The following is a 144,179-nucleotide window of genomic DNA, read 5'->3' as shown; positions in this document are numbered from 1 at the left end:
CTTGCTACACACTCAGTCCTTGCTACACATTCAGTCCTTGCTACACACTCAGTCCTTGCTACGCACTCAGTCCTTTCTACACACTCAGTCCTGCTACACACTCAGTCCTTGCTACACACTCAGTCCTTGCTACACACTCAGTCCTGCTACATACTCAGTCCTTGTTACACACTCAGTCCTTGCTACAAACTGAGTCCTTGCTGCACACTCATTCCTTGCTACAAACTCAGTCCTTGTTACACACTCATTCCTTGTTACACACTCAGTCCTTGCTACACACACAGTCCTTGTTACACACTCAGTCCTTGCTCCTCACTCAGTCCTTGTTACCCACTCAGTCCTGAACCTGACCCTCTATTGTTGGACTTGCTACACACTCAGTCCTTGTTACACATTCAGTCCTGAACTGCACCCTCTATTGTTGGACTTGCTACACACTCTGTCCTTGTTACACTCTCAGTCCTTCCTACACACTCAGTCCTTGCTCCACACTCAGTCCTTGCTCCACACTCAGTCCTTGCTCCACACTCAGTCCTTGTTACACACTCAGTCCTTGCTCCACACTCAGTCCTTGCTACACACTCAGTCCTGAACCGCACCCTCTATTGTTGTACTTGCTACACACTCAGTCCTTGCTACACACTCAGTCCTTGCTACACACTCAGTCCTTGCTCCACACTCAGTCCTTGTTACTCACTCAGTCCTTGTTACACACTCAGTCCTTGTTACACACTCAGTCCTTGTTACACACTCAGTCCTTGCTACACACTCAGTCCTTGCTAAACACTCAGTCCTGAACCGCACCCTCTATTGTTGGACTTGCTACACACTCAGTCCTTCCTACACACTCAGTCCTGAACCGCACCCTCTATTGTTGTACTTGCTACACACTCAGTCCTTGCTACACACTCAGTCCTTGCTACACACTCAGTCCTTGCTCCACACTCAGTCCTTGTTACACACTCAGTCCTTGCTCCACACTCAGTCCTTGCTACACACTCAGTCCTGCTACACACTCAGTCCTTGCTACACCCTCAGTCCTTGCTACGCACTGAGTCCTTGTTACACACTCAGTCGTTGTTACACACTCAGTCCTTGCTACAAACTCAGTCCTTGCTACCCACTCAGTCCTTGTTACACACTCAGTCCTTGCTAAACACTCAGTCCTTGTTACACACTCAGTCCTGCTACACACTCAGTCTTTGCTACACACTCAGTCCTGCTACACACTCAGTCCTTGCTACACACTCAGTCCTTGCTACACACTCAGTCCTTGTTACACACTCAGTCCTTGTTACACACTCAGTCCTGCTACACACGCCGTCCTTGCCACACACTCAGTCCTTGCTACACACTCAGTCCTTGTTACACACTCTGTCCTTGTTACACACTCTGTCCTGCTACACAATCAGTCCTTGCTACACACTTTGTCCTTGTTACACACTCAGTCCTTGTTACACACTCAGTCCTGCTACACACTCAGTCCTTGCTACACAGTCAGCCCTTGTTGCACACTCAGTCCTGCTACACACTCAGTCCTTGCTACACACTCAGTCCTTGCTACACACTCAGTCCTTGCTACACACTCAGTCCTTGTTACACACACTGTCCTTGCTACACACTCTGTCCTTCCTACACACTCAGTCCTTGCTACACACTCAGTCCTTGCTACAAACTCAGTCCTTGCTACACACTCAGTCCTTGCTACACACTCAGTCCTTGTCACACACTCAGTCCTTGCTACAAACTCAGTCCTGCTACACACTCGGTCCTTGTTACACACTCAGTCGTTGCTACACACTCAGTCCTTGCTACACTCTCAGTCCTTGCAACACACTCAGTCCTTGTTACACACTCAGTCCTTGCTACACACTCAGTCCTTGCTTCAAACTCAGTCCTTTTTACACACTCAGTCCTGAACCGCACCCTGTATTCTTGGACTTGCTACACACTCAGTCCTTGCTACACACTCAGTCCTTGCTACACACTCAGTCCTTGCTACACACTCAGTGCTTGTTACACACTCAGTCCTTGCTACACACTCAGTCCTTGCTACACACTCAGCCCTTGCTACACAGTCAGTCCTTGTTACACTCTCAGTCCTTGCTACACACTCAGTCCTTGCTACACACTCAGTCCTTGTAACACACACAATCCTTGCTACACACTCATTCCTTGCTACACACTCAGTCCTTGTTACACACACAGTCCTTGCTACACACTCAGTCCTTGTTACACACTCAGTCCTTGCTACACACTCAGTCCTTGCTTCACAATCAGTCCTTTTTACACACTCAGTCCTGAACCGCACCCTCTATTGTTGGACTTGCTACACACTCAGTCCTTGCTACACACTCAGTCCTTGCTACACACTCAGTCCTTGTTACACACACAGTCCTTGCTGCACACTCAGTCCTTGCTACACACTCAGTCCTGCTACACACTCAGTCCTTGCTACACACTCAGTCCTTGCTACACACACAGTCCTTGCTACACACTCAGTCCTGCTACACACTCAGTCCTTGCTACAAACTCAGGCCTTGCTGCACACTCAGTCCTTGCTGCACACTCAGTCCTTGTTACACACTCATTCCTTGTTACACACTCAGTCCTTGTTACACACTCAGTCCTTGTTACACAATCAGTCCTTTCCACACACTCAGTCCTTTCTACACACTCAGTCCTTGCTACACACTCAGTCCTTCTACACACTCAGTCCTTGCTACACACTCAGTCCTTGCTACACACTCAGTCCTTGTTACACACTCAGTCCTTGTTACACACTCAGTCCTTGATACACACTCAGTCCTTGCTACACACTCAGTGCTTGTTACACCCTCAGTCCTTGCTCCACACTCAGTCCTTGTTACCCACTCAGTCCTGAACCGCACCCTCTATTGTTGGACTTGCTACACACTCAGTCCTTGTTACACGCTGAGTCCTGAACTGCACCCTCTATTGTTGGACTTGCTACACACTCAGTCCTTGTTACACACTCAGTCCTTGCTACACACTCAGTCCTTGCTACACACTCAGTCCTTGCTCCACACTCAGTTCTCGCTCCACACTCAGTCCTTGCTCCACACTCAGTCCTTGCTCCACACTCAGTCCTTGTTACACACTCAGTCCTTGCTCCACACTCAGTCCTTGCTATACACTCAGTCCTGAACCGCACCCTCTATTGTTGTACTTGCTACACACTCAGTCCTTGTTACACACTCAGTCCTTGCTACACACTCAGTCCTTGCTACATACTCAGTCCTTGCTCCACACTCAGTCCTTGTTACACACTCAGTCCTTGTTACACACTCAGTCCTGCTACACACTCAGTCCTTGTTACACACTCAGTCCTTGTTACACACTCAGTCCTTGCTACACACTCAGTCCTGAACCGCACCCTCTATTGTTGGACTTGCTACATACTCAGCCCTTGCTACGCACTCATTCCTTGTTACACACTCATTCCTTGTTACACACTCAGTCCTTTCTACACACTCAGTCCTTGCTTCACACTCAGTCCTTGTTACACACTCAGTCCTTGTTACACACTCAGTCCTTTCTACACACTCAGTCCTTTCTACACACTCAGTCCTTTCTACACACTCAGTCCTTGCTACACATTCAGTCCTTGCTACACAATCAGTCCTTGCTACACACTCAGTCCTTGCTACACACTCAGTCCTTGCTCCACACTCAGTCCTTGTTACCCACTCAGTCCTGAACCAGACCCTCTATTGTTGGACTTGCTACACACTCAGTCCTTGTTAAACATTCAGTCCTGAACTGCACCCTCTATTGTTGGACTTGCTACACACTCTGTCCTTGTTACACTCTCAGTCCTTGCTACACACTCAGTCCTTGCTCCACACTGAGTCCTTTCTCCACACTCAGTCCTTGCTCCACACTCAGTCCTTGTTACACACTCAGTCCTTGCTCCACCCTCAATCCTTGTTACACACTCAGTCCTTGTTACACACTCAGTCCTGCTACACATGCCGTCCTTGCTACACACTCAGTCCTTGCTACACACTCAGTCCTTGCTACACACTCTGTCCTTGTTACACACTCAGTCCTGGCTACACAGTCAGCCCTTGTTGCACACTCAGTCCTGCTACACACTCAGTCCCTGCTACACACTCAGTCCTTGCTACACACTCAGTCCGTGTTACACACACAGTCCTTGCTACACACTCCATCCTTGCTACACACTCAGTCCTTGTTACACACTCAGTCCTGATAAACACGCCGTCCTGGCTACAAACTCAGTCCTTGCTGCACACTCAGTCCTTGCTGCGCACTCAGTCCTTGTTACACACTCATTCCTTGTTACACACTCAGTCCTTGTTACACACTCAGTCCTTGTTACACAATCAGTCCTTTCCACACACTCAGTCCTTTCTACACACTCAGTCCTTGCTACACACTCAGTCCTTCTACACACTGAGTCCTTCTACACACTCAGTCCTTGCTACACACTCAGTCCTTGCTACACACTCAGTCCTTGTTACACACTCAGTCCTTGTTACACACTCAGTCCTTGTTACACACTCAGTCCTTGCTACACACTCAGTCCTTGCTACACACTCAGTGCTTGTTACACCCTCAGTCCTTGCTCCACACTCAGTCCTTGTTACCCACTCAGTCCTGAACCGCACCCTCTTTTGTTGGACTTGCTACACACTCAGTCCTTGTTACACGCTGAGTCCTGAACTGCACCCTCTATTGTTGGACTTGCTACACACTCAGTCCTTGTTACACACTCAGTCCTTGCTACACACTCAGTCCTTGCTACACACTCAGTCCTTGCTCCACACTCAGTTCTCGCTCCACACTCAGTTCTCGCTCCACACTCAGTCCTTGCTCCACACTCAGTCCTTGCTCCACACTCAGTCCTTGTTACACACTCAGTCCTTGCTCCACACTCAGTCCTTGCTATACACTCAGTCCTGAACCGCACCCTCTATTGTTGTACTTGCTACACACTCAGTCCTTGTTACACACTCAGTCCTTGCTACACACTCAGTCCTTGCTACATACTCAGTCCTTGCTCCACACTCAGTCCTTGCTCCACACTCAGTCCGTGTTACACACTCAGTCCTTGTTACACACTCAGTCCTTGCTACACACTCAGTCCTTGCTACACACTCAGTCCTTGTTACACACTCAGTCCTTGTTACACACTCAGTCCTTGTTACACACTCAGTCCTTGCTACACACTCAGTCCTGAACCGCACTCTCTATTGTTGGACTTGCTACATACTCAGCCCTTGCTACGCACTCATTCCTTGTTACACACACATTCCTTGTTACACACTCAGTCCTTTCTACAACTCAGTCCTTGCTACACACTCAGTCCTTGTTACACACTCAGTCCTTGTTACACACTCAGTCCTTGTTACACACTCAGTCCTTTCTACACACTCAGTCCTTTCTACACACTCAGTCCTTTCTACACACTCAGTCCTTGCTACATATTCAGTCCTTGTTACACACTCAGTCCTTGCTACACACTCAGTCCTTGTTACCCACTCAGTCCTGAACCAGACCCTCTATTGTTGGACTTGCTACACACTCAGTCCTTGTTACACATTCAGTCCTGAACTGCACCCTCTATTGTTGGACTTGCTAAACACTCTGTCCTTGTTACACTCTCAGTCCTTGCTACACACTCAGTCCTTGCTCCACACTGAGTCCTTTCTCCACACTCAGTCCTTGCTCCACACTCAGTCCTTGTTACACACTCAGTCCTTGCTCCACACTCAATCCTTGTTACACACTCAGTCCTTGTTACACACTCAGTCCTGCTACACATGCCGTCCTTGCTACACACTCAGTCCTTGCTACACACTCAGTCCTTGCTACACACTCTGTCCTTGTTACACACTCAGTCCTGCTACACACTCAGTCCTTGCTACACAGTCAGCCCTTGTTGCACACTCAGTCCTGCTACACACTCAGTCCCTGCTACACACTCAGTCCTTGCTACACACTCAGTCCGTGTTACACACACAGTCCTTGCTACACACTCCATCCTTGCTACACACTCAGTCCTTGTTACACACTCAGTCCTGCTACACACGCCGTCCTGGCTACAAACTCAGTCCTTGCTACACACTCAGTCCTTGCTACACATTCAGCCCTTGTTACACACTCTGTCCTTGCTACAAATTCAGTCCTGCTACACACTCGGTCCTTGCTACACACTCAGTCCTTGCTACACACTCAGTCCTTGTTACACACTCAGTCCTTGTTACACACTCAGTCCTTGCTACACACTCAGTCCTTGTTACACACTCAGTCCTTGTTACACACTCTGTCCTTGCTACACACTCAGTCCTTGTTACACACTCAGTCCTTGTTACACACTCAGTCCTTGCTTCACACTCAGTCCTTCTTACACACTCAGTCCTGAAACGCACCCTCTATTGTTGGACTTGCTACACACTCAGTCCTTGCTACACATTCAGTCCTTGCTACACACTCAGTCCTTGCTACGCACTCAGTCCTTTCTACACACTCAGTCCTGCTACACACTCAGTCCTTGCTACACACTCAGTCCTTGCTACACACTCAGTCCTGCTACATACTCAGTCCTTGTTACACACTCAGTCCTTGCTACAAACTGAGTCCTTGCTGCACACTCATTCCTTGCTACAAACTCAGTCCTTGTTACACACTCATTCCTTGTTACACACTCAGTCCTTGCTACACACACAGTCCTTGTTACACACTCAGTCCTTGCTCCTCACTCAGTCCTTGTTACCCACTCAGTCCTGAACCTGACCCTCTATTGTTGGACTTGCTACACACTCAGTCCTTGTTACACATTCAGTCCTGAACTGCACCCTCTATTGTTGGACTTGCTACACACTCTGTCCTTGTTACACTCTCAGTCCTTCCTACACACTCAGTCCTTGCTCCACACTCAGTCCTTGCTCCACACTCAGTCCTTGCTCCACACTCAGTCCTTGTTACACACTCAGTCCTTGCTCCACACTCAGTCCTTGCTACACACTCAGTCCTGAACCGCACCCTCTATTGTTGTACTTGCTACACACTCAGTCCTTGCTACACACTCAGTCCTTGCTACACACTCAGTCCTTGCTCCACACTCAGTCCTTGTTACTCACTCAGTCCTTGTTACACACTCAGTCCTTGTTACACACTCAGTCCTTGTTACACACTCAGTCCTTGCTACACACTCAGTCCTTGCTACACACTCAGTCCTGACCCGCACCCTCTATTGTTGGACTTGCTACACACTCAGTCCTTGCTACACACTCAGTCCTTGCTACACACTCAGTCCTTGTTGCACACTCAGTCCTTGTTGCACACTCAGTCCTTGTTACACACTCAGTCCTTGTTACACACTCAGTCCTTGCTACACACTCAGTCCTTGCTACACACTCAGTCCTGAACCACACCCTCTATTGTTGGACTTGCTACACATTCAGTCCATGCTACGCACTCAGTCCTTGTTGCACACTCAGTCCTTGTTACACACTCAGTCCTTGATACACACTCAGTCCTTGCTGAACACTCAGTCCTTGCTATACACTCAGTCCTTGCTACAAACTCAGTCCTTGCTACACACTCAGTCCTTGTTACACACTCAGTCCTTGCTACACACTCAGTCCTTGCTACAAACTCAGTCCTTGTTACACACTCAGTCCTTGCTACACACTCAGTCCTTGCTACACACTCAGTCCTGCTACACACGCCGTCCTTGCTACACACTCAGTCCTTGCTACACACTCAGTCCTTGTTACACACTCTGTCCTTGTTACACACTCAGTCCTGCTACACAATCAGTCCTTGCCACACACTCAGTCCTTGTTACACACTCAGTCCTTGTTACACACTCAGTCCTGCTACACACTCAGTCCTTGCTACACAGTCAGCCCTTGTTGCACACTCAGTCCTGCTACACACTCAGTCCTTGCTACACACTCAGTCCTTGCTACACACTCCATCCTTGCTACACACTCAGTCCTTGTTACACACTCAGTCCTGCTACACACGCCGTCCTTGCTACAAACTCAGTCCTTGCTACACACTCAGTCCTTGCTACACATTCAGTCCTTGTTACACACTCTGTCCTTGCTACAAATTCAGTCCTGCTACACACTCGGTTCTTGTTACACACTCAGTCCTTGCTACACACTCAGTCCTTGCTACACACTCAGTCCTTGCTACACACTCAGTCCTTGTTACACACTCAGTCCATGCTACACACTCAGTCCTTGTTACACACTCTGTCCTTGCTACACACTCAGTCCTTTTTACACACTCAGTCCTTGTTACACACTCAGTCCTTGCTTCACACTCAGTCCTTCTTACACACTCAGTCCTGAACCTCACCCTCTATTGTTGGACTTGCTACACACTCAGTCCTTGCTACACACTCAGTCCATGCTACACACTCAGTCCTTGTTACACACTCTGTCCTTGCTGCACACTCAGTCCTTGTTACACACTCAGTCCTTGTTACACACTCAGTCCTTGCTTCACACTCAGTCCTTCTTACACACTCAGTCCTGAACCGCACCCTCTATTGTTGGACTTGCTACACACTCAGTCCTTGCTACAAACTGAGTCCTTGCTGCACACTCATTCCTTGCTACAAACTCAGTCCTTGTTACACACTCATTCCTTGTTACACACTCAGTCCTTTCTACACACTCAGTCCTTGCTACAAACTGAGTCCTTGCTGCACACTCATTCCTTGCTACAAACTCAGTCCTTGTTACACACTCATTCCTTGTTACACACTCAGTCCTTTCTACACACTCAGTCCTTGCTACAAACTCAGTCCTTGCTACACACTCAGTCCTTGTTACACACTCAGTCCTTGTTACACACTCAGTCCTTGCTACACACTCAATCCTTGCTACACACTCAGTCCTGCTACACACTCAGACCTTGTTACACACTCAGTCCATGCTACACACTCAGTCCTTGCTACGCACTCAGTCCTTGTTACACACTCAGTCCTTGCTACACACTCAGTCCTTGTTACACAATCAGTCCTTGCTCCACACTCAGTCCTTGTTACCCACTCAGTCCTTCACCGCACCCTCTATTGTTGGACTTGCTACACACTCAATCCTTGTTACACACTCAGTCATGAACTGCACGCTCTATTGTTGGACTTGCTACACACTCAGTCCTTGTTACACACTCAGTCCTTGCTACACACTCAGTCCTTGCTCCACACTCAGTCCTTCCTCCACACTCAGTCCTTGCTACACACTCAGTCCTGAACCGCACCCTCTATTGTTGTACTTGCTACACACTCAGTCCTTGCTCCACACTCAGTCCTTGCTCCACACTCAGTCCTTGTTACACACTCAGTCCTTGCTACACACTCAGTCCTGAACCGCACCCTCTATTGTTGTACTTGCTACACACTCAGTCCTTGCTCCACACTCAGTCCTTGCTACACACTCAGTCCTTCCTCCACACTCAGTCCTTGCTCCACACTCAGTCCTTGCTACACACTCAGTCCTGAACCGCACTCTCTATTGTTGTACTTGCTACACACTCAGTCCTTGCTCCACACTCAGTCCTTGCTCCACACTCAGTCCTTGTTACACACTCAGTCCTTGTTACACACTCAGTCCTTGCTACACACTCAGACCTTGCTACACACTCAGTCCTTGCTACACACTTAGTCCTGAACCGCACCCTCTATTGTTGGACTTGCTACACACTCAGTCCTTGCTACACACTCACTCCTTGCTACACACTCAGTCCTTGTTACACACTCAGTCCTTGTTACACACTCAGTCCTTGTTACACACTCAGACCTGCTACACACTCAGACCTGCTACACACTCAGTCCTTGTTGCACACTCAGTCCTTGTTACACACTCAGTCCTTGCTACACACTCAGTCCTTGCTACACACTCAGTCCTGAACCGCACCCTCTATTGTTGGACTTGCTACCCACTCAGCCCTTGCTACGCACTCTTTCCTTGTTACACACTCATTCCTTGTTACACACTCAGTCCTTGCTACACACTCAGTCCTTGTTACACACTCAGTCCTTGCTCCACACTCAGTCCTTGTTACCCACTCAGTCCTGAACCAGACCCTCTATTGTTGGACTTGCTACACACTCAGTCCTTGTTACACATTCAGTCCTGAACTGCACCCTCTATTGTTGGACTTGCTACACACTCTGTCCTTGATACACTCTCAGTCCTTGCTACACACTCAGTCCTTGCTCCACACTCAGTCCTTGCTCCACACTCAGTCCTTGCTCCACACTCAGTCCTTGCTCCCCACTCAGTCCTTGCTCCACACTCAGTCCTTGCTCCACACTCAGTCCTTGCTCCACACTCAGTCCTTGTTACACACTCAGTCCTTGCTCCACACTCAGTCCTTGCTACACACTCACTCCTTGCTACACACTCAGTCCTTGCTACACACTCAGTCCTTGCTACACACTCAGTCCTTGCTCCACACTCAGTCCTTGCTACACACTCAGTCCTTGCTCCACACTCAGTTCTTGTTACTCACTCAGTCCTTGTTAAACACTCAGTCCTTGTTACACACTCAGTCCTTGTTACACACTCAGTCCTTGCTACACACTCAGTCCTTGCTACACACTCAGTCCTGAACCGCACCCTCTATTGTTGGACTTGCTACACACTCAGTCCTTCCTAAACACTCAGTCCTGACCCGCACCCTCTATTGTTGGACTTGCTACACACTCAGTCCTTGCTACACACTCAGTCCTTGCTACACACTCAGTCCTTGTTGCACACTCAGTCCTTGTTACACACTCAGTCCTTGTTACACACTCAGTCCTGCTGCACACTCAGTCCTTGTTACACACTCAGTCCTTGCTACACACTCAGTCCTTGCTACACACTCAGTCCTTGCTACAAATTCAGTCCTTGCTACACACTCAGTCCTTGTTACACACTCAGTCCTTGCTACACACTCAGTCCTTGCTACAAACTCAGTCCTTGCTACACACACAGTCCTTGTTACACACTCAGTCCTTGCTACACACTCGAATCTTGCTACACACTCAGTCCTTGCTACACACTCAGTCCTTGTTGCACACTCAGTCCTTGTTACACACTCAGTCCTTGTTACACACTCAATCCTTGCTACACACTCAGTCCTTGCTACACACTCAGTCCTTGCTACACACTCAGTCCTGACCCGCACCCTCTATTGTTGGACTTGCTACACACTCAGTCCTTGCTACACACTCAGTCCTTGCTACACACTCAGTCCTTGTTGCACACTCAGTCCTTGTTGCACACTCAGTCCTTGTTACACACTCAGTCCTTGTTACACACTCAGTCCTGCTACACACTCAGTCCTTGTTACACACTCAGTCCTAGCTACAAACTCAGTCCTTGCTACACACTCAGTCCTTGCTACACACTCAGTCCTTGCTACGCACTCAGTCCTTGTTGCACTCTCAGTCCTTGTTACACACTCAGTCCTTGCTACACACTCAGTCCTTGCTCCACACTCAGTCCTTGCTCCACACTCAGTCCTTGCTCCACACTCAGTCCTTGTTACACACTCAGTCCTTGCTCCACACTCAGTCTTTGCTACACACTCAGTCCTGAACCGCACCCTCTATTGTTGTACTTGCTACACACTCAGTCCTTGCTACACACTCAGTCCTTGCTACACACTCAGTCCTTGTTACACACTCAGTCCTTGTTACACACTCAGTCCTTGCTACACACTCAGTCCTTGCTACACACTCAGTCCTGAACCGCACCCTCTATTGTTGGACTTGCTACACACTCAGTCCTTGCTACACATTCAGTCCTTGCTACACACTCAGTCCTTGTTGCACACTCAGTCCTTGTTACACACTCAGTCCTTGTTACACACTCAGTCCTTGCTACACACTCAGTCCTTGCTACACACTCATTCCTTGCTACACACTAAGTCCTGAACCACACCCTCTATTGTTGGACTTGCTACACACTCAGTCCTTGCTACGCACTCAGTCCTTGCTACAAACTCAGTCCTTGCTACACACACAGTCCTTGTTACACACTCAGTCCTTGCTACACACTCAGTCCTTGCTACACACTCAGTCCTTGTTGCACACTCAGTCCTTGTTACACACTCAGTCCTTGTTACACACTCAGTCCTTGTTACACACTCAGTCCTGCTACACACTCAGTCCTGGCTACACACTCAGTCTTTGCTACACACTCAGTCCTGACCCGCACCCTCTATTGTTGGTCTTGCTACACACTCAGTCCTTGCTACACACTCAGTCCTTGCTACACACTCAGTCCTTGTTGCACACTCAGTCCTTGTTGCACACTCAGTCCTTGTTACACACTCAGTCCTTGTTGCACGCTCAGTCCTTGTTACACACTCAGTCCTTGTTACACACTCAGTCCTGAAACACACTCAGTCCTTGTTACACACTCAGTCTTTGCAACACACTCAGTCCTTGCTACACACTCAGTCCTTGCTACACACTCAGTCCTGAACCACACCCTCTATTGTTGGACTTGCTACACACTCAGTCCTTGCTGCGCACTCAGTCCTTGTTGCACACTCAGTCCTTGTTACACACTCAGTCCTTGCTACACACTCAGTCCTTGCTACAAACTCAGTCCTTGCTACACACTCAGTCCTTCTTACAAACTCAGTCCTTGCTACACACTCATTCCTTGCTACAAACTCAGTCCTTGCTACACACACAGTCCTTGTTACACAATCAGTCCTTGCTACACACTCAGTCCTTGCTACACACTCAGTCCTTGCTACACACTCAGTCCTTGTTACACACTCAGTCCTTGTTACACACTCAGTCCTGCTACACACGCCGTCCTTGCTACACACTCAGTCCTTGCTACACACTCAGTCCTTGTTGCACACTCAGTCCTTGTTACACACTCAGTCCTTGTTACACACTCAGTCCTTGCTACACACTCAGTCCTTGCTACACACTCATTCCTTGCTACACACTAAGTCCTGAACCACACCCTCTATTGTTGGACTTGCTACACACTCAGTCCTTGCTACGCACTCAGTCCTTGCTACAAACTCAGTCCTTGCTACACACACAGTCCTTGTTACACACTCAGTCCTTGCTACACACTCAGTCCTTGCTACACACTCAGTCCTTGTTGCACACTCAGTCCTTGTTACACACTCAGTCCTTGTTACACACTCAGTCCTTGTTACACACTCAGTCCTGCTACACACTCAGTCCTGGCTACACACTCAGTCTTTGCTACACACTCAGTCCTGACCCGCACCCTCTATTGTTGGTCTTGCTACACACTCAGTCCTTGCTACACACTCAGTCCTTGCTACACACTCAGTCCTTGTTGCACACTCAGTCCTTGTTGCACACTCAGTCCTTGTTACACACTCAGTCCTTGTTGCACGCTCAGTCCTTGTTACACACTCAGTCCTTGTTACACACTCAGTCCTGAAACACACTCAGTCCTTGTTACACACTCAGTCTTTGCAACACACTCAGTCCTTGCTACACACTCAGTCCTTGCTACACACTCAGTCCTGAACCACACCCTCTATTGTTGGACTTGCTACACACTCAGTCCTTGCTGCGCACTCAGTCCTTGTTGCACACTCAGTCCTTGTTACACACTCAGTCCTTGCTACACACTCAGTCCTTGCTACAAACTCAGTCCTTGCTACACACTCAGTCCTTCTTACAAACTCAGTCCTTGCTACACACTCATTCCTTGCTACAAACTCAGTCCTTGCTACACACACAGTCCTTGTTACACAATCAGTCCTTGCTACACACTCAGTCCTTGCTACACACTCAGTCCTTGCTACACACTCAGTCCTTGTTACACACTCAGTCCTTGTTACACACTCAGTCCTGCTACACACGCCGTCCTTGCTACACACTCAGTCCTTGCTACACACTCAGTCCTTGTTACACACTCAGTCGTTGTTACACACTCAGTCCTTGTTACACACTCAGTCCTGCTACACACTCAGTCCTTGCTACACAATCAGTCCTTGTTACACACTCAGTCCTTGCTACACACTCAGTCCTTGCTACACACTCAGTCCTTGCTACACACTCAGTCCGTGTTACACACACAGTCCTTGCTACACACTCCATCCTTGCTACACACTCAGTCCTTGCTACACACTCAGTCCTTGCTACACACTCAGTCCTTGCTACAAACTCAGTCCTTGCTACACACTCAGTCCTTGCTACACATTCAGTCCTTGCTACAAACTCAGTCCTGCTACACACTCAGTCCTTGTTACACACTCAGTCCTTGTTACACACTCAGTCCTTGCTACACACTCAGTCCTTGCTACACACTCAGTCCTGAACCGCACCCTCTATTGTTGGACTTGCTACACACTCAGTCCTTGCTACACATTCAGTCCTTGCTACACACTCAGTCCTTGTTGCACACTCAGTCCTTGTTACACACTCAGTCCTTGTTACACACTCAGTCCTTGCTACACACTCAGTCCTTGCTACACACTCATTCCTTGCTACACACTAAGTCCTGAACCACACCCTCTATTGTTGGACTTGCTACACACTCAGTCCTTGCTACGCACTCAGTCCTTGCTACAAACTCAGTCCTTGCTACACACACAGTCCTTGTTACACACTCAGTCCTTGCTACACACTCAGTCCTTGCTACACACTCAGTCCTTGTTACACACTCAGTCCTTGTTACACACTCAGTCCTTGTTACACACTCAGTCCTGCTACACACTCAGTCCTTGCTACACACTCAGTCTTTGCTACACACTCAGTCCTGACCCGCACCCTCTATTGTTGGTCTTGCTACACACTCAGTCCTTGCTACACACTCAGTCCTTGTTGCACACTCAGTCCTTGTTGCACACTCAGTCCTTGTTACACACTCAGTCCTTGTTGCACACTCAGTCCTTGTTACACACTCAGTCCTTGTTACACACTCAGTCCTGAAACACACTCAGTCCTTGTTACACACTCAGTCTTTGCAACACACTCAGTCCTTGCTACACACTCAGTCCTTGCTACACACTCAGTCCTGAACCACACCCTCTATTGTTGGACTTGCTACACACTCAGTCCTTGCTGCGCACTCAGTCCTTGTTGCACACTCAGTCCTTGTTACACACTCAATCCTTGCTACACACTCAGTCCTTGCTACAAACTCAGTCCTTGCTACACACTCAGTCCTTCTTACAAACTCAGTCCTTGCTACACACTCATTCCTTGCTACAAACTCAGTCCTTGCTACACACACAGTCCTTGTTACACACTCAGTCCTTGCTACACACTCAGTCCTTGCTACACACTCAGTCCTTGCTACACACTCAGTCCTTGTTACACACTCAGTCCTTGTTACACACTCAGTCCTGCTACACACGCCGTCCTTGCTACACACTCAGTCCTTGCTACACACTCAGTCGTTGTTACACACTCAGTCCTTGTTACACACTCAGTCCTGCTACACACTCAGTCCTTGCTACACAGTCAGCCCTTGTTGCACACTCAGTCCTACTACACACTCAGTCCTTGCTACACACTCAGTCCTTGCTACGCACTCAGTCCGTGTTACACACACAGTCCTTGCTACACACTCCATCCTTGCTACACACTCAGTCCTTGCTACACACTCAGTCCTTGCTACACACTCAGTCCTTGCTACAAACTCAGTCCTTGCTACACACTCAGTCCTTGCTACACATTCAGTCCTTGCTACAAACTCAGTCCTGCTACACACTCGGTCCTTGTTACACACTCAGTCCTTGCTACACACTCAGTCCTTGCTGCACACTCAGTCCTTGTTACACACTCAGTCCTTGCTACACACTCAGTCCTTGTTACACACTCAGTCCTTGTTACACACTCAGTCCATGCTACACACTCAGTCCTTGTTACACACTCAGTCCTTGTTACACACTCAGTCCTTGCTACACACTCAGTCCTTGTTACACACTCAGTCCTTGTTACACACTCAGTCCTTGCTTCACACTCAGTCCTTCTTACACACTCAGTCCTGAACCGCACCCTCTATTGTTGGACTTGCTACACACTCAGTCCTTGCTACACACTCAGTCCTTGCTACACACTCAGTTCTTGTTACACACTCAGTCCTTGTTACACACTCAGTCCTTGTTACACACTCAGACCTGCTACACACTCAGACCTGCTACACACTCAGTCCTTGTTGCACACTCAGTCCTTGTTACACACTCAGTCCTTGCTACACACTCAGTCCTTGCTACACACTCAGTCCTGAACCGCACCCTCTATTGTTGGACTTGCTACCCACTCAGCCCTTGCTACGCACTCTTTCCTTGTTACACACTCATTCCTTGTTACACACTCAGTCCTTGCTACACACTCAGTCCTTGTTACACACTCAGTCCTTGCTCCACACTCAGTCCTTGTTACCCACTCAGTCCTGAACCAGACCCTCTATTGTTGGACTTGCTGCACACTCTGTCCTTGCTACACACTCAGTCCTTGTTACACATTCAGTCCTGAATTGCACCCTCTATTGTTGGACTTGCTACACACACAGTCCTTGCTCCACACTCAGTCCTTGCTCCACACTCAGTCCTTGCTCCACACTCAGTCCTTGCTCCACACTCAGTCCTTGCTCCACACTCAGTCCTTGTTACACACTCAGTCCTTGCTCCACACTCAGTCCTTGCTACACACTCAGTCCTGAACCGCACCCTCTATTGTTGTACTTGCTACACACTCAGTCCTTGCTACACACTCAGTCCTTGCTACACACTCAGTCCTTGCTCCACACTCAGTCCTTGCTCCACACTCAGTCCTTGCTCCACACTCAGTCCTTGTTACACACTCAGTCCTTGTTACACACTCAGTCCTTGTTACATACTCAGTCCTTGCTACACACTCAGTCCTTGCTACACACTCAGTCCTGAACCGCACCCTCTATTGTTGGACTTGCTACACACTCAGTCCTTCCTACACACTCAGTCCTGACCCGCACCCTCTATTGTTGGACTTGCTACACACTCAGTCCTTGCTACACACTCAGTCCTTGCTACACACTCAGTCCTTGTTGCACACTCAGTCCTTGTTACACACTCAGTACTTGTTACACACTCAGTCCTTGTTACACACTCAGTCCTGCTGCACACTCAGTCCTTGTTACACACTCAGTCCTTGCTACACACTCAGTCCTTGCTACACACTCAGTCCTGAACCACACCCTCTATTGTTGGACTTGCTACACACTCAGTCCTTGCTACGCACTCAGTCCTTGTTGCACACTCAGTCCTTGTTACACACCCAGTCCTTGCTACACACCCAGTCCTTGCTACACACTCAGTCCTTGCTACACACTCAGTCCTTGTTACACACTCAGTCCTTGCTACACACTCAGTCCTTGCTACAAACTCAGTCCTTGCTACACACACAGTCCTTGTTACACACTCAGTCCTTGCTACACACTCAGTCCTTGCTACACACTCAGTCCTTGCTACACACTCAGTCCTTGTTGCACACTCAGTCCTTGTAACACACTCAGTCCTTGTTACACACTCAATCCTTGCTACACACTCAGTCCTTGCTACACACTCAGTCCTTGCTACACACTCAGTGCTGACCCGCACCCTCTATTGTTGGAATTGCTACACACTCAGTCCTTGCTACACACTCAGTCCTTGCTACACACTCAGTCCTTGTTGCACACTCAGTCCTTGTTGCACACTAAGTCCTTGTTACACACTCAGTCCTTGTTACACACTCAGTCCTGCTACACACTCAGTCCTTGTTACACACTCAGTCCTTGCTACACACTCAGTCCTTGCTCCACACTCAGTCCTTGCTCCACACTCAGTCCTTGTTACACACTCAGTCCTTGCTCCACACTCAGTCCTTGCTACACACTCAGTCCTGAACCGCACACTCTATTGTTGTACTTGCTACACACTCAGTCCTTGCTACACACTCAGTCCTTGCTACACACTCAGTCCTTGCTCCACACTCAGTCCTTGGTACTCACTCAGTCCTTGTTACACACTCAGTCCTTGTTACACACTCAGTCCTTGCTACACACTCAGTCCTTGCTACACACTCAGTCCTGAACCGCACCCTCTATTGTTGGACTTGCTACACACTCAGTCCTTGCTACACACTCAGTCCTTGCTACATACTCAGTCCTTGTTGCACACTCAGTCCTTGTTACACACTCAGTCCTTGTTACACACTCAGTCCTTGCTACACACTCAGTCCTTGCTACACACTCAGTCCTTGCTACACACTCAGTCCTGAACCACACCCTCTATTGTTGGACTTGCTACACACTCAGTCCTTGCTACGCACTCAGTCCTTGTTGCACACTCAGTCCTTGTTACACACTCAGTCCTTGCTACACACTCAGTCCTTGCTACACACTCAGTCCTTGCTACAAACTCAGTCCTTGCTACACACTCAGTCCTTGTTACACACTCAGTCCTTGCTACACACTCAGTCCTTGCTACAAACTCAGTCCTTGCTACACACACAGTTCTTGTTACACACTCAGTCCTTGCTACACACTCAGTCCTTGCTACACACTCAGTCCTTGCTACACACTCAGTCCTTGTTGCACACTCAGTCCTTGTTACACACTCAGTCCTTGTTACACACTCAGTCCTGCTACACACTCAGTCCTTGCTACACACTCAGTCCTGACCCGCACCCTCTATTGTTGGACTTGCTACACACTCAGTCCTTGCTACACACTCAGTCCTTGCTACACACTCAGTCCTTGTTGCACACTCAGTCCTTGTTACACACTCAGTCCTTGTTACACACTCTTTCCTGCTACACACTCAGTCCTTGTTACACACTCAGTCCTTGCAACACACTCAGTCCTTGCTACACACTCAGTCCTTGCTACACACTCAGTCCTGAACCACACCCTCTATTGTTGGACTTGCTACACACTCAGTCCTTGCTACGCACTCAGTCCTTGTTGCACACTCAGTCCTTGTTACACACTCAGTCCTTGCTACACACTCAGTCCTTGCTACAAACTCAGTCCTTGCTACACACTCAGTCCTTCTTACAAACTCAGTCCTTGCTACACACTCAGCCCTTGCTACAAACACAGTCCTTGCTACACACACAGTCCTTGTTACACACTTAGTCCTTGCTACACACTCAGTCCTTGCTACACACTCAGTCCTTGCTACACACTCAGTCCTTGTTACACACTCAGTCCTTGTTACACACTCAGTCCTGCTACACATGCCTTCCTTGCTACACACTCAGTCCTTGCTACACACTCAGTCCTTGTTACACACTCAGTCCTTGTTACACACTCAGTCCTTGTTACACACTCAGTCCTGCTACACACTCAGTCCTTGCTACACAGTCAGCCCTTGTTGCACACTCAGTCCTGCTACACACTCAGTCCTTGCTACACACTCAGTCCTTGCTACACACTCAGTCCGTGTTACACACACAGTCCTTGCTACACACTCCATCCTTGCTACACACTCAGTCCTTGCTGCACACTCAGTCCTTGCTACACACTCAGTCCTTGCTACAAACTCAGTCCTTGCTACACACTCAGTCCTTGCTACACACTCAGTCCTTGTTACACTCTCTGTCCTTGCTACAAACTCAGTCCTGCTACACACTCGGTCCTTGTTACACACTCAGTCCTTGCTACACACTCAGTCCTTGCTGCACACTCAGTCCTTTTTACACACTCAGTCCTTGCTACACACTCCGTCCTTGTTACACACTCAGTCCATGCTACACACTCAGTCCTTGTTACACACTCAGTCCTTGTTACACACTCAGTCCTTGCTACACACTCAGTCCTTGTTACACACTCAGTCCTTGTTACACACTCAGTCCTTGCTGCACACTCAGTCCTTGTTACACACTCATTCCTTGTTACCCACTCAGTCCTTTCTACACACTCAGTTCTTTCTACACACTCAGTCCTTTCTACACACTCAGTCCTTGCTACACACTCAGTCCTTCTACACACTCAGTCCTTGCTACACACTCAGTCCTTGCTACACACTCAGTCCTTGCTACACACTCAGTCCTTGTTACACACTCAGTCCTTGCTACACACTCAGTCCTTGTTACACACTCAGTCCTTGCTACACACTCAGTCCTTGCTACACAGTCAGTCCTTGCTACACACTCAGTCCTTGCTACACACTCAGTCCTTGCTACACACTCAGTCCTTGTTACACACTGAGTCCTGACCTGCACCCTCTATTGTTGGACTTGCTACACACTCAGTCCTTGTTACACACTCAGTCCTTGCTACACACTCAGTCCTTGCTACACACTCAGTCCTTGCTCCACACTCAGTCCTTGCTCCACACTCAGTTCTCGCTCCACACTCAGTTCTCGCTCCACACTCAGTCCTTGCTCCACACTCAGTCCTTGCTCCACAGTCAGTCCTTGTTACACACTCAGTCCTTGCTCCACACTCAGTCCTTGCTCCACCATCAGTCCTTGCTCCACACTCAGTCCTTGCTCCACACTCAGTACTTGCTCCACACTCAGTCCTTGTTACACACCCAGTCCTTGCTCCACACTCAGTCCTTGCTACATTCTGAGTCCTGAACCGCACCCTCTATTGTTGTACTTGCTACACACTCAGTCCTTGTTACACACTCAGTCCTTGCTACACACTCAGTCCTTGCTACACACTCAGTCCTTGCTACACACTCAGTCCTTGCTCCACACTGAGTCCTTGCTCCACACTCAGTCCTTGTTACACACTCAGTCCTTGCTACACACTCAGTCCTTGCTACACACTCAGTCCTGAACCGCACCCTCTATTGTTGGACTTGCTACACACTCAGTCCTTGCTACTACCTCAGTCCTTGCTGCACACTCAGTCCTTGTTACACACTCAGTCCTTGTTACACACTCAGTCCTTGTTACACACTCAGTCCTGCTACACACTCAGTCCTGCTACACACTCAGTCCTGCTACACACTCAGTCCTTGTTACACACTCAGTCCTTGTTACACACTCAGTCCTTGCTACACACTCAGTCCTTGCTACACACTCAGTCCTTGCTACACACTCAGTCCTGAACCGCACACTCTATTGTTGTACTTGCTACACACTCAGTCCTTGCTACGCACTCAGTCCTTGCTACACAGTCAGTCCTTGCTACACACTCAGTCCTTGCTACAAACTCAGTCCTTGTTTCACACTCAGTCCTTGTTACACACTCAGTCCTTGCTACACACTCAGTCCTTGCTACACACTCAGTCCTTGCTACAAACTCAGTCCTTGTTACACACTCAGTCCTTGTTACACACTCAGTCCTGCTACACACGCCGTCCTTGCTACACACTCAGTCCTTGCTACACACTCAGTCCTTGCTACACTCTCAATCCTTGCTACACACTCAGTCCTTGTTACACACTCAGTCCTTGTTACACACTCAGTCCTTGTTACACACTCAGTCCTGCTACACACTCAGTCGTGCTACACACTCAGTCCTTGTTACACACTCAGTCCTTGCTACACACTCAGTCCTTGCTACACACTCAGTCCTTTTTACACACTCAGTCCTGAACCGCACCCTCTATTGTTGGACTTGCTACACACTCAGTCCTTGCTACACACTCAGTCCTTGCTACACACTCAGTCCTTGTTACACACTCAGTCCTTGCTACACACTCAGTCCTTGCTACACACTCAGTCCTTGCTACACACTCAGTCCTTGTTACACACTCAGTCCTTGCTACACACTCAGTCCTTGCTGCACACTCAGTCCTTTTTACACACACAATCCTTGCTACACACTCATTCCTTGCTACACACTCAGTCCTTGTTACACACACAGTCCTTGCTACACACTCAGTCCTTGTTACACACTCAGTCCTTGCTACACACTCAGTCCTTGCTTCGCACTCAGTCCTTTTTACACACTCAGTTCTGAACCGCACCCTCTATTGTTGGACTTGCTACACACTCAGTCCTTGCTACACACTCAGTCCTTGCTACACACTCAGTCCTTGCTACACACTCAGTCCTTGTTACACACACAGTCCTTGCTACACACTCAGTCCTTGCTACACACTCAGTCCTTTCTACACACTCAGTCCTGCTACACACTCAGTCCTTGCTACACACTCAGTCCTTGCTGCACACTCAGTCCTGCTACACACTCAGTCCTTGTTACACACTCAGTCCTTGCTACAAACTCAGTCCCTGCTGCACACTCAGTCCTTGCTGCACACTCAGTCCTTGTTACACACTCATTCCTTCTTACACACTCAGTCCTTTCTACACACTCAGTCCTTTCTACACACTCAGTCCTTTCTACACACTCAGTCCTTGCTACACACTCAGTCCTTCTACACACTCAGTCCTTGCTACACACTCAGTCCTTGCTACACACTCAGTCCTTGTTACACACTCTGTCCTTGCTACACACTCAGTCCTTGCTACACACTCAGTCCTTGCTACACACTCAGTCCTTGCTACACACTCAGTCCTTGCTCCACACTCAGTCCTTGTTACCCACTCAGTCCTGAACCGCACCCTCTATTCTTGGACTTGCTACACACTCAGTCCTTGTTACACACTGAGTCCTGACCTGCACCCTCTATTGTTGGACTTGCTACACACTCAGTCCTTGTTACACACTCAGTCCTTGCTACACACTCAGTCCTTGCTACACACTCAGTCCTTGCTCCACACTCAGTCCTTGCTCCACACTCAGTTCTCGCTCCACACTCAGTTCTCGCTCCACACTCAGTCCTTGCTCCACACTCAGTCCTTGCTCCACACTCAGTCCTTGTTACACACTCAGTCCTTGCTCCACACTCAGTCCTTGCTCCACCATCAGTCCTTGCTCCACACTCAGTCCTTGCTCCACACTCAGTACTTGCTCCACACTCAGTCCTTGTTACACACCCAGTCCTTGCTCCACACTCAGTCCTTGCTACATTCTCAGTCCTGAACCGCACCCTCTATTGTTGTACTTGCTACACACTCAGTCCTTGTTACACACTCAGTCCTTGCTACACACTCAGTCCTTGTTACACACTCAGTCCTTGCTACACACTCAGTCCTTGCTACACACTGAGTCCTTGCTCCACACTCAGTCCTTGTTACACACTCAGTCCTTGCTACACACTCAGTCCTTGCTACACACTCAGTCCTTGCTACACACTCAGTCCTGAACCGCACCCTCTATTGTTGGACTTGCTACACACTCAGTCCTTGCTGCACACTCAGTCCTTGTTACACACTCAGTCCTTGTTACACACTCAGTCCTGCTACACACTCAGTCCTGCTACACACTCAGTCCTGCTACACACTCAGTCCTTGTTACACACTCAGTCCTTGTTACACACTCAGTCCTTGCTACACACTCAGTCCTTGCTACACACTCAGTCCTTGCTACACACTCAGTCCTGAACCGCACCCTCTATTGTTGTACTTGCTACACACTCAGTCCTTGCTACGCACTCAGTCCTTGTTACACACTCAGTCCTTGCTACACACTCAGTCCTTGCTACACACTCAGTCCTTGCTACAAACTCAGTCCTTGTTACACACTCAGTCCTTGTTACACACTCAGTCCTGCTACACACGCCGTCCTTGCTACACACTCAGTCCTTGCTACACACTCAGTCCTTGCTACACTCTCAATCCTTGCTACACACTCAGTCCTTGTTACGCACTCAGTCCTTGTTACACACTCAGTCCTTGTTACACACTCAGTCCTGCTACACACTCAGTCCTGCTACACACTCAGTCGTGCTACACACTCAGTCCTTGTTACACACTCAGTCCTTGCTACACACTCAGTCCTTGCTACACACTCAGTCCTTTTTACACACTCAGTCCTGAACCGCACCCCCTATTGTTGGACTTGCTACACACTCAGTCCTTGCTACACACTCAGTCCTTGCTACACACTCAGTCCTTGTTACACACTCAGTCCTTGCTACACACTCAGTCCTTGCTACACACTCAGTCCTTGTTACACACTCATTCCTTGCTACACACTCAGTCCTTGCTGCACACTCAGTCCTTTTTACACACACAATCCTTGCTACACACTCATTCCTTGCTACACACTCAGTCCTTGTTACACACACAGTCCTTGCTACACACACAGTCCTTGTTACACACTCAGTCCTTGCTACACACTCAGTCCTTGCTTCACACTCAGTCCTTTTTACACACTCAGTTCTGAACCGCACCCTCTATTGTTGGACTTGCTACACACTCAGTCCTTGCTACACACTCAGTCCTTGCTACACACTCAGTCCTTGCTACACACTCAGTCCTTGTTACACACACAGTCCTTGCTACACACTCAGTCCTTGCTACACACTCAGTCCTTTCTACACACTCAGTCCTGCTACACACTCAGTCCTTGCTACACACTCAGTCCTTGCTGCACACTCAGTCCTGCTACACACTCAGTCCTTGTTACACACTCAGTCCTTGCTACAAACTCAGTCCCTGCTGCACACTCAGTCCTTGCTGCACACTCAGTCCTTGTTACACACTCATTCCTTGTTACACACTCAGTCCTTTCTACACACTCAGTCCTTTCTACACACTCAGTCCTTTCTACACACTCAGTCCTTGCTACACACTCAGTCCTTGCTACACACTCAGTCCTTCTACACACTCAGTCCTTGCTACACACTCAGTCCTTGCTACACACTCAGTCCTTGCTACACACTCAGTCCTTGTTACACACTCAGTCCTTCTACACACTCAGTCCTTGCTACACACTCAGTCCTTGCTACACACTCAGTCCTTGCTACACACTCAGTCCTTGTTACACACTCAGTCCTTGCTACACACTCAGTCCTTGTTACACACTCAGTCCTTGCTACACACTCAGTCCTTGCTACACACTCAGTCCTTGCTACACACTCAGTCCTTGCTCCACACTCAGTCCTTGTTACCCACTCAGTCCTGACCTGCACCCTCTATTGTTGGACTTGCTACACACTCAGTCCTTGTTACACACTCAGTCCTTGCTACACACTCAGTCCTTGCTACACACTCAGTCCTTGCTCCACACTCAGTCCTTGCTCCACACTCAGTTCTCGCTCCACACTCAGTCCTTGCTCCACACTCAGTCCTTGCTCCACACTCAGTCCTTGTTACACACTCAGTCCTTGCTCCACACTCAGTCCTTGCTCCACACTCAGTCCTTGCTCCACACTCAGTCCTTGCTCCACACTCAGTCCTTGCTCCACACTCAGTCCTTGCTCCACACTCAGTCCTCGCTCCACACTCAGTCCTTGCTCCACACTCAGTCCTTGCTCCACACTCAGTCCTTGTTACACACTCAGTCCTTGCTCCACACTCAGTCCTTGCTCCACACTCAGTCCTTGCTCCACACTCAGTCCTTGCTCCACACTCAGTCCTTGTTACACACTCAGTCCTTGCTCCACACTCAGTCCTTGCTCCACACTCAGTCCTTGTTACACACTCAGTCCTTGTTACACAATCAGTCTTTGCTACACACTCAGTGCTTGTTACACACTCAGTCCTTGCTCCACACTCAGTCCTTGCTACATTCTCAGTCCTGAACCGCACCCTCTATTGTTGTACTTGCTACACACTCAGTCCTTGTTACACACTCAGTCCTTGCTACACACTCAGTCCTTGCTACACACTCAGTCCTTGCTACACACTCAGTCCTTGCTACACACTCAGTCCTTGCTACACACTCAGTCCTTGCTCCACACTGAGTCCTTGCTCCACACTCAGTCCTTGTTACACACTCAGTCCTTGCTACACACTCAGTCCTTGCTACACACTCAGTCCTTGCTACACACTCAGTCCTGAACCACACCCTCTATTGTTGGACTTGCTACACACTCAGTCCTTGCTACTACCTCAGTCCTTTCTGCACACTCAGTCCTTGTTACACACTCAGTCCTTGTTACACACTCAGTCCTGCTACACACTCAGTCCTGCTACACACTCAGTCCTGCTACACACTCAGTCCTTGTTACACACTCAGTCCTTGCTACACACTCAGTCCTTGCTACACACTCAGTCCTGAACCGCACCCTCTATTGTTGTACTTGCTACACACTCAGTCCTTGCTACGCACTCAGTCCTTGTTACACACTCAGTCCTTGCTACACACTCAGTCCTTGCTACAAACTCAGTCCTTGTTACACACTCAGTCCTTGTTACACACTCAGTCCTGCTACACACGCCGTCCTTGCTACACACTCAGTCCTTGCTACACACTCAGTCCTTGCTACACTCTCAATCCTTGCTACACACTCAGTCCTTGTTACGCACTCAGTCCTTGTTACACACTCAGTCCTTGTTACACACTCAGTCCTGCTACACACTCAGTCGTGCTACACACTCAGTCCTTGTTACACACTCAGTCCTTGCTACACACTCAGTCCTTGCTACACACTCAGTCCTTGCTACACACTCAGTCCTTGCTACACACTCAGTCCTGATCCGCACCCTCTATTGTTGGACTTGCTACACACTCAGTCCTTGTTACACGCTCAGTCCTTGCTACACTCTCAGTCCTTGCTACACACTCAGTCCTTGCTACACACTCAGTCCTTGCTGCACACTCAGTCCTTGCTACACACTCAGTCCTTGCTACAAACTCAGTCCTTGCTACACACTCAGTCCTTGTTACACACTCAGTCCTTGCTACACACTCAGTCCTTGCTACAAACTCAGTCCTTGCTACACACTCAGTCCTTGCTACACACTCAGTCCTTGCTACACACTCAGTCCTTGCTACACGCTCAGTCCTGAACCACACCCTCTCTTGTTGGATTTGCTACACACTGGCCAAAAAAATTCTCCTTGATGCAACTTATGAATTCTGTTTCCTCCATTCCTTTCACACTAAAAGCTTTCCCAATGAATATTGGGGTAGTTAAAATCCCCGACTATCACTGCAGTACTGTTTTTGCATTCTCAGAGATTTGCCTACATGTTTGCTCCTCTATCGCCCTCTAAGTGACTGGGGATCTATACTTCACTCCCAGTTTGAGTGCCCCTTTTTTGTCCCTTTATCTCAATCCTTATGACCTCATTTGATGATCCTTCTAACACATCATCCCTCCTCACAGCTGCAATTGCTTCTCTATCCAAAATTGCCTCCCCCCCCCCACCTTTTTTACCCTCCTCTCAATCTCATCTGAAAACCCTGTAACCAGGAATGTTGAGCTGCCATTCCTGTCCCTCCTTCGGCCATGTTTCTGGAATGGCTATGAAATCACACTTTGACATTTCTATCTTTGCCCTCAGCTCCTCTGCTTTATTTGCTATACTCTTCACATTGAAGTATATATGCTTCAGCACTTCCAGACATGTTTTTTATTTTCTAACCTTTGTTTCCTCTGCCTTCCAGACTCATTCACTGATTTTCTGCCCTCCATTTCCATTTCTGATTTTATCCCATCTGAATTTACCCCTAGAAGTTTTACTCACAAGTCTGTTGTGTGGCTCTGTATCAAATATCTTTTGAAAATCCATATACACCACATCAACAATGTTTCCTTTATCAACCTTCTCTATTACCTCCTCAAAAAACTCCAGAAAGTTAGTTAAACATGATTTTCCCTTGATGAATCCATGCTGGCTTTCCTTAATTATCCTACAATTGTCTAAGTGATTATTGATTTTATTCCTAACTATCGTTTCCAGAAGCTTCCCTACCAGTGAAGTGTAACTGACTGGTCTGTAGTTGCCGGCTTTATCCTTGCACTCCTTTTTGAACAAGGGTGCAACATTCATAGTTCTCCAGTCCTCTGGCACTTCCCCTGTGTCTAAGGAAGACTGGAAGATTACACTAGTGCCTCTGCAATTTCCATTCTCACTGTCCTCAGTTCCCTTCGATGCACTTCATCTGGTCCTGGTACCTTATCTATTTTATGTAAAGGTAGCCTTTCCAACGCCTCCTTCCTCTTGATTGTAAGTTCTTCTAGGGTACCAGTTACCTCCTCTCTCACCTTGGCCTGGATAGCAAGTTCTCCCTTTGTAAAGACAGATGCAAATTACTTGTTTAACACCTCTGCTATTTCTCCAGCCTCCACATGCAAGTCCCCTTTTTTGTCCCTAATCGGCCCTACTCTTTCTTTTTCCACCCATTTATTATTTACATGTTTATAGAAGACCTTAGGATTCCCTTTTGTGTTCACTGCCAGCCTCTTTTCATGCTCTCTCCTTGCTTCTCTTATTAGTTTCTTCACTTCCCCTCTGGTCCTTCTATATTCAGCCTGACTCCCCATCGGATTTTCTACCTGACATCTATCGTACACGCACTTCTTCCTTTTCATCTTCACCTCCATCTCCCTCGACACCCAGGGCACTCTGGATTTATTTGTCCCACCTGTCCTCTTCAAGGGAATATATCTCACCTTTGCCTGCAATACTTTGTCTTTAAAGGTGGCCCATTGTTCAGCCACTGTCCTTTCAGCCAACATTTGATTCCAACTCATTCGGATGAGATGGATTCTCATTCCGTCGAAGTTGGCTTTCCCCCAATTAATTATCCCTGCTCTGGATAGTTCCTTGCCTTTTTCCATGATTAACCTAAGCTTAATGATACAATGGTCACTGCCCACCAGAGGCTCTCTAGCTGATATTTGATCCACTTGGGCCAATTCATTCCCCAGAACTAGGTTCAAAAGTGCCTGTTCTCTCATTGGACTGGAAACCTACTGCTGTAGAAAATTATCCTGAATACATTTCAGGAACTCTCGCCCCTCTTGTCCCTTTGCACTATTCCTATCCCAGTCTATATTTGGATAATTGAAGTCCCCCATGATGATTCCTCTATAACTCTTGCACCTCTCTGTAATTTCTTAGCAAATTTGTTTCTCCACATCCCTTCTATATTCTACACCAATCAAACTTTTTCATTCCTTACATCTAGCCAGAGAGATTCTATCCTTGCCCCCTCTGGAACATCCTCTCTCTCCAGTACTGTAATGCCACCTTTAACCAATGCTGCCACTCCCCTTCCTTATCTTCCTTTCCTATCTCTCCTACACACCTTGTACCCGGGAATATTTAACGCCCAGAACTGCCCTTCTTTGAGCCAGGACTCTGTTATAGCAATAATATCATACTTGCATTTGTCAACCTGTGCCTGCAGTTCACCATCTTATTAATGACGCTCCCTGCATCACACAGATGCCCATTAACCCTGATGTAGGCATCTTCACTTTCCCGCTTATTCTGACCCCATCTAATGATTTACAGTCGCCTCCTCCAATTCTATCAAACTCCCTCTACCTTGCTACAACTCTCTGCCATATCCTCATTATCAATTGATACTTCACTCCTTCCCTCTGCCAGTTTTTCTCCTCTGCACTCTGAATGTCCCCTCAGGTTCCCATCCCCCTGTCAAGCTAGTTTAAACCCTCCCCACGAGGACACTTGTCCCAGTCCTGTTAAGGTTTTTAATATCTTTCCCAACTCCTTAAATTCTGCCCACAGGACCTCATCCTTGTTTTCTGCCCATGTCTAAGTTTTACATCCCTATGTCATCGGTAGCAGTACAGACAGTGACCTGTGGCTGCTTACTCTGCCCTTCCAGAATGTCCTGTAGCCCCTCAGTGACATCCTGACCCTGGCATCAGGGAGACAACGTACCATCTCAGATTCATGTCTGCGGCCACAAAATCGCCCGTCTGCTCCTCTTACTCTCCAATCCCCTGTCATTTTCGTGGATCCAGTCCTTCCTGTGCTAGCTGAGTCACCCGTTGTGCCGTGGGGGACTTGGCTCTGGCTGCACTCCCAGATGAACAATCACTCTCCCCAGCATTCAGAACTGAGTACTGGTTAGAGAGGGTGATGCACTTTGCTGCTGACCCCTTACCCCCCCGCCACACCCCCCGCCATCAATCTGGCTTGGCGTCCAGTGATGGTCTTTGGGTAGATGTAGAAACACCAGCAGCCACCGCTTTCCAGTGGCCTCGCCAATCAATTGAGCTGCGGGCCTCTGATTGGCTGGCAGCTCTCGACAGGCGGGACTCCTGCCCCTGTGGGGGGGAAGGGTCACCGCGGGCAGGCCAACTGTCTGAGTGGCACAAGACGTGGTGAAAAGAGGAGATTCGGGGCTAACACTGGCTCTCGAACCAGCAGCCGAGACTCCCACTACCTCCACAAGATTCCACCCCACACCAAAGGCACGACCTGTTAGCACAACTTGTTGAAACTGACATTCATTCTCAGATGAATGAAACGTCTACTATACTGAACCCCATCAGCATTCGAAACTCACCCAAGCATTGAATGTGGCCACAACTGCCCAAACAATAGACTGCTCTCTGGAAAGGGAAGAACAGAAGGTGCACATTTCATTTTCAAAGCAAAGTGGTTGTCAATCAATGTAAAGGAACAGGTGGTTAGATTTTTTTCATGTCAAAACCAGTTTTTTGTTTTTTTAAATCAGCCAGTGCCATTTAAATTGCAGTAGAAAATATGCCAGCACAGGTTGTTGGAACAATTTGTAACATTTTTCACCATTATGGTACTCTCTCCATTGAAAAAGTACTGTAATGCATGTCAACAAATACACAGGCTGGTCAATGTAAGAGACAACTCACCTTTCAGTGATGAATCACTGCATTAGAAACACATCTACATTACAATACAGCACCCAATAGTGATGTTTGGAGGTGTGAAAACACTTACCTTTCAGAATGTTCCAGACTCCACAGCAGCCTATCCATTTTCTTCACAAACTCTCAAACGTGACATGTTCTGAATGAGCCTCCCAAAACCCCCCCACCTCCTCCCCCCACCCCCCGCCCTGCCAGGCCACCAGACAGAAATGGTTTGCAGCAGGAAATCCAGTTTTCGTCCCCCATTTTAAATGGGATCCAAATCACTGGGGCCGTTTGTGCATTTTGCACTCCTGGCCTTCCAGGTCCACAACAAGACTGGAGAAAGGTGGTGTGGGATCGGGAATGTGGAGGAAAATTGTACTTCCTCTGAGAAGTAAACCAAGTGTGACCATTCGCCTGTCGAAACGTGTCTCTGCACCCAGACAAAAACTCAGCCCAAGGTTTTTCTCGTAACAGACGCATAAAATGTAATTGACGAGAGAAACGATAAAACTCACCCATAAAATTACCCATGTCTTCTTGTAAATGTGTCTCTTCAGATTAAACCCAGCCTGTCGTTGGTTTGAGTCTTGCTCAGTTCCAGGAATTGCCTAGTCTGAGTCAGCTCCTGATTCAATTCCAGTCTCTTCACATGTCTTGTTCTGTTGTTGTCATCGGTCGAGATTAAAGGCTGTGATTAGTCAATAACTCCTTTATCATTCTATCATGTGACGACCAGGAATTGAGGAGGTAAATTCCATGGACCTCGGGCTTTTCTTGGCAAACAATTCCTGTATTTGCCACTTGCAGAGCAGTGAATGGAGCTTCAGATTTTACACCAGAGCACAGGGCTTCTCCCAAAATAACTCCCATTGTGTCTCTCTCTTTCAAATCTAGTTACAACCCCTATGAGGGACCCAATGAGAACCCCGAAGCAGAACTTCCTCTCAAAGCTGGGAAATATCTGTATGTTTACGGAGACATGGACGAAGATGGCTTTTATGAAGGTTTGTTGTGCCGACACCTGAAAACCAGGAGTACATCTGATTCAGTCAGCCACCACTACACTGAGTGCCGTTCACCATTCCTTACACTGTTGTTGTCCTGAGCACTCCTGCTGTTGGCCAATGGCAAGACAGCAATAACTAATATGAGCAACAAAGGAGCATTATAACTCCTTTGTCCATCCAGGATTTTATACAAACATTCAACTCTCACCGATCACATTCCTCTCGCTGGCATTTTAATACAGGCAGGAATTGATGGGTGGGTGGGTGGGGGGGACAAGGAAAGACTTGCATTTATATAGTGCCTTTCACAACCTCATGACATCCCAAAGGGCTTTACAGCCAAGTACTGAATTGAAGTGTAGTCACTGCAGTAATGTAGGAAAGCAGCAGCCAATTTGTACACAGCAAGATTCCATAAACACTAGCAAGATGGTGGCCAGATTTTCTTTGAGGTTGGTTGAGGGGTAAATATTGGCCAGGATACTGGAGAGAAGTCCATACTCCTCCTTGAATCTGTGGCCATGTGGTTCCCCAGAGCCACCTGAGAGCACAGCCAGGGTCTTGGTTTAGCATTCCAGCAGAAGGACAGCACCCTGGGCTGGACTGCGAGCGTCAGCACAGATTTTGTGCTCGTTTGTTAAGTGTTCATCCCAGAGCAGTGCAAGTTGACATTTCCACATTCCAAACGTGGCCTGTTCCCATCAGCTCCAATTACTTAGAAAATCAATTCAGTGCAAATGTTAGAACTCCAAACCGTCCATCCGTAACGGGCTCGTTACCAATATTCAAATTACTCCTTCTCCTAACCAACAATATTGGGATGTTTACAACATTAAAGGCGCTGCATAAATGCAAGCAGTTGTTGTTGATGTGTCCAAGTCAGGGTGACATGTGACTTGGAGGTGATGGCGTTGCTGTGCATGTTAATTAGATAAAATGCCAAAAGCAGCAAATATTTGAAATCCTAATAACCAAGAATGACCAGTTGTGACTATTTAATGTTAATGTTGCTTTGATATCAGGAAAAGCTGGGGTGTGGATGGAACTGCCAAAAAAATGGAACTCACAGCATTCCCCCTCCAAGTTATCGACCTTTATCAGCAATAAAGAGAGAAAATGATAGAAATACTCAGCAGGTCAGGCAGCATCTGCTGAGTGTGAAACAAGAGTTAATGGGCTGAATTGTACAGTGTGTTGGATGCCCGGTGTGGGGGTGGGGGGGGTGGTGGGGCAAAGGGCATCTTGCAGCAATTTCATTGGCCGTTAATAGACTGGAGGCGGGATTCCCACCCCCTCAGAGACAGGAAGTCCTGCTCCGAGAGCTGCCAGCCAATCAGAGGCCGGCAGCTTATCCCACCTCTTCAGGCTAGGAGGAGTTCCTGGGATTGGTGAGTGTTATGATCCTGCGGAGGGGAGTGAAGGGGGTGGTGGGAGGGTGGTTGTGGGGGGTCTGGGGTTTGGGAGGTCATGGTGGAGGGGGGCAATGCGGGGTGGGTGGTGAAACCTTGTGGGAGCCTCCAATGGGCACAGGGGCCTGTTGGGGACTCCCTACCCACCTGCCTGTCAACTGCCGGGTGGACCATTTGGCATGGGCCTCCCCTGCCACCAGTTAAATGCCAGCAGAGGGGGGGGATAAGGCCGTTAAGTGGGCATTAATTGCCTATTTAAGGGTCTCAGTTGCCCCATTGGCAGCTGGGTGCATAGGTAGTGGGCTGGCGTCGTGCTGGATTTAACCTTCCCACCCTCCCCCGCACCCAACAGCCTCAAATCCATCGGTGGGAGAGGGTTTCAGATCAATAACCCTTCATCAGGATACGGAAAGGTCATCGTTAAACATTACCTCTTATTTCTCTCTCCACATGTGCTGCCTGACCTGCTGAATATTTCCAGCATTTTCACATTTCCAGCATCTGCTGTATTTTGCTGTTGTATTTGTGGGACCCATTTAATAGTTTGCTAACAGCAGTCAGATTGAGGGGTTAGTCCCACATCCCAACAGCTCCCCATGAGTATGGGATGCAGGATCAGTGCACTAATCCAATCATTACTCACACTCCCTCCATACTCCCAGTCCACTCGGTTCTATCACCAGGGTATCGCTACGACTGTAGGACTCAGGATTGGTCAGTAATCCCCATTAACCACCTCACAATGTCGGTGGAGGAGTTGGGGGGCAGGGGTGAAGATGGTGAGATCCATTATGGGAAATTAATTGGGGGTTCCACTTGGTGTGCAAAAAAAAAAATCAGAATTTACAGCATTGAGAGAGGCCATTCGGTCCATCCTGCCTGTATTGGTGCTAGCTCTTCAACTGAGCAAAGTATTTGTCCTTTTCCCATATCACTGACTCTGTTAGGTCTTTAAATGAGTTGTAGATTGGTTTCAATGTTGAACTGAATATGGAATTTAGGTTAATGGGTATGGCAGCTTAGTGGTTATGTTACCGGACTAGCAATCTGGACATTGAAGGTTCAAATCCTACCATAACTCTTTGTATAACTGTATTTGTTAACTTAGCAAATGTGTAGACTGATACCAAACAAAATACACAGCTTGTCATAAAAAATCCTAATGCCCTTAACTAAAGTCTTTAACAGTTTGACTTACATGTGACTCCAGTCCAACACTGCATGGTTGACTCTTCACACCCCTCAGGGTAATGAATGCCAGCCTTGTCAGGAATCCTTACCTCCTGAGAATGAGTTAAAACAAATTCAGTTGAGCGGTGAAAATGAAGTAAATCTGCTATCTCTGTGCCAGCGTTAGAAGCCGATGATACAGGTCATTGCAGCATTGACATAAAAGCAAAATACTGTGGATGCTAGAAATATGAAATAAAAACAAAAACAATGGAGAAACTCAGCAGGTCAGACAGCATCTGTGGAGAGAGAAACAGAGTTAACGTTTCGAGTCTGGATGACTCTTCTTCAGAGCTAAAGAGAAATAGAAAAATGCTGGAATTTATACTGTTTATGTGGGTGGAGCAGGTAAAGCGGGGTAGAAGGCCAGCGATAGGTGGGGGCTATGGAGAGATTGACAAAGATGTTGTGTATACATGTTACATATGTACTAACACATTCTGTTATTACCTTTATGCCACTATCAGCACCTTTCTGAGTCTTCACCATTACTATTAACACTCCCTTTGTCTTGTGCCAATGACATCTTTGTCAATCTCTCCATAGCCCCCACCTATCTCTGACCTTCTATCCTGCTTTACCTGCTCCACCAACACCCACCCCCCCAACCAGTATAAATTCCAGCACTTTTCTATTTCTCTTTAGCTCTGAAGAAGAGTCATATGGACTCGAAACATTAGCTCTGTTTCTCTCGCCACAAATGCTGTTAGACCTGCTGAGTTTTTCCAGCATATTTTGTTTTAATGCAGCATTGACAGTGGCTAAAGCCACAAAATGATGACAGATGACATTTGGTGTGCTGTTCCTTCATTATAACTCAATGTTAGCTGAGTTGTGTTAAAATAAGAGATGTCATAAAGAGTAACTCCAAGAAATTTAAACTGGAAAGTCAGGATGAATGAAGGATTGTGCTTTATCAAAAATAATTCATTTGATTAAGAAACAATTGAAAAATATTTTGCCACTGGTAAGAATTTGGGACATCCTATGGGATTGTGATGGAGTAAATTAGGAGAAAGTGTTTCCTGTGGAGGAAGCACAGTAATCAGAGGGACACGGTAACCAGAGGGACATGGTAACCAGAGGGACACAGTAACCAGAGGGACACGGTAACCAGAGGGACACAGTAACCAGAGGGACACAGTAACCAGAGGGACATGGGTTGATGATAATCAGCAGAGGGGGGAAGATGAGGACAAAACAGTGAGTTGTTGCGATCTGGAAGGTGCCGTCTGAAAGGGCAGCAGAAGCAGATTCAATAACAACTTTCAAAAGGGAATTGGATAAATAATTGAAAAAGAAGAATTTGCAGGTCTGTGGACAAAGAGTGTGATGGGGGTAGTCGGACTAATTGGATTGCTCTTTCAGAGCCAGCACAGACACAATGGGCCGAATGGTCTCATTCTGTGCTGTAAGGCTCTTTGACTTGCCTCCTTGTTGCGATTGTGTTGACTCAGTATTTTGTTCATTCCCTCTCTCGGCAGGCGAACTGATGGATGGTCGAAGAGGACTTGTCCCCTCAAACTTTGTCGCTCTATTACAAGATGAAGAATTGTTTCTGTTCCATTCTGTGGACACGGAGATGGACAATAATTTACTCAATTCAGATGTGAGTCACATGGGCCTTCATCTCCATACTGATGGTGTGTTGCAGGATTCCAAGACAGATAGTCTGCTGACCAGTCAGACGGAGCCCACATTGTACAACAATGGCACAGGAACATTGGATGTGAACATTGATGAAATTGGTGAAGATATTGTGCCTTACCCCAGGAGAATCAACCTGATTAAACAGCTAGCCAAAAGTGTGATCATAGGATGGGACCCTGCGGCTGTACCTCCAGGATGGGGAACTATTAACAGCTACAATGTTCTTGTAGATAAAGAAGTGAGGAGTAACATCCCCTTTGGAGGTAGAACTAAGGCTTTGATAGAGAAACTCAACCTGGCCAGTTTCACATATCGGATATCGATCCAGAGTGTGACAGACCGAGGAATTTCAGACGAACTGAGATGTACCTTGTTGGTGGGGAAGGACGTCTGTGTGGCCCCTTCCCACCTGAAAGTGGAGAACATCACGCAGACATCAGCCGAGGTCTCCTGGTTGCCCAGCAACAGCAACTACAGTCACGTGATCTTCCTCAATGAGGAGGAGTATGATGTGGTCAAAGCCTGTAGTTACAAGTACCAGTTTTTTAACCTAAAGCCTTGCATGGTGTGTAAGATAAAGGCTGTGGCTCAACCTCATCAGATGCCCTGGCAATTGCCCTTGGAGCAGAGAGAGAAGAAGGAGAACCTGGTTGAATTTTGCACCCTTCCTGCAGGTTTGAGATTTCTGCAAGTTTGACAATTTACTCCGGATGTAGAATCCCAGTGAACGTGCAGGAAAAGATTCCCCTAACTGTGCCTCTGGGTGTATCTGATTACAAATCAGGGTAGAGAGAGAGTGAGAGAATCTGCTCAAAATCCCTTGGCGTTTCTCTCTCTCCTCGTCTCTCTCTCTCTCTTCCCCTCTCTCACTCTCTCTCTCCCTCCCACTCTTTCTCTCTCTCTCACACTCTGACACTCTCTCCCTTTCTCTCTCACTCACTCTCTCTCACTTTCTCACTCTCTCTCACACTCAAACATTCTCTCTCTCACACACACACACCCACTCTCACTGTCCCTCTCTCGCTCAATCACACACTCTCTCTCTCTCTCTCTCTTAGTCTCCCTCCCTCTCTCTCTCTCTTCGTCTCCCTCTCTCTCTCTCTATCACTCTCATGTCTGAATCATGGTTTCAAGCCCTTCCCTAAAGACACAATCACATAATTCAGGCTCTCACTCCCATTTCAGTACTGAGGGAGCGCTGCACTGTCAGAGGGTTAGTGCTGTGGAAGTGCCACACTGTCGGAGGGTCAGTACTGAGAGAGTGCCGCACTGTCAGAGGGTCAGTACTGAGGGAGTGCCACACTGTCGGAGGGTCAGTACTGAGAGAGTGCCACGCTGTCAGAGGGTCAGTACTGAGGGAGTGCTGCACTATCAGAGGGTCAGTACTGAGGGAGTGCTGCATTGTCGGAGGGTCAGTACTGAGAGAGTGCCGCACTGTCAGAGGGTCAGTACTGAGGGAGTGCCACACTGTCGGAGGATCAGTACTGAGGGAGTGCCGCACTGTCGGAGGGTTAGTACTGAGGGAGTGCTGCACTGTCGGAGGGTCAGCACTGAGGGAGTGCCACACTGTCAGAGGGTCAATACTGAGGGAGTGCTGCACTGTCGGAGGGTCAGTACTGAGGGAGCGCTGTTAGAGGGTCAGTACTGAGGGAGTGCTGCACTGTCAGAGGATCAGTACTGAAGGAGCGCTGTTGGAAGGTCAGTACTGAGGGAGTGCCACACTGTCGGTGGGTCAGTACTGAGAGAGTGCTGCACTGTCAGAGGGTCAGTATGAGGGAGTGCTGCACTGTCGGAGGGTCAGTGCTGAGGGAGTGCTGCACTATCGGAGGGTCAGTACTGAGGGAGTGCTGCACTGTCGGAGGGTCAGTACTGAGGGAGTGCTGCACTGTCGGAGGGTCAGTACTGAGGGAGTACTGCACTGTCGGGAGGGTCAGTACTGAGAGAGCGCTGCACTGTCAGAGGGTCAGTACTGAGGGAGTGCTGCACTGTCAGAGGGTCAGTGCTGAGAGAGTGCTGCACTGTCAGAGGATCAGTACTGAGGGAGTGCTGCACTGTCGGAGGGTCAGTGCTGAGGGAGTGCTGCACTGTCAGAGGGTCAGTACTGAGGGAGTGCTGTACTGTCAGAGGGTCAGTGCTGAGAGAGTGCTGCACTGTCAGAGGGTCAGTGCTGAGAGAGTGCTGCACTGTCAGAGGGTCAGTGCTGAGAGAGTGCTGCACTGTCACAGTTGTTGTCTTTTGGATGAGACGTTAAATCAAGGCCCTGTCGCTTTCATGGGTGGATGTAAAATATCTATTTTGGAGAAGAGCAGGCGGTTATCCCTGGTGTCCGAGCCAATATTTATCCCCTGACCAACGTCACTAGCAGCTGGCTATCTGATCTGTATTACATTGCTGTTTGTGAGATCTTGCTGTGCATAAATGTGCTAGCATGTTCCCTAGATCACAACAGTGATGATACTGGAAAAGCACTTCTTTGGCTGTAAAGCACAGTCGGGCACCCCGAGGCTGTGAAAGGTGCTATATAAATGCAAGTCTTTCTCCCTTTCACACTGCACCCCTGACCCTGTGTGGTCTCGATGTTCAGGAGGTGCAGCACCAACAGGAGAATCCACCCCAAGACCTGGAAAAACATTTTGTGTTAGGGGGATGTTCCTGTTCAGTGATTGAAGCCTCTGTGTTATATTATCTGACCGCTTGGTGAAAATTGAAGACTTTTACTCCATTGTTGTCCTCAGTGTTGCTTGGGGTAGTGAGGATAACCAGGAATAATAAACGTGATAACTTCTGCATATTTTATACAGTATGTACAGACACTGCATCTTTTGCAAATCCTTTTCATGCGTTGATAACATAACTTACAAGAAAAACCAAAAATGCTGAAAAAACTCAGCAGGTCTGGCAGTCTCTGTGGAGAGAGAAACAGAGTTAACATTTCAGGATGATGACCCTTCATCAGGACTGGACGATATTTGAGTTAGACAGGGACAGGTACGGAGAAAAGGAAAAGGGTGTGGGCAGAGTGAAAGGGAAGGTCTGTGATGGGCAGAATGTAGGAGAGATTAAATGACAAAAGGAATGATAATGGAGCAAGTAAAGAAAAAGCACAAGAAAAATGGGGAGACCCGAGAGGTACAGACACCCTGCCAATGTTTACCAATAGTGAATCTCCAAACTCCCAGCACAGTCCACACCCCCCCCCCTCACCCCCATCACCCCCACCCCCACCATCCACACCTCCCCCCTCACCCCCATCACCCCCACCCCCACCATCCACACCTCCCCCCTCACCCCCATCACCCCCACCCCCACCATCCACACCTCCCCCCTCACCCCCATCACCCCCACCCCCACCATCCACACCTCCCCCCTCACCCCCACCCCCACCCCCACCATCCACAACTCCCCCCTCACCCCCACCCCCACCATCCACACCTCCCCCCTCACCCCCATCACCCCCACCCCCACCATCCACACCTCCCCCCTCACCCCCATCACCCCCACCCCCACCATCCACACCTCCCCCCTCACCCCCATCACCCCCACCCCCACCATCCACACCTCCCCCCTCACCCCCACCCCCACCCCCACCATCCACACCTCCCCCCTCACCCCCATCACCCCCACCCCCACCATCCACACCTCCCCCCTCACCCCCATCACCCCCACCATCCACACCTCCCCCTTCACCCCCATCACCCCCACCATCCACACCTCCCCCCTCACCCCCATCACCCCCACCCCCATCATCCACACCTCCCCCTCACCCCCATCACCCCCACCATCCACACCTCCCCCCTCACCCCCATCACCCCCACCATCCACACCTCCCCCTCACCCCCATCACCCCCACCCCCACCCCCACCATCCACACCTCCCCCCCTCACCCTCATCACCCCCACCATCCACACCTCCCCCTTCACCCCCATCACCCCCACCATCCACACCTCCCCCCTCACCCCCATCACCCCCACCCCCACCATCCACACCTCCCCCCTCACCCCCATCACCCCCACCATCCACACCTCCCCCCTCACCCCCACCCCCACCATCCACACCTCCCCCCTCACCCCCATCACCCCCACCCCCACCATCCACACCCCCCCCCTCACCCCCACCCCCACCCCCACCATCCACACCTCCCCCCTCACCCCCATCACCCCCACCATCCACACCTCCCCCCTCACCCCCATCACCCCCACCATCCACACCTCCCCCCTCACCCCCACCCCCACCCCCACCATCCACACCTCCCCCCTCACCCCCACCCCCACCATCCACACCTCCCCCCTCACCCCCATCACCCCCACCCCCACCATCCACACCTCCCCCCTCACCCCCACCCCCACCCCCACCATCCACACCTCCCCCCTCACCCCCATCACCCCCCACCCCCACCATCCACACCTCCCCCCTCACCCCCATCACCCCCACCCCCACCATCCACACCTCCCCCCTCACCCCCACCCCCACCCCCACCATCCACACCTCCCCCCTCACCCCCATCACCCCCACCCCCACCATCCACACCTCCCCCCTCACCCCCATCACCCCCACCCCCACCATCCACACCTCCCCCCTCACCCCCATCACCCCCACCATCCACACCTCCCCCTTCACCCCCACCCCCACCCCCACCATCCACACCTCCCCCCTCACCCCCACCCCCACCCCCACCATCCACACCTCCCCCTTCACCCCCATCACCCCACCCCCACCATCCACACCTCCCCCCTCACCCCCACCCCCACCCCCACCATCCACACCTCCCCCCTCACCCCCATCACCCCCACCCCCACCCCCACCATCCACACCTCCCCCCTCACCCCCACCCCCACCCCCACCATCCACACCTCCCCCCTCACCCCCATCACCCCCACCCCCACCATCCACACCTCCCCCCTCACCCCCACCCCCACCCCCACCATCCACACCTCCCCCCTCACCCCCATCACCCCCACCCCCACCATCCACACCTCCCCCCTCACCCCCACCCCCACCCCCACCATCCACACCTCCCCCCTCACCCCCATCACCCCCACCCCCACCATCCACACCTCCCCCCTCACCCCCACCCCCACCCCCACCATCCACACCTCCCCCCTCACCCCCATCACCCCCACCCCCACCATCCACACCTCCCCCCTCACCCCCACCCCCACCCCCACCATCCACACCTCCCCCCTCACCCCCACCCCCCACCATCCACACCTCCCCCCTCACCCCCACCCCCACCCCCACCATCCACACCTCCCCCCTCACCCCCATCACCCCCACCCCCACCATCCACACCTCCCCCCTCACCCCCACCCCCACCCCCACCATCCACACCTCCCCCCTCACCCCCACCCCCACCCCCACCATCCACACCTCCCCCCTCACCCCCATCACCCCCACCATCCACACCTCCCCCCTCACCCCCACCCCCACCCCCACCATCCACACCTCCCCCCTCACCCCCACCCCCACCCCCACCATCCACACCTCCCCCCTCACCCCCACCACCCCCACCCCCACCATCCACACCTCCCCCCTCACCCCCACCCCCACCCCCACCATCCACACCTCCCCCCTCACCCCCATCACCCCCACCATCCACACCTCCCCCCTCACCCCCACCCCCACCCTCCACACCTCCCCCCTCACCCCCACCCCCACCCTCCACACCTCCCCCCTCACCCCCACCCCCACCATCCACACCTCCCCCCTCACCCCCACCCCCACCATCCACACCTCCCCCCTCACCCCCACCCCCACCCCCACCATCCACACCTCCCCCCTCACCCCCACCCCCACCCCCACCATCCACACCTCCCCCCTCACCCCCACCCCCACCCCCACCATCCACACCTCCCCCCTCACCCCCACCCCCACCATCCACACCTCCCCCCTCACCCCACCCCCCACCCCCACCATCCACACCTCCCCCCTCACCCCCACCCCCACCCCCACCATCCACACCTCCCCCCTCAACCCCCATCACCCCCACCCCCACCATCCACACCTCCCCCCTCACCCCCACCCCCACCCCCACCATCCACACCTCCCCCCTCACCCCCACCCCACCCCACCATCCACACCTCCCCCCTCACCCCCACCCCCACCCCCACCATCCACACCTCCCCCCTCACCCCCACCCCCACCATCCACACCTCCCCCCTCACCCCCATCACCCCCCACCCCCACCATCCACACCTCCCCCCTCACCCCCACCCCCACCATCCCACCTCCCCCCTCACCCCCACCCCCACCATCCACACCTCCCCCCTCACCCCCATCACCCCCACCCCCACCATCCACACCTCCCCCCTCACCCCCATCACCCCCACCCCCACCATCCACACCTCCCCCCTCACCCCCACCCCCACCATCCACACCTCCCCCCTCACCCCCACCCCCACCATCCACACCTCCCCCCTCACCCCCATCACCCCCACCCCCACCATCCACACCTCCCCCCTCACCCCCATCACCCCACCCCCACCATCCACACCTCCCCCCTCACCCCATCACCCCCACCCCCACCATCCACACCTCCCCCCTCACCCCCCACCCCCACCCCCACCATCCACACCTCCCCCTCACCCCCACCCCACCCCCACCATCCACACCTCCCCCCTCACCCCCATCACCCCCACCATCCACACCTCCCCCCTCACCCCCATCACCCCCACCATCCACACCTCCCCCCTCACCCCCATCACCCCCACCCCCACCATCCACACCTCCCCCTCACCCCCACCCCCACCCCACCATCCACACCTCCCCCCTCACCCCCACCCCCACCATCCACACCTCCCCCCTCACCCCCATCACCCCCACCCCCACCCTCCACACCTCCCCCATCACCCCCACCCCCACCATCCACACCTCCCCCATCACCCCCACCCACCCCCACCATCCACACCTCCCCCCTCACCCCCATCACCCCCACCCCCACCATCCACACCTCCCCCCTCACCCCCACCCCCACCCCCACCATCCACACCTCCCCCCTCACCCCCACCCCCACCATCCACACCTCCCCCCTCACCCCCATCACCCCCACCCCCACCATCCACACCTCCCCTCTCACCCCCACCCCCACCCCCACCATCCACACCTCCCCCCTCACCCCCACCCCCACCATCCACACCTCCCCCCTCACCCCCACCCCCACCCCCACCATCCACACCTCCCCCCTCACCCCCATCACCCCCACCATCCACACCTCCCCCCTCACCCCCATCACCCCCACCCCCACCATCCACACCTCCCCCCTCACCCCCATCACCCCCACCATCCACACCTCCCCCCTCACCCCCATCACCCCCACCCCCACCATCCACACCTCCCCCCTCACCCCCATCACCCCCACCCCCACCATCCACACCTCCCCCCTCACCCCCAACCCCACCCCCACCATCCACACCTCCCCCCTCACCCCCATCACCCCCACCCCCACCATCCACACCTCCCCCCTCACCCCCACCCCCACCCCCACCATCCACACCTCCCCCCTCACCCCCACCCCCCACCATCCACACCTCCCCCCTCACCCCCACCCCCACCCCCACCATCCACACCTCCCCCCTCACCCCCACCCCCACCATCCACACCTCCCCCCTCACCCCCACCCCCACCATCCACACCTCCCCCCTCACCCCCACCCCCACCATCCACACCTCCCCCCTCACCCCCACCCCCACCCCCACCATCCACACCTCCCCCCTCACCCCCACCCCCACCATCCACACCTCCCCCCTCACCCCCACCCCACCCCCACCATCCACACCTCCCCCCTCACCCCCACCCCCACCCCCACCATCCACACCTCCCCCCTCACCCCCACCCCCACCCCCACCATCCACACCTCCCCCCTCACCCCCACCCCCACCCCCACCCCCACCATCCACACCTCCCCCCTCACCCCCACCCCCACCCCCACCATCCACACCTCCCCCCTCACCCCCACCCCCCACCCCCACCATCCACACCTCCCCCCTCACCCCCATCACCCCCACCCCCACCATCCACACCTCCCCCCTCACCCCTCACCCCCACCCCCACCATCCACACCTCCCCCCTCACCCCATCACCCCCACCCCCACCATCCACACCTCCCCCCTCACCCCCTCACCCCCACCCCCACCATCCACACCTCCCCCCTCACCCCCACCCCCACCCCCACCATCCACACCTCCCCCCTCACCCCCACCCCCCACCCCCACCATCCACACCTCCCCCCTCACCCCCATCACCCCCACCCCCACCATCCACACCTCCCCCCTCACCCCCATCACCCCCACCCCCACCATCCACACCTCCCCCCTCACCCCCCCACCCCCACCATCCACACCTCCCCCCTCACCCCCCCACCCCCACCCCCACCATCCACACCTCCCCCCTCACCCCCACCCCCACCCCCACCATCCACACCTCCCCCCTCACCCCCACCCCACCCCCACCCCCACCATCCACACCTCCCCCCTCACCCCCATCACCCCCACCCCCACCATCCACACCTCCCCCCTCACCCCCCACCCCCACCATCCACACCTCCCCCCTCACCCCCCACCCCCACCATCCACACCTCCCCCCTCACCCCCACCCCCACCCCCACCATCCACACCTCCCCCCTCACCCCCATCACCCCCACCCCCACCATCCACACCTCCCCCCTCACCCCCACCCCCACCCCCACCATCCACACCTCCCCCCTCACCCCCATCACCCCACCCCCACCATCCACACCTCCCCCCTCACCCCCACCCCCACCCCCACCATCCACACCTCCCCCCTCACCCCCACCCCCCACCCCCACCATCCACACCTCCCCCCTCACCCCCACCCCCACCCCCACCATCCACACCTCCCCCCTCACCCCACCCCACCCCCCACCCCCACCATCCACACCTCCCCCCTCACCCCCACCCCCACCCCCACCATCCACACCCCCACCCCCACCCCCCACCCCCACCATCCACACCTCCCCCTCACCCCCATCACCCCCACCCCCACCATCCACACCTCCCCCCTCACCCCCACCCCCACCCCCACCATCCACACCTCCCCCCTCACCCCCACCCGCCCCACCATCCACACCTCCCCCCTCACCCCCATCACCCCACCCCACCATCCACACCTCCCCCCTCAACCCCCACCCCCACCCCCACCATCCACACCTCCCCCCCTCACCCCCACCCCCACCATCCACACCCTCCCCCTCACCCCCATCACCCCCACCCCCACCATCCACACCTCCCCCCTCACCCCCATCACCCCCACCCCCACCCTCCACACCTCCCCCCTCACCCCCATCCCCCACCCCCACCATCCACACCCCCACCCCCACCCCCACCCCCACCATCCACACCTCCCCCCTCACCCCCACCCCCACCCCCACCATCCACACCTCCCCCCCTCACCCCCACCCCCACCATCCACACCTCCCCCCTCACCCCCACCCCCACCATCCACACCTCCCCCCTCACCCCCACCCCCACCCCCACCATCCACACCTCCCCCCTCACCCCCACCCCCACCCCCACCATCCACACCTCCCCCCTCACCCCCACCCCCACCCCCACCATCCACACCTCCCCCCTCACCCCCATCACCCCCACCCCCACCATCCACACCTCCCCCCTCACCCCCACCCCCACCCCCACCATCCACACCTCCCCCTCACCCCCATCACCCCCACCCCCACCATCCACACCTCCCCCCTCACCCCCACCCCCACCCCCACCATCCACACCTCCCCCCTCACCCCATCACCCCCACCCCCACCATCCACACCTCCCCCATCACCCCCCACCCCCACCATCCACACCTCCCCCCTCACCCCCACCCCCACCCCCACCATCCACACCTCCCCCCTCACCCCCACCCCCACCCCCACCATCCACACCTCCCCCTCACCCCATCACCCCCACCCCCACCATCCACACCTCCCCCCTCACCCCCATCACCCCCACCCCCACCATCCACACCTCCCCCCTCACCCCCACCCCCACCCCCACCATCCACACCTCCCCCCTCACCCCCATCACCCCCACCCCCACCATCCACACCTCCCCCCTCACCCCCACCCCCACCCCCACCATCCACACCTCCCCCCTCACCCCCCACCCCCACCCCCACCATCCACACCTCCCCCCTCACCCCCACCCCCACCCCCACCATCCACACCTCCCCCCTCACCCCCATCACCCCCCACCCCCACCATCCACACCTCCCCCCTCACCCCCACCCCACCCCCACCATCCACACCTCCCCCCTCACCCCCACCCCCACCCCCACCATCCACACCTCCCCCCTCACCCCCACCCCCACCCCCACCATCCACACCTCCCCCTCACCCCCATCACCCACCCCACCATCCACACCTCCCCCCTCACCCCCACCCCCACCCCCACCATCCACACCTCCCCCCTCACCCCCACCCCCACCCCCACCATCCACACCTCCCCCCTCACCCCATCACCCCCACCCCCACCATCCACACCTCCCCCCTCACCCCCATCACCCCCACCCCCACCATCCACACCTCCCCCCTCACCCCACCCCCACCCCCACCATCCACACCTCCCCCCTCACCCCCACCCCCCACCATCCACACCTCCCCCCTCACCCCCACCCCCACCCCCACCATCCACACCTCCCCCCTCACCCCCACCCCCACCCCCACCATCCACACCTCCCCCCTCACCCCCCACCCCCACCATCCACACCTCCCCCCTCACCCCCACCCCCACCCCCACCATCCACACCTCCCCCCTCACCCCCACCCCCACCCCCACCATCCACACCTCCCCCCTCAACCCCCATCACCCCCACCCCCACCATCCACACCTCCCCACTCACCCCCATCACCCCCACCCCCACCATCCACACCTCCCCCCTCACCCCCACCCCCACCCCCACCATCCACACCTCCCCCCTCACCCCACCCCACCCCCACCATCCACACCTCCCCCCTCACCCCCATCACCCCCACCCCCACCATCCACACCTCCCCCCTCACCCCCACCCCCACCATCCACACCTCCCCCCTCACCCCCACCCCCACCCCCACCATCCACACCTCCCCCCTCACCCCCACCCCCACCATCCACACCTCCCCCCTCACCCCCACCCCCACCCCCACCATCCACACCTCCCCCCTCACCCCCACCCCCACCCCACCATCCACACCTCCCCCCTCACCCCCATCACCCCCACCATCCACACCTCCCCCCTCACCCCCACCCCCACCATCCACACCTCCCCCCTCACCCCCATCACCCCCACCCCCACCATCCACACCTCCCCCCTCACCCCCACCCCCACCCCCACCATCCACACCTCCCCCCTCACCCCCACCCCCACCCCCACCATCCACACCTCCCCCCTCACCCCCACCCCCACCATCCACACCTCCCCCCTCACCCCCACCCCCACCATCCACACCTCCCCCCTCACCCCCACCCCCACCATCCACACCTCCCCCCTCACCCCCACCCCCACCCCCACCATCCACACCTCCCCCCTCACCCTCATCACCCCCATCACCCCCACCATCCACACCTCCCCCCTCACCCCCACCCCCACCATCCACACCTCCCCCCTCACCCCCACCCCCACCCCCACCATCCACACCTCCCCCATCACCCCCACCCCCACCATCCACACCTCCCCCCTCACCCCCATCACCCCCACCCCCACCATCCACACCTCCCCCCTCACCCCAATCACCCCCACCCCCACCATCCACACCTCCCCCCTCACCCCCATCACCCCCACCCCCACCATCCACACCTCCCCCCTCACCCCCACCCCCACCCCCACCCTCCACACCTCCCCCCTCACCCCCATCACCCCCACCATCCACACCTCCCCACTCACCCCCACCCCCACCCCCACCCTCCACACCTCCCCCCTCACCCCCATCACCCCCACCCCCACCATCCACACCTCCCCCCTCACCCCCACCCCCACCCCCACCATCCACACCTCCCCCCTCACCCCCATCACCCCCACCCCCACCATCCACACCTCCCCCCTCACCCCCACCCCCACCCCCACCATCCACACCTCCCCCCTCACCCCCATCACCCCCACCCCCACCATCCACACCTCCCCCCTCACCCCCACCCCCACCCCCACCCTCCACACCTCCCCCCTCACCCCCATCACCCCCACCCCCACCATCCACACCTCCCCCCTCACCCCCACCCCCACCCCCACCCTCCACACCTCCCCCCTCACCCCCACCCCCACCCCCACCATCCACACCTCCCCCCTCACCCACACCCCCACCCCCACCATCCACACCTCCCCCCTCACCCCCACCCCCACCATCCACACCTCCCCCCTCACCCCCATCACCCCCACCCCCACCATCCACACCTCCCCCCTCACCCCCTTCACCCCCACCCCCACCATCCACACCTCCCCCCTCACCCCCACCCCCACCCCCACCATCCACACCTCCCCCCTCACCCCCACCCCCACCCCCACCATCCACACCTCCCCCCTCACCCCCATCACCCCCACCCCCACCATCCACACCTCCCCCCTCACCCCCATCACCCCCACCCCCACCATCCACACCTCCCCCTTCACCCCCATCACCCCCACCCCCACCATCCACACCTCCCCCCTCACCCCCACCCCCACCATCCACACCTCCCCCCTCACCCCCACCCCCCACCATCCACACCTCCCCCCTCACCCCCACCCCCACCCCCACCATCCACACCTCCCCCCTCACCCTCATCACCCCCACCCCCACCATCCACACCTCCCCCCTCACCCCCATCACCCCCACCCCCACCCTCCACACCTCCCCCCTCACCCCCACCCCCACCCCCACCATCCACACCTCCCCCCTCACCCCCATCACCCCCACCCCCACCATCCACACCTCCCCCCTCACCCCCACCCCCACCCCCACCATCCACACCTCCCCCCTCACCCCCACCCCCACCATCCACACCTCCCCCATCACCCCCACCCCCACCATCCACACCTCCCCCCTCACCCCCACCCCCACCATCCACACCTCCCCCCTCACCCCCACCCCCACCCCCACCATCCACACCTCCCCCCTCACCCCCATCACCCCCACCCCCACCATCCACACCTCCCCCCTCACCCCCATCACCCCCACCCCCACCATCCACACCTCCCCCCCCACCCCCACCCCCACCATCCACACCTCCCCCCTCACCCCCACCCCCACCATCCACACCTCCCCCCTCACCCCCACCCCCACCCCCACCATCCACACCTCCCCCCTCACCCCCACCCCCACCCCCACCATCCACACCTCCCCCCTCACCCCCACCCCCACCCCCACCATCCACCCCTCCCCCCTCACCCCCACCCCCACCATCCACACCTCTCCCCCAACCCCCCACGTCTTCACCCCTACCCCAAACACCAGTTCACACCTCCCACACCTTCTAGCCCATTGCCCCACCCCCAATTTCCCAGGTTATATATCAATGAGAGACCCCCACCCAAACACTGTACACGTGCCTCTGATACAGGGGCATTATCACTAATAACAAAACTCACCCCCGGAATGTGAGAGAGTCCTCAGGGTATAACTCCATCGATGGGGTGTCTTGCAGAGGAACAGGGGCTCCTGTAGCCGAAGGCACTGGTGAGGATTGGCAGCTGGAGCAGTTGGGAAGTTAATTTTCTGAATATTGTCCTGGCCTCTGAATTAACAGGTCATCATCAGGTCCAGGGTTTGAACTTGACTCTGGACAGAGCAGAGAGTAGAAACTCGAGATTCGGTTCAGAATTCCAGGTTGATATCCAGTGGGATACACACAGCTGGTGGGTGTGGGTGAACCTCCTCATTTTATGGGACATGGTCACCCATAAAACCCTCGCTAGCAGCTGGGGTAAAGATGGTCATGAACCCATCAGATTATTAATCAGCCTGGGAACCCGTCCACTGCTGTACACTCTTCACCTTGGAAGAGCGGCAAGATCCATAAATACACCACCCTGTCAGAACGTTACTCAGCCTGTCAGTTCTTAAACAACAAAAGATTGCATTTATATAACACCCTTAGTGTGGTAAAACAACCCAGGGTGCTTCACAGGAGCCATTATCGAACAAAATTTGACCCCGGGTCACATGAGGCGGTGATAGGACAGGTGAATAACAGATTGGTCAATTAAATTGGTTTCAATGAGCATCTTAAAAGGAGGAAAAAGAAGGTTCAGCAAGACAATTGCAGAGCCCAGCATCCAGGCAGTGGAAGGTACAACCACCAGTGTGAAACGATTCAAATCAGGTATGCTCCAGAGGCCAGAATTAGATGCAGAGATCTCAGAGGGTTGTAGGGGCCGGAGGAGGTTACAGAGATAGGGAGGGGTGGAGGGGGATGGAGGAGGTTACAGAGATAGGGAGGGGTGGAGGGGGATGGAGGAGGTTACAGAGATAGGGAGGGGTGTAGGGGCCGGAGGAGGTTACACAGATAGGAAGGGGTGTAGGGGGATGGAGGAGGTTACAGAGATAGGGAGAGTTGGAGGGGCCGGAGGAGGTTACAGAGATAGGGAGGGGTGTAGGGGGTGGAGGAGGTTACAGAGATAGGGAGGGTGTAGGGGCTGGAGGGGGTTACAGTGATAGAGAGGGTGTAGGGGATGGAAGAGCTACAGAGATAGGGAGAGTTGGAGGGGCCGGAGGAGGTTACAGAGATAGGGAGGGGTGTAGGGGCTGGAGGAGGTTACAGAGATAGGGAGGGGTGTAGGGGGTGGAGGAGGTTACACAGATAGGAAGGGGTGTAGGGGGATGGAGGAGGTTACAGAGATAGGGAGAGTTGGAGGGGCCGGAGGAGGTTACAGAGATAGGGAGGGGTGTAGCGGGTGGAGGAGGTTACAGAGATAGGGAGGGTGTAGGGGCTGGAGGGGGTTACAGTGATAGGGAGGGTGTAGGGGATGGAAGAGCTACAGAGATAGGGAGGGGTGTAGGGGGTGGAGGAGGTTATGCAGATAGGGAGGGGTGTAGGGGATGGAGGAGGTTACAGAGATAGGGAGGGGTGTAGGGGGCTGGAGGAGGTTACAGAGATAGGGAGGGGTGTAGGGGCTGGAGGAGGTTACAGGGGGAGGGGTGTAGGGGCTGGAGGAATTTACAGCAGTAGGGAAGGGTGTAGGGGCTGGAGGAGGTTACAGCGATAGGGAGGGGTGTAGGGGCTGGAGGAGGTTACAGAGATAGGGAGGGGTGTAGGGGCTGGAGGAGGTTACAGAGATAGGGAGGGTGTAGGGGCTGGAGGGGGTTACAGTGATAGGGAGGGTGTAGGGGATGGAAGAGCTACAGAGATAGGGAGGGGTGTAGGGGGTGGAGGAGGTTATGCAGATAGGGAGGGGTGTAGGGGATGGAGGAGGTTACAGAGATAGGGAGGGGTGTAGGGGCTGGAGGAATTTACAGCAGTAGGGAAGGGTGTAGGGGGCTGGAGGAGGTTACAGAGATAGGGAGGGGTGTAGGGGGCTGGAGGAGGTTACAGAGATAGGGAGGGGTGTAGGGACTGGAGGAGGTTACAGAGATAGGGAGGGGTGTATGGACTGGAGGAGGTTACAGAGATAGCGAGGTGTGTAGGGGGCTGGAGGAGGTTACAGAGATAGGGAGGGGTGTAGGGGACTGGAGGAGGCTACAGAGATAGGGAGGGGTGTAGGGGATGGAGGAGGTTACAGAGATAGGGAGGGGTGTAGGGGGCTGGAGGAGGTTACAGAGATAGGGAGGGGTGTAGGGGATGGAAGAGCTACAGAGATAGGGAGGGGTGTAGGGGGCTGGAGGGGGTTACAGTGATAGGGAGGGTGTAGGGGATGGAAGAGCTACAGAGATAGGGAGGGGTGTAGGGGGTGGAGGAGGTTATGCAGATAGGGAGGGGTGTAGGGGGCTGGAGGAGGTTACAGAGATAGGGAGGGGTGTAGGGGCTGGAGGAGGTTACAGAGATAGGGAGGGGTGTAGGGGGTGGAGGAGGTTATGCAGATAGGAAGGTTTGTAGGGGCTGGAGGAGGTTACAGAGATAGGGAGCGGTGTAGGGGGCTGGAGGAGGTTACAGAGATAGGGAGGGGTGTAGGGGCTGGAGGAGGTTACAGAGATAGGGAGGGGTGTAGGGGGCTGGAGGAGGTTACAGAGATAGGGAGGGGTGTAGGGGCTGGAGGAGGTTACAGAGATAGGGAGGGGTGTAGGGGGTGGAGGAGGTTATGCAGATAGGGAGGGGTGTAGGGGCTGGAGGAGGTTACAGAGATAGGGAGGGGTGTAGGGGATGGAGGAGGTTACAGAGATAGGGAGGGGTGTAGGGGCTGGAGGAGGATACAGAGATAGGGAGGGGTGTAGAGGGTGGAGGAGGTTACAGAGATAGGGAGGGGTGTAGGGGCTGTGGGAGGTTACAGAGATAGGGAGGGGTGTAGGGGCTGGAGGAGGTTATAGAGATAGGGAGGGGTGTAGGGGCTGGAGGAGGTTACAGAGATAGGGAGGGGTGTAGGGGCTGGAGGAGGTTACAGAGATAGGGAGGGGTGTAGGGGGCTGGAGGAGGTTACAGAGATAGGGAGGGGTGTAGGGGCTGGAGGAGGTTACAGAGATAGGGAGGGGTGTAGGGGCTGGAGGAGGTTACAGAGATAGGGAGGGGTGTAGGGGCTGGAGGGGGTTACAGAGATAGGGAGGGGTGTAGTGGGCTGGAGGAGGTTACAGAGATAGGGAGGGGTGTAGGGGCTGGAGGAGGTTATAGAGATAGGGAGGGGTGTAGGGGCTGGAGGAGGTTACAGAGATAGGGAGGGGTGTAGGGGCTGGAGGAGGTTACAGAGATAGGGAGGGGTGTAGGGGCTGGAGGAGGTTACAGAGATAGGGAAGGGTGTAGAGGCTGGAGGAGGTTACAGAGATAGGGAGGGGTGTAGGGGGCTGGAGGAGGTTACAGAGATAGGGAGGGGTGTAGGGGGCTGGAGGAGGTTACAGAGATAGGGAGGGGTGTAGGGGCTGGAGGAGGTTACAGAGATAGGGAGGGATGTAGGGGCTGGAGGAGGTTACAGAGATAGGGAGGGGTGTAGGGGCTGGAGGAGGTTACAGAGATAGGGAGGGGTGTAGGGGATGGAGGAGGTTACAGAGATAGGGAGGGGTGTAGGGGGATGGAGGAGGTTACAGAGATAGGGAGGGGTGTAGGGGGATGGAGGAGGTTATAGAGATAGGGAGGGGTGTAGGGGGATGGAGGAGGTTACAGAGATAGGGAGGGGTGTAGGGGGATGGAGGAGGTTACAGAGATAGGGAGGGGTGTAGGGGCTGGAGGAGGTTACAGAGATAGGGAGGGGTGTAGGGGGATGGAGGAGGTTATAGAGATAGGGAGGGGTGTAGGGGGATGGAGGAGGTTATAGAGATAGGGAGGGGTGTAGGGGGATGGAGGAGGTTACAGAGATAGGGAGGGGTGTAGGGGGATGGAGGAGGTTACAGAGATAGGGAGGGGTGTAGGGGCTGGAGGAGGTTACAGAGATTGGCAGTGACAATGATGCTCTCTACTTCACAGGGAAGAATGAGAATCTAGGAAACAGGATTTGGCTGTTGTTGGCTCTGGGGTTAATGCTTGATTGTCCTGAATTGAAGTTTGGAAGGTTTGTGGAGGTGACGATTCCTTCTGTTCCCAGGTCCCCCAGCACCTCCTCAGGATGTTATAGTCCAGGTTGGAGCGACACCAGGAACAATCCAGATCAGCTGGAAACCACCATTACTCAGCTCATCAGGAACATCGAATGGAGCCAGGGTCACTGGCTACAGTGTGTGTGCTAAAGGTCAAAAGGTAAATAGCCATCAGCCAAGGTGAGGCGTTTGGGGCCGGGGGGGTTGGGGGGGGTGGGGGGGTTGTTGTTTAAGTAAATTTGAGAAGTTCTGATGCCAAATATTCAAAGAAGCAAATGAGGTTAACAGTATCGGAGCCGGTCAGTATCTCGGTCAGTATCTCGGTCAGTATCGGAGTCGGTCGGTATCGGAGCCGGTCAGTATCGGAGCCGGTCAGTATCAGAGTCAGTCAGTATCTCGGTCAGTATCTCGGTCAGTATCAGAGTCGGTCAGTATCTCGGTCAGTATCAGAGTCGGTCAGTATCTCGGTCAGTATCAGAGCCAGTCAGTATCAGAGTCAGTCAGTATCTCGGTCAGTATCTCGGTCAGTATCGGAGTCGGTCAGTATCTCGGTCAGTATCAGAGTCGGTCAGTATCTCGGTCAGTATCAGAGTCGGTCAGTATCTCGGTCAGTATCAGAGCCAGTCAGTATCAGAGTCAGTCAGTATCTCGGTCAGTATCTCGGTCAGTATCAGAGCCGGTCAGTATCTCGGTCAGTATCAGAGTCGGTCAGTATCTCGGTCAGTATCAGAGCCAGTCAGTATCAGAGTCAGTCAGTATCTCGGTCAGTATCTCGGTCAGTATCTCGGTCAGTATCGGAGTCGGTCAGTATCAGAGTCAGTCAGTATCTCGGTCAGTATCTCGGTCAGTATCGGAGTCGGTCAGTATCGGAGCCGGTCGGTATCGGAGCCGGTCAGTATCAGAGCCAGTCAGTATCGGAGCCAGTCAGTATCTCGGTCAGTATCGGAGCCGGTCAGTATCTCGGTCGGTATCAGAGCCGGTCGGTATCAGAGCCGGTCAGTATCGGAGCCGGTCAGTATCGGAGCCGGTCAGTATCGGGCTGGGTCAGTGTCTCGGTCAGTATCGGGCTGGGTCAGTATCGGGCTGGGTCAGTATCGGGCTGGGTCAGTATCTCGGTCAGTATCGGGCTGGGTCAGTATCTCGGTCAGTATCGGGCTGGGTCAGTATCTCGGTCAGTATCGGGCTGGGTCAGTATTGGGCTGGGTCAGTATCTCGGTCAGTATCGGGCTGGGTCAGTATCGGGCTGGGTCAGTATCGGGTTGGGTCAGTATCTCGGTCAGTATCGGGCTGGGTCAGTATCGGGCTGGGTCAGTATCTCGGTCAGTATCTCAGTCAGTATCGGGCTGGGTCAGTATCTCGGTCAGTATCGGGCTGGGTCAGTATCTCGGTCAGTATCGGGCTGGGTCAGTATCTCGGTCAGTATCGGGCTGGGTCAGTGTCTCGGTCAGTATCGGGCTGGGTCAGTATCTCGGTCAGTATCTCGGTCAGTATCGGGCTGGGTCAGTATCTCGGTCAGTATCGGGCTGGGTCAGTATCTCGGTCAGTATCTCGGTCAGTATCGGGCTGGGTCAGTATCTCGGTCAGTATCTCGGTCAGTATCGGGCTGGGTCAGTATCTCGGTCAGTATCGGGCTGGGTCAGTATCGGGCTGGGTCAGTATCTCGGTCAGTATCGGGCGGGGTCAGTATCTCGGTCAGTATCGGGCGGGGTCAGTATCTCGGTCAGTATCGGGCTGGGTCAGTATCGGGCTGGGTCAGTATCTCGGTCAGTATCGGGCGGTGTCAGTATCTCGGTCAGTATCGGGCTGGGTCAGTATCTCGGTCAGTATCGGGCTGGGTCAGTATCTCGGTCAGTATCGGGCTGGGTCAGTATCGGGCTGGGTCAGTATCTCGGTCAGTATCGGGCTGGGTCAGTATCGGGCTGGGTCAGTATCGGGCTGGGTCAGTATCTCTGTCAGTATCGGGCTGGGTCAGTATCGGGCTGGGTCAGTATCGGGCTGGGTCAGTATCTCGGTCAGTATCGGGCTGGGTCAGTATCTCGGTCAGTATCGGACTGGGTCAGTATCTCGGTCAGTATCAGGCTGGGTCAGTATCTCGGTCAGTATCGGGCTGGGTCAGTATCTCGGTCAGTATCAGGCTGTGTCAGTATCTCAGTCAGTATCGGGCTGGGTCAGTATCTCGGTCAGTATCGGGCTGGGTCAGTATCTCGGTCAGTATCGGGCTGGGTCAGTATCGGGCGGTCAGTATCGGGCTGTGTCAGTATCTCAGTCAGTATCGGGCTGGGTCAGTATCTCGGTCAGTATCGGGCTGGGTCAGTATCTCGGTCAGTATCGGGCTGGGTCAGTATCGGGCTGGGTCAATATCTCGGTCAGTATCGGGCTGGGTCAGTATCTCGGTCAGTATCGGGCTGGGTCAGTATCGGGCGGTCAGTATCGGGCTGGGTCAGTATCTCGGTCAGTATTGGGCTGGGTCAGTATCTCGGTCAGTATCGGGCTGGGTCAGTATCGGGCTGGGTCAATATCTCGGTCAGTATCGGGCTGGGTCAGTATCTCGGTCAGTATCGGGCTGGGTCAGTATCGGGCGGTCAGTATCGGGCTGGGTCAGTATCTCGGTCAGTATCGGGCTGGGTCAGTATCTCGGTCAGTATCGGGCTGGGTCAGTATCTCGGTCAGTATCGGGCTGGGTCAGTATCTCGGTCAGTATCGGGCTGGGTCAGTATCAGGCTGGGTCAGTATCTCGGTCAGTATCGGGCTGGGTCAGTATCGGGCTGGGTCAGTATCTCGGTCAGTATCGGGCTGGGTCAGTATTGGGCTGGGTCAGTATCTCGGTCAGTATCGGGCTGGGTCAGTATCGGGCTGGGTCAGTATCGGGCTGGGTCAGTATCTCGGTCAGTATCGGGCTGGGTCAGTATCTCGGTCAGTATCGGGCTGGGTCAGTATCGGGCTGGGTCAGTATCTCGGTCAGTATCTCAGTCAGTATCGGGCTGGGTCAGTATCTCGGTCAGTATCGGGCTGGGTCAGTATCGGGGTCAGTATCGGGCTGGGTCAGTATCTCGGTCAGTATCGGGCTGGGTCAGTATCTCGGTCAGTATCAGGCTGGGTCAGTGTCTCGGTCAGTATCGGGCTGGGTCAGTGTCTCGGTCAGTATCGGGCTGGGTCAGTATCTCGGTCAGTATCGGGCTGGGTCAGTATCGGGCTGGGTCAGTATCTCGGTCAGTATCGGGCTGGGTCAGTATCTCGGTCAGTATCGGGCTGGGTCAGTATCGGGGTCAGTATCTCGGTCAGTATCGGGCTGGGTCAGTATCGGGGTCAGTATCTCGGTCAGTATCGGGCTGGGTCAGTATCGGGGTCAGTATCGGGCTGGGTCAGTATCTCGGTCAGTATCGGGCTGGGTCAGTATCTCGGTCAGTATCGGGCTGGGTCAGTATCTCGGTCAGTATCGGGCTGGATCAGTGTCTCGGTCAGTATCGGGCTGGGTCAGTGTCTCGGTCAGTATCGGGCTGGGTCAGTGTCTCGGTCAGTATCGGGCTGGGTCAGTATCGGGCTGGGTCAGTATCGGGCTGGGTAGTATCTCGGTCAGTATCGGGCTGGGTCAGTATCTCGGTCAGTATCGGGCTGGGTCAGTATCTCGGTCAGTATCGGGCTGGGTCAGTATCGGGCTGGGTCAGTATCGGGCGGTCAGTATCGGGCTGGGTCAGTATCTCGGTCAGTATCGGGCTGGGTCAGTATCTCGGTCAGTATCGGGCTGGGTCAGTATCGGGGTCAGTATCTCGGTCAGTATCGGGCTGGGTCAGTATCGGGCTGGGTCAGTATCTCGGTCAGTATCGGGCTGGGTCAGTATCGGGGTCAGTATCTCGGTCAGTATCGGGCTGGGTCAGTATCGGGGTCAGTATCTCGGTCAGTATCGGGCTGGGTCAGTATCGGGCTGGGTCAGTATCTCGGTCAGTATCGGGCTGGGTCAGTATCGGGCTGGGTCAGTATCGGGGTCAGTATCGAGCTGGGTCAGTATCGGGCTGGGTCAGTATCTCGGTCAGTATCGGGCTGGGTCAGTGTCACGGTCAGTATCGGGCTGGGTCAGTATCGAGCTGGGTCAGTATCGGGCTGGGTCAGTATCTCGGTCAGTATCGGGCTGGGTCAGTATCTCGGTCAGTATCGGGCTGGGTCAGTATCTCGGTCAGTATCGGGCTGGGTCAGTGTCTCGGTCAGTATCGGGCTGGGTCAGTATCGGGATCAGTATCAGGGTCAGTATCTCGGTCAGTATCGGGCTGGGTCAGTATCGGGCGGTCAGTATCGGGCTGGGTCAGTATCTCGGTCAGTATCGGGCTGGGTCAGTATCTCGGTCAGTATCGGGCTGGGTCAGTATCTCGGTCAGTATCGGGCTGGGTCAGTATCGGGCTGGGTCAGTATCGGGCTGGGTCAGTTTCTCGGTCAGTATCGGGCGGTCAGTATCGGGCTGGGTCAGTATCGGGCTGGGTCAGTATCGGGCTGGGTCAATATCTCGGTCAGTATCGGGCTGGGTCGGTATCGGGCTGGGTCAATATCTCGGTCAGTATCGGGCTGGGTCAGTATCGGGCTGGGTATCTCGGTCAGTATCGGGCTGGGTCAGTATATCGGTCAGTATCGGGCTGGGTCAGTATCGAGCTGGGTCAGTATCGGGCAGTCAGTATCGGGCTGGGTCAATATCTCGGTCAGTATCGGGCTGGGTCAGTATCTCGGTCAGTATCGGGCTGGGTCAGTATCTCGGTCAGTATCGGGCTGGGTCAGTATCTCGGTCAGTATCGGGCTGGGTCAGTATCTCGGTCAGTATCGGGCTGGTCAGTATCGGGCTGGGTCAGTATCTCGGTCAGTATCGGGCTGGGTCAGTATCGGGCTGGGTCAGTATCTCGGTCAGTATCAGGCTGGGTCAGTATCTCGGTCAGTATCGGGCTGGGTCAGTATCGGGCTGGGTCAGTATCTCGGTCAGTATCGGGCTGGGTCAGTATCTCGGTCAGTATCAGGCTGGGTCAGTATCGGTCTGGGTCAGTATCTCGGTCAGTATCGGGCTGGGTCAGTATCTCGGTCAGTATCGGGCTGGGTCAGTATCGGCCCGGTCAGTATCTCGGTCAGTATCGGGCTGGGTCAGTATCGGGCTGGGTCAGTATCTCGGTCAGTATCGGGCCGGGTCAGTATCTCGGTCAGTATCGGGCTGGGTCAGTATCGGGCCGGGTCAGTATCTCGGTCAGTATCGGGCTTGGTCAGTATCTCGGTCAGTATCGGGCTGGGTCAGTATCGGGCTGGGTCAGTATCAGGATGGGTCAGTATCGGGCTGGGTCAGTATCTCGGTCAGTATCTCGGTCAGTATCTCGGTCAGTATCGGGCTGGGTCAGTATCGGGCTGGGTCAGTATCGGGCTGGGTCAGTATCTCGGTCAGTATCGGGCTGGGTCAGTATCGGGCTGGGTCAGTATCTCGGTCAGTATCGGGCTGGGTCAGTATCTCGGTCAGTATCGGGCTGGGTCAGTATCTCGGTCAGTATCGGGCTGGGTCAGTATCGGGCTGGGTCAGTATCTCGGTCAGTATCGGGCTGGGTCAGTATCTCGGTCAGTATCAGGCTGGGTCAGTATCGGGCTGGGTCAGTATCTCGGTCAGTATTGGGCTGGGTCAGTATCTCGGTCAGTATCGGGCTGGGTCAGTATCTCGGTCAGTATCGGGCTGGGTCAGTATCGGGCTGGGTCAGTATCTCGGTCAGTATCGGGCCGGGTCAGTATCTCGGTCAGTATCGGGCTGGGTCAGTATCGGGCTGGGTCAGTATCGGGCCGGGTCAGTATCTCGGTCAGTATCGGGCTTGGTCAGTATCTCGGTCAGTATCGGGCTGGGTCAGTATCGGGCTGGGTCAGTATCGGGCTGGGTCAGTATCAGGATGGGTCAGTATCGGGCTGGGTCAGTATCGGGCTGGGTCAGTATCTCGGTCAGTATCTCGGTCAGTATCTCGGTCAGTATCGGGCTGGGTCAGTATCGGGCTGGGTCAGTATCGGGCTGGGTCAGTATCGGGCTGGGTCAGTATCTCGGTCAGTATTGGGCTGGGTCAGTATCGGGCTGGGTCAGTATCTCGGTCAGTATCGGGCTGGGTCAGTATCTCGGTCAGTATCGGGCTGGGTCAGTATCTCAGTCAGCATCGGGCTGGGTCAGTATCGGGCTGGGTCAGTATCTCAGTCAGTATCGGGCTGGGTCAGTATCGGGCTGGGTCAGTATCGGGCTGGGTCAGTATCGGGCTGGGTCAGTATCTCGGTCAGTATCTCAGTCAGTATCGGGCTGGGTCAGTATCTCGGTCAGTATCGGACTGGGTCGGTATCGGGCTTGGTCAGTATCGGGCTGGGTCACTATCAGACTCAGTTACTACTGGACGGTGTCCGCTGAGATCCAAGCTGGACCTACTCTCTGGGTGAGAGCTCTCTGTGCCCCAGTTCAGAAGGACATTGGAGCAACATCTGACTCTCGCACTGCAGGATTCACCTCCATCTCCCAAAAAAGCCACCAGAAATCCTGCAATCTGCTCAGTCCTATAAATCTGGCTGTTGGAAATGTTAACAGAGAAAACAGCCAGAGTTTCTGGCAATTGGGGAATTTGCAATGAAGCTTTCAGAACTCTGAGGGATCTCTCAGTTTGTTTGGTTTAATTCGGTAACAATTTGTATCAGGTTGCTTCTAATGACTGGAATGTTGCAAAATATTGTCCAGTTCTAGAATAGCTCAAAATCTTATTCTTCAAACAAGCCAATAGCAGTGAAACTACAGGGGTTTGGGCTGAAGTGACAGGTTCATTCTGGTCGACAACTGCTCAGGAAGTCGAAATCTCTTGTGTAAGTTTAATCTAATTTTCCAACATTAAACTGATCCTTTTGTTTTGACCCCACCGGCTGTCTCACTCTGTGCTGCTCTCCAAAGTTTCCCCTGTATTGAATCAGAATGTTTGAACATTTGCGAATGACACGGGATGATTCAGCCCACAGCTGCCTCATCCGCAGTTCAACATCGAGCCAATGGGCTTTGGGTTTGCGCTGGAGCAACTCTTGGACTTTCCAACTTTATTTACGCCCTGGATCCATCCCTAATCCTCTCCACCCTCCCTCCTCATCCAAGACACTCCTCTAAAACCCACCTCTTTGAACAAGCTTCTGCTCACCTGTCCCGATATCTCCCGATGTATCTCAGTGTGGGATATCGTTTGATAATTTGAGGGACCTTGGTATGTTTCACTACGTTAGGGGTGCTATAGAAATATAAATTGTTGTTTTTGTTGTGATGTTTATAGGTAGCGGAAGTGATGTTAGCCACAGCTAATGGTGTGACTGTAGACTATTTAAGGATACAAAACCTGGAAACCAGAGAGATTATCGTACGGACAATATCTGCCCAAGGTGAATCTGAAGACTCTTATGCTGCAGCTATCCCAACTGACCTACTGGTGCCTCCAACCCCTCAACTCCGGGCTGCTTCCAGAACCAAGCCATTAGTAAGTGCCAGAACTCCCGTTACCAAAGACCAACCAATGGGCCCAAATCTGAGAAGGGACGAGTCATGGGAGCAAACACCCTCACCATCTCCTCTCTATGGCCGCTCTTTGGAGCCTACATTGCCGAACCATCACGGGCCCTCCACCAACCGGAGATCACCATCGCCGCAGAGAATCCTCCCACAGCCCCAGGGAACCCCCATTCCAAACACCATCGCTAAAGCCATCGCCCGAGAAGCAGCTCAACGCGTCGCAGAGAACAGCAGGGTAACGTCTTCTCTTACTCCCCAATTACTCCTCGTTGTTCAAGTGTTTACCCTACTCAATGGGGTTTACTCTTTCTTTATCATGAAGCCAACCACAGTCTTGCCAGTAATGAGGTGGTTTGTATGCGCAGAATTTAAACGTTACCTCACTCGCAGGGAGGAGACTGGTGACACTCACACACGGCGACTCCTCTTCCTGTGGCTGAGATTTGGTCAGTGTGTAGAGGTGGAGCCAACAATCGGCCGGAAGGCAGGAAGCAGCTGTTGGAGGGACCCTGACTGGAAGTTATGTCCATCAGGAGCTGTCTTTGGGGTTCCCCACCCTTTAAGGGAGGAGCTGCCTGCCAACCGGAGAACTGGCAGCTTTTTAGTCCCAGCTGTGCCACCAGGCGCATTGGCTGGTGCCGAGACTGCACCTGGCCATGATGGACACACCACCCCCCCCACCCCCCACTCTTGGGAAGATGGTAAATGGGGTTGGGGAGTCACTGGGCCCTGTCAGGCAGGCCCCTGTAAGGGGTGGTAGGGGGGCTGGTGTTGTTCAGGGCAGGGGGGTTGTTGCCAGGGGTCCCTCCATGGGCCACAGGTGCCCGATTAGGAGGGCCCCCCCGAGCCTGGCAGTCACTGGACAGTCTCCCCACGGTGAAGGGTCCCCCCCGCCCCCCCACCGGTAAAATGCCAACAGCGATAGGAAGAGGCCCTTTAGTGACACAATTGGCTCTGGGCAGGAGGACCACCTGCCATCTTCCCCAGTGTTGGTGAAGGGCACCCCTCCCTCATCCTGCCACCCCTCCCTCATCCTACCACCCCTCCCTCATCCTACCACCCCTCCCTCATCCTACCACCCCTCCCTCATCCTGCCACCCCTCCCTCATCCTACCACCCCTCCCTCATCCTACCACCCCTCCCTCATCCTGCCACCCCTCCCTCATCCTGCCACCCCTCCCTCATCCTACCACCCCTCCCTCATCCTGCCACCCCTCCCTCATCCTGCCACCCCTCCCTCATCCTACCACCCCTCCCTCATCCTGCCACCCCTCCCTCATCCTGCCACCCCTCCCTCATCCTACCACCCCTCCCTCATCCTGCCACCCCTCCCTCATCCTGCCACCCCTCCCTCATCCTACCACCCCTCCCTCATCCTGCCACCCCTCCCTCATCCTGCCACCCCTCCCTCATCCTGCCACCCCTCCCTCATCCTGCCACCCCTCCCTCATCCTACCACCCCTCCCTCATCCTGCCACCCCTCCCTCATCCTACCACCCCTCCCTCATCCTGCCATGCAATGTTTCCTCACCACCCCCTCACTCCCGTCCTATCCCACTCCCGAGGCCCCAGAATATCTCAGCCTAAGTTTCTGATTCCTTGGTATAAACAGCCCTGAATTCTGTAGCTGCTGTGTTGTTCCTCTGCCCTCTCTCGTGGTTCAGGTCCTGAGCAGTGCTCTTTATATTAAGATCTTATTTAGCTTCATGAATCAACTCAACACCATCTTTTCTGATGCAGAATTGTCAGTTCTCTGATTTGTGAAACAAATGCAACCTGGCAGTTTGGGGATGTTAATTCAGTTTAAAAACATCTCGAAATAAATAAACTGATATCAGTAAATGTGACCATAAAGTTGGATTGGTCTAAAAACCCATCCCCACCCCCTTTCCGATCCCCCTTTTTTCCAATAAGTTATATTCTTTTCCTACCTATTTCCATTATTTTTAAATGTATTTCCATCCATTGTTTTATCTCTACCTTTTAGCCTATTTCGATTCCTTCACCCCACCCCACCCCACTAGGGCTATCTGTACCTTGCTCGTCCTGCTTTCTACCCTTAATTAGCACATTCCTTAGATAATATCACCACCTTCAACACCTCTTTGTCCTTTTGTCTGTGACATCTTTTGGTTATCTCCACCTATCACTGGCCCTCTATCCAGCTCTACCTGTCCCACCCCCCTTTAAACCAGCTTATATTTCACCTCTCTTCTCTATTTCCTTAGTTCTGTTGAAGAGTCATTCGGACTCGAAACGTTAACTGTGTTCCTCTCCGTAGATGCTGCCAGACCTGCTGAGTTTTTCCAGGTATTTTTATTTTTGTTTTGGATTTCCAGCGTCCGCAGTTTTTTGCTTTCACCTGTTTCACTAATGTCCTTTAGGGAAGGGAATCTGCTGTCCTTACCTGGTCTGGCCTACATGTGACTCCAGACCCACAGCAATGGAGTTGACTCTAACTGTCCATTGGACTGGTGTAGCAAGGGATTCCCAGTTGTAACAAACCATTACCAGTGGTTCAAGAAGGTACCCCCACTGCCACACCTTCAGGGCAACAAGGGTGGGCAATAAATGCCACTCTTACCAGCAATTACACATTCAATGATTAATGTTTAAAAAGTTTGATATGCAAAATTCTACTTACATAGAATCACAGAATGGTTACAGCGCAGAAAGAGGCCATTCAGCCCTTCATGTGTGTGCTGGCTTTCTGAGGTAGCAGTTTACCCAGTGTCATTCCCCCACCTTCTCCCCATAACCCTGCACTTCCTTCCTTTCTGGATAATAACCCAATTCCCTCTTGAATGATCGATTGAACCTGCCTCCCTGACACACTCAGGCAGTCCGTTCCAGATCCTAACCACTCGCTGCGTGAACAAGTTTCTCCTCATTGCTTCTTTTTGCCAATTACCTTCATCTGAGTCCTCTCATTCTTGATCCCACCACCAATGGGAACAGTTTCTCCCTATCTACTCTGTCCAGGCCCCTCATGATTTTGAACACCTCTATCAAATCTCCTCTCAACCTTCTCAAAGGAAAACAGTCCCAACTTCTCAATCTATCTTCATAACTGAAGCTCCTCATTGCTGGAACCATTCTTATGAATTTTTTCTGCATCCTCTCTAATGCCTTCATTAATTTTTTATTGCTGAAAAATAACTGGCAAAATGTGGAGTTATGTTGTAGTTAGTGTGTGCTGCCAGGATTTTGCATTTTTCTGTTAACAAGGACTCCCAATTCTGCTTCTTTTTATTCATTCATGGGATGTGAGTGTCGCTGGTAAGACCAGCATTTGTTACCCATCCTTAATTGCCCTTGTTACCTTCAGCACAGTTACTGAAATAACATAAAAACAGAAAATGCTGGAAATACTCAGCAGGTTGGACAGCATCTGTGGAGAGAGAAACAGAGTTAAGGATGAAAGGCCATCGACCTGAGTTGTTAACTCTGTTTCTCTCTCCACAGATGCTGTCTGTGTGTCACTAATGCTCGTCTCCCCATCATTTTCAGGCCGAGAAACGAAGTATATTTAGCGAGAGAAGCAAATCTTTGCACCAGGAAAATTCAGATGATGAGGAGGATGTTTATGACGGACAAATCATCAAAAGGCCCGGCGGCTCAGTGGACGATTTCCTGAGGGGATCCGAGCTGGGGAGACAGGTGGGAATTTAGGAATAATCACTGCAATTCCCGTTTACCATTTAAATTTTCAAACTTTTTATTCTGTCAATGGAAGACCTCAAAGTGAGAGAGTAGATTCTATGTAATCACGATTCTGTCTGATGGACTTCCAGTCTTTTTTATTTAATCACTTATGGGATGTGGGCTTCACTGGCTGGGCCCAGCATTTATTGCCCATCCCTAGTTGTCCTTCAGAAGGTGGTGGTGAGCTGCCTTCTTGAACCGCTGCAGTCCATGTGGTGTAGGTACACCCACAGTGCTGTTAGGGAGGGACTTCCAGGATTTTGACCCAGCGATAGTGAAGGAACGATGATATATTTCCAAGTCAGGATAGTGAGTGCCTTGGAGGGGAACTTGCCATCTATCTGCTGCCCTTGTCCTTCTAGGTGGCTGTAGTAACCTGATATGTGATACACCTTTAAGACAAGTATTGTAATGTAAGATCACATGATTTTAATACCCAATAACAAAGCACTGCAGGCTATCTCTGTGTGGGAGAGTCTTGAGTTAGTCACTGATGAGTGAAGACAGAGTTTTATGTTGTGAGCACACGAGTGTGGTTGTAGAGTTTAGTTTCTAAATAAACAGCATGTGTTTGTTCTAACAACAATTTCCGGATGTTCTCTGTCTCTGTACCGACTCGGTCACCCTAAATCAAGCGTGCAGCCTGGATCCTTTAGCCCCAACAAACCAAGGGCTCTGGATCCAACAAACTGGTGATGAGAGTAAAAGCGCAAAAAAATCACAGAAACATGAGACAAAAAGCGAGGAGGAACAAAGGAAATCAGAAGAACCGAGATCAGGCCGTTCCTCACACGGCAATCATAAATAAAAGATCATTTCCTTCTGAGCATCGCAGTAATCCCCACGGAGCATGCCGCAATTTGGAAGAGGGGAGCCTTTTGATCGAGCCTCGGGCCACTGGTCTCACTGTGTTGAACACCTCGCAACATTGCCGGGAGGAGAGGAGGGCCTGCGATCCTTCTGTCCATGTCTGGGAGTAAGACATATAGACTAATTCGGAATCTGTTGGCGCCCAGTGCCCCAGACTCGAAAGGTTTTGATGACTTAGTGAACCTCGTAAAGAATCATTATCGGCCCAAGCCGTCGGGGACCGTACAACGCTTTAGATTCGACTCAAGAATTCGAGCTGCGGGGGAGACAGCTGCTTGTTATGTGGCGAGTCTGAAGCAATTAACTGAATATTGCGAGCTCGGTACTTCTATCGTTGATCTGCTGAGAGAGCGTTTGGTGTGCGGGATAAATGAAAATGCGATTTAGAGGAGATTGTTGGCTGAAACAGAAGGCGTTGGAAACGGCTGTGGGAATGGAAGCTGCGATGCAGGAACTCCAAAGCCATATGAGGAGTGTAAGATGGCACCGTCCTCCACCTTGTGTGGGGAGCTTCAACCAAAAAGATCGCAAAAGCGCAGAGCTTTGTTCCAGAGCAGGAAGCAGCCAAATTAAAAAGGAAAACTCAACAGCAAAAGCATGGCATCATAGTAACAGAGATGGAAGTAGACAGCCCTGTAATGAAACACAATTTACAAAGATCAAATGCTTCTTCTGCCATTGATATGGACACCTCATGAGACATTGTAAAGATTGAACCAGGCAGACTGTCTGACAAAGGCAAAAACCCAAAGAGATAAACAGTATTGGAAAGTCTGAAGTAATAGATGCTGATATCTATTCACTATATAATTTAAAGGTAGGAAGAACGGAGGCTGTGTAACCATGAGAGTGAATGAGAAGCCTATCAGAATGGAGGTGGATACTGGCATAGCTGCCATGGTGATTGGTGAGCAGGCTTTTCAATCCCTGAATCAAGGAGAACATAAGCTGAATTTAGAAGGAATTGATGAAAAATTAAAGACTTACACAAGAAAAGAGACATACAGGTCAAGGACGTATATAAAGTCACAGTAAATATGAAGGCCAAACAGTGAGGTTGCCCTTAATGGTAAGTAGCAGGCGAGGGACCTAGTTTCCTTGGACAAAACTGGCTGAAAGAGATTAAATTGGGATGGAATAAAATCTTCCAGCTAAGAACTAGTGGACTTTCACAGCTACTACAAAAACATGCCTTGGTTTTCAAGGAAGAACTTGGAAAGATTGAGGGGCTCCAAGCAAAAATTCACATAATCCGGGGGCAACACCAAGATTCATGAAGGCAAGACCAGGACTTTATGCAATGCAGGTTAAGGTAGGTGCCGAACTGGACAGACTAGAAAAGCTGGGACTGATACAACCAGTGCCATTTTCAGAGTGGGCAGCTCCAGTTGTACCTGTTCCCAAACCTGACCAAAGTATTAGAATATGTGGGGACTATAAATCAACAGTTAATAAAGTTGCAAAATTGGATAGACACCCCATACCTAAAATGAAAGATTTATACACTAAACTGGCAAGTGGAAAGCTTACACAAAATTAGATTTGAGTCATGCCTACCAACAATTGGAATTAGAGCAGGGATCCTGGAGGTTTGTCACCATAAATACACATAAGGGATTGTACCAATACACCCATTTACCAGTTGGCGTATCTTCTGCTTGCGCCATATTCCAAAGAACCACAGAACCTTTACTACAGGGACTGCCCCACCTTGTAGTTTATTTGGATGAGGTTCTCGTGACCGGACTCACAGAAAAGGAACAATTGATGAACCTGGAGGAAGTTCTGAAGTGTTTTTCACAGGTTGGAGTGAGATTGAGAAAGGAAAAGTGCACATTCCAGTCGAAAGAGGTAAATTACCTGGATCACAGGGTCGGTTCACAAAGCCTACATCCACTTGAAGAAAAAGTGAAAGCAATTAAAGAAGCCCCAGAACCAAAAATTACATCCGAACTGAAGTTATTGTTGGGGATGAGTAATTACTATGGACACTTCTTGCCTAATTTATTCACAGAACTGGCACTATTGTATTGTCTGCTCAAGAGAAACCAGAGAGGGTCTTGGCAAACACCACAGGAAGAAGCTTTCACAAAAGTGAAAAAGTTGTTACAGTTATCAACACGTCCAGTACATTTTGGCCCAAAGAAAGAGTTGATATTAACGTGTGACCCATCAGCTTATGGAGTTGGAGTGGTGCTTTCACATTGAATGAATGATGGATCAGAATGACCTATAGGTTGTGTGTGGAGAACATTTAGTACTGCGGAGAGAAAGTACTCACAAATTGAAAAAGAAGGCCTGGCGATTACCTTTGGTGTTAAAAAGTTTCATCAATATGTCCAGGGTCATCATTTTATTGTCACAATGGAGCACAAGCCATTATTAGGATTATGTGGTGAAGACAAGGCTATACCCACTATAGGCTCTGTAAGAGTACAAAGATGGGCATTGATCTTAGCAGCGTATGAGTATACTTTTATTAATAAACCCGGAAGTCAAATTGCAAATGCAGATGCACTCAGTCGATTACCCTTGCAGGTAAATGGTGAGAATGTTCCAATTCCTCAAGAATTTGTTTTGTTATTGAACTTCCTGGACTCATCACCGTTAAAGATTGACAAACAAGACCCAGTTTTATCCAAAGTGAGGAATCAAGTTCTTTATGGTTTGTCAAAAACACAAAGATCTGAAGAAATGAGATTGTTTTTCCAGAGAAGATACGAGATAACCAGCCAAGAAGGTGTTTCACTGTGGGGAGCTCGAGTGATCGTTCCTCTGAAAGGACAAAAACCAATGTTATCTGAACTTCACAGTGCACATTCCGGAATTTCCAAAACGAAGGCAATAGCCTGTACCTGTTTGTGGTGGCCGAGAATGGACAGAGAAATTGAAAACTTAGTGTGTAGTTGTATGCAATGTCACCAAGTGCAAAAATTACCTGTAACAGCTCCTTTACACCCTTGGGAGTGGCCAAGAAGGCCATGGGTATGAGTGCACATCGACTATGTGGGACCTTTCATGGGAACAATATTTCTCCTTATCATAGAGGCTCATTCAAAATGGGTGGATATACATACAAAATAAGGTGACCCACATCTTCAGCGACAATAGACAAGAAACGACAAAGCTTTGCTATAAATGGTTTACCTGAAGTGCTAGCCTCAGATGTAGAACAGTATTCACAAGTGTTGAATTTAACCAATTTACAAGCCTCAGTTGTATTGTTCATATGAAAACATCTTTCTTCAAATGGACTTGCCAAGAGAGCGGTTCAAATCTGGTATGAAGAAATTGTTTGGAGATTCGATAGCGACTAAATCAGCACAACTTCTCTTCCGTTATCAAACCATCCCTCATTCGACAGCAGGTGTCACAGCTGCTGAACCGCTGGTGAAGTACCGTCTCCGATCGAGACTGAGCCTAATTGTACCAAACTTGGGGGGGTGGGGGGGGGGTGGAGTTAGAAAGAGGGCAGGAAAATCAGAAAATGAAAATGAGACATGATTGTCACAATCGGGATAGAACATTTAATGTAGGAAGGAAAGTATTTGTGAAAAATTTTAGAGAGGGACCAGCATGGCTGTTTGGGGAAATAAGTGCAGTAACCGGAGCTCTTTCCTACCACATGAAAGTTGAAGATTGAATAATAATAATATGATGTGGTTCTCGTACAAAGTGGAGAAACCAAATATCCAGAAGTGATTCCACCAGTATTCGAGACTGAATCGACATCTCCTGTTGAAAGAACTCAGCCAAGTACAAATGCATTTGAAGGGCTGACTGTACCTGACAGAGTGGAAGAAACAGATTTACCGGCACCTGCTGGAGAACCTGATGTTCAGACAACTTCAAGAAGGGAGAATCCAAAGCAAACTTCAGAAGCTGTAGAGCTGAGACGTTCTACGCACACAAGGAAACCCCCAGAGAGACTGACTTTGTAAATAATTGAACTGTGCAAATAACTTGATATATTGAAACATTGTAAAATTTATTTTTCACTGAAGGGGGAGGGATCGAGTAACCTGATATGTAATACACCTTTAAGACAAGTATTGTAATGTAAGATCACATGATCTTAATACCCAATAGCAGAGTAGTGTGGGCGAGTCTTGAGTTAGTCACTGATGAGTGAAGACAGAGTTTTATGTTGTGAGCACACGAGTGTGGCTGTAGAGTTTAATTTGTAAATAAACAACGTGTGTTTATTCTAACAAGGATCTCCTGGGCCAGGATTTTGCCCTGGTTGGGTGGGCTTGGCGGGTGTGAGCAGGAGCCATTGGGGAGCTGATGGGCCAATGAAGGCCCCCCCAGCCTGAAACACATGCTGCAGCGCTCGGCGCTGTCTATGTGTGTGTGTGTGTGTGGGGGGGGGGGGGAACTTCATCCCCCGTCAGCGCTGTCTGTGTGGGGGGTGGGGGGGGAGGAGGGGGACTGTGGGGAGGGAACTTCACCCCCCGTCAGCGCTGTCTGTGTTGGGGGGGGTTGGCGGGGGGGGTACTGTGAGATGAGAACTTCACCCCCGTGTGTAGGTTTGCACAGGAAAAGCTCCCTGAGGCATAAAGCTGCCTCGGGGAGATGAAGATTTTTGAAAATTAAAAATAAAGAATTTAAAAATGTTAAAAACATGTCCCCTCATGAGCAGGGACATGTTAGAAATTAGTCTGAAATTTTTTTTATTTGTGTTTCAATGACAGATTGAAACCCATAGATGAGACTTCATGAAAAATCCAAATCCACTTGGCCTTTTCAGCTGCCCATAGGGTTGGACGGGCAGTGAAAACTTTAAATCAATTAGATTCTCAATGGCCTTTAATAGGCCTGTTAATTATCGGCAGACGTGTTGCTGACTCCTACGCAGGCCCACCCACCGAAATATCACACGCGCCCACGATGACGATGGGGTGCTTTCCCGATGTCATCGGGCATCAGTTTACACTTGTTGGGGTCAGGCGGGCGTGTACCCACTCAACAAGCAGAAAATTCTACCCCTGATGTCTCTGTCTCTGTACCAACTCGCTCATCCCGAACTCAGTGCGCAACCCAGATCCTTTAGTCCCAACAAGCCAAGGGCATTGGATCCAACAGTGGTAGAGGTTGTGGGTTTGGAAGGTGCTGTTGAAGGAGCCTTGGTGAGTTCCTGCAGTGCAGCATCTTGTAGATGGTACACACTGCTGTCACTCTGCATCGGTGGTGGAGGGAGTGAATGTTTGTGGATGTGGTGCCAATCAAGCGGGGCTGCTTTGTTCTAGATGGTGTGAAGCTTCTTGAGTGTTGTGGGAGCTGCACTCATCCAGGCAAGTGGGGAGTATTCCATCACACTCCTGACTTGTGCCTTGTGGATGGTGGACAAGCTTTGGGGAGTCAGAGGGTGAGTTACTTGGCGCAGGATTCCCAGCCTCTGACCTGCTCTTGTAGCCACAGTATTTATATGGCTAGCCCAGTTCAGTTTCTGGTCAATGGTAACCCCCAGGATGTTGACAGTGGGGGATTCAGCCATGGTAATGCCAATGAATATCAAGGGGAAATGGTTGGGTTCTCTTGTATTGGAGATGGTCATTGCCTGACACCTGTGTGGCACGAAAGTGAGGTTGTCCACTTTGGTGAGAAGAATAGAAAAGCAGAATATTATTTATCAGGAGAGAGCTGCAGAATGCTGTGGTACAGAGGGATCTGGGTGTCCTTGTAGATGAAATACAAAGTTAGCATACAGGTACAGCAAGTAATAAAATCATGATTATAAGATCATCAGGAATAGGCTGTTCAGCCCATCAAGCCGTCTCTGCCATTCAAGAAGATCATGTCTGCTCAGCCATAAGGTGGTAATGGGCTGATAATAGGGTGGTAGGAAGGGAGTTTAGGAAATCAGGAATCTTTCCTCTTATATCAGGCTGGACAATGTGTTTCCAAATCTCTATTTGTTGGAAAAATCAGCTCAAGGTTATCATGCTGAGTGAGTGTTTTAACTTGACAGTTTAGTGACCAAAAGATAAACGTTGTGTTAGCTGCTGTGGAGAGGCCAATGATCGAGGTTTCTGAAATGTTCTGTATTATTTCTTGTACTTTCATATAGTTCCTGTTTCTCTCTTCACTCAATGTCTTTGAGATCCTCCTACTGATTTTTATCAGTTCCGACATTGCTACGTTCCCTTGTTCCCATCAACCCTCATTCACATGTTCCAGCTGATATGATGTTTCCAGTTGGAACTTTGATGTGTTTTAAGGATGTGTTAGTTAGCTCCCTGATAACATTCAGGCATGAGCTCTGTGGTTCATTCCCTTATGTTTAACTGACTGATATGATTGGCTGGAGTTCCACATTGAAGGGCCCTTATTCTTCATTCATGCCACCTGATTGTCATGGTGATGAACCATGAATTTTAGGAGATCTAATTTCCAGCAAGTTCCTTTAGTTTTGTTGCCTGTGGTGACGATCAGAGTTAGGATATTCCTCCAGTGTTAGTGATTGGGTAACCATTAACACAGAGTAAAGTGGGTACACAGGAACATAGAAGAGGGAGTAGGAGAAGGTCAATCAGTCTATTGAGCCTGCTCCACCATTCAACAAGATCATGGCTGATCGTCTGCCTCAATGCCACTTTCCCACACTATCCCCATATTCCTTGATGTCACTGGTATCTATCAACCTCTGCTTTGAACATACTCAATAACTAAGCCGCCACATCCCTCTGGGGTAGAGAATTCCAAAGGTTCACCACCCTCTGAGTGAAGAAATTCCTCCTCACCACACTGTAAAATGGCCTACCCGTTATTCTGAGTCTGTCTCCTCTGGTTTTAGACTCACCAGCCAGGGGAAACATTCTATCCACAGCTGCCCTGTCACACCCTGTAAGAATTCTGTAAGTTTCAGTGAGATCGTCTCATTCACCAACTGGCAAGTACTTAGTATAATTCAGTGTCCAGGGGCCTTGGCCCTTCCAGGCAATGTTGTGGTTTCAGTCCTTTCAACTGACAATTCTTAGTTTTCAACTCTGTAGGCACTTCTGTTGCGATTGTACATATGAACATACAAAACAGGAGCAGAAGTAGGCCCCTCGAGCCTGCTCTGCCAGTCAATAAGGTCATGGCTGATCTTCTCCTGTTTCAATTTCCACATTCCAATCTAACCCCGATAGATTCCCTTGCCTAACAAGAATCTTTCTACCTCTGCCTTAAAAATGTTCACTGACTCCGCCTTCACCACCTTCTGAGGCAGAGAATTCCAAAGTTGCACAACCCTCAGAGAGAGAAAAATTCTCCTCATCTCTGTCCTAAAAGGGTGACCCCTAATTTTAAAGCAGTAGCCCCTAGTTCTGGGTTCACCCACAAGAGGAAACATCCTTTCCACGTCCCCACTGTCACTCTCTAGAGGACCAACACTCCCTTTACTCACTCTTTTCCTTTCTCAATATCTGTAGAAACTTTTGCTATCCATTTTTACATTTCTAGCTCGCTTCCTCTCATACTCTAACTTCTTGCTCCTGATTAACCTTTTAGTCATTCTCTGCTATTCTTTATATTCTGACCAATCATCTGTCCTGTCACTCATCTTTGCGGAGTTGTATGCTTTTTCCTTAAGTTTGATGCTTTCCTTAACTTCCTTAGTTAACCACAGATGGTGGGCCCTCCCCTTATAGTTTTTCTTTTATAGTAGGAATATACTTATTCTGAGTATTCTGAAATATTGCCTTAAATGTCTGCCACTGCTTCTCTATCAATCTATCCCCTAGACTAATATCCCAGTTCACTTGAGCTTTCACCCCCACATAGTTGTCCTTATTTAAGTTTAAGATACTAGTCTTAGACCCACTCTTCTCCCTTTCAAACTGGATGTAAAATTCAATCATATTGTGCTCACTGCTACCTAGCGGTGCCTTTACTCTGAGGTCATTCTTAATCTGCATTATACAATACCAAGTCTAATATAACCTACTCTCTGGTTGGTTCCAGAATGTGCTGCTCTAAGCAACTATCTCAACAGCATTCTATGAACTTCTCACCCAGGCTACTACTGCCAATCTGATTTTTCCAGTTTATATGTAGATTAAAATCACTCATCACTATTGCTGTCCTTTTATCACAAGCACCCAATATTATTTCTTGTACACTTTATCCTACATTGTGGTTACTGTTAGGGGGCCTGTAGACCATTCCCACTAGTGACTTCTTTCCCCTACTATTCCTCATCTCCATTCAAACTGATTCTACATCCTGATCTCCTGAACCTCCTCTAACTATTACATCAATGCCATCCTTGATCAACAGTGCTACCTCTTCACCTTTACCTAGTTTCCTATTCTTCTTGAATATTCAGGACCCAATGCTTGTTATCCTGCAGCCTTGTCCCTGTAATTGCTATCGGATCATATTTATTAACTTCAATGTATGCTATCAATTCATTTACTTTGTTATGAATGCTACATACATTCAGATAGAGAGCCTTCAGCTTTGTCTTTTTGTTACCTTTGTAACATCCAGGTCTTTACTTTAACCCTCTCTACTTCTCTAGTTATGTGGATAGCTGGAACACTGGTCCCAGCACAGTTCAGATGTAGCCCATCCCAATGGTACAGCCCCCACTTTCCCCTGTACTGGTGTCAGTGCTTCACGAACTGGAACCCACTTCTCCCACACCAGTCTTTGAGCTACAGATTCATCCCTCTAATCTTATTCTCCCTATGCCAATTTGCATGCAGCTCATTTGAGGTTCTGCTCCTTAGCTCCTCATACTGACTATGCAGAACCTCTTTCCTTATCCTGCCTATGTCATTGGTACCTGCATGGAACACAACAGCCAGATCTTCCCCCTCCTACTGTAAGTTCCTCTCCTGCTCTGAGCAGATGTCCTGAACCCTGGCACCAGGCAGGCAACATAGCTGTTTGGACTCTTGCTCTTTGCTGTAGAAAACTGTGTCAATCCTCCTCACTATACTATCCCCTACTATCACCATCTTCCTTGTTGCTCCCCCAACTTGAATGACTTCCTGTACCATAGTGCCATGCCCAGTCTGCTCATCCACCTTGCAGACCCCACTTTCGTCCACACAGGTAGCAAACACCTTGTACCTGTTTGACAATTGCAAAGTCTGAGGCTCCTCCACAACTGTCTGCTCGGTTCCTTTACCCGCCTCACTCACGGTCATATCCTCTTGTCCCTCACTGCTGACCATAACAGACAACCCTATTCTAAGAGGTATGAGGTCTTCTGGAACAAAGTGTCCATGTATTTCTCCCTCTCCCTTATGTTGCACAGTGTCAGAAGTTTAGCTTCCCGATCAATAATCCTGATCCGGAATTCCTCTAGCTGCTTACACTTCCTGTAGATGTGTTTGCCATGGATCCCCTTGGCATATAAAAGCTCCCACATTCTACAACTGCAACATAACACCTGTCCTCCATTGTTACTTATGTTATTTAGTTAATTTAATTTAACTACCTTTTTGATTAATGGAGAATAATTCCTATCTATGCTACCATTTACAGTGCTTATTGAAAGCTAATACCACCTAGACCTAAATGTTATACATGACTTAATTACACAAGTATGTGTTTTCAACATTTATTATCATTATTTTATACTATTTATTTTACTTTAAAGGTTTAGCTATTTTTAGTAATTTATATTTATTAATATTTTTTATTTTTATTTAGTTTAATAAACACCACTACTCCCAATAAGCTTTACTATTGCTATTACAAAAACCTTATTATGAAGAAAACTATACAGTTACCAATATACTTTACCAGTATTTAAAAGATAAATGAGTGAAACAAGTAAAATACTCATCAACCAATCAGTTAGCTAGTTCCCTATGACATCACACTTGATTTTTGCCAAATCTGGTCGGCCCACCGAGACCCATCGAGACCCACTGAAACCCACTGAGGCACACCGAGACCCACCAAAACCCACCGAGGCACACCCAGACCCATGGAGACCCACCGAGGCACACCAAGGCACACCGAGGCACACCGCGGCACATCGAGACCCACCAAAACCCACCGAGGCACACCTAGACCCACCAAAACCCACTGAGGCACACCGAGGCACACAGAGACCCATCGAGACCCACTGAAATCCACTGAGGCACACCAAGACCCACCAAGGCACACAGAGACCCATCGAGACCCACTGAAACCCACTGAGGCACACCAAGACCCACCAAGGCACACCGAGACCCATCGAGGCACACTGAGACACACCAAAACCCACCGAGGCACACCCAGACCCATGGAGACCCACTGAGGCACACCGAGGCACACCGAGGCACACAGAGACCCATTGAGGCACACCGAGACCGACCAAAACCCACCGAGACCCACCGAGGCACACCGAGACACACCGAGACCCACCGAGACCCACCAAGGCACACCGATACCCACTGAGGCACACCGAGACCCACCGTGGCACACCGAGTCCCACCAAAACCCACCGAGGCACACCGAGACCCACTGAGGCACACCAAGACCCACCGAGGCACACCAAGACTCACCGAGACACACCAAGACCCACCAAAACCCACCGAGGCACACTGAGACCCACCAAAGTACACTGAGACCCACTGAGGCACACCGAGGCACACCGAGACCCACCAAGATACACAGAGGCACATTGAGACCCACCGAGGCACACCGAGACCCACCGAGACACACCAAGACCCACCAAAACCCACCGAGGCACACTGAGACCCACCAAAGTACACTGAGACCCACTGAGGCACACCGAGGCACACCGAGACCCACCAAGATACACCGAGGCACACTGAGACCCACCGAGGCACACAGAGACTCACCGAGACCCACCGAGACCCACCAAGACTCACCGAGACCCACCGAGGCACACCGAGACCCACCAAAACCCACTGAGGCACACTGAGGCACACTGAGGCACACTGAGGCACACCGAGGCACACCGAGACCCACTAAGGCCCACCAAGGCACACAGAGACCCACCGAGACCCACCGAGATACACCGAGACCCATTGAGGCACACCGAGACCCAACAAAACCCATCGAGGAACACCGAGACCCACCGAGACCCACCAAAACCCACCGAGACCCACTGAGACCCACTGAGGCACACCGAGACCCACCAAGACACACCGAGGCACACTGAGACCCACCAAGGCACACAGAGACTCACTAAGACTCACCGAGACCCACCGAGACCTACTAAGGCCCACTAAGGCCCACCAAGACCCACCGAGGCACACCAAGACCCACTGAGACACACCGAGGCACACTGAGACCCACCGAGGCACACAGAGACTCACTAAGACTCACCGAGACCCATCGAGACCTACTAAGGCCCACTAAGGCCCACCAAGACCCACCGAGGCACACCGAGACCCACCGAGGCACACCGAGGCCCACCAAAACTCACCGAGGCCCACCGAGGCCCACCGAGACCCACTGAGACCCACCGAGACCCACCGAGGCACACCGAGACCCACCAAAACCCACCGAGGCACACCGAGACCCACCGAGATACACCAAGACCCATTGAGGCACACTGAGACTCACCGAGACCCACCGAGACCCACCGAGATACACCGAGACCCACCGAGACACACCGAAACCCACCGAGGCCTACCAGCAACAAGCAGCAGCTAGCTCTTTTATCTCCCGGCTCCTCGCTCATGATCTTTTATCCATCACTGATGTAGATTCGTCATTATCGTTACTTGGACCAATTCTTTGCTCAGCTGGGTTACAATTGGGAAAGGAGTTTTTATTCACAGGGCTGAATAATCCCCCCATCAGAGGGAAGTTAAAGAGCGGACACACACAGACACGCTTCTGATCGTCGCCCCCAATCGGAGGCATGGCTCCATTTTACGTGGGTGGGCCAATTAAGGCCAGTCCAGCGTGCCTTCCGCACAGAAGTGCTGTGTACTCCCTGTGCGGGCTGGGGGAGGGGGATCCCAAAATCCAGAGTGCGCTCTTTCACACATGCGCAGGAAAGAGCGCACTCACCTCCCTGAGGCTAAGTGCTGCCTCAGGGAGATTGGATCAAGATGTACAAAACCTAAAAACAGAAAAGTAAAATTTCCCTACCATGCCCACTGAGTTGGGATATGTCCATAATTTTCACATAAACTTTATTAAAAATGTTTAAAACCTACATGAAAGCTCATCCCGCCCGTGGATGAGGGTTTCATGTTTTATCTAGTTCGCGCCGGGGCTCCTGGCCGACCTGCCAACCTTAAGGTTGGACGGGCAGGTCCTTTAATTACAGAATTGACTGTGTCAATGGCCTCAATTGGCCATTGTCAGGGTGGTGGGTGCCCAGCTGAATTTGCTGCACACCCGCCTTCCTGAAAATTTAAATGGTGGGGGGGGGGGCAGGGTGACGTCGGGAGTTCCCTCCCACATCACCGCCGAGGTGTAAAACCCTTCTCACAGGATTTCGGAACTGGGACATTGCCTCCCGGCTTGTGGAAAACCTCTGCTGCCCCCTACATCATTGCCCATTATCAAGTTTACAGTTGCAATTGTTTTGGAACAATTCCATTAAAATTCCATTCATCACAGCACAACTTAAATTTATTCTATGCAGTAAGTAAAACATACACTTCCCCTCAAAATGCTGTATTAATACATTCTGAGTCAGTGAACTTTCTGAAGAAACAAGAAGCTCGGAGCTGAACCCATATCTCTCAGGATAACAATTTTTCCGGCCTCCTTCTTGGACAAAAATGTTGTGACTTCCCCTTCCGATATAAACCCCTTGTAATCTTTCTCACTTCTACCCACTCCCTACTCCTTCTGTAAACACATTAGAAGCACTGGGTGTCTCAGGTTTCACTTCCTCATGCAACAATCTCTGTGGAAGTCTCTGACATTTGCACCAGTGCCACCACTTGAACATCCATTTCCTTTTCTGGTGCAGCCTTTTCTAAAGACTCTTTAAGTGTTTTTATTACGGCCACCAGTTTACCATTCAGCTTCCGGCAATGGGCTTTGAGATGCCAGGTTTTATGGCAACAAAGGCATTCTGGTTTCTTTACATCACTTTTACTTTCTACACTATCATTTTTCTTGACTGGAACATCTTCTGCCTCCTCCATAAATCCTCATTGTTTACTATTCCTCCAGTTTCCCTCTTGATTTACAAATGGAGACCTACTGCTCCCTAATTGCCTATGTGATATATCATACCCCTCTGCCAGAAGTGCTGCTTCTTGTACCCTAGAAACATTACTGTCTTCCAAGTGTGCTCTAATAGCTACTGGGAGACTATTTTGAAATCCTTTCATTATCATTAGCTCCCTCACATTCTCAAAATTTCATTCTAACTTTAGTGATCGAAACCACTGGTCCCACAGCATTCCTTTTCCCCTAGTAAATTCTACAAATGTTTCATTTGGTCTTTTCTTTAACGTCTGAAACTTCACCTGATAAGCTTCAAGGACAATCTTGTTAAGTAGTTATAACTATCTCATCATCTGAAAGACTTGAATAGACATACATGGCCTTCCCGATCAAAACACTTTGCAATATGAGAGCCCTTGTGGCCTTAGGCCACTTTAGCTTTGTAGCCACCTTTTTATAAGATAAAAGGGGGATAAAATATCTCCCAACTCCACCTTCAGTGACTTTAAGCAACAAACAAAGGCTCTTTGTTATATCAAATCTCCGAATGGGACTTGATTGCCCATCTGAACGGTTGGACCCTATTTCGTCCTGTAACCCTAAGCTTTTCTCTAGCCAGTTCTTGCTGTCCGATTTCTTTCAGTCTTTGAAATTCAAACTTTCACATTTTAATTTCTTTTGTTCTTTTTCTTTTTCCTCTTTTTCAATTTGAACTTTTTCATTCCAGTTACTTTCAATTCAAGTCTTTCATCTCTCTTTCTATCTCAAGCTGCTTCCTCTGCAGCTTTATTCTAGCTAACTCAAGAGAATTGCTTTCTGGATTAACTTTTGCATCTTCCAGTCCCAGATGTTGTGCTATTACCTCAGTCACTTCTGCTTTCTTAGCTCCTGTTTTTAACTCTAACTAACTGTTCTGCCAATGCAATTAACCGAGCTTTGGTTAATTGTTGCAAATTATTCAGGGATAAATCTTCCCTTTCCAGAAGAGACTTAGCAGTTGACAAACCCATTCTGCTTTTCAATCAGTCTGGTAAAATTCACCGTGGAAATCTTATCAACCCTAACCTCAGCAAGTACCAGCATTCATATTTGTCTGTGGATTCAAGATCCTGGACAAGCCCCCAACTTATGTTATGATCCTTGGCCAGACCCAAGGACGTAGAGGGAGATCCGGTAGGGACATTTTGTCTAAAGTAGATAAAGTTTGAGATTCAAGATGCTTATTCAGTGAATAAAGCCACAAGAATCTGTGGGTGTTGAACAAACAAAAATTAACTTTAGTAAGGTATAGTAAAGTTTTGTTCAGAAAGATAAAACAATTTACAATGTCTATCTTAGGCTCTAACAGTCAGGCAAGTATGAGGTACGTGTGAATTAACAGGCACACTCTTGTCGGACATCTCATAATACACAATAGGTGACAGATGCAACCAAAACAGATTCCATGGATTTCTCAACAATCCATCCAGTTGTTTATCATATTGTGAGTCAACCAATCTCACTGACACATCGTCTTTCTCACGAGTGTGTCCAATCTCCACGTTTGAAATTCTCACCTTGGAATTCTCTCCAAACATCACTCCCACTTGGACAGCTTCATCAATAACCCACCTCGCTGGGTTTCAATCTCACCTTCCGAGATTCCTTTACCCTGGATTCCCGAGCACTTCATCTTCCAAACCCAATTTCAGATCTCGGCCGTGCCAATCAGAACACCTTGCTTCAGCTGCCTGCAGGATGGAGTCACCAACCTTCAGCTGCCTTCTTGGATCTTCAGGGCTTTCTCACGCCCACTTGGCTTAAAGTCTGCTCCCTGCAGCTCTTCCTTTAATTTGGAGTCTATGCCCCTTCTCCTTTCTGTTAACTCGACTTAACGGACCTTTTCCTGTCTTCATCCCTTACCTGGGGCTACCTTTTTGGACCTTCTCCTTGTCCCCCTCCCACATCCTGCTCCCTGTGACACCTACAAGATAAGGGTGCTCCATCTCAGGTCATCTGACTTGCCTCTTTGTACAATCTTCTCTTTTCCCCTCAGTGCATTGCAGAACTGGGCCTCGCCTAAAGAATATTAAACTAACCAAACTGCAGGTGTGTGGCCATTTCTCAGACAGCACATACGCAGGAGGTCTGAGGTTTGTCAGGTCCCAACTTACAAACTAAAGGAGGGAAGCATTTGAGTTTCACCACAACATCAACACTTCCCAGTCTCTCACCAATTAGGAAATACTCTGCATTTCTGTTTTTTTCCACCAAAGTGGATAACTTCATATTTTTTCACATTATATTCCATCTGCCATGTTCTTTCTCACTCGCTTAACCTGTCTAAATCCCCTTGAGGCCGCTTTGCATCTTCCTCAGAACTCACATTCCCACCTAGTTTTGTGTCATCAGTAAACTTAGAAACATTACATTTAATCCCCACATCCAAATCATTAAGATAAATTGGAACAGCTGGGTCCCAACCACTGATCCTTGTGGTACCCCACTAACCACAGCCTGCCAACCTGAGAATGATCTGTCTATTCCTACTCTGTTTTAACCAAACCTCAGACCATGCCAGTATATTACCCCCAATCTCATGTGACTTCATTTTGTTTTCTAACATTCTGTGTGGAACCTTATTAAAAGTCTTCTGAAAATCCAAAATGCACTACATCCACCAGTTCTCCCTTATTTATCCCGCTGGTTACATCTTCAAAAATCTCCAACAGATTTGTTAAATATGATTTCCCTTTTGTAAATCCATGTTGACTCTGCCCAATCCTACCCTTATTGTCTAAATGTCCAGTTATCACATCCTTTATAATAGATTCTAGCAATTTCTCTACTACTGATGTCAGACTAACAGGTCTGTAGTTCCCAGTTTTCTCTCTCCCTCTTTTCGTAAATAGTAGGGTGACATTTGCTACCTTCCAATCCTCAGGAACCATTCCAGAATCTATAGAATTTTGCGAGATGATCATCAACTATCACTATCCACAGCATCCACTATCTATCTCCACAGCATCCAATATCTCCACAGCATCCAATATCTATCTCCACAGCATCCACTATCTATCTCCACAGCATCCTCTCTCAACCCTCTGGGATGTAGCTCATCAGGTCCAGGGGAATTATCAACTTTCTGTCCCATTAATTTCTCCAGTACTACTTTCTAACTAATTCCTTTCAGTTCCTTATTCTTGCTAGTCCCTTGCTTCTCTGGTATTTCTGGGAGGTTGTTTGTATCTTACTTCCTGAAGGCACACACAAAGTATTTGTTTAGTTTCTCTGCCATTTCCTTATTCCCCATTATAAATTCTCTCCTGTCTCTGCCTATAGCGGACCCACATTTGTCTTCGCTATGCTTTTCCTTTTTACATACCTACAGGAACTTTTAATTTGTTTTTATGTTTCTCACTAGTTTGCTTTCTTTATCAGTTCCTTGGACCTCCTTTGTGTAGTATAAAGGGTTAACAGACAGGATATGCTAATGTATGATGTAGATGATAATGTACCACTGACACTAGTGGCTGGAATTATGCCTAGGAGCTACATGCCTACTCTGTAACCTGTTTAGATGTAGAGCTAACAAACAGATACCAGAGGGTGCCTACAGTCTGTCTATTAACCAAGCCCCATGCCTAGAAGGCAAGATAGAAGAACACATCTCAGAACACTTTGAATTCGAAAATGCTTCCAATCCTCAGGCTTACTACTTTTTTGGCAACTTTGTAAGCCGCTTCCTTTGATCTAATACAACCCTTAACTTCTCTTTACTTTAACTACATCACTTTCAAACTTAATCTAGAATTCTATCGCATTATAATCACTCCTCCTAGAGGCTCCATTACAACAAGATTATTATTTAGCCCTTTCTCTTGCATAATTCCAGACATAAAATAGTTGGTTCCACACAGTTCTAGAAAACCATCGCATATACATTCCAGGAATTTGTCCTCCTCAACATTGGTGCTGATCAGGTTTACCCAGTCTATATGTAGATTGAAGTCCCCCATGTTTAGTGCATTACCCTTGTTACATGCACCTCTAATTTCCTGATTTATTCTGTGCCCTACAATACCACTACTGTTTGGTGGCCTATGAACAACTGCTACCAAAGTTTGCTGCCCCTTGCTGATTTGCTATTTCTTAGCTTCACCCAGATTCCAAATCTTGATCTTCTGATCTAAGCGCCTTTCTCACTAATGTACTGATCCCATCCTTTATTAACAGTGCAACCCCACCTCCTTTTCCTTTTCGCCTAACCTTCCTAAATGTCGCATACCTTTGAATATTCAGTTCCCAGCCTTGGTCACCCAGCAGCCATGTGTCTGGAATGGTAATTAGGTCATACCCATTTACTTCCATTTGTGCCAACAATTCATCTGTCTCGTTGCAAATGCCGTGAGTGCCTTTAATTTTGTCTTTTTATTATTTTCACAACCTGCAGCCTTATCTGCTGGTACACTCTCTGTCCCTTCCTACCACACTCTGATTATCAATTCCCTTTTTTCTACCCTGATCTCTTGCCTTGTCCTCTCTCTTTTATTTATCACATCTTCCCCACCGTTATCCCTTGCTCCCACTGTTAGGTTTAAAGTCCCTTTTACCACCCTAGTTATACGACTCACCAGGACACAGGTCCCAGCATGGTTCAGGTGAAGACCGTCCCAGTGGTACTGTACCACTTTCCCCAGCACTGCTAACAGGTGACAGGTAGGTGACCGGTGACAACGCAGATTCTTTAAGGGTCATTCCTACTGTGACGGTATACAGAGGCTAGTTTACCTTTTTGCTCTTTGTGCCAACAGCAGCAGTACACCCATGTGGATGACTATCATACAGAGAGCAGCCGGGGGTCAGATTTGTCAGACATCTTGGAGGAGGATGAAGAGGAGCTGTATTCAGAAATGCAACTTGATGAAGGGGGTAGGAGAAGGCACAGTGTGACTTCACATAACGCACTGAAGGTAAGATACATTCTCTATACAGAACCACACTCACTGCCCTCCAAAGGTCATTGGGGTGAAACATTTTGGGGTGTTTCTGAGTTATGGCTCTCTATGTCAACACAGTCCTGCCTTTCCTCCTTGGATACCACAACGTTCTCAGTTAGGGAAGCTTCGATATTTCATTTTCTGAGTTTAAGGAATTTTAACGTTGTAAAGACTTAAATTTTAATCTGGTTCCCTTCAATGTTCTCCGTCGCTATCTTATGGCACCAGTCCCCTCGGGCAGGGAGTGGTCACCTCGGGCAGGAAGTGGTCACCTCGGGCAGGGAGAGGTCCCCTCGGGCAGGGAGAGGTCACCTCGGGCAGGAAGTGGTCACCTCGGGCAGGGAGAGGTCCCCTCGGGCAGGGAGTGGTCACCTCAGGCAGTGAGAGGTCACCTCGGGCAGGGAGAGGTCCCCTCGGGCAGGGAGTGGTCACCTCAGGCAGTGAGAGGTCACCTCGGGCAGGAAGTGGTCACCTCGGGCAGGGAGTGGTCACCTCGGGCAGTGAGAGGTCACCTCGGGCAGGAAGTGGTCACCTCGGGCAGGGAGTGGTCACCTCGGGCAGGAAGTGGTCACCTCGGGCAGGGAGAGGTCCCCTCGGGCAGGAAGTGGTCACCTCGGGCAGGAAGTGGTCGCCTCGGGCAGGAAGTGGTCACCTCGGGCAGGGAGTGGTCACCTCAGGCAGTGAGAGGTCACCTCGGGCAGGGAGTGGTCACCTCGGGCAGGAAGTGGTCACCTCGGGCAGGAAGTGGTCACCTCGGGCAGGAAGTGGTCACCTCGGGCAGGAAGTGGACCTGCTATTTGTGGTTTCCCACCTGCTCCGTTCTGCTAGCTCCTGGCGGTTTGGAGCTGAAGGTTTGCCGATAACCCCAGAGGTGGTTGGTACAATAATTAACGTAGACATGAGCATAAAATTGTTAAGTGGCTTTGATGGTTTAAGCTCTGGACAGAACTGTGGGGGGGGGGGGTGGATTCTAACCCAGCTGTGAGGTCATCCACATTCCACCAGGGAAGGATAGATCGGAATGTTATTTATAAGTGGTGAAGAGTTGGCTACAATGGAAGACCAGAAGAGATTTTGGGTTTCCATGTCTCTACAGTCATTAAAATAGAATCGCCAGGCACAGGAAAATCCACAAAAAGGGCTAAAGGTACATTAGCCATTATAACTAAAGTACGAGAATATAAAGCGGGGGAAGCCTTGCTTAAGCTCCACCTGGTTAGGTCAGAGGCTGGATATTCCCACTGGCGTCAGTACCCGACTTAGGGCCAGATGGGGGTCTCAGCCCCGAGCTGGGTGGGGAATTGTCGCTCAGCACTGATTTCCCTGAATTGGCCAATTAGTGGCCAGAGAAGTGGGCTCACTGTCCAATTAAGGATGGTGGGCAGGCCCTTGAAGCTGGAGGGCCAAGAGCAGGCCAGCCAGCACAGAGGACACCACAGGATGCCTTTTCAGATAAGAGAAAGCAAAAGTGTTCCAAGCTAGAGAGACCGTCTCCAACACACTCATCTTTAAAATAAAAAAAAATACCTCAACTACCAGGTCATCATTGTGGGTGAGGGTGATTGGGCAGAAGGTGATGATGGTGGTGGGGGGGGGTGAGAGTGAGGGTAGTGGGGAGTGAGGGTGAGGGTGGTGGGGGATTGAGGGTGAGGGTAGTGGGGAGTGAGGGTGAGGGTGGTGGGGGAGTGAGGGTGAGGGTAGTGGGGAGTGAGGGTGAGGGTGGTGGGGGAGTGAGGGTGGTAGGGGAGTGAGGGTAGTGGGGAGTGAGGGTGGTGGGGGAGTGAGGGTAGTGGGGAGTGAGGGTGAGGGTGGTGAGGGTAGTGGGGAGTGAGGGTGAGGGTGGTGGGGGAGTGAGGGTAGTGGGGGGTGTGGTGGGGGATTGAAGGTAGTGGGGAGTGAGGGTGAGGGTGGTGGGGGATTGAGGGTGAGGGTAGTGGGGGAGTGAGGGTAGTGGGGAGTGAGGGTGAAGGTAGTGGGGAGTGAGGGTGAGGGTAGTGGGGGAGTGAGGGTAGTGGGGAGTGAGGGTGAGGGTAGTGGGGAGTGAGGGTGAGGGTAGTGTGGGAGTGAGGGTGAGGGTAGTGGGGGAGTGAGGGTAGTGGGGAGTGAGGGTGAGGGTAGTGTGGGAGTGAGGGTGAGGGTAGTGGGGGAGTGAGGGCAGTGGGGAGTGAGGGTGAGGGTAGTGGGGAGTGAGGGTGAGGGTAGTGGGGGAGTGAGGGTAGTGGGGAGTGAGGGTGGGGGAAGTGAGGATAGTAGGGAGTGAGGATGAGGGTGGTGGGGGAGTGAGGGTGAGGGTAGTGGGGAGTGAGGGTGAGGGTGGTGGGGGAGTGAGGGTGAGGGTAGTGGGGGAGTGAGGGTGAGGGTGGTGGGGGTGAGGGTAGTGGGGAGTGAGGGTGAGGGTGGTGAGGGTAGTGGGGAGTGAGGGTGAGGGTGGTGGGGGAGTGAGGGTAGTGGGGAGTGAGGGTGGTGGGGGAGTGAGGGTAGTGCGGAGTGAGGGTGAGGGTGGTGGGGGAGTGAGGGTAGTGGGGAGTGAGGGTGAGGGTGGTGGGGGAGTGAGGGTAATGGGGGGTGTGGTGGGGAAGTGAAGGTAGTGGGGAGTGAGGGTGAGGGTGGCGGGGAAGTGAGGGTGAGGGTAGTGGGGGAGTGAGGGTGAGGGTAGTGGGGGAGTGAGAGTAGTGGGGAGTGAGGGTGAGGGTAGTGGGGAGTGAGGGTGCGGGTAGTGGGGGAGTGAGGGTAGTGGCGGAGTGAGGGTAGTGGGGAGTGAGGGTGAGGGTGGTGGGGGAATGAGAGTGAGGGTAGTGGGGAGTGAGGATGAGGGTGGTGGGGGAGTGAGGGTGAGGGTAGTGGGGAGTGAGGGTGAGGGTATTGGGGAGTGAGGGTGAGGGTGGTGGGGGAGTGAGAGTAGTGGGGAGTGAGGGTGAGGGTGAGGGTGGTGGGGGAGTGAGGGTGGTGGGGAGTGAGGGTGAGGGTAGTGGGGAGTGAGGGTGAGGGTGGTGGGGGAGTGAGGGTGAGGGTGGTGGGGAGTGAGGGTGAGGGTGGTGGGGGAGTGAGGGTTGTGGGGAGTGAGGGTGAGGGTAGTGGGGGAGTGAGGGTGAGGGTGGTTGGGGAGTGAGGGTAGTGGGGAGTGAGGGTGAGGGTGAGGGTAGTGGGGGAGTGAGAGTGAGGATAGTGGGGAGTGAGGGTGAGGGTGGTGGGGGAGTGAGGGTGAGGGTAGTGGGGAGTGAGGGTGAGGGTGAGGGTAGTGGGGAGTGAGGGTGAGGGTGGTGGGGGAGTGAGGGTGAGGGTAGTGGGGAGTGAGGGTGAGGGTAGTGGGGAGTGAGGGAGGGTGGTGGGGAGTAGGTGAGGGTGGTGGGGAGTGAGGGTGAGGGTGGTGGGGGAGTGAGGGTGAGGGTGGTGGGGGAGTGAGGGTGAGGGTGGTGGGGTGTGAGGGTGAGGGTGGTGGGGAGTGAGGGTGAGGGTGGTGGGGGAGTGAGGGTGAGGGTAGTGGGGAGTGAGGGTGAGGGTGGTGGGGGTAGTGAGGGTGAGGGTGGTGGGGAGTGAGGGTGAGGGTGGTGGGGGAGTGAGGGTGAGGGTGGTGGGAGAGAGAGGGAGGGTGGTGGGGAGTGAGGGTGAGGGTGGTGGGGGAGTGAGGGTGAGGGTAGTGGGGAGTGAGGGTGAGGGTGGTGGGGGAGAGAGGGAGGGTGGTGGGGAGTGAGGGTGAGGGTGGTGGGGGAGTGAGGGTGAGGGTAGTGGGGAGTGAGGGTGAGGGTGGTGGGGGAGTGAGGATGAGGGTGGTGGGGGAGTGAGGGTGAGGGTGGTGGGGGAGAGAGGGAGGGTGGTGGGGAGTGAGGGTGAGGGTGGTGGGGGAGTGAGGGTAGTGGGGAGTGAGGGTGAGGGTGGTGGGGGAGTGAGGGTGAGGGTAGTGGGGAGTGAGGATGAGGGTAGTGGGGAGTGAGGGTGAGGGTGGTGGGGGAGTGAGGGTGAGGGTAGTGGGGAGTGAGGGTGAGTGTGGTGGGGGAGTGAGGGTGAGGGTAGTGGGGAGTGAGGGTGAGGGTGGTGGGGGAGTGAGGGTGAGGGTGGTGGGGGAGTGAGGGTGAGGGTAGTGGGGAGTGAGGGTGAGGGTGGTGGGGGAGTGAGGGTGAGTGTGGTGGGGGAGTGAGAGGGAGGGTGGTGGCGAGTGAGGGTGAGGCTGGTGGGGAGTGAGGGTGAGGGTGTTGGGGGAGTGAGGGTAGTGGGGAGTGAGAGGGAGGGTGGTGGGGAGTGAGGGTGAGGGTGGTGGGGGCGTGAGGGTGAGGGTGGTGGGGGAGTGAGGGTGAGGGTGGTGGGGGAGTGAGGGTGAGGGTGGTGGGGAGTGAGGGTGAGGGTGAGGGTTGTGGGGGATTGAGGGTGAGGGTAGTGGGGAATGAGGGTGAGGGTGGTGGGGGAGTGAGGGTGAGGGTGGTGGGTGAGTGAGGGTGAGGGTGGTGGGGGAGTGAGGGTGAGGGTGGTGGGGGAGTGAGGGTGAGGGTGGTGGGGGAAACCCCTCCACCAGGTGACCTGTGATTTCAGCTAATGCCGGGCAGGAAGGGCCCCCGAAGCTGCCTGGAGGAGACCTGGGCTCCTGGTTTCCCAGTGGGAGGAGACCTGGGCTCCTGGTTTCCCAGTGGGAGGAGACCTGGGCTCCTGGTTTCCCAGTGGGAGGAGACCTGGGCTCCTGGTTTCCCAGTGGGAGGAGACCTGGGCTCCTGGTTTCCCAGTGGGAGGAGACCTGGGCTCCTGGTTTCCCAGTGGGAGGAGACCTGGGCTCCTGGTTTCCCAGTGGGAGGAGACCTGGGCTCCTGGTTTCCCAGTGGGAGGAGACCTGGGCTCCTGGTTTCCCAGTGGGAGGAGACCTGGGCTCCTGGTTTCCCAGTGGGAGGAGACCTGGGCTCCTGGTTTCCCAGTGGGAGGAGACCTGGGCTCCTGGTTTCCCAGTGGGAGGAGACCTGGGCTCCTGGTTTCCCAGTGGGAGGAGACCTGGACTCCTGGTTTCCCAGTGGGAGGAGACCTGGGCTCCTGGTTTCCCAGTGGGAGGAGACCTGGGCTCCTGGTTTCCCAGTGGGAGGAGGCCTCCAGGCTGGGTATTTCCCAGCAAGGCCTTACTTGGCTACTTTCCATTTGTGGGAGGACTCCATGCTGTCTCCCTCATCCCATCCCACCTCCAGGAAAATATTCCCGGGGTGGAATGGTGCTGGGAAACCTTTGCCTTTCTCTCTCCCATGTTTGGCCTCATTGAGACCTGAAAATTCAGCATCGAGCACCGTGTGTCACGCTGGGCTCCTCTCCTTAGAAAGGATCTATGGGCCTCGGAAGGAGCGCAGTGCAGATCGATCAGAATGTACCAGGGCCTCCCAGAGTCAGATTACAAGGAGAGTTACATAAACCCGGCTTGTTCTTCCTGGAATATGGAAGAATGGTGGTGAGATGACTGAGGATTTTTCCCCGGGTTGTGGAAGGAATTGAGAGGGTCGATGGGGAGAATCCATCTCCACCGGTGCTGGTGGTGGGGGCATGTCTAGAACAAGGGGATAGAACCTTCAAATCAGAACCAGGAGAGCGTTTAAGAAACATTCCTTCGCCCAAAGGGTGGTAAAAGTGTGGAACTCTCTCCCACAAAAAGCCGTGGTTGCTGGGGCTCAATTCATCATTTTAAATCTAAGGTCAATAGAGTTTTGCTAAGAAAGGTGACTAAAGAATATGGAGCGTAGACAGCTTCATGGTTCTAGGTCACAGATCTGCCACGATCTCATCGAATGGCAGAACAGGCAGGAGGGGCTGAATGGCCTCCTCCTGTCCCTTTTGCAGTCGAATATTCTGCAGCAGGTCTGCAGGCTTCTTGTGTTAGAGGAGAGCCAATGAATTCCCTGGGGCCTGACCTTCTGCGGAGTGGCTCTCAGAGTCGGTTTGCCTCTCTGCTCCTCGTTTCTTACCTCAAGATCCTTTCAATAATCCTCGCTTGCCCGGCTGGGTGAGAAGTGTTTGGTGTGGTGCGCTCCCACAACGCGCCTTGTCCGGAGGGCTGCAGAGTCAGACGCGGTGTGAGCCCTTTTCTTACCCCCACTGGTTACCGTACACCAGGTAAGTTTAAAGGTCCGACCACTTTCAAGCCAGGAAGGAGGTGGGTTTGGAAGGTGAGGGGGTCGGATTTGGATTGGGGTCAGGTGGTTGAGTGGGGTCAGGTGGTCCGGGGGGGGGTTGCAGTCGGAGGGGGTGTTGTAGTTGGGGAGAGGTGGGAGGGTGGGGGGTGCAGTGAGGGAGGGGTGGGGGTTTTGGAGGGGGTGCAGTTGGGGAGGGGGTGCAGTTGGGGAGGGGTGGGGGTGCAGTTGGTGCGGGGTGGGGGTGTGCAGTTGGGGAGGATGGGGGGGGTGGGGGGGTGCAGTTGGTGCGGGGTGGAGGGGGTGCAGTTGGTGCGGGGTGGAGGGGGTGCAGTTGGTGCGGGGTGGAGGGGGTGCAGTTGGTGCGGGGTGGAGGGGGTGCAGTTGGTGCGGGGTGGAGGGGGTGCAGTTGGTGCGGGGTGGAGGGGGTGCAGTTGGTGCGGGGTGGAGGGGGTGCAGTTGGTGCGGGGTGGAGGGGGTGCAGTTGGTGCGGGGTGGAGGGGGTGCAGTTGGTGCGGGGTGGAGGGGGTGCAGTTGGTGCGGATTGGGGAGGGGTGGGGGGGTGGTGTTGGGGAGGGGTGGGGGGGGTGGTGTTGGGTGGGGTGGGGGGGTGGTGTTGGGGAGGGGTGTGGGGGTGGTGTTGGGGAGGGGTGTGGGGGTGGTGTTGGGGAGGGGTGGGGGGGGTGGTGTTGGGGAGGGGTGGGGGGGTGAGTTGGGGAGGGGAGGGGGGGGTGGTGTTGGGGAGGGGTGGGGGGGGTGGTGTTGGGGAGGGGAGGGGGGGTGGTGTTGGGGAGGGGTGGGGGGGTGAGTTGGGGAGGGGTGGGGGGGTGCAGTTGGTGCGGTGTGGACGGGGGGTGCAGTTGGGGAGAGGTGGGGGGGGTGGTGTTGGGGAGGGGTGGGGGGGGTGGTGTTGGGGAGGGGTGGGGGGTGCAGTTGGGGAGGGGTGGGGGGGTGCAGTTGGTGCGGTGTGGGGGGGGTGAGTTGGGGAGGGTGGGGGGGGGGTGTTGGGGAGGGGTGGGGGGGGTGGTGTTGGGGAGGGGTGGGGGGGGTGGAGTTGGGGAGGGGTGGCGGGGTGGTGTTGGGGAGGGGTGGGGGGGGTGTTGGGGAGGGGTGGGGGGGTGGTGTTGGGGAGGGGAGGGGGGGGTGGTGTTGGGGAGGGGTGGGGGGGGGTGTTGGGGAGGGGTGGGGGGGGTGGTGTTGGGGAGGGGAGGGGGGGTGGTGTTGGGGAGGGGTGGGGGGGGTGTTGGGGAGGGGTGGGGGGGGTGGTGTTGGGGAGGGGTGGGGGGGTAGTGTTGGGGAGGTGTGGAGGGGGGTGCAGTTGGGGAGGGGTGGGGGGGTGGTGTTGGGGAGGGGTGGGGGGGTGGGGGGTGCAGTTGGGGAGGGGTGGGGGGGTGGTGTTGGGGAGGGGTGGGGGGGTGCAGTTGGGGAGGGGAGGGGGGGTGGAGTTGGGGAGGGGAGGGGGGGTGGAGTTGGGGAGGGGTGGGGGGGTGGTGTTGGGGAGGGGAGGGGGGGTGGAGTTGGGGAGGGGGGGGGTGGTGGAGTTGGGGAGGGGTGGGGGGGTGGGGGGGGTGCAGTTGGGAGGGGTGGGGGGGTGGGGGGGGTGCAGTTGGGGAGGGGAGGGGGGGGGGTGTTGGGGAGGGGTGGGGGGGGTGCAGTTGGGGAGGGGAGGGGGGGTGGTGTTGGGGAGGGGTGGGGGGGTGTTGGGGAGGGGTGGGGGGGTGGTGTTGGGGAGGGGTGGGGGGGTGGTGTTGGGGAGGGGTGGGGGGGTGGTGTTGGGGAGGGGTGGGGGGGTGGTGTTGGGGAGGGGTGGGGGGTGCAGTTGGGGAGGGGAGGGGGGGGGGTGTTGGGGAGGGGTGGGGGGTGGGGGGGGTGTTGGGGAGGGGTGGGGGGGTGGTGTTGGGGAGGTGTGGAGGGGGGTGCAGTTGGGGAGGGGAGGGGGGGTGGTGTTGGGGAGGGGTGGGGGGTGCAGTTGGGGAGGGGTGGGGGGGGTGGTGTTGGGGAGGGGTGGGGGGGGGTGGTGTTGGGGAGGGGAGGGGGTGTGGAGTTGGGGAGGGGTGGGGGGGGGTGTTGGGGAGGGGTGGGGGGGTGGGGGGGGTGGAGTTGGGGAGGGGTGGGGGGGTGGTGTTGGGAGGGGTGGGGGGGTGGTGTTGGGGAGGGGAGGGGGGTGGTGTTGGGGAGGGGTGGGGGGGGTGGTGTTGGGGAGGGGTGGGGGGGTGCAGTTGGGGAGAGGTGGGGGGGTGCAGTTGGGGAGGGGTGGGGGGGTGGTGTTGGGGAGGGGTGGGGGGGGGGGTGAGTTGGGGAGGGGTGGGGGGGGTGCAGTTGGGGAGGGGAGGGGGGGGGTGGCAGTTGGGGAGGGGAGGGGGGGTGGTGTTGGGGAGGGGTGGGGGGGTGGTGTTGGGGAGGGGAGGGGGGGTGGTGTTGGGGAGGGGAGGGGGAGTGGTGTTGGGGAGGGTTGGGGGGGGTGGAGTTGGGGAGGGGAGGTGGGGGGTGGTGTTGGGGAGGGGTGGGGGGTGGTGTTGGGGAGGGGAGGGGGGGTGCAGTTGGGGAGGGGAGGGGGAGTGGTGTTGGGGAGGGTTGGGGGGGGGTGGAGTTGGGGAGAGGCGTAGTCTGGTGGTCCCATGCGAGTCGGGGGAACTCGGGGATGTGGGGGCATGGTTGGGGGTGTGGGGGTGTTTCGGGGTGGTGTAGTGGGATAGTGAGGCGTCCTGTGGGGGGGTTTGGGGGAGGTGTGGTGAGGGGTGTGGGGTAGTTGTGGGGATCCCGTGGAGGGATTGGGAAGGTCAGGACAATAATTACCCACTAGAAGTGGTTTTTATTCTTCGAGCTTTTTCTGAGTAACTATTCCCGTAAGACAGTCAGAACCATCTGAAGTTTGCATTTTCAGATGGTTCCCAGTGCAGGGTAAGTTTGAACTTACCGGGCAGTTGCTGTGTAAACCTTACCTGGCAACCTCTGGGGTGGGGGGTGGTGGCATTCCCCAGCCCCTCTTTGGGGTACCCCCTAGATACCCTGCCCTGGAACTCAGAAGTTATGGGTCATTGTGTCTGAGTGGGAGGTGGTGGGTTTTAACAAGCGGAATAAGGAGGTCACGTTCTCCTTGGAACAGAAGGATCTGGGGACAGGTAAACAATCTCTAAAAACAGTGACATAGGTTAATAATAGCATGAAAAGCAAGCAAAACATCAGGGTTCCTTCCTAGAGAGATAGAATTTAGCTGAGACCACATTTTTGCAGCATTGTGAACAGTTCTCTGATCTCCATATTTTAAAAGGATATCCAGGCACTGGAGAATGTGCAGAAAGGAGTTACTGGATCAGGAAAGATTGAACAGACTGGGGCTCTTTTCTCTACAAAAGTGGATGCTGAGGGGTGACCTGGGAGAGGTTTTTAAAATTATGAAAGGTTCGATAGGGTCAAGGTAGCGAAGATGTTTGCACTTGACAGGGTGGGGAGACCAGAACCAGGGACCATTAATACAAGACAGTCACTAATAAATCCAAACAGGAATCTGGGAGAAACCTCTTTACCCAGACAGTGGGGCAAATGTGGAACTCACTATAACAGCGAGTGGTTGAGGTAAATAGAATGGATACATTTTAGGGGAAGTTAGATAAAATCATGAGGGGAAAAAGAACTGAAGAATATATTGATAGAGTGAATTGAAATAAATGGGAGGAGGCTTATACTGAACATAAACACCATGTGGATCCATGGGATGAATGGTCTGTTTCCTCACTGTAAATTCTGTGTAATTTTAAGACCAGAGCTGAGAGCTGCTCCAGGAAGATTTCAATTTTCTGGTTCGTTCCAAGTGAGGTCATTGTAGTGTCCAACCTGCTCACAGCACCAAGGTGCAATGTCCAGGGGTGTCCAGCTCTGTGTTGTATGTTGCTTGGTTAAAAGCACCACACAGTATAGTGCAGAGTGTTGAGCAGAATGGGAAGGGGTAGGGGAGGGTTTGGTGTTGATCTCTGGACTGTGTTTGATCATTGCAGTTACGTTGGTGATGGGGATGTTACACTGTTCCTGAGATCAGCCAATCTTCCTCAGCATCATTCAGTCATCCTCCTATGAACAGACATCAGCTGAGGTCATGAGCAGCTTCAGGGACAGACTCACATACCAAGACCTCGCACAGGAATTAAGAGCATGTTTAATGAATTTGCCTCCTGACACACTATCTAACCCCTGGGACTGTGTATCAGGAATTTAGGATACTCTCCGTGACTTTCCACCCTCTGCCCCCTTCGCCTATACAATTCCAAGAGAGTTCCAGCCACAAATGCAATTCCATTAAACCACCCGTTGACAGGAACGAGGAAGAGCTGAACAATAACTTGGATGTTTCCTTTTGCAAAGTTCAGTGTCAATGGCTTTGTGTGTAAATGGATCAACCACTGCAGCAACATCCCCGAACTCAAATACACTCCCAATTCAAGGCTTCAATTTCCACCCCTAAGCCCAAACACTTGCCTCAAGATTTAACGTTTCTGAGAACAACTGGTCTGGCCTGAGATCCCCCTCTGATCAACTGGTCTAGCCTGAGATCACCCCTCTGATCAACTGGTCTGGCCTGAGATCTCCCTCTGATCAACTGGTCTGGCCTGAGATCCCCTTGGATCTTTTGACAAGCTAGTGAAGAGCCAAATTGCACCTTGGGCTGACTACACACCAGGTTCTCCTGAATTGTGGCACAAACGCCGACTAATATTTATTGTTAATCCAAAGGGTAAATCACTGAAATAGGAACAAAAAATGCTGGAAATACTCAATGGGTCAGGCAGCTGCTGTGGAGAGAAACAGAGTTAACATTTCAGGCCAGTCTTCATCTTGTTCCTTTCCTCGTCCCTTCATGTTGCATTCAGATGGTTTTTATGTAGTCATTCAGCCTTTGTTTCTTTACTATACCCATTACCACTCCCTTTGGCTGTTGGACATTGAAGTCTTGTTATTTAATCTCTCCTGCCCTCCATCCTATCACAGGGTTTCCATTTCATTATTCCTGCCCCCTCCCCCCTTCCACTGGCTTAAAACTCTTACGTTTCTTTCTTTAGTTCTGATGAAAGGTCATCTTGGCCTGAAACATCTCCCCCCACAGATGCTGCCTGACCTGCTGAGTATTTCCAGCATTTTTGTTTTTTGTCTTTATTCCGGAGTTCCAGCATCTGCAGTATTTTGCTCCTGGGTAAATCGCTGATCCTGGGCTCCCAAGAGGGAGTGCGGTTGGATATTGGGATATAAAACTGTTGTTGTGTTGATTCTCCCACCCACATCCTTTCAGACGAGGGTCCCCATTCCTAAAGTGGGTTTTCCTTTAAGTCTCTAACTCCCTGTGGACAGATTGCCAGGAAACCTCAGTCAGTTAATGGAAACCATTGCACAAGATGTACAACAAATTCCTCTGTTGTCAAGATCTGTCCAATTGTTGAAGTAATCTGTATTGTTTTGTTATTTTGGTGGCAAATTAACGTTACAACGGTGACAGCTACTCCATTGGATGTTAAGCACTTTGGGACATCCTGGATGATGAAAGATGCTCTATCAGTGCAAGTCTCTTTTGTTATTTAAAGCAGCTGTGAATGAATGTGCTGAATTACTATCTGGTATAGCGGTGTGCCTGCACACTGAGAGCAAGTTGGTCTGCGAACACCATTCGATGAGTGACTTGATGACCAATCCATTGGTTGGGGAGGGGTGGCACCAGGATGGTTTCCAAACCCAAACTGTAGATCTTTAAACAATGTTATTGCTGGCGTGTAAACACATGTCGGACCGAGATGAGGGGAAGTGACTTCACCCAGCACGTTGTAAACCTGTGAAATTCTCTGTCCCAGAGGGGCTGCAGAAGCTCTGTCACTGAGCATGTTCACACTGTGAGCAATAGAGTTTCGGACACTAATGAAATTAAGGGACATGGGGATAGTGCAGAAAGGTGTAGAGAGACTGAAGATGAACCATGATCTTACTGAATGGGAAAGCAGGATCAGGGGACCAAATGGCCAACTACTGATTCTATTTCTTATGTTTGTGCCCTTGACACCGAATTGGCTCAGCTTTTCTATTGTGTTCCTGGGATGTGAGTGTTGTTGGCAAGGTCAGAATTTGTTGTCGATCCCTAGTTGCCCCTCGAGAAGATGGTGGTGAGCTGCCTTCTTCAGCCGCTGCAGTCCATGTGGTGTAGGTACACCCACAGTGCTGTTAGGAAGGGAGTTCCAGGATTGTGACCCAGCGACAGTGAAGGAACGGCGATATATTTCCAAGTCAGGATGGTGAGTGACTTGGAGGGGAACTTGCAGGTTGCAGTGTTCCCATGCATCCAGTGCCCTTGTCCTTCTAGGTGGTAGAGGTTGTGGATTTGGAAGGTGCTGGTGAAGGAGCCTTGGTGAGTTTTGCTTTTTGTAGGCAGGACATACCTGGGCAATTTTCTACATGGCTGAGTAAGTGCCTCTGTTGTAGCTGTACTGGAACAGCTTGGCTAGCTCTGAAGCACCAAGTCTTCAGTCCTAAGCCCGAATGTTATCAGGGCCCATCACCTTTGCAGTATCCAGTACCTTCTGTTGTTTCTTGATCACATGGTGTAAATTGAATTGGATGGAGACTGGCATCTGTGATGCTGGGGACCTCTGGAGGAGGCTCATCCATCAAACCAACTCCTCTCCAGGTTGTCTCAAACTCAAGAGTTGTTCACTCTCAGCTCACTCAGTCAGGAGTTATGAACTTAATGCTGCAGAAAGAAATCAATGTAAGAACCTGTCACAGTGGAACTGTAAGAGGAGAATGGCACTCTACTGCAAGGCAGTGATCAGGCCCCAGGGTTTTAGTGTGACAGTCACAAACTCCAGAAATAAATGATATTTTATTTGACCCTGCCTCTTGATATTAATTTTGTATTTATTCCCTTGCCCCATTTTATTGCACAGCCTTCCAGCATTTAATCATAGAGTCTTATAGCTTGGTAGAATGCCATTCAGCCCATTGTGCCTGTGCTATCCAATTAGCCTCACCCACACTGTTTGTTCCTTACAGCCCCTATAATTTTTTACAGTGAAATGCGAGTGTATCTATCTGAGGAGTGGATTTTCCGGTTTTGTGATCCTGGCAGCTGTACTTACTCAATGGGGATGAACAGTAAAATTTGACCTTGTTAATCCCAGACCCCAATCCCAGGGCAAATTTCCATTGGGCAAAGTAAAGCATTAAAACTGCCTCTCACTCTCTTTGGCTCCTGTAGTTTCCAATTTGCAGGCACCATCCAAATTCTTTACTTTATTTTGGACCTGGATGATGACCTCAACGCCGTTCGCTGTAATTAAATCCGTCAAACCCGGTTGTTCCTTGTGTGTGAGATTTAACATATCGTTCATGGCCTTTTTTAAAGGTTCCAGTTCTACATTTATTTTTCTTTATGCTTTCATCGGATGTGGGTGTTGCTCTCACTGGCAAGGCCAGCGTTTGTTGCCCATCTTAGTGGCTCACTTGGCCATTTCAGAGGGACAGTTAATAGTCATCCACTTTAATGTGGGTCTGGAATCACATGTAGGCCAGACCAGGTAAACATGGCAGATTTCCTTCCCTAAAGGATGTTAGTGGATCAGATGGGTTTTTATGACAGTTGATAATAGTTTCATGGTCACCATTACTGAAACTAGCTTTACACTCCAGACTTTTTAATTGAATTTAAATTCCATCAGCTGTTGTGGTGGGATTTGAACCCACATTCCCAGGCCTCTGGATTACTAATCCAGTGATATCAGTGACATTACCAATTTGCTATCGGTCCCCCTGCTGCTGACATGAATGTTGCTAATGTTACACACAAGGTCCGAGAGTGATGGGGTAACTAGGCAGAGACTTTCGTTTTCATTGTTGGTTCCGACGTGTTCAGAGGTGCACCTCAGCTCTATATTTTGCGGTTTGGCTTGCATTATGCTAGTGTTATATTGGTTTGCCTGCCTGATTGAGTAAATCATGGAGCAGCAAAGCCACTTGTGTTTGTATGAAGCTTTGGGCCCTCTGTTTATTACTTCAAGTAACTCCTGTATTGTGCTGGTATTTTTACAGATTCCCCATTCAGAGCATGTCATCACCCACATGGGATGGACTGCATGCTCCCTGTTCTGCACTGCCTCTAAAAACTAATTCTGTCTTTATTTTCTTTTCCCCATTTGATTGTTTGACCACACTGTCTATTGTCTTATTTAACAAACTACTTGTAGATCTCCCTTCAGAATAAAAGTGTTGGAGAAACTCAGAAGGAGATTTCATCACTGAACCTTCATTATAAAAAACTTGTCAGTATTCCCGAGCTAGCCAAGGAATGTGGAGAAAATGCAGGAGAGCAGCCACACAAAACAGTAGAAGGCAACCCAAGCTCGGCTGATAGAGAAAGGGTAGAGGTGCAATCAAAAATGGAGAAAAGATTGCAGAGTAATAGAACGTGCAAACCCTACATGCAAGACAACAGACAGCAATTGTTGCCCTTAACATCAAAGAGACAATCTCAGGAGCTGAGCTCATCTCCAAAGGCTGCCTCCAGTCTGGATGATTACTTGTGGGAAGATAGGGTTAGCAGACTAAGTAGAGAGGCCACGAGGAGCCCAGACAGTGCATTAGACTGTGCAAGTGGGGAAGAGGTTGCACAATCTTTGAGTAACAGACAGAGCTGTGTAAATCCGAGACTTTCGACAACAGGATGGGACAATGATTCGGGAGTTGCTGGCAGCCCAGGCAGATGTGCTCCCCTGCAGACGAGGGGACGCAAAAGACCTTTGCAAAGACAAGTCGGTGTTGAAGAGGATTTCTTCAGTGTGGAAGCTCCCAACGGGAAGTCCGCATCAGCCTCAGATGTTGCCAGTGGGGACCCACCAAAATACAGAACTGAGAAGAAAGTGACAAACAACAATAATGGAAGGGACATTCTCTCCACAGAAGAGAAGCGGGTTGCCTGGACAACTAAATTAAAAACAAGTAACTCTAGTGTGCCAAATGCAGTTACAATATGTGTCCACAGGGACAAGGAAAGATTACTGGTGTGTGGAATAAACATCCCCTCCTGCCATCTGCCTGTCAATCAGTCTTTTAATTATTCCTATTTTACTTTTCTCTGCTAATTTATTTCCTTTTTTTCAGTACATTTCATGATTTATTTCTGCTCTGCTTGGCTTGGTCAGCACTCAATGCCCAAAAACATCATTGTGAATATCTTCATTTGCTTGCAAAGAGCCTGAATCCTCACAGGGTCTGTGTGTGCCCATTGCTGTCACTGTTAATTTGACCAGTTGCTTTTCTGTAGACTAGAGTTTACCCCAGTAGACCTGTTTTGTTTTTAGTTTCATTGCAGTAAAATGAACGTGTAACAGGTTCCTGATGTCATAACTTACCTCCCTCCGCCTGGGTTTCTCTGTCCAGATTTTAGGTAATCCCTCAGGAGCCGGGCGTATGTCGGACAGAATGGATCATTTGGGCCGAAGGGCATCCCATGGTAGCGCTGTACAGAGAGGGAGGCCCATGACCGTGCCATCGATTGGTAAGTTGAATCAGACAGCACAGAAGGAGGCCATTCAGCCTATCGTACCGGTGCTGGCTCTTTGGAAGATTTATCCAATTAGTCTCACTCAGAATCACACAATGCAGAAGAGGCCCTTTGGCCCATCGAGTCTACACTGACACGTGAGAAACACCTGCCCTTTCTCCATAGTCCTGCAATTTTTCCACTTAAAGCATTTATCCAATTCCCTTTTGAAAGTTCAGATTGAATCTGCTTCCACCGCCCTTTCAGGCAGTGCGTTCCAGATCACAAAAGTACATTCATTTCCCTCATCCAAGTCATTAATAATAATACATATTAATAACTTGAATGAGGGAAGTGAATGTACTATCGCCAAGTTTGTGGATGACACAAAAATAGGTGGGAAGGCAAGTGGTGAAGATGACACAAAGAGTCTACACAGGGAGGGATATAGACAGGTTAAGTGAGTGGACAAAAACGTGGAAGATGGAATATAATGTGGGAAAATGTGAGATTAAACACTTTGGCAGGAAGAATAGAGGAGCTGAATATTATTTAAATGGAGAAAGACTGCAGAAAGCTGCAGCACAGAGGGATTTGGGAGTCCTCATGCATGAATCCCAAAAAGCTAACATACAAGTTCAGCAGGTAATAGGGAAGGCAAATGGAATGTTGGCCTTTATTTCAAAGGGAATGGAGTATAAAAATAGATAAGTTTTGCTAAAACTATACAAGGCACCAGTTAGACCACACCTAGAATACTGTGAATAGCTTTGATCCCCTTATCTAAGGAAAGATATACTGACATTGGAGGCATTCCAGAGAAGGTTCACTAGTTTGATCTTGAGTATGGAGGGATTTTCTTATGAGGAGAGGTTGAGTAGGTTGGGCCTGTACTCATTGGAGTTTAGAAGAATGAGAGACAACCTAATTGAAACATATAAGATTCTTAGTGGCCTAGACATGGTAGATGCTGAGAGGTTGTTTCCCCTTGTGGGAGAGTCTAGGACCAGAGGGCATAATCTTAGAGCAAGGGTCGCCCATTTAAAACAGAGATGAGGAGGAATTTCTTCTCTCAGAGAGTAGTCAATCTGTGGAATTCTTTACCACAGAGGCTGTAGAGGCTGGGTCGTTGAGTATATTCAAGGCTGAGGTAGACAGATTTTTAATCAGGAAGGGAATCAAGGGTTATGGGGAAAAGGTAGGAAAGTGGAGTTGAGGATTATCAGATCAGCCATGATCTCATTGAATGGTGGAGCAGACTCGATGGGCTGAATGGCCTACTTCTGCTCCTATATCTTATGACCTTAACAGCTCACTGTTAACCAATGGGTCAGAAAGGCACATATCCAAATTTGCTGATGATACAAAAGCAGCATTTTAAGCAGCGTAGATCAAAGTATAAAATTACAAATAGATATTGATAGCTCAAGTAAATGGAAAAACTGGCAAATGGATTTCATTGTACTGAAAGGCTGGTGACAGAGGAGGTCCAAAGGGGGCTGGGGGTGGGAGGAAGGGGTCGAGGTACATAAATCATTAAAATGTCCTGAACAGGTACAGAAAATAATCAAAAAGGCCAGTGGAATGTTGGTCTTTCTATCTCGAGGATTAGAATATGAGGGGGTAGACATCATGCTCCAGCTACACAAAGCCCTGGAGAAAAGATATATTGGCCTTGGAGAGAGCACAGTGTAAATTTACCAGAATGATCCTTGGCACCAAGGGTTAAATTACAAGAGAGAAATTACACAAATTTAGAGTCATATTCTCTTGAATTAAGGCTAATGGGTGATTTGATCAATGTTTACAAGTTATTAATGGGAATAGATAGGAATGATTTCCATTGGTTGATGAGTTTAGGACTAAGGGGTAGAATCTAAAAGTTTGAGTTAGTCCTTTCAGGAGTGAACTTAGGAAACATTTCTCACACAAAGGGTGGGAGAAGTTTGGAACTCTTGTCCACAAATGATAATCGAGGTGAAGTCAATTGTTAATTTTAAACCTGAGATTTAGGAAGGGTATGGGGAGGCGGTGGTGTGGTGGTCCTGTCACTGAGCTAGTAATCCAGAGGCCCTGGATAATGCCCTGGGGCTGTGGGTTCAAATCCCACCACAGCACCTGGTGGCATTTCAATTCAATTAATAAATCAGGAATATAAAGCTAGTCTCAGTAATGGTGACCGTGAAACTATCACCAATTGTTGTAAAAAAAAACCCATCTGGTTCACTAATGTCCTTTAGGGAAGGAAATCTGCGGTCCCTACACATGACTCCAGACCCACAGCGATGTGGTTGTCTCTAAACTGCCCTGTGAGATGGATCAGTCAGGGACAGGCAGCAAGTGCTGCCCTTGCCAAAATACCCACATCCCATGAAAGAATAAGGGATTTTGGGATTACGGTGGGTAAATGGAGTTGGTTGCAGATTCCTTTGAGCAGAATAACAGGCCTGAGAGGCTAAATGGCTTTGTAATGCTCGATGTGGGAAAGAAATTCCTCTTCTTCCTCCCGCCGGCAGAAAGAGTTTCTCCTTATCTACCCCGTTATAAAATGCTATTTATTGTCTCTTTTCGAATAAGCGCAGGGGGAACCTTCCCATGCGACTGTAAAGTTATTTTGTGTAAAGTTAAATTTAGTAAATTCACCCAACAAAATATCACACTTTGGGGTTACTGATCTGTCTCACTTTACATTCTGCACTGAGGAAACTGAAACTCCTCAAGAACAAAACGACGCAGAAGCCTCGCTGAAAATTAAAAGCAGCTACAGGGGATTTTTGATTGTATTCATTCACGGGATGTGGGTGTCGCTGGCTGGGCCCAGCATTTATTGCCCATTCCTAGTTGCCCTTGAGAAGGTGATGGTGAGCTGCCTTCTTGAACCGCTGCAGTCCCTTGTGGTGAAATCACTGGACAGTGACGGAGGGGATGAGTAAAGTTACTGGGCACGAGAATATAGACTGAGTGAAGGGCTGTGTTTTAATACAGCTTACTTTGACTTTGTAACATCTCCTGTTCTATCCTCATGCAGAAATCACAGTGGACAGTAACAGTGAAGGGGGTCGCTCCCGTTCAGGAAGTGAAGGTAATATCTCTCCAACGAGGGAAGATGTTTATTATCGGAACATTGCTGGGCGGAGGAAATGGCCTCTCCAACGCAGCATGACATCCGAGAATCGATACGGTAATTACTGCCCTTAAATTCTCCGTTTCAGTGTAACACAGTGCGTTACATACAGATCAGTGTAACCAGCTGAGCACCACAGAAGATGGCAGCTAACCCACAATCTCCCAGTCCTCCTCACTTCATCTCTAGCATCACACCAGTCACAGGAAAAAAAAAATCCTGGGCTCTTTCATGAAAATAAGACACCAAGTTGTAAAAAAGGTTGAAGTTTTAAAGCTTTAAATAGTCACCGAGTCGGAGCTGAATTCCTGTGACTCACGTTTGCTGTTCACCTGGGATGTGCTTGGTCAGCAGCAGTGTGAGAGTGACTGTGCACACTGTCACTTTAAACCTTCAGCAGTAGAAAGAACACAAGGATTTCTACAGCACCTTTCACAACCTCAGCCCTTCCCAAAGCGTTTTACATCCAGTGAAACGCTTTTGAAGTGCGGTTACTGGGGTGTCATATAAAAGCAAAATACTGCAGATGTGGGAAATCTAATTGCTGGGAAATACTTATCAGGTCTGGCAGCATCTGTGGAGAGAGAAACAGAGTTAACGTTTCAGGTCGCTGACCTTTCATCAGAACAGGTTATCATGTTGGAAATGTGGGAGTCAATCTGTGTATAGCGATCTCCCACAAACAGCAATGGGATAAATCAGATCTCAGGGTGCCCTGGTATATGACAGACACATGCCAGTTAAACAGACTTGCTCCGAAGCAGAATGAGACATTGGCCTTTAATTTATACCGTGGAGCAATGTGTACCCCTCCTTGGCGATCGTTACAATTCTTATGCTCACACTAACAGTCAGCAGGATTGCGTAGGAGACGAGGGAGGCTGGCTGCTGCTTTTTCTGCCCAGGTTCCTTTCCAAACAGGCCTAAAATTTTTTTAAAATGTGCAGGAGATGTTAATTTCCCCATTTAACTGTCAAAAGTGTTCACCAGTGACTCAGTGCGCAGCACTCTCAGTTCTCAGTGAAATGATATTGGTTCAAGCTACATTCTGAAAACTTCATCACAAAATCCAACCTGTGATATTCGCAGTGCCAGTACTGAGGGAGTGCTGCACTGTCAGAGGGTCAGTACTGAGGGAGTGCCGCACTGTCAGAGGATCAGTACTGAGGGAGTGCTGCACTGTCAGAGGATCAGTACTGAGGGAGTGCCGCACTGTCAGAGGATCAGTACTGAGGGAGTGCCGCACTGTCAGAGGGTCAGTACTGAGGGTGTGCTGCACTGTCAGAGGATCAGTACTGAGGGAGTGCCGCACTGTCAGAGGATCAGTACTGAGGGAGTGCCGCACTGTCAGAGGGTCAGTACTGAGGGTGTGCTGCACTGTCAGAGGATCAGTACTGAGGGAGTGCCGCACTGTCAGCGGGTCAGTACTGAGGGTGTGCCGCACTGTCAGAGGATCAGTACTGAGGGAGTGCCGCACTGTCAGAGGGTCAGTACTGAGGGAGTGTGGCACTGTCGGAGGATCAGTACTGAGGGAGTGCTGCACTGTCAGAGGGTCAGTACTGAGGGAGTGCTGCACTGTCAGAGGGTCAGTACTGAGGGAGTGCTGCACTGTCAGAGGGTCAGTACTGAGGGAGTGCTGCACTGTCAGAGGGCCAGTACTGAGGGAGTGCCGCACTGTCAGAGGATCAGTACTGAGGGAGTGCCGCACTGTCAGAGGGCCAGTACTGAGGGAGTGCCGCACTGTCAGAGGATCAGTACTGAGGGAGTGCCGCACTGTCAGAGGATCAGTACTGAGGGAGTACCGCACTGTCAGAGGGTCAGTACTGAGGGAGTGCCGCACTGTCGGAGGATCAGTGCTGAGGGAGTGCCGCACTGTCAGAGGGCCAGTACTGTGGGAGTGCCGCACTGTCGGAGGGTCAGTACTGAGGGAGTGCCGCACTGTCAGAGGGCCAGTACTGAGGGAGTGCTGCACTGACAGAGGATCAGTACTGAGGGAGTACCGCACTGTCAGAGGATCAGTACTGAGGGAGTGCCGCACTGTCGGGTGGTCAGTACTGAGGGAGTGCCGCACTGTCGGGTGGTCAGTACTGAGGGAGTGCTGCACTGTCAGAGGGTCAGTACTGAGGGAGTGCGGCACTGTCAGAGGGTCAGTACTGAGGGAGTGCTGCACTGCCAGAGAGTCAATATTGTGGGAGTGCTGCACTGTTGGAGGCTCAATACTGAGCAAATGCTGCACTGTTTGAGGGTCAGTACTGAGGGAGTGCTGCACTGTCCGGGATTTAGGGAGTGCTGCACTGTCAGAGGATCAGTACTGAGGGAGTACCGCACTGTCAGAGGATCAGTACTGAGGGAGTACCGCACTGTCAGAGGGTCATTACTGAGGGAGTGCCGCACTGTCGGTTGGTCAGTACTGAGGGAGTGCTGCACTGTCAGAGGGTCAGTACTGAGGGAGTGCTGCACTGTCAGAGGATCAGTACTGAGGGAGTGCCGCACTGTCAGAGGATCAGTACTGAGGGAGTGCCGCACTGTCAGAGGGTCAGTACTGAGGGAGTGCCGCACTGTCAGAGGGTCAGTACTGAGGGACTGCCGCACTGTCAGAGGGTCAGTACTGAGGGAGTACCGCACTGTCAGAGGGTCAGTACTGAGGGAGTGCCGCACTGTCAGAGGATCAGTACTGAGGGAGTACCGCACTGTCAGAGGGTCAGTACTGAGGGAGGGCCGCACTGTCGGTTGGTCAGTACTGAGGGAGTGCTGCACTGTCAGAGGGTCAGTACTGAGGGAGTGCCGCACTGTCAGAGGGTCAGTACTGAGGGTGTGCTGCACTGTCAGAGGGTCAGTACTGAGGGAGTGCCGCACTGTCAGAGGGTCAGTACTGAGGGAGTGCCGCACTGTCGGGTGGTCAGTACTGAGGGAGTGCCGCACTGTCGGGTGGTCAGTACTGAGGGAGTGCTGCACTGTCAGAGGGTCAGTACTGAGGGAGTGCTGCACTGCCAGAGAGTCAATATTGTGGGAGTGCTGCACTGTTGGAGGCTCAATACTGAGCAAATGCTGCACTGTTGGAGGGTCAGTACTGAGGGAGTGCTGCACTGTCAGAGGGTCAGTACTGAGGATGTGCTGCACTGTCAGAGGGTCAGTACTGAGGGAGTGCTGCACTGTCGGAGGGTCAGTACTGAGGGAGTGCTGCACTGTCAGAGGGTCAGTACTGAGGGAGTGCTGCACTGTCAGAGGGTCAGTACTGAGGGAGTGCTGCACTGTCAGAGGGTCAGTACTGAGGGAGTGCTGCACTGTCAGAGGGTCAGTACTGAGGGAGTGCTGCACTGTCAGAGGGTCAGTACTGAGGGAGTGATGCACTGTTGGAGGGTCAGTACTGAGGGAGTGCTGCACTGTCGGAGGGTCAGTACTGAGGGAGTGCTGAACTGCTGGAGGGTCAGTACTGAGGGAGTGCTGCACTGTCAGAGGGTCAGTACTGAGGGAGTGCTGCACTGTTGGAGGGTCAGTACTGAGGGAGTGCTGCACTGTTGGAGGGTCAGTACTGAGGGAGTGCTGCACTGTCGGGAGGGTCAGTACTGAGCAAATGCTGCACTGTTGGAGGGTCAGTACTGAGGGAGTACCGCACTGTCAGAGGGTCAGTACTGAGGGAGTGCCGCACTGTCAGAGGATCAGTACTGAGGGAGTACCGCACTGTCAGAGGGTCAGTACTGAGGGAGGGCCGCACTGTCGGTTGGTCAGTACTGAGGGAGTGCTGCACTGTCAGAGGGTCAGTACTGAGGGAGTGCCGCACTGTCAGAGGGTCAGTACTGAGGGTGTGCTGCACTGTCAGAGGGTCAGTACTGAGGGAGTGCCGCACTGTCAGAGGGTCAGTACTGAGGGAGTGCCGCACTGTCAGAGGGTCAGTACTGAGGGAGTGCCGCACTGTCGGGTGGTCAGTACTGAGGGAGTGCCGCACTGTCGGGTGGTCAGTACTGAGGGAGTGCTGCACTGTCAGAGGGTCAGTACTGAGGGAGTGCTGCACTGCCAGAGAGTCAATATTGTGGGAGTGCTGCACTGTTGGAGGCTCAATACTGAGCAAATGCTGCACTGTTGGAGGGTCAGTACTGAGGGAGTGCTGCACTGTCAGAGGGTCAGTACTGAGGATGTGCTGCACTGTCAGAGGGTCAGTACTGAGGGAGTGCTGCACTGTCGGAGGGTCAGTACTGAGGGAGTGCTGCACTGTCAGAGGGTCAGTACTGAGGGAGTGCTGCACTGTCAGAGGGTCAGTACTGAGGGAGTGCTGCACTGTCAGAGGGTCAGTACTGAGGGAGTGCTGCACTGTCAGAGGGTCAGTACTGAGGGAGTGCTGCACTGTCAGAGGGTCAGTACTGAGGGAGTGATGCACTGTTGGAGGGTCAGTACTGAGGGAGTGCTGCACTGTCGGAGGGTCAGTACTGAGGGAGTGCTGCACTGCTGGAGGGTCAGTACTGAGGGAGTGCTGCACTGTCAGAGGGTCAGTACTGAGGGAGTGCTGCACTGTTGGAGGGTCAGTACTGAGGGAGTGCTGCACTGTTGGAGGGTCAGTACTGAGGGAGTGCTGCACTGTCGGGAGGGTCAGTACTGAGCAACTGCTGCACTGTTGGAGGGTCAGTACTGAGGGAGTGCCGCACTGTTGGGTGGTCAGTACTGAGGGAGTGCTGCACTGTTGGAGGGTCAGTACTGAGGGAGTGCTGCACTGTCGGAGGGTCAGTACTGAGGGAGTGCTGCACTGTTGGAGGGTCAGTACTGTGGAGTGCTGCACTGTCAGAGGGTCAGTACTGAGGGAGTGCTGCACTATTGGGAGGGTCAGTACTTAGGGAGTGCTGCACTGTCGGGAGGGTCAGTACTGAGGGAGTGCTGCACAGTTGGGAGGGTCAGCACTGAGGGAGTGCTGCACTGTTGGAGGGTCAGTACTGAGGGAGTGCTGCACTGTTGGAGGGTCAGTACTGAGGGAGTGCTGCACTGTTGGAGGGTCAGTACTGAGGGAGTGCTGCACTGTCAGAGGGTCAGTACTGAGGGAGTACTGCACTGTTGGAGGGTCAGTACTGAGGGAGTGCTGCACTGTTGGAGGGTCAGCACTGAGGGAGTGCTGCACTGTTGGAGGGTCAGTACTGAGGGAGTGCTGCACTGTCGGAGGGTCAGTACTGAGGGAGTGCTGCACTGTTGGGAGGGTCAGTACTGAGGGAGTGCTGCACTGTCGGAGGGTCAGTACTGAGGGAGTGCTGCACTGTCAGAGGGTCAGTACTGAGGGAGTGCTGCACTGTTGGAGGGTCAGTACTGAGGGAGTGCTGCGCTGTTGGGAGGGTCAGTACTGAGGGAGTGCTGTACTGTCAGAGGGTCAGTACTGAGGGAGTGCTGCACTGTCAGAGGGTCAGTACTGAGGGAGTGCTGCACTGTCAGAAGGTCAGTACTGAGGGAGTGCTGCACTGTCAAGTATCATCTTTCAGATGAGACTTTAAACTGAGGCACCATCTGCCCTCTTAGGTGGATGAGGAAGGTCACTCTGCAGTATTTGGAAGAAGAGCGGGTTATTTGTCACCTGTCACCAATATTTATCCATCAGCCCACATCACTTAAGCAGACATTGGTTGTTGACACTACACTGTTTGCAGGGAACTTGCTGCTTTTCCGACATTACAGCAGATTCTATACTTTTAACAATTGCTTCATTGGCAGTCAAGTGCTTTGGGATGCCCTGTGGGCATGAAAGGCGCTATATAAATGCAAACGTGATTCTTGTGTATAAAAACTGCCACATTGGAAAGGAAGTTTGTCCATTTCCAGTCTGTCTCTGACTGTTTCAGCAGCATTACAAATATTGCAGCTTGACTGGGTAACTCAGTGTATGAACCATCTGGTCTTGCAGGCAGATACCATGGGAGAGAGCGCCTGTCTCCAGAGTCAGAGGCTGATGTGTGCAGCGAGGACCTCCCACCTAGAGTTTTCGTGGCTCTTTTTGATTATGACCCTTTATCAATGTCACCCAATCCTGATGCTGCAGAGGAAGAGCTTCCGTTCAAGGAGGGACAAATAATTAAGGTAATGAGAAAGCAAAACACTGCAGCCGCTGAAAGTCTGAAATAAAAACAGAAAATGCTGGAAAGACTCAGCCGGTTTGGCAGCATCTGTGGAGAGAGAAACAGAGTTAACGTTTCAGGTCAATGACCTTTCATCACCATGATGAATCAATAACTCCATTACCATTGTGTCATATGGAATGCCTAGATGGGAAAACACCAACTCAATGGATTTTGATCTCTTAGGGAATCAGGGGATATGGGGAGTGGGTGTGAAAGTGGTGTTGGAACCCAAGATCAGCCATGATGATATTGAATGGCGGAGCAAGCTCATATAGTCTACTCCTGCCCCCCATTTCTTCTGCTTTTATGTGTTTTTTTTTTAAACTAGCAATTCCTGTGTGGCTTTGCATGATGCACTGTGTCAGCGTATCTGGTTAACCGTCCAGTTAGTAAATCACTGTAACTCCTGCCATTGACCGAAGGCATCAGGTGGAGTTGGATGTTATCCCCCAGCCCACACTGTGTGTGCAAATTATGATCCCTTTCTGGCTGGTGGCAGGAATTCAGAATATGGAATCTCCACCAAGTTTGTTTTGCACTCCATCTATTTGCTGCAAGTTACTTCACCTGGGCGCCTGCGGCTGTGAAAATGAATTAATTCCATTTACATTCTGTCTTTGTGGAGGGATTTGCTATGAAGCTGATTAGCTCGGCTGGTAGCTAATTCAAGGAACATAGATTCAAGTCCTACATTGAGTTATGAGTTTTTTTTCATAAATATTTTCAAATTACTTTCTTCTATTGATTTGTTAAATCAAAAAATGTGCTTATACTAAATATTACAATCAATTCTCCTCTGGGTTTCTTAGATGTTGGGAATCTCATTTCCTGATTATATATGGTCATCATTCCCTGAATCATCAGGAGCATGTTTTACAGAGGAAACAGTTAACAATACTTGTATTTAGACTAAGGGCTTTCAGTTGACTGAGTAACTTGACCTTTATTATTCTCTGTCAAGCCAACTTGTTTGTTTTAATGCAAGCAGCTGAAAGTCACTGACAGAGACTGCATACTGCGCATGTCCAGCAAATGTTAGTGTTGCTGCAGAAATAAACACAGCCTTTGAAAACGGTTGGAAACCTTTTATAGTTTTACATCAGTTTGAAACATTAAATTTGTTCCTTGTTTGACTCTTTTATTTGGGCTGCTTTTTTATAGCTTTGTCTTGCTTTACCAATAACGCAGACCTTCGACATGTTGTCACCTCCAAAATCCACCTCCATCTTTTCCCAAAACTCAATGTTTGAGCCTCCACTCCAGTCGGCTTTGCTCTCTGTAATAGGACTGAAATGACACAAATGACATTCTATGTGACTAGGACCTGGTAAACTATCCCTCCTCATCCTGCCTGTAACCTGAGACACAGTTGGGCACACCATCCTTTTTCAACGCCTCTCCCACCAACCCCAATTCCTTATTCAGTTCAGTGAGACTACCCTTGCTTGGTTCTACTCTACCCTAATGTAGTGATCATTTTCTCGTCCTTAGGCAAGGGTCTATCCTTGACCATCTCCCCTTCCTCATCCAAGTTTTGTTCCCCCCACCCCACCCCACCCCACCCCACCCCACCTCGGAGAGACATCATCTGAAGACAATGGGTTCAGTCTCAACATCAGCTGAGATGGGTGGGACATGTTATCTGAATGCCCGACTCCAGTTTATCCACATAGGCACAGTGCTCAGCGCTATCTCACACTATCTCACACAGCCCGTTCACACAGGGTCAAAGGAAACGTTTCAAAGAACGTCTCAAAATCAGCCGACCGCAAGGAAGAATCGTCCTCGGCACAGGGGGTGATGATGCTGACATCACCCCCCACCATGTCTCTGTGCTGTCAGACTGTCTGACATCTAACCTGGATCAGCTGCAGTTACCATCAATTAAACATTGGGAAAACTGCAAGAATCAGCTTCAACCCACAATCCAAACTCTGTGCTCTCACTTCACACCTCCCCCACCCCACCCTGTCCTATTTATCCCTGAGCTGAGTTTCCAAATCCAAATGCTGTCCAAAACCCCCTCTGTCTCCACCCTTTAGCTGATCCGCTGCTGCAACCCTCATCTTCTGTCAGCTCCAGACTTGACTCTGCCAACGCTCCCCTGGCTCCCTTATCCCATCATGTTTGTGGTTGTACACTGGAGGCTCCAGGCTGGACGGTGATGACCTTGTGTGTTTCTGAAAACAAATATATTTTTCTTCTCAGGTCCATGGGACTAAAGATGCAGACGGATTCTATCACGGAGAGACAAATGGGAGAGTGGGTCTTATTCCCTGTAACATGGTCTCCGAAATCCAGACAGACGACGAAGAAATGATGGATCAGCTGGTCAAGCAGGGTTACCTGCCTCTCAACACCCCAGTGGAGAAAATTGGTATTAGTCATTGTGAAATTAGGAGAGGCTTTACCTGGTTGTGCTTGGTATGCTTTCACTACAGGCTCTGCACCAGATTTGCATTAGGCAGCGATTGTATGTATGCACTGGATGATGAGGAGACAATTCTGCCTCTCTGATTGTTAATGCATTAGGAACGGCTTAACTCTCGTTGAGATCCTTGTTGCTTTCAGTTGGATCTAGACACTGAGGAGAGAAGGTGTGTTGGTGTTGCTCCTGCTCCTTGGTGTTGCTGTTGCTAATAAGAACGGCTTAACTCATTCAGCTTCGAATTTGGTGCATCTTGAAAGAAACACACAGCAGGTGACGCAGGAGAGGGGGAAACTCCCCAGGAGAAAACAGCGCCTGTGTCATACGGGGAGCCCCGTTAAAGATGGGAACTCCCGGACTTGGCTGCAATGGGGATAGGTTTGCACGCACCCCAGTGAGAGGGGACGGAAGGATGGGCCCCGAGTTATGACAATGTTGAACAAAATGAGGCTCTTGCGAATGTATCGGTATCAGTCATTTTCCATGTTGGTCTGGCCATTCCATTGGGGGTTACAGCAGTTCAGTCTGTCTGACAGACAAGGCTACTTATTGTCTGAGGTGAGCACCGCAGGTAACAGCTCACACACACACACACACACAAACACAATCAGAACCAGGAGCCAGTCTCCTGAAACCCAGTGTAACCCAGAGCCTCTGGAAAGCCGCTCTCAACTGGAGCCTCTTCCCAGCCTAGTCAGCAACACTTTGCTCTGATTCACTTTGCCTCTTGGGTTCTGACAGTCTGTGGGACAGGTTATTTTACACCCAGGGAGGGTGTCGGAGCGGGATCCCTCTGGTTGCTTCACGTTTTCTCTTCTCTCTGTTTTTATTTGTACGCATCCCTTTGCTGAAGTGAGCTCTGAGCGTGATAAAGAGAGCACACGCTCTATTAACCGCAGATCCCGCAAGTCTAAACGAGGTCTGTGGAAACTAACTTCTTGGAGAAAAGTCATGTGCTGCTTTTATTTAATTTGTATTTTGAAGTGTGCTGATTTACTTTGGGCCGGGAAGTGCTAAAACTCGTGTTTCATTTCCATTCGTTTTGTATTTTAGTGCTTGTCTGACTTGAACAATGCATGGGGTGTGTGTGTGTCTGTGTGTGTTTGGCTCTGTGTCTGTGGGCAGCTCCCTTTTGTCTTCAATATTCTTCATTTTTCAGTCACTCCATTTATTTTTCATTTTGTAAGAAAACATTCCTCCAAAAAACACAATCCCCCCCCCCAGCCTGTGGGGGGGGACACAGTCAGTCTCGGAGGGCGATAGGGCAGAATTTGATGCCCTTCCCCGTGAGGAGTTGGGTGGTGATGGGGGCATTTCATTGGGCGGGAGGTTTGGCGAGCTTCCCGCCTCCCTCCCCCTCCCCCCCCCCCCCCCCGATTAAGGCCATGGCGAGAAGGCCGGTCGCCTGGCCTCCAGTTGAGGTCCTTCAGCGAGCAATGCTTAAAGACACTGACGTTCAATGGAGTTTACAGCCTCTGATTGGCCAGCAGCTCTCAGGAGGCGGGACTCCCACCCTCAGCATCCTTGTCCCTGGGGGAATGTCGGCCGCTGGCCTGTCCACTGCCTGTTGGGCAGGAGGGTGAACCTGCCCATAAAGAAGCAATGGGAGGGGGGGGGGTCTCAGCAGCTCTCCAGACAGCAGGCGAGACCCCCGCCCATCACCTCCATTAAATATCGTCCCTCATCTCTTGGTAACTTTGAGGAGATGAACCAATAAGAACAGAAGCAGGAGATGCCACAAACTTCCAGTAGAGCAACAGATTCCTACTCGGCTGCTCTTGGATCAGTGCACTGACCTCTGACTCTTGCCAGCTTTTATCTATATACACAAGCCCCTTTTCACTCATTGGGGGTGTGAATTTCTCCTCGCCTTTTTCCTCTTTCCCCACTCTCTCCTCTCCCAAAGGCCCACACCCGTCTCCTCACTGCCAGTCACCAGCCCAAGAAATGAATTAATCCCACATGACAGCAGAATCTCTCAAAATCTGGTGGCTCTGATCGCCTGAGGGATCATGGAATCATAGGCATTTACAGCCCATCATATCCACTCCGACTGACATGTAGCTATCCAGCCTAATCCCATTCTCCTGTTCCAGGTTACAGCACCTCAAGCGTACATTCAAGTACTTTTTAAATGTTATGAGGGTTTCTGCCTCTAACACCCTTTTAGACATTGAGTTCCAGATCCCCACCACCCTCTGGGTGAAAGATATTTCCCCTCGAATCCCCTCTAAATCTCCAGCCTCTTATATTAAATCTATACCCCTGGTTAGGGATTTCTCAACCAAGAGGAATAAGACTTTCCTATCCACTCTATCTAAACCCCTCATTATTTGATACACTTCAATCCGGTCTCCTCTCAGGCTTCTCTTCCAAAGAGAATAACCCCAGCCAATCCAATCTTTCCTCAGAACTCAAATCCCCCCAAGCAGGAAACATCCTCGTAATTCTGTTGTCTCCTCTCTCCACTGCAGCCACATCTTTCCTATAGTGCAGTCACCAGACCCACACACAATACTCCAGCTGTGGAAAACTGGTGTTTTACACAGTTCCAGCATAACCTCCAGCTCTTATATTCTATGCCTTGGCTAATAAGTATCCCATAAGCTATCTTGACCACCTTATTTACCTATCCAGATACTTTCAGGAACCTGTGGACACTCCAATCTCCCATTGTTCCTCTACACTTCTCAGTGTTCCACCATTTAGTGCCTATTCCTTTGCTTTGTTAGCCTTCCCCAAATGTATCACCTCATTCTTCTCCGGACTGAACCCCATCCATCTGATTATCCCATTGATATCTTCCTGCTGTCCACAGCTTTCTCCTTCATTACCAACCACACCAACAGTTTTTGTGTCTCCTGCAAATTTCTTGATCGTACCCTCTACATTGAGATCCAAATCATTGATTTATACCCTAAAAAGCAAGAGGCCCAGTACCGCGGCCTGTGGAACTGCACTCGAAACTGCTCTCCAAACACAAAAACACACATTGACCATAACCCTTTGCTTCCTGCCATTGACCCAATCTTGGGTCCAACTTGTCACTTTCTCTTGGATCCCGTGGGCTTTTACTTTTGTGATCCGTCTCCCAAAAACCTTGTGAAAATCCATGTAGACTCCATCAAACTTGCTGCCCTCATCAACCCCCCACCCTCCCCCATCACCCCACCACCCCACTTCCTCCTTAAAAAAATGAACCATGTTTGTCAGACACACCTCCCCTTAACAAATCCGTGCTGACTGTCTTTGGTTAATTCGTCAGAGGGGAGTTTTCCAGATTTTTTTTCCTTCCATAATTGGCTTTTATCCTTTTTTTGCCTCTCCTGGGACATGAAGTGACCCTGGGTTTGGTGGAGTGTCTGAATTATGAAACATAAAGCATTGTGATTATTGTGACAGGTTGGATGGACGAATAGAGTTGCCAACCCTTCAGGATTGTCCCGATCTCCCACAAATTAGGGAAAAAATGTGCAAAAAGTTTATTTGAACATTTTTGTTGATTACTTATAAAAAAAAATATTGCAGATCTTGGGAAAAGGGGTGTTTGACAGCATGGGGTGGGGTCATCTCCAGGAATATATCCAACCAGAGTTGGCAACCCTATAGATGGATCAGATCTCATCCTGTCTAACACTTCTGTGTGTGAATATAAAAACCTCCAATCAGAGTCCTCCAACAGTCAGGACAGATTTCCTCTGGTTGATGTGTTTGTTGACATGAATATATTTCCAATATTTACATTGTTTCATAGTTTGCCACTGTGAGATTTGAACTCTTGATCTTGGGGTTACAAACCCAGTACCATAACCACTTGGCTATTTAGGCCAAGCCTTCCGATATTTACAATGCACTTACTTGTAGGTTCATTGTGATTTCCAGTCCCGCTCCCAGACAAAAACAAATCAAAGCCGAGACTCCAGTGCAGTACCGAGAGAGTGCGGAACTGTCCGAGGTGCCAAATGTTAAACCGATGCCCTGTCTGCCCTCTTGGATGAATGGGAAAGATCCCATGGCACTATTTGAAGATGAGCAGGAGCTCCCCCTGGTGTCCTAGGCCAATACTTATCCCTCAGCCAATATCACTGAAACAGATTATCTGGTCATTATCTCGTAGCCATTTATGGGAGCTTGCTGTGCGTAAAGTGGCTGCTGCACTTCCTACATTACAACAGTGACTGCACTTAAAAAAAAGTCTTCCTTGGCCATAAAGCAGAGGCATCATGAAAAGTGCTGTATAAATCCAAGTCTTTCTTTCTTATTCGATCTGGAGTAACCAAATAATTGGATTTATGGTTTGTTAGCAGCACTGGCCTAAGGAAATCTTTCCTTCCCCTGCCCTGATTGTTTGAAGGATTTTGAGTTCCAGTCCTGAGTTTGTGTCTTTCACCTTCCCAATGGTTGCCATATTACCAAACCAGTCATCGTTTCTCTCCTTCCAGAGAGACTTCAGATAGATTCCAGACTGCTGGAGGGGTTAGGGTGGGGGGTGGTGGACAGAAGTGGCAGAATTAAGAGATAACTTCTGCAAGTGAAAGAAACATCAGAATATCAGTGTATTATTTTAAAACTTGTGTATTTTACAACAGAGAGGAACAGGCGAAGCAGCCAGCAACATTCAATCACTACCCGGAGAATGGTGGCTCTATATGATTATGACCCAAGGGAGAGTTCGCCTAACGTTGATGTGGAGGTAGTAATCTCAAAGATGCCTCATTATTTTTCTCTATTCTTTCATGGATGTGGACATCATCAGCAGAGGCAGCGATTACTGCCCAGCTCCAACTGCCATAACAGTGCAGCTTGTTCAGTCACTTCAGAGTCAACCACATCGCTGTGGGTCTGGAGTCACATGTAGGCCAGACCAGATTTCCTTCCCTAAGGGACATTAGTGAGCCAGATGGGTTTTTAACAACAATCGGTGATAGTCCGTTGCGATCACTCTTGCTGAGTCCAGCTTTACTAATTGAATTTAAACTCCACAAGCTGCTATGGTGGGATCTAAACCCATGTCCCCCAAGCATTAACCTGAGTCTCTGATTACTAATCCAGGGACATTATCACTCCACCATAACCTCCTTTAACCAAAGTTCTCTATAAAAACATTTATTTTTAAGATGTTTTTCTGACTGACCCAGTCATTTTTGAGCAACAGGGGGAAGTTGATTCAATTCCTCCTTGTTTTCCTCCCATAAGGGTTTTTTTTTTAGAGTGAATAAGGAGAAATGCTTTCCATTTGTAGGAGGGTCAGTAACCAGAGGACTCAGGTTTCACATAAACGGCAACAGAACCAGAGGGGAGATGAGGACAATTTTTTGGAATGCAGCGAGTTGTCCTGATCTGGAACATGTTGAAAGGACAGCAGAAGCAAATTCAAGAGGAACTTTCAAAATAGAATTTGGATAAATACTTGAAAAGAAAAGCTTAGTGGGGTGATGGGTATTAGTGCACGGGGAGCGGGACTAATTGGATAGCTCTTTCATAGACTGGCATGGGCACAATGGGCTGAATGGCCACATTCTGTAAGAAGCTATGATTCTCTTTAGCAGATTCACACACTGTGCAGCATTGACAGGCCATCAGATTGGCAACTGATTTGTCCACAGGCATCGAACTGTACAGTCCTTGCCTGTTGAGTGGCTGTTTCAACCTTTCCCTTAGAGACTTGAGCAAATAGACTAGGCTAGCATGCCTTGTGCAATACTGAGGGAGTGCTGCACTGTCAGAGGGTCAGTTCTGAGGTTGCAGGGTCTCTGATAGAGGGTCATTACTGAGGGAGTGCTGCAATGTCGGAGGGTCAGTTCTGAGGTCGCAGGGTCTCTGACAGAGGGTCATTACTGAGGGAGTGCTGCAATGTCGGAGGGTCAGTTCTGAGGTTGCAGGGTCTCTGATAGAGGGTCATTACTGAGGGAGTGCTGCAATGTCGGAGGGTCAGTACATAAGAACCTAAGAAATAGGAGCAGGAGTCGGCTATTCAGCCCTTCTAACCCACTCCACCATTCAGTGAGATCATGGTTGATTTTCTACTTCAACACCAATTCCTGCATTATTCCCATATCCCTTGATGTTTTAAAATGGAGAAATCTATTGATCTTGGTCTTAAATATCCTCAACAGCTGAGCCTCCAAATTCCAAAGACTCGCCACCCTCTGAGTGAAGAAATTCCTCCTCATCTCAGCCCTCAATGCCATCTCTGCCCTTATTTTGAGACTGTCCCCTGGTTCTAGACTCCCAGCCAGGGGAAACATCCTTCCTGCATCTACCCTCTCGAGCAGTGTCAGAATTCTGAGTGTTTGAATGAGACTACCTCTCGTTCTTCTAAACTCCAGAGAATAAAAGCCCAGTTTATTTAATCTTTCCTCATAGGACAATCCCTCCGTCCCAGGAATTAATTTAATGAACCTTTATTGCGCTCCCTCTATGGCAGTTATATCTTTCCTTAGGTAGGGAGACCAAAACTGTACACAACACTCCGGGTGCAGTCTCACCAAGGCTCTATATAATTGCAGTGAGACATCTTTACTCCTATACTCAAATCCTCTTGTAATAAAGACCAACATACCATTGCCTTAATTGCTTGCTGTACCTGCATGTTAATTTTCAGTGACTGATGAACAAGGACACCCAAGTCCCTCTGAAGTTCAACACTTCCCAGCCTCTCACCATTTAAGAAAAACTCTGTATTTCTGTTTTTCCTACAAAGTAGATAATCTTACATTGCTCCACATTGTATTCCATCCGCCAAATTTTTGTCCATTTGCTTAGCCTCTCTAAATTCCTTTGAAGCTTCTTACCCCACTAGTCACAGCCTGCCTACCTGAAAATGACCCATTTATTCCTACTCTCTGTCTTCTGTCTGTTAACCAATTCTCAATCCGTGCTAGTATATTCCCCACAATCCCATGTGCTCTAATCTTGTGTAAAACCTGTCGAAAGCTTTTTGAAAATCTAAATACACCACATCCACTTGTTCTCCCTTATCTATACTGCTATTAACGTCCTCCAAAAAAACTCCAACAGGCTTGTTAAGCATGATTTCCCTTTCATAACTCCACGTTGACTCTGCCCAATCCTACCATTATTTTCTCAGTGTCCTGTTATCACATCCTTTATTAAAGATTCTAGCATTTTCCCCGTGACTGATGTCAGTCTAACAGGTCTGTAGTTCCCTGTAATGGCACAGCAGATGAGAGACCCCTTACTTTGAAACTGTGCCCCCTAGTTCTAGATACCCCCTGAGAGGAAGCATCCACTCAGTATCTACCCTGTCAAACCCCTTCAGAATCTTATATGTTCAATCAAAATACCTTTCATTCTTCTAAACTCCAGTGAGAATAGGCCCAACCTGCTTAACATTTCCGCATAAGACAATCCCTCCATCCCAGCAATCAATCCAGTGAAGCTTCTCTGAACTGCCTCCAGTGCAAGGATAGCCCTCCTTAGGTATGGTGACTAAGGGCTGGATTTTTGTTACAGGTTCGGGAAATGCGAGTCGGGCCAATCCCAACAATGCCGACCCCGAATTGTCACCCCCTCCCATACCCGCCATATTTTTGTCTCTGAGAGGTTGGGCATAGTTCAGGTTTGCCACCTCCCTTGGCAGGTTTGTCACAGCTTCAGGGGGAGTGCAGGTGCTGAGGTGGGCTGGTTAGAAGGCTCCCCTCAGTTCTCAGGGACATCGACCCAGCTCTCCACCTCATTCTTATGCCCACAACCCTCACCTCACACACCCACTCTATGCCCCCTCATATCCCCCTTGGCCCCTCCTATGCCCCCATGTGTTCTCCATAGCCATTCAACCACTATCCACTATGTACAGCCCTCAGGAGTCATGGAATAGTAATGGGAAACTTGAAATGGACTTAAAAAAATAATTAAACCTCTTACAATCTAATAAAACTCAAACACAGCCATTCATACTGCACAGAAAAAACTCCAGTTCCATTGAAGATCATTAAATCCCCTTAAGTGTTCATTGAGTTGTGTAAAATAAAAACAAACATCTACTAAGAAACCACATCAAAGACAGATAATCTTATTATAACCTGTTAAAACTGTCAATCAAACCATGTTCTCAGTGTGCTGAGCAACTATATAAACAAAGCCCCCTGCTGAGCTAAGTGCTTCAGAAGCTTTTGAAATTCAGCCAAGTATTCACAGTAGGCTCAGCTGCCAAAATAACCCATTGCAGATCCAGACAGTAGGGATTATTGAACTTGACAGACCCGATGGGTCTTTTTCTAATTTTAAACAGCAGGCCAATTTTTTCCAAGTTAAAGCACTCTGGATATTTAAATCGCTGTTCAGATCATTTCAGGAGTGTTCCCAGGCAATGTTTTCTACCATTTAAATGCATAATTGCACTTTTCCACTGGGAAAAGTACTCAAATGCATCTTAACACTTACACAATGCTGACCAATGTAATGGTCAAGTTATTTTTGCAGGACAGAGCCCCATGTTCCATCACTGTAGTAAAAACACATTTAACTTATAAGACAGCATCTAATAATGACATTTGAAGTTGTAAAAAGATCTAACACTCACCGTCATAATGTTCCTCACTCTTCAGACAGAATTTTTCACTGATCAGGCATATGCCAGACCTGCTTGAGCGTAATCTTGTGCGTGACGATATTGGGCGAGTGTCCTGACCTCATTGCGCTCTTGTGCGATATTCTGGTCGGCAGGCACAGGCAGGGGTTGGAGCCACGTCCACCATCAATTACGAGGCCAGTTAAGGCCATTACAAAGGCAATTAAGCCAGATTTCACGTTGCCCGTGCGATTTCGTGCTCATCACACAGGCAAAACAGGCAGGCGGGCAGCCCATAATTTGGTAAACCTCATCCCCGGGCAAGATAAAAAGGGTCAGCAGCATTGCCAGTGTGAGTAGTGAGGAGTTTAGGGGATAGTTTGCTGCTGGTTGCTTATTGGTACTTGGCAGCTTCACCTCTGTTCAGGGCTTGATTCTTAGCATTTCCAGGATTCAATGGCGTCTCCAAGGCCCCCGGAGGATTCAGGCTGTGTGGACCCTTCCAGGTATCAGGCAGCCTTCCCTTACCCTGGGAATGGGGATTGTGGCCTCCTCTGAGGAGGAAGAGAGGGGCAGAAGGAGGAGGAGGCCAGGGGTCCCAGTGCAGCCTCCAGGGGAGGGACCTGTGGGAGGAGAGGTGCAGGCACAGGGGGTGCAGGGCCAGGAGGTAGTCCAAGGAGGAAGGGGCTGCAGAAGACGCCACTATCCTGCTGCCAGGGTTTACAGGCAGCAATGCAATGTCGATAGAGGCTCTGCCTCTCCAGGGAGACAGTGGCCTCCATTTGTCATATGATTTGGCCTGTGTTCACCTCCAGCTGTGTGGGTGGAAACCCCATGTCAGTGGCTCTGAAGGTCACAGTGACCCTCAACTTCTATGCCTCTGGCTCTTTCCAGGGTCAGTGGGGGATCTTTGGGACACTCCACAATCAGCTGTCCACAGTTGTGTCAAGCTGGTGAAAGAAGCTCTGTTCAGGCGGGTAATGACATTTATTCTTTTCCGTATGGACGAGGCCAGCAAGGCTGAGTGAGCCAGAAGGTTTGCAGCGATTGCTGGGTTCCCCCACGTCCAGGATGCCATCGTCTGCACACATATGGCCATCAATGTGCCAGCGGGTCAGCTGGGTGTCTTCGTCAACAGGAAAGGATTCCACTCCTTGAATGTGCAGAGAGTGTGTGATCACAGGATGCATATTCTGCAAGTCTGTGTAAGGTACCCAGGCAGCTCCCATGATGCTTACGTCCTGAGGCACTCCCAGGTGCTAAGGCTCTTCAGTGCTCGAGCCTGACTGGACGGATGGCTGCTGGGTGACGAGGGCTATCCGTTGAAAAGGTGGTTTATGCCACCTCTCTGCCACCCAAGAACAGAGGCAGAGCTATGTGACAATAGCAGCCATGCCTCCACAATGGCGGTGGTAAAGAGGACCATTGGTCTTCTCAAGATGTGCTTCCGATGCCTGGACCATTCAGGGGGTGCACTACAATAACCCTCCAAAGTGGGTGTCACTGGATGTGGTTGCATGCTGCATTCTCCACAATCTGGCACTGGCAAGGGGGTCCCACTGGAGGAAGAGGACCTTGACATGCCTGCACAGGCCACAGAGGATAAATCCAGTCGTGAATCAGAAGAGGAGCACAGTGCGGAGAAGGCTAGATGCAGACCTTGGTAACCTCCAGGGAGGCAGGTACACCAAGGACGCCTTGATCCAACGCTCCTTCAGCTAGGCTGCCAAAGATTTGCTTCCACCTCATGCCAGGGCTGCTGCCTCCATCCAAGATGTCTGAAATGACCCTTTCATTTGCAACCAAAGTCCACTCAATGCCTGTGCAATTAAGTATCCAGCCACTCACATCCCGCATTACATACTGGTGTACCCTGCACCAGAAAGACAAAAGGTGAAGCATACTCAGACCATCAAAACCAAAGCAAATTTAATGTTATTGTCACATTGAATGCATAATGACATTACCATTGCTGGTGTTGATGTCCACACAATGCAGAGACTACACGAGAATGGTTGCACAATCTGACACTCTCACCTCTGTGCCCTGTCGATGGGAAGTTTGTGTGATCGTCTTTTAGAGAGGGAAATTTAAATTCCCGCTCCTGTGGCCTCAGTGTTGCTGGTTCCCGCATCCAGTCCTGACTTTCTTGGGACACAAAAATCCAGCCCCAAATCTGTATGCAGTACTGTACTCCAGGTGGATCTCAACTATATACACCATCCCCCCACAATAAAGGCCAAAATTCCGTTTGCCTTCCTAACTACTTGCTTTACCTGCAATGCTAACTTCCTTGTGATTCATGTTTGAGGGCACCTAGATTCCTCTGGACAGTCTGTAGCCTGTCACCTAGATTCCTCTGTACCACAGCTGTCTGTAGCCTCTCTACATTAAATAATATTCTGCACTTTGGGACATTGTGAGGTTCGGAAAGACATTGTAGAAATGAATCACAGATCACAGAATTGTTCCTGGGCAGGAGGAGGCCATTCAGCCCATCATGTCTGCACCGGCTCTCTGAATGAGCAACTCACTGAGTTCCATTCTCCCTCTCTCTCCCCGTAACCCTGCACATTCTTCCTTTTCAGTTAACAGTCTAATTCCCTTTTAAATGCTTCAGTTGAACCTGCCTCCACCACACTCTCAGGCAGAACTTTCCAAACCCGAACCTCTCACTGTGTGAAAATCTTTTCCCCCATGTCACTTTCGCTTCTTTTGGCAATTATTTTAAATCTGTGCCCTCTCATCCTCGATCCTTTCACAAGTGAGAACAGTTTCTCTCCATCTGCCCTGTCTTGATACCTCATAATTTTGAATACTTCAATCACATTTAATCAAATTCAAGTCTTTCTTAATTTGACAAGTGACAGTTATGAACAACAACCCTAAAGTTGCTATATTCTTGTGTAAAATTTTGTATAAATATAAGTTCATTCACGTTGGTGGATTCCGAGTGTAACTGCACCCGAGGTCTAATCTTCCACCACTTTCCTTGTTTCCTGGCACCTTTACCAAAGAACAAACATAAAAGGGCTCCCCCATTGAACATTGTGTTTTTTAAAATAAACAGGATAGTATTGTAAGTAGTTCATGTTTCTCTGTTTCAGGCTGAGTTAACGTTTTGTGCTGGAGACATCATCAATGTCTGGGGGGAGCTGGATGAAGATGGATTTTATTACGTAGGTTTATCCTTAACAATATTTAAAATAAACTTCAAAGCTGTCATTGTTTTATTGAATGAAGAGGAAAAATGTTAGCTTTCTGTGTGGAAATGCTGCTTGGGTTATTCATTTGATGTCTCAAATTGGCTGCTGCACTTCCCCATGTAAACAAGAACCACACTTCAAAAGATTATGAATCTCTCAGGAACATCAAAATTATGGTATGAAGTATGTAACTTCTATCTTTCAGGTATATTAGGACAACATTTATTTCCCATACTAAATTGCCCTTTAGAATTTGGTGGTGAGCTGCCTTCTTGAACCGCTGCAGTCCATGTGGTGTAGGTACACCCACAGTGCTGTTAGGGAGGGAGTTCCAGGATTTTGTCCCTGTGGTGTAGGTACACCCACAGTGCTGTTAGGGAGGGAGTTCCAGGATTTTGAGCCAGTGATGATGAGGGAACAGCGATACATGTTTTACTTGGGGTGGTGTGTCATTTGGAGGGGATGTTCCCACCTATCTCCTGCCCTTGTCCTTCTGGATCGTAGTGGTTATGGGCTTGGTGAATTCCTGCAGTTTACTTGTAGATCGTACACACTGCTGCCACTCTGCGTCAGCGGTGGAGGGAGTGAGTGTTTGGAAAAGCTTGTAGCTATTTCCTGAGAATACCCCAAAGTGCTTTAAATTCAATGATTTATCCTTTTGAGTTGTAGTTGCTGTAATGTAGTTAAACATAGGAACAGTACAGTCCCACAAACAGCAAATAATAATTGTTCAGCAGGGAGCTGGGCATGTTCCTGTGAGCAGAGGTATTAGGAATTATTGAGTTTGATGGGTTGACTAGGACGATGGTATCTGTCACCTGCAGCCAATGGGGATTAAAGAGGAAATGACAGTGATTTTTTTCTATGTTTTTGCCCCTTCCATGATATTGCAAGGTTGGTGGGGGGTATGTTGTGGAGCACTAAGGTTTGGGGGGAGGGTTCCCAGGTGTTTGTGGGTTGAATCAAGTGGGATGGGCCAGAAAGACCGGTAGGAAATCAGATCATTGGGCCTGTGCTTCCTCCACACCTCCCTCTGATTCAAAGATAGCGTCAATGTTTGAATAAATCAAAGCTGTGGGAGTCTTTAAATCACAGCATTTGTGAATGTGCCAGCTACATTTTCACAAACCATTTGTTGAGTTTAACTTTTATCCAAAATATCACTTTGATATAACCACCTTGATATGATTTACGTTTACTGTTCGATGAGATTTGGTTGATCAGTACCTCAACTCCATTGACCCACTTTTACTCCATATCCATTAACAACCTGTGCACCTCAGATTTAAACATTTTAATTGATACACCCCACCACCCACCCCCCTCCATAATACACAAATGTCAATTTATCCTTCACAACAACTTTCCACTGTTCTACATGAAACCTGTCTCTCATATTATACAGGTTCCTAAGAACCTTCCTTTTGGAAGCATAGAAGTTAGGAGCAGGAGTAGGTTATTCAGCCCTTTGAGCCTGTTCAGCCATTTAATAAGATCATGGTTGAACCTCTATCTCAATGCTGTGCTCCCACTCTCTCCCCATACTCCCTGATGCCTTTAGGGTCTAGAAATCTATTTCCTCTTTAGCGTGTTTGCACAGCTAGCAGGTTTAGCACTTTTAAGTGAGTTGAGAATTTTTTCCCAGTAAATTATTGCCATACAGAACGCACAAACTGAAAGGGCAGTGTGAGCAAATTCAGTAACTTTCAGAAGGGAATTGGATAAACCTCGAAGGGGAAACACTTGCTGGGCTATCAGGAAAGAGCAGGGGGGGCTGTGAGCATCTCACAGCCTCCGGCTCTGCTGTAAGGTCCTCTGGGCTAATATTGTGTCATTAATTTTTAGGGGGAGATCAATGGCCAGAAAGGTCTGGTTCCTTCAAATTTCCTGGAAGAAGTGCCTGATGATGTTGAGGTCTATCTCTCTGATGTCCCTGCCAGATACCCTCAAGATGCACCAGTACGCGTGAAAGGAAAAAGGGCAAGTATATTACTCTCAAATAGATTTAAATAAATCATCGACTCATTCAGGTTTTGCTTCATTTCATAGCTGTTTTGTTGGATTTATGCTTTTGTTGCCTTTTCAACATTCTTTTTGATGTAAGCCTTATATATCATCCTTTGAGATTTAAAAGTTAACCAGTTATGATTTGTTGCTTCACTCTGTCATCACCCATGTGATTTGCAAATCACTAATAAAATTCACCCTGGAGCTGCAGATCATCCTCAGTCATGAATGCAAAAGGTTATCCCAGGTGTCTATGTAGAAAGCTTTTCACCTCCTCTCTGAACCTTCCACCCACCTGGTGGGTGTTTTTTAACCAGGGACAGTGGCTCGAGATTGGCTCTCAGGTCAGTTCAGAATCACTGTCCCCATTAGAGGGAACAAAGATGCTTCCACTTCCCAATAATGACCTCACCTCGTCTGACCAGGGGAAGCAGACCCAATATGGTCGTCCTTCATCAAAGTTGAGAAACCGGACCTCAAACTGCCGACAACTATTTTTACAACAGCATCATTTTCATTAGCTACTCGCAGCGCACTTACCCTGAAACATTCCTTTCCTTTCAAATTCCAATCACATGACTCTGGGATTAGTCTGCATCTGACTCAAAAATGTAGCTGTAAGGGAATTAAACTAAACTTTGAGGGGAGACGGTGGTATAATTGTCATGTCACTAGACTGGTAATCCAGAGGCTCAGGTTAATCCTCTGGGGACACGGGTTCAAATCCCACCACAGCAGCTGGTGGAATTTAAACTCAATTAATAAAATATGGAATTGAAAACTAGTCTCAGTGACGGTGACCATGAAACCATTGTCAATTATTGTAAAAATCCATCTGGTTCACTAATGCCCGTTAGAGAAGGAAAGCTGCTGTCTTTAGCTAGTCTGGCCTACATGTGACTCCCATAGCAATGTGGCTGACTCTTAGCTGCCCTCTGAAATGGCCCAGCCTGCGCATGTATCAAACCTCTACAAAAAGGAATAAAACTGGACAGACCAACCTGTGTCAACCTATGCACCCAAAACAACAGTGGAAAACCTCCACAGTCCTTATTAATATCATAACAGTCTGATATAGTCATCCTTACGGAATTACACCTTACAGATCATGTCCCAGACACCACCATCACCATTCCTGGGTACTAGCAGGACAGACCCAGCACAGTGGTATACAGTTAGGAGGGAGTTGCCCTGAGAGTCCTCGACATCGACTCCAGACCCCATGAAGTCACCTGGCATCAGGTCAAAGATGGGCATAGAAACCTCTTTTTGGTTACTATCTACCCCCATCACCACCCACACCCTACACCCACCCCAAACCCCCAGATGATGAATCTGTAATTAATAATTAGTAATTAATTAGTAATTAATCAAGTAGTCTTGTGTTGTAGCTTCACCAGGTTGACACCTCATTTTTAGGTATGCCTGGTGCTGCTCCTGGCATGTCCTCCTGTTCTCTTCATTGAACCAGGGTTGATCCTTGGTGGTAATGGTAGAGTGGGAGATAATTAATTAATTAATAATTAATAATAACTCTGCTCATGTTGAACACCATTTTGAAGAAGCACTGAGGGTGACAAGGGTGTTGAATGTACTCTGGGTATCAATAGGAGTGACCACCACACAGTCCTTGTGGAGACCAAGTCCTGTATTCACACTGAGGATACCCTTCATCGTGTTGTGTGGCACTACCACCGCTCTAAATGGGATAGATTTTGAACAGGTCTAGCAGCTCAAAACTGGGCATCCATGAGGTGCTGTGGGCCATCAGTAGCAGCATGATTGTACTCAAACACAATCTGTAACCTCATGGCCCAGCATATCACCCATTCCACCATTACCATCAATAACCTGCTCACTGATGCTCAGTTTGGGATTGGCTCCTGACTTCATTATAGCTTTGGGCCAAACATGGATGAAAGAAGTGGGCTCCAGAGGTGAGTTGAGAGTGATTGCCCTTGACATCAAGGCAGCATTTGACCAAGTGTGACATCAAGGAGCCCTAGCAAAACTGGAGTCAATGGGAATCAGGGAGAAAGCTCTCCACTGGTTGGAGTCATACCTAGCACCAAGGAAGATGGTTGTGGTTGTTGGAGGTCAGTCATCTCAGCTCCAGGACATCACTGCAGGAGTTCCTCAGAGTAGTGTCCTCGGCCCAACCATCTTCAGCTGCTTCATCAATGACCTTCCTTCCATCATAAGGTCAGAAGTGAGGATGTTCGCTGATGATTGCACAATTTTCAGCACCATTCGCAACTCCTCAGATAGTGAATCAGTCCATGTGCAAAAACAGCAAGACCTGGACAACATTCAGCCATGATAAGTGGCAAGTAACATTTGTGCCACACAAGTGCCAGGCAGTGATTTTTTTTAGTTCATTCATGGGATGTGGGCTTCGCTGGCTAGACCAGCATTTATTGCCCATCCCTAGTTACCCTTGAGAAGGTGGGGGTGAGCTGCCTTCTTGAACCGCTGCAGTCCATGTGGTGTAGATACACCCACAGTGCTGTTAGGAAGGGAGTTCCAGGATTTTGACCCAGCGACAGTGAAGGAACGGCGATATATTTCCAAGTCAGGATGGTGAGTGACTTGGAGGGGAACTTCCAGGCGGTGGTGTTCCCATCTGTTTGCTGCCCTCTAGGGGTGGTAGTGGTCGTGGGTTTGGAAGGTGCTGTTGAAGGAGCCTTGGTGAATTCCTGCAGTGCATCTTGTAGATGGTACATGCTGCTGCTACTGTGTGTCGGTGGTGGAGGGAGTGACTGTTTGTGGATGTGGTGCCAATCAAGTGGGCTGCTTTGTCCTGGATGGTGTCAAATGTCTTGAGTGTTGTGGGAGCTGCACTCATCCAGGCAAGTATTCTATCACACTCCTGACTTGGTGCAAATGTGGGATGATTCCACCGAAGTGCAGTAATGAGCGAGAGAAAGAACGTTTTACCCACTGGCCACAATGGATTCCCGGGAAACATGGCGTTTCGATGGTGGGCAGGTTCTCATTTGCCCACCACGCTGTCATCTCATCGCTTCCTCTTGCCAGGCCTATGTTTAAAGTGCAGCCGCACGCACACCTCTCAGTGCTTCCAGCCCAGGGCTGCTGCACAGAGACATGGGAGTGACCAGCCCATCTGACTCACCTCTTCCTGTGACCTCCACAGCTCCAGCTCCACAAGCTGAGGAAGGTGACACTGCTACACAGCAGGACATGGCCCCAAAGGGCAAGAAGACTGCACCTCCCTGCCCACCGATTCAGTGACGTGTCCCTCGAGCGCCTTTTGGACGCTGTGGCGGCCACTGTGATGTCCATTGCCCCCTCTCTGGCTGCAGGAGGGGCAGTAACATCACCAATCCAGCTTGGGAGGCGTTGGCAGCAGTGGTCAGAGCCAACTCCCTGCAAAAGAGGACAGCCACCCAGTGCCGCAAGAGGGTGAATGGTCTCCTCCGTCCTGTGAGGGTAAGTCACTCTTCTCATCACTCCCAACTCACACACTCACAAACCCACCACACACCCACAGGGCCCTCACTCACTGCCAGTGCAAGGAACATCACCATTCACTCTCTCATATGCACCATCATTGTCCTCATCCTGTCCATGGGATCACTCACTACTCACACAGACCAGGCATCCTTCTCATCTGGTCTGGCAGGCAAACTGCTTACACTCTCTCCATCTGTATTCATGCAGGACAAGCTGTCACACAACAAGAGGGAGAGGTTGCAGACCCAGTGGAGGAATACCTGACATCAAGGTCCTCACAGACTTTGAAAACAGAGCCATCCACTGGCCGGCGATGATCTGGACCATTCCTGTGCTGACAGCGAGGTTGGCAGTGCTCAACTGAGTGGGGATCCAGCAGTGCAACATCCATCAGACAACCATGCTGTGAGTCAGTTCCCCTGTTCCGCAGTCCCCTGCCAGACACCAATTATCTCTCCTTGCTTTCACAGGAACATCTGGGAAGCAGCCGAGGGAGTCAAAAACCCAGGTCCTCAACTCAAGCCTCGAAGATACATCACAAGAGGAATCTGCTGAAACCCCAATTGAAGTCCTATCACAGCATCACTCACACCCTCCACCAGTGCAGAGACACACACCTCAGTGGGACCTAGCTTTAGAATAGCCTCGGGATCACAATCTGGTGAGCACATCGCACCGTCTGATCCACAGCTGGTGGAGGCAGGGACTTCCCAGGTCCCCGGCACCCGAAGGACAGGAGGCCAGAACGTTGCTGAGTCCGAGTCAGATGATGAGCCTCTGGACTCGGTCATGTCACAGTTGCTGGAGCTGCAAAGGCAAGCTGGGGAACATCAAGAAGGGATGTCCACTGCACTCCTCAGATTGCAAGGCACGATGGAGGAGTTCGTCCACCTTCAGGCTGAGGTGATAGCGCCGGCATTGCCAACGCACCGAGGTCAATACTGGTAGGATGGCAGCCGCCATGAAGACCTTGGTCCAGGACATCAATCCTGCACTGCTGTACGGGCTTAACTCCATCGCTGATGCCTGCAGTTAGCTTCCAACAACGTGTATGTGAGAGGGGTGCTGGGCAGCTGGATCTCACTCCAGTTTCTCCTGCTCTGCAGATGGAGTCAGCCAGGGACCCTCAGGCACCCGTAGGGAGGAGGATCAGCAGGCGCACAGTCTGGGGCCATCCACCTAGGTGACTCTGGGAGTGACCGGCCCATCTGACTCCCCTCTCCGTGTGACCTCCACAGCTCCAGCTCCACAGGCCGAGGAGAGTGCCACTGCCACACAGCAGGTCCCTGAAGGCAGGCCGGAGCCCTCCAAGTCTCGGCCCTCCAGAGGACGCCTGCCAAAGTCATCACAGGCAGGGTGTTGCAGTCAGCAGGCTGCCTCCACCTCTGGTGTGGATATCCAGGGAGCACCAAGACATAGCTTCAGGATTAGGACAGTTAAGGAGAATTAGTTACACAGCCTGGCAACGGGTGTTAATCACTTATACATAATGTTCACTATTGTCAATAAACTCCCAAGAATATCTCCCTGCCTGTGGCTCCTTGTTCTGATGAGCAGTGTTCTTGTCACTCAGATGTGAAACCTTCCTGCACAAGATAAAAGCAGGTGTCTCAGTCCAGGGCCTCTTCCCTGTGTCTGTGCAGCCTTCAGACCACAGTGATGGTCCAGCCTCACACTCCCTGGAAACATTACTGATGCCTGCACCTCGGCGCTGCTGGTCATTGCTGCCAGAATGTAGTGGGCAGGTTCTACAGAGTTCCCTCATTCTCTCTGTGTGCTCCCAGCATCTTTAAGGTGGGGCTGGCCCCCATCGCACCAGCATCTGTGACCAGTAACATTGTGAAGTGAAGGGTACAGGTGCTGAAGGCTGACAAAGTATCAGATGCTTTAAAGTTTCATGGCTGCGTCTCTAGGATATGACCTTGATCACAGAGCGCAAGCGAGCTGCCCTTGGCCAGACAGGAGTCAGACATTCTCAGAGGCTGTGTGAAGATCTATGGAGTGTCCTCACTGCAAGTTGTCATCATCCTCCTGTGATCGAGTGAGTATTAGGGCCTCCACTGCGTCTCCATGACAGGAGCATTCTCACAGAGAGTATTCACGCTGCCAAATTAGAGTCAAACATTCACAGATGCGATGTGAGGATCTATGGTGTCTCCATCATCATCCTCCACAAATCTGGCAGCTATGGGGCCTCCCGAGTGTGCCTGCCTCATCTGGGCAGTGCGAGGGCCTCATCTCTCTCATTGTTACCTTCGAGACCTCCTCATCCTCATCACCATTTACATCCTCCTTATCCGGGGAGACCTCCAGCTCCTCCATCTCCCCCTCAGCCAGCTCCTCTCCCTGTTGCAGTGCCAGGTTGTAAAGGGTACAGCAGACGATGATGATGTGTGACACCCTCTGTGGACTGTATTGCTGGGCTCCACCAGACCGGTCCAGGCACCGGAACCTCATCTTCAGCATCCCGATGGTCTGCTCCACCAAGTTGCGAATTGCTGCATGAGCCTCATTATAGCGTCGCTCTGCTGCAGTCTGAGGCCCCCACATGGGTGTCATCAGTCACGGCCTCTGTGTGTAGCCCTTGTCCCTGTGGAGCCAACCCTGCAGCTTCTGTGGACCCTGGAAGATGTCAGGGATCTGTGAGTGACTCAGGATGTAGGAGTCATGGACACTCCCTGGGAACCGTGCGCAGACCTGCAGGATGTGTTTGTGGTGGTCACACACCAGCTGCAGGTTCAGTGAGTGGAAGCCCCTGGGGTTGACCTAGTTGACCGTGTGTTGATGGAGATCTGAGCACCACGTGAGTGCAGTCGATGTCACCCTGCACCCTGTGGGAAGCCTGAGATCTGGGTGAATCCAATCGCTCTTGTATCCTAAGATAAAACCAAAATAACTGTGTTCCTCTCTGCAGATGCTGCCAGACCTGCTGAGTTTTTCCAGGTATTTTTCTTTTCACTCTTGTATCCTGGCTGTCCCGGTTCCGTGTGCCCTCGTGAAGATGGTGCCCGTGACCTCATGGGTGCATTTGTGGGTGGAGGATTGTGATATCCCACAGAGGTCACCTGTGGAGCCCTGAAAGGAGCCACTGGTGTAGAAATTGAGCACCACGGTCACTTTCACAGCCCCTGGCAGTGGATGCCCTCCATGTCCCTGTGGCCCCAAATCCTGCAGCAGCTGGCAGATGTGGGCGACCAGTTCCCTAGACATGCGCAGTCTATGGTGACACTGGTTCTCAGTCATCTGCAGTAATGAAAGGCAGTGTCTATAGATCCTGGGTGTCGCTAGGCGCTGACCAGCCCCCAGCTCGCTCTTTGACGGTGTGTGCGAGAGCTCAGCTGCCCCTTCTTCCTGAGGGTGCTGCTCCTCCCTCTGCCCAGCCAAGAGCCTCCGACGCTCTCTCCTCCTTCATCTCTGCTCTTTGTACACCACAGGCCTACAGCTAGATCATCAGGCTCCATGCTCCTGATGTTCTCCTCTTGCAGGGTGAGAGAGAGAGACGTGTGGGTTAGTTTGGGTGCACTGAGTACCTGTCTTTGTTAAGTTTGAGGCCCCTTAACCCATCCCGGAGAGTGCTGACCACCACTGGGATGGCCAGTGTGTAGTGCACTCATTGGCTGCCCGAGACCCCACCCACCTCCACCCCACTCCACCTGACCGATTGGCAGCAGCTTTGCCCATTGGACTGCAAGTTGTGCTCTCAGCTCAGACACAGACATTCTCCTAACCCACACTGCAAGGCTGCACTGTTAGCTTGAACCATGGGGGAGACTAGTCCAAACCAGAATGATGACATTACAAGGGGCTGTGAGCGCCTCCACCAGTGACCGCTCCATGACCAGCTTCAGCAAGGGGACTGTACAACTTGCCCAGTCATCCAATTGTTCTGCAGTCCACTAAAACGCTCATTAGCTGGCAGTCTGTGCCCGAGAGGTGAAAAGCTCTGGAGCATTTGGTGGCACTTTCATGCCTCTGTGTTGCTTGAATGGGCAGATGAGCTAGAGGCCCAACTCCGCACATGTCAGTGAGGCTGCGTCTGAACTGTCTCAGCTCTGAAGGAATGGTCACTTTATACAAGGTGTCCCTAATGCGTGGCCGCTTCCCTCCCCCCCACCCTGACCCCCGCATGTGTTTGTGCACCACCATCAGACCGCGCTGACTTGCCCCCCTCAACTTGCCCCAATCCCAGCGGAGACCTTGCCTCCCAGCCCCCCACAAATCCCCTCAGAAGCAGGGCAGCTGCTGCCCTGACACTGCACTGTCAGCCACCGGGAAAAGGCGACTCGTCTGTGTGCTCGCCTGAATGCGCGTCACCTCAACCCGGAGGTCCAACAGGCGACCCTCACGAGCGCCGCACTACGTTAGTGTGCACTCGCCTCCGAGCTTCCCTCGAAGTTCAGCTCGCCGGCTGCACACCTCATGAATGCTGTTGCCACGCCAACATGCTCGGATGATCCAATGTGGGGGGGATGATTCCTGCAAGCTGGGCTTATATATAATGAGATGCAGATGTATCACAATGAAGTTCCCAATGCCCGGTAGTGGGAAACACAGCGCGTCATTGACAGGCAGAGAGGACAATTACAAACGTATTTCACGATGGCTTAAAACCAAGTTTTGTCCTCCCCGCCATATTGTCCGCTCACACCCACCATGACACCTGATGCCAGCGTTGTGGGGGGTGGGGGTGGTGGTGGGGGGGGTGCACAGAAATTTCCATCCAATCTCTTGTAGATTGTGGAGAGGCTTTTGGGAGTCAGGAGATGAATTACATCTCCAACAAGAAAGAATCTAACCATCTCCCCTTTGATATTCAATGTTGTTACCATCGCTGAATCCTCCGCTATCAGAATCCTGGGGGGTTGCCATTAAGCAGAAGCTGAACTGGACCAACCACATAAATACTGTGGTTACAAGAGCAGGTCAGAGGCTGGGAATTCTGCAGTGAGTAACTCACCTCCTGACTCCCCTCAGTTCAGTGTTTTAGAGAGACAGTTTCACTCAACTCCTCCCTTCCTGTGAGACAATTGAATTAGCTTCAGCGCTGGCACTAATCTGGGTCTCTGCTTTTTGTGGCTGCCTCCTGTGATGTGAACTATGCTGGATCCTTAAAGGAATTCAGGATGTTTAGAAAGGGAAATGTGAAGATGTTAGGAAGAGGCCAAAAGATGCAGAAATGGATTTGGGGGCTGGGGGTGGAGAGTAGGACATTACACACAGGCCAGCAATAGGCTGTGAATCTATTTTAAAATTGTTAGGTTACAAGTTGGTGTCAATGTACACGTGGCTTTGCTGTGATACAGGATGAGATATTTTTAATATTGACGCATCGTAATATTTTAATCAGGTATTAATGAGGCACTGTATTGCATTTATTTTGATGTGGCTAAATGTTGGTGGTTTTGATGTTATTGCAGTGACAGGAGGTCGTTTTAACTCCTAGCATTTTGTAAAATTCTCACTCAGCTGAATGTAAGGAGTAAAATTCACAATTTTTGTTTAGTGGGGTCACTGCAATATTTGCTTTGTGTCCTATTGCTGGTTTATACATCCCCTTCCTTGCACTCTCACCTTTTCACAGCATCTGAATCAATCGACAAATTATTTTGCTTTCAGACATTTAGTTCATCGAATGCGTGTAATCTCCCTCAGAAAGAGGGAATATTTTCTGCAAATTTAAGATTGGTATAATTGTAACTTTTTTGGATGAAAGTTCAGTTCAGTCACCTCTGCTGTGCTTGGTAGCAGATTTTCTAATTAACCCCAGACTAACGCCTGAAGTAAGACAACTACACACAGGAATGAGCGAGTTTGGAGGTTAGGTGTGCCAAATTCATCAGTAGGAAATTAGGAGTGTGTATAAGAACGGACAGATAAAGATAATTTATCTGCCAAGCCTGTACTACACACCAAGACCGGTGTTTAACGGAGGCGATGGACGTCTCACCCTTTGGCAAGAGAGCCAGCGAGACTCCCTCGTCGCTTCTTTATCAGAAGCTCCCCCTTGTTAAGTGTCAATCAGGCACTTGACAGGCCTTCCCCGGGAGGCAGAAGTCCCACCCACTGCCAGCTGCCAGCCAACCAGAGGCCGGCAACTCTTCATTGCTCAGCAGTGCCACTGGAGGGGCAGTGACTGCCGCCGGTACTGCACTGACCTGAGGCGCCGGGATCTCCAATGGACCCAGGCACAGGTGATTGATGGCACAGTGTGTGTCACAGGACAGTGAGGGGTTGGTGGCAGCAAGGGCAAGGGGGGATGGTTCTCAGTGATCCTCCGAGGCCGGGTCCCTTGATCAGGCACTGAACGCCTTTGAAGGAGGGATCCCCTAGAAGCCCGCAAGCAAACACGCCAGAGTTTTGCTTCGTTTCGCCCCCTGCATGGCGAACCCTGCCTGCTGCTGAGTTAGTACCAGTTGCCGCAGGATGAGGCACTTAAACGGGCATCGGATTTCCACTTAAAGACCTCAGATGGTGGGACAGGGATCCCATCCATGGGCCTTCCAGCTGCAGACTGACTCGGGGTGGAGGTGAGAAAGCAGTGGGGTCCCCACCCCACAAGACTCCTGCCCAATTAAATACCTCCTGCCATCAAACTCACCATGGGGAGGGCATTAAACTCCACTCCATATTTGTACCATCACCCCTGCTCCCCACCTCAGCCCACGATTTCCTGGGAGAGGCAGAAGATCAGAGCAGAATCACTTAGACAAATCAGGGAGAATTCCCTTCTCCTCCTTTCGAAAGCCGATCAAGCGAGCTCTGATTGATCCAGTGACTGACATCACCAGCCTGAGTCAACCCATCCACTGCCTGTAACCACCAGGGATCTTCCACTCAGTTCTTGCAATGGCATGAAATTCATGCAGAAATGAATTACTAATCCATCCTTAATCTGGACATAATGACATTACTGAAGGAGAAAAGGGAACAATTGTAATGTTGTGCAATCCCGATTTCCTTTGCTGCACCATCAATGACCTGCCTTCACTTGCTGAGGTCCAAAGCTCTGGAATTGTCTCCCGAAACCCCTCTGCCACTCTACCTTACTTACCTCCTCTGCATCTCCAAAGAAGCCTTTGGTCCAGCTGCCCTAACCCTAACCCTAACCATAACCCTCTCACTAACCCTAACCCTAACCCTAACCCTATCCCTCAACCTAACCCTAACCCTAACCATCTCCCTAACCCTAACCCTAACCCTAACCCTAACCCTAACCCTAATGCTGCTCTAAACCTAACCCTAACCCTAACCCCTAACCCTAACCCCTAACCCTAACCCTAACCCCTAACCCTAACCCGAACCCTAACCCTAACCCTAACCCTAACCCTCTCCCTAACGCTAACCCTAACCCAAACCCAAACCCCTAACCCTAACCCCTAACCCTAACCCTAACCCTAATGCCTTTGGTCCAGCTGCCCTAAACCTAACCCTAACCCTAACCCTAACCCTAACCCTAATGCTGCCCTAACCCTAACCCTAACCCTACCCCTAACCCTAATGCCGCCCTAACCCTAACCCTAACCCTAACCATAACCCTAACCCTAATGCTGCCCTAACCCTAACCCTAACCCTAACCATAATGCTGCCCTAACCCTAACCCTAACCCTAATGCTGCCCTAACCCTAACCCTAACCCAAATCCTAATGCTGCCCTAACCCTAACCCTAACCCTAACCCTAACCATAACCCTAACCATAACCATAACCTTAACCACTAACCCTAACCCTAACCCTAACCATAACCCTAACCCTAACCCTAACCATAACCCTAACCACTAACCCTAACCCTAACCCCTAACCCTAACCCCTAACTCTAACCCTAACCATAACCCTAACCCTAACCATAACCCTAACCCTAACCCCTAACCCTAACCCTAACCCTCTCCCTAACCCTAACCCTAACCCTCTCCCTAACCCTAACCCTAACCCTAACCCTAATCCCTAACCCTAACCCTAACCCTCTCCCTAACCCTAACCCTAATCCCTAACCCTAACCCTAACCCTAACCCTCTCCCTATGTGGCTTGGTGTCAAATTTTGTTAATTGCTTCTGTGAAGTGCTTGGTCTGTGTTGCTATGTTGAAGGTGCTATATAAATGCATGTGTTGTTGTTGTGGCATTTTGGGGTTTTTTTTCCCTTCCAACTCGCTTCAGTCTGAAAGTCCTGTTTAAGCAGAGCTGTTTGTGGATGAGTTCAGTGCTTTATATGTTTTTTATCTTTGTATGCTTGCATTTATTACACTCAGCAGCATTATTTGACATAATCATTCAACCACTGATCTGATTTCAGAGGTGTAAAAGTATACATAATTAACAAAAGATGGAGCAGATCTGTGCACTCCCCATCTACTGATGAGCAGAGTGTTGGAGCAGTGGCGGATGTGTCCTGATGACTGAGAGTCTTTCATTGCTCATCAATGTGGAACAGGGACTTTGTCTCCAGAATAATCCCGTCATCTGGTGCAGTTTCTTCAAAAACTGAATCACAAATAAATCCGAAACACTGCTTTCCCGAGAATATCCACATTCTCATCACGATTATTTATACAATCTGGTCAGTGTAGTTCAGAGTACTTCATTATACATAAGGAAGGAAGGACAAGGAGGCCACCTATTCCTTGGAAAATACATTTGTAAATGGGGTAAAGGAGCGGAGGGGGATTCGAGAATACAAATATATGAATCACTGAAGGTAGACACCGGCCATTACAAAAAGCACGGAGGTTAATTTCTAGACGGACAGAATTGAAATGGAGATAAGTTATGTTAAACTTGTATTGAACCTTGTTTAGACCACACCAGTGGACAGTTCTGGTGCCCATATTATAAACATAAAAACATAGAAATTAAGAGTAGGAGTAGGTCACTCAGCCCTTTGAGCCTGCTCCATCATTCAATATGATCATGGCTGATCCTTTAACTCAACACCGTACTCCTGCTCTCTCTGCATACCCCTTGACGCCTTTACAGTCCAGAAATCTATCTCCTCCTTAAATATATTCAGGGATTTGGCCTCCACAGCCTCTGAGGTAGAGAATTCCACAGGTTCACCACCCTCTGAAGAAGTTTCTCCTCATCTCAGTCCTAAATGGTCTACCCCGTATCCTGAGACTGTGACCCCTTGTTCTAGACCCCCAGCCAGAGGAAATATCATCCCTGCATCCAGAATTTTATACATTTCAATGAGATCCCCTCTCATTCTTCTGAACTCTAGTGAATACAGGCCTAGTTGAACCAATCCCGCCTCATACGACAATCCTGCCATCCCAGGAATCAGTCTGGTGAACCTTCGCTGCACTGTCTCTATGGAAAGTATATCCTTTCTTAGGTAAGGAGACCAAAACTGAGCACAATACTCCAGGTGTGGTCTCACCAAGGCCCTGTATAGCTGCAGAAAGACATCCTTGCTCCTGTACTCCTCTCGCAATGAAGGCCGACATACCATTTGCCTTCCTAACTGCTTGCTGCACCTGCATGCTTGCTTTCAGTGACTGGTGTACAAGGACACCCAGGTCCCTTTGTACATCAACATTCCCCTATCTATCACCATTTAAATAATACTCTGCCATCCTGGTTTTTCCTACCAAAGTGGATAACTACACACTTTAAACTGCATCTGCCGTGTATTTGCCCACTCACTGGGCACGAAGAAGGTGCAAACAAAATGTTCAAGGACAATACCAGAACTGAGAGGTCATAACACCAGGAAAAATTAAACAGGCTTTTCAATAGGGAAAAAACACTTAGGGTGAGACCAGATAGCGGTCTTTAAGATTACAAAAGCATTTGATAGGGTAGAGGTAGAAAAGATGTTTTCACTTGTTGGGGGAGACCAGAACCAAGAGCCACAAATATGAATGGGCAATAGTAAATCCAACAGGGAATTCAGGAGAAACTTCTTGACCCAGAGAGTGATTAGAATGTGAAACTCACTACCGTGAAAAGATGGCTGAAATGAACAACATTTAAGAGGAAGCCAAATAAATACATGGGAGGGAAAGGAGTATAGGGGTATGGTGCTAGGGTTAAATGAAGAAGGGTGCAAAGAGATTTGTGTGCAACACGAGCAACAGCACACCCCCAGTGAGATAGATTGGAGAGGTTAGGACTGTTCTCTTTGGAGAGGAGAAGGCTGAGAGGAGACTTGATAGAGGTTTTCAAAATCCTGAGGGGTCTGGGCAGAGCAGAGAGGGAGAAACTGTTCCTATTGGTGGAAACAATGAGGCACAGATTTAAGATAATTGGCAAAAGAAGCAATGGAGACATGAGGGAAAACTTTTTTTATGTGGCGAGTGGTTAGGATCTGGAATGCACTTGCCTGAGAGTGTAAAGGAGGCAGGGTCAATCAAGGAATTCAAGAGGGAATTGGATTATTATCTGAAAAGGAAGAATGTGCAGGGTTGTGGGGAGTGGCACTAGGTGAATTGCTCCTTCAGAAAACCAACCAGCACAGACATGATGGGCCGAATGGCCTCCTTCTGGGCTGCAATAGTTCTGTGATTTTGTGTAACTAAACATTTCTGAGATTAGATAAGGTACAACTTTAACTCAGCACAGCTTAACTCAGCACAGCTGTTTAACTCAGCACAGTTTAACTCAGCACAGTTTAACTCAGTACAACTTAACTCAGCACAGCTAAACTCAGCACAGTTTAACTCAGCACAGCTTAACTCAGCACAGCTTAACTCAGTACAGTTTAACTCAGCACAGTTTAACTCAGTACAGCTTAACTCAGCACAGTTTAACTCAGCACAGTTTAACTCAGCACAGTTTAACTCAGTACAGTTTAACTCAGCACAGCTTAACTCAGCACAGCTTAACTCAGCACAGTTTAACTCAGCACAGTTTAACTCAGTACAGCTTAACTCCGCACAGTTTAACTCAGCACAGTTTAACTCAGTACAGCTTAACTCCGCACAGCTTAACTCAGCACAGTTTATCACAGCACAGCTTAACTCAGCACAGTTTAACTCAGTATAGCTTAACTCAGTATAGCTTAACTCAGCACAGCTTAACTCAGCACAGCTAAACTCAGCACAGCTAAACTCAGCACAGTATAACTCAGCACAGTTTAACTCAGCACAGCTTAACTCAGCACAGCTAAACTCAGCACAGTATAACTCAGCACAGTTTAACTCAGCACAGCTTAACTCAGTACAGCTTAACTCAGGACAATCACAGATTGTACTTTTGAAAAGATAACATGAAATGTTTTTTTAAGTGTAAATTTCTTTTTAAAATTGCCCAAAATGTAGTACTGAAGCAGCCAGTAAACCTAACAATTTTTAAAACACTGCCATGGGAAAGAAGAAATTCCAGTTGTTTACTGTGTTGGATCTAATATCTAAGTTTGAATGTGGGTATAAATGAAGCTCTCTGGGATTGAGGCTGAATGCTCTGTCTTTGTTTTAAAATGAGTAACAATGTTTGTTGGGTTTTGATTTTTCCATTTCAATATCATCATTGCAATTTTTTCTGTTTTGTTTCTTTCTCATCTGCTGGGAACAGAAGAAGAGTGTTCATTTCACATCTTAATAAACGCACTGTAACCTTCACGTAAGTGAGCAACTGAAGATACCTATAGCAGGAGCTCCCATAGGTCTGATGCAGCTGTGCCAAATTTAGAAATGATTGTGAAAGAAAAACACTCTTCCCCAAAAGCGATCTTGTGAAAATTCTTCACCCATCCTGCACACCAAATTCACCTGAAATATATATTTTTTAAACATCTTCATTTGCCTGAGATCACAAGTTTACTATTTTGCTCAGCTATTTCTGTCACTGTCGCAAACTATTCATTGGGTCTCTTTTTGGTTTGAATAGCAAATGATCCAAGACTTTGGGGAACACTTTTTCTTTCAAGACTTTATGTTTGTTTTCCTCGTAAAGATAAGTAGACTTGTTCAGTTTGAGCTGCTAGATGCATTAGACAAATCTCACCTATGGTATCTTCAGGTGTGTAATATTTCGGTGCTGTAACTTAAGTCAGAGAGTAGTCCTTTTGTGCATTTTAAAATCCGTGTGCAGCTTCTGGTTTTCATTTATCCTTTGACGCAATCCCTTTCTACATTTTAAAAAAAAACTAATCAAATCGTATGATGCACACTAGGTCCCTGGTGAAAACACTCCAAGGAGGGCTCCATCTCCAACTGTACATCCCCACCATCACCATCACCACTCTGGAGCTGCTATAGTAGATGGGCCAGACAGCCATGTCTGGGTCAGAGATATGGCTTCAAAAAAGAAAAAGGGACTGTTATCAAAAGGAAAGAAACTGCTGAGGAAGCTTGGCGGAGTGAAGTGATTCTTGTGTATTCCGAATAATCATGCACTTCCACTGTCTTATTTCCACATGGTGTACTAGCTGCCCTTTACAGCTTTGCCTTAGAGATACACAATGATCATTTTTTAAAACTCATCACCCAGTGGTACAGAAGGTATACGTTGTATGTGGTGTCTGTATTCATCATCCCTCTTCCCACCAAAAGCCATTAGTTCAAAACTGTGAAAGTCTTGTGTTTGCCTACCTGGGTCAGTGTCCAGTGTTCCTCTCTGTCCTCTGGAGTATGGCTGTACCTATCCATTCCACAGTGAAGTTTTTGTCTTAGCAACATAAAAATGTCATTCAGCTGAAGAGCAAAACAATTAGCAAGCCCCTTTCTCTTTGTTACTCAATGCATTTCATACCATATACATGAAAATGCATGCTTTTCCCTCAAAATGTATACTTTATATCAGTTTTTGTGTCCTAAACTGGTTAAAATTGGTATATGTTCTTGATAAAATAATGGCATGCAAACTGTGCAAAAAATAACAGCAGGTGCAAGACCAATGTTAAATAAAACATACCTTTAATGTGTTCATTGCTACAACCCAGAGTTTTTATTCCATACAGCCTCGTTCCCCATTAAATTGCAGCTGATGGGTTGTTTTAAGAGCAACACAGCCTTGTATTACAAAAAAACAATTGATTGGCTGAATAATGTGTTTTCATACACTGGACAGGAGTGATCTTTACACCCCACCAGGTATGGATATGGGAGTGTGCAAATAAACATTAACCAGCCAATGAAACAGATTTCGTACATACTTTTAATTTAATACAGTGACATTTAACTGATGTTTCTCTTTTGTACATTGGATCATTTGTAAATTCTTGTTTTTACTGTTTCTATACATTATTTACAGATTACCTTCCTTTTTGTAAAATGTCCTTCCAATGAAATGATGCTACTCCCTCCCCAGGTTGTGACTACAACAATCAGACTACAGTGTAAAGTATTGTAAATTATTGGTGTATTCACATGCTATCCTTAATGAAGAGCTAATCAGCCTTTAATATGTTTGTGGTAACAGATGTGGGTGCGTGCATGTGTAAATTTATTCATGTGTAAAAAGTTTTTATAAATAAATGATTTGATTTTTTGTAGAATAATCTACTTCTCTATTGTATATGTTATGCCTTGAGCATTCACTGGCAGGTGGGTTCCTAAGTTGGAAAATGATGTCTATGGACATTTCCGTGAGATATGTTTTTGCTTGACACTGCTTTCAAATTTCAAATAATGTACATTAAGCCCATGATGGAAATTACAGCACAGGAGGCCATTCAGCCCTTTGCACCCATGCTAATGTTCACTCTTCAACTACAGCAATCTCTTTTAGTCTTATTTCCAAGCAAAGGTATTTTTTCCTGTTCAAATCTTATATCTATTGACTCTGTCAACTACAACAGCCAACAAAACATTACAACAATAAATTACATTTCTATTGAGCAGTCAGTATATAACTATTAATAGCTTGTCCTGAACTGTATATGCAATAAATAATTAGGAAAATATGAGTCAAGATTAATTAGCCCAATTGCAGAGTTATATCAGATGAAGCAGGCAGGGGTGTGATCAGGGCATAGTGTTAGCATCAGGAATTAACTGCGTCTGGTCAATAGCACTTCATTGGTGGTGGTGGTTATGGTGAGGAGTACTATTTTCTCTTATTGAGCAGTAGTGGTGAAAGGCTGACCACTTGGTTCATAGCACAGGACACCAATGTTGAAACCAGTAACAGGAATAAAACAAGATAAAACAGGAAGTAGTGATGACATGTTGCCAAGGTTGGTTTTTTGTGTTTGTTGGACAGAGGACAGACTGGGGGAGTAGCAAGTTTTTACATCCTAGGAGCTGTAGCTTGACTCCCATTCCAATTGCCCTGATAGCCTTTCATACACTATTCAATGGAGAGTTTGGGTCAAGTAAGAAAGAATAAAACAAATACTTGTAAAGTTAATCTCCACCACGTTTGGAAAGTGTACCAGTGTTTATGAATATGTAGAAGTGATTCATGAATGAAATTTTGCATTGGAGAAGCAAGATCCAGTCCATCAATGTAACACTGTTAATCCTTCATCTGCTTTCCATAATTCAAATAATTTTCAACCAGGACACTTTTTTTAAAATCAAACATTATCTTCTAAGAATGTTCGTGGAGTTGAGATCATTTTGTTGACCTGTTTTAACCCCAATACTAATCCTGACTATTCTTTCACTTCAGGTGGATGGGACTGTCTAATAGGCAGGAGTGAACTAGGACATATTCCAAAGGACAGCAGCACTGAAATGTCTACTGATCGGCCATAACCTCTGCAGTAAACTCGAAGGAGCAGCATTTTCTTTTTGCTTTTTTTTTTCTAAATTAAAAATTGGGTCTACATTGAGGATTTCTCCATCCCCCTCTGGAGGGTGCTATTTTTTTTAAAAAGCAGTTTTTAAAAATATATATTTTTGTTACAAATTACTCCAGCAACCTTCAAGCTCAATTGTTTCCAACTCAAATGGAGCAACGAATGTGATGGTGAGATGGTCATGGTTTGTCAAACAAGGGTCAATCCACGATAGGAGCAATATGCTTATGCTTATCTCTGAAGATGCTGGGAACTCGCTGTGTGGAGCATTTGAAATGGGTACCAGCTGTGGAACTGCACTCATTGGCTTACATCATCAACTAAGGACACCTTTAGGAAGGAGAAAGAGAAATTTAGCAGTCAACCAAACTGCAAAGTGATTCAGTGAAGGGATAAGATGACTCTGTTTAAATTATTTCTCCCTCCTAATCTGCATCATTGTTTTGAGTATATAAGTAGCCAGCACATGGTGAGACCTCCACCATTGCCTCAATGAAGGAAGTCAATGGGACCTGGAATACTGGGCTGCATCTTCAACAGCAACAACAAAAATTAAGAATCTCCGTGTGGGAACAACAATGACATTGCTCACGACACAAAGTTACCCTACAAGAATCACCTCAACTTAAGGAGCCCTTTGCCTAAGCCAATTACCTCCATCCCCATTTTAGAAACTCTGTGTCTCTTGTAGACAAAAATGCTCATGAAACATAAAACTTAAAATAACCCCCCCACCCCCGCAACTTCATTTTATGCAAGGAACGAATTTGCAGGGCTATGAGGAAAGTGTAGAGGGAGTGGGGCTAATTGAACTGGCGTATGCATGATGGACTGAAAGGCCTTCTTCCTTGCTGTATGATTGCTGAATGAAAACATTAGCGGTACCAATGGTCTCAGCAACAGAACACAAAAGCATTTGGTATACTCACCCACTCCTGTTCCAAAGCCAGTCTGGCTTATCTCCCATCTTTCCCCTACCCTCCAACTACTATTCTTCTAAACCTGTATCCTTCCCTTCCAAACAGTTCCACTGGCCATCAACAAGTTTCCAAAAACTCTTCAGTGTTACATCGGACTGAGTTGAAAGGCTTTTCATGGGAAAAGCACCAAGGCAGAAACTCTTGGTGAACCTGTGCAGGTTATTCTGAATATATTACAAGCTGATTTGAAGTCTGCACAGATCATAGGCAGTGAACATGATTATGATTATTACCTCCTAGCAATACTGCAAAGGGTGAAACAATCCACCAATCAGTGCAGTAAATATGAGCCAGGAATCAGCGTGGATGGGACGGAAAGTTTGGAGAGGTGGCCAAGTGTCCGTTGGCTTTGGGCAGGAATTTCTGGTCCCCCTGTGGGTGGGGCCCGAAAATCCCGACCACGGTTTGAAGTTTAAGGGAAACTAGTCTGAACTCATAATACA

General features: G+C 50.5%; 1 protein-coding gene across 1 annotated transcript; it reads left to right on the top strand.

The window, feature by feature from the left end:
* The first annotated feature begins 30,815 nt into the window (after positions 1-30,815).
* Positions 30,816-140,380, top strand: LOC121285653 (RIMS-binding protein 2-like). Its single transcript, XM_041202310.1, has 17 exons — positions 30,816-30,940; positions 31,444-31,553; positions 35,680-36,519; positions 38,736-38,738; positions 53,462-53,613; positions 60,740-61,207; positions 64,483-64,632; positions 83,433-83,591; positions 99,116-99,233; positions 102,247-102,399; positions 108,218-108,390; positions 110,640-110,808; positions 111,713-111,778; positions 115,449-115,552; positions 122,500-122,571; positions 124,444-124,578; positions 140,186-140,380. Exons 1-17 carry the CDS (start codon positions 30,816-30,818, stop codon positions 140,378-140,380), a joined length of 3,192 nt encoding a protein of 1,063 aa, XP_041058244.1.
* Positions 140,381-144,179: the final 3,799 nt, after the last annotated feature.

This window comes from Carcharodon carcharias, chromosome 13, assembly GCF_017639515.1.
Source record: "Carcharodon carcharias isolate sCarCar2 chromosome 13, sCarCar2.pri, whole genome shotgun sequence".
In the NCBI taxonomy this organism is placed as follows: Eukaryota; Metazoa; Chordata; class Chondrichthyes; order Lamniformes; family Lamnidae; genus Carcharodon; species Carcharodon carcharias.
This window is presented reverse-complemented; position numbering and strand designations above follow the sequence as displayed.

Bases quoted from the DNA above. Each gene is read 5' to 3' on its own strand.
- LOC121285653 (XM_041202310.1), top strand. From the start codon at position 30,816: ATGGGATCCAAATCACTGGGGCCGTTTGTGCATTTTGCACTCCTGGCC. The intron at 64,633-83,432 runs GTGGGAATTTAG...TTGTGCCAACAG, and splicing joins GATCCGAGCTGGGGAGACAG to CAGCAGTACACCCATGTGGA. The intron at 124,579-140,185 runs GCAAGTATATTA...GATGCACACTAG, and splicing joins TACGCGTGAAAGGAAAAAGG to GTCCCTGGTGAAAACACTCC.